This window comes from Tauraco erythrolophus, chromosome 5 (assembly GCF_009769465.1).
Source record: "Tauraco erythrolophus isolate bTauEry1 chromosome 5, bTauEry1.pri, whole genome shotgun sequence".
Taxonomy (NCBI): domain Eukaryota; kingdom Metazoa; phylum Chordata; class Aves; order Musophagiformes; family Musophagidae; genus Tauraco; species Tauraco erythrolophus.
This window is the reverse complement of record NC_141469.1, coordinates 81,911,534-82,033,429: the sequence shown is the minus strand read 5'-3', so window position 1 is coordinate 82,033,429 and position 121,896 is coordinate 81,911,534. Positions and strand designations below refer to the sequence as shown.

The window sequence follows — 121,896 nt, the reverse complement described above, 5'->3', positions numbered from 1 at the left end:
GGGTGCTTGGTACTCAGCAGCATTGCAGGGTGAGCAGCAAGCGCTAGAGCACTGCTGCTATCTACAGGTCTGCTCTGCACAGTGCTCAAACCGGCCACGAAACCAAGTCCTGCAACGAGGATGCTCATGCTTGGGAAAGCGACCAAAACCCTGTTGGCTTTTGGGAAACGCGAGTGGGAGACCTGTAGCCTTTTTGTCCTGTGGCTAACGTATGTTAAAAAAACAAAATCAAGCGGACTTCATTAAAGGGAAGGCTGATTCATGCTGCATGAGAGTACAATTTCTGCTTTTGTTTTCTTTCTCTGAATGAAGAGGAAATGTTGCACTCCCAGGTGCAGAGTAAGAGGAAGCATCAACTCCCAGATGGGAACCCTCTCCCACCACAACGCACTGGTGCACAAAACACAATGGGGTACAGAAGGGCTGGAAACCACCTTTGAGCCTGCAGTGCTGAACTTTTAAGACAATTTGTGACGTAATTAGGATTCACTAAAATTTAGTTGTGGCTCTTCATTGTTCGCAATTTACTTAATTTTTCTTTCTCTGCTTTTTCCTCTGTAACTCAGAAATTTTAATAACTGCTTTTTTGCATCTTTCAATAACATAGATCAACAAGATAACCTGGAATGGGTTCAGCATTGCTGACAACAAAGAAGCTTTCGGAACAAGAGAACAATAATAAATAAATCTATGCAGCAAATACAAGAAAACTGTGGAGACACCTATTTAACCAAAGGTTGTGAATTTCAGGATCAGGTTACCAAAGACAGTATCAGATCACAAGCTTTCAATAAGCAGTAGAAAAAGGGCCAAACTCAGAAAGAAGAAATTTTTTTTACTAATAAATTTAATTTAATAAAAAAAATAAATAAATTTAATTTAAAAAAATCCTAATTAGGAAAAAAACCCCAGTTTATCTGTGAAATCCATATCTGAATGTTTGGCTGTTGACATGAACAGCCAAGTACAGGAGCAGAGCACCTTGCAGATGGGGAAAGCACAATTAGAAGCTCAAACAGCAGGACAGTCTGATCTAACATATGGAAACTCTGTGAAGCTTTTCCCATTTGGGAGGCTAGAAAAACCTCTTCCAAAATTGATTCCTTGTGACCATCAGGACCAGCAGGCTTTTAACAAGCCTGTTCCAAATGACTGTCAGCCCCACACTGAGCATGCTGTTCATATACCTGCTTATGAGACAATAATAGCTGTTCTGGCCTCTTTAAATATCAGTTCTTCAGGAAACAACTTATTTCTAGTACTGGATACCTAGTGAAAACTTCAGTGTGTGTGACTGGAAAATAGCATTCTGCCATTTATTTCTTCTTCACATCAAAGTCCTGTCTTTTTGTCAAAGAAGTTTAGTAAAGAATTTACCAGACCTATAACAATTACTGCCCACAAAGTACTGGGGAACGCGAGTAGCCTCTAGTACGCAGCAGATTGTTTAAGCGTTTGGAAGTACAGGCACCAGATAACACTCGGAAATTTCTCATCCTCAGAGCTCAGTCCCCATCCGATACAACTTCATTCTCCGTTTGGCAGTATCTCCTCAGCAAACTTTTACGTTACGTTCCCATTACTGTTTCCGAGAGACTTTAAAGGCTGCACGGAGAGGGAGATGGCGATCATCATCCAAACGGTTAGCCAGGGCGCCGGAGCGAGGCAGGCAGCTTCCGAGGCCAGCCGTCCCCGTGACGGTACCACGCCACGGAGAGGTGCGCTCAGGGATGCAGGCTACAAACTCCGCAGGATTCTCCGAGTTGGGTGGGTACAGTATGGAACACCTGACACTTACAGAAGAAATACGGATTTCTCCTCAATCCAGAAACCTGCACGGATTTGGCACACTCAGAAGAGGTGAGGGCATCCATCAATCCATTACGAGAGAAAAACGAACATAAACGAACATTTCAGAACATGAGCTTCTGGAGTGTATGGATTAAAGTAACTGCAAGTACGAATTACTCTGGGAATAAAACAAAATATTTCCAGCATGGGAGAGGCACGGTGCTCACCGGGCACCGCCAGCTCCTCCGCGGGGGCTCCGGCCACCCCTGCGGAGCGGCCCTGGAAAACCCCCCGCTCGGGCCGCTTCCTCGCCGCCGGGGCCAGGGCCGGGGCGGGCCTCCCCGCGACGGGGCACTCCCCGGCGGCGAGGCGGGACGGCACACGCCCGGGGAGGTGCCGTGCCGCCGCCCCGTCCGGGCACTTCCTCAGCGGCCGGCGGAGGCGGCCGCGGGCAGCCGTCATCCGCCGGCGGGGCAGAGGCTGAGAGCCGCGGCGGGACCATGACCCAGCGCCGGCAGCCGCGTCCCGCCGCGCCGCTGGACGAGGAGCTGAAGGCGCTCGGGTAAGCGGCGGCCGGGGCGGAGCCGCGGGGGTCCCCGCGCGAAATGGCGACCCCTGGCCGACCCCGCGGGCGGCTGAGGGGCGCGGGGGTCCCCGCGCGAAATGGGGGCCGTCGGGTGGTGCCGGGCCGCCCGGCGGGAGCTGCTGGTTCGTGGTGCTGAATTTGGTGATAAAATGAGGAATAAGGTAAACCGGGGTTCGTTTCAAAGAGCCCGCCAGAGGGCTCGGGGCCGTCGGGAGGGTGTGCAGCCCCTCAGAGAAGCCCCGCGCCGCGTCCCTGTGGCGGGTTTGAGAGGGCGGCGGGCTCCCGTGTAGAAGGTGCTGGTGTGCCGCCGGTGTGTGAGAGAAATAAATAATAGTTAGAAAAACTGGAGCGCAGGCAGGTGTTTCAAACGTAGCGGAGAGTGGGAGGCAGGGGGCTGCAGCTTCCCTCAGAGCAGCTCTGCGACGTTGAAACCTCCTCTCTGCTGCGCGGCCCGGGCTGTGCCATATTGCTTCCATGTGTCCGAAGGGAGCACCAAACCTGGAGCCTGTGGGAGCCGCCTGTGCTCCCCAGGTTTCCTCGGCCATCTCCTCAGAGCTGTCCCAGCCGCCTTGCCGGCGCTCCTTGCCAGGCCCTGGGAGGCAGCAGGCTTTTCCAGGGCTCCTTCGGCTTTGGGAGCGAGAGAATGGACAGCCCACAGCCCTTATGAGGATGTCACCCTCGCTCAAAAACAAAACCCGAGGAGCGAAAAGGAAGGCCAGATGTTGCAACAGACCTCGCTCCCTGTCCGGTACAACTCGCCCATTTTGTCTGCTGGTTTTGGTTTGTACATGAGGAAGGCTTGGGTTACTCTTTCCCCGGCAACGTTGCTGTGGGTGAGAAGAAACGCGGGCTGGAGGAACGGCACGGGTGGGCGCTGGGAGGCCGGGGAGGGAAGGATCCGTGGCAGCGAGGAAGGGGAGACAAAGCAGAAGAAAGCCCAGTGAAGCAAAAAGGTTCTGATGTCGCTTCTGCGTTCAGAAAGAATAGATGAAAAAAGTACTTTTTTTTTTTTTTGCTTCCTGAGTACTTATGGGTAAGGACCAAATCATGGGGCGTTTTTGTGATTAATTCATTTAGTGGAGAAATTGGAGTGTAACAGAGAGACTTGGAATTAGTATCTCCATACTGGGCCACAAAGATGATCCAGGGGCTGGAGCACCTCTGCTACGAGGACAGGTTGCGGGAGCTGGGATTGTTCAGCCTTGAAAAGAGAAGACTTCGGGAGGACCTAATAGCTGCCTTCCAATACCTGAAGGGAACCTACAGGAAGGCTGGGGAGGGACTTTTTACAAGAGTATCCACTGATAGGACAAGGGGAAATGGGTTTAAAGTTGAAGGAGAACAGATTTAGATTGGATCTTAGGAAGAAATTCTTCAGTACAAGGGTGGTGAGACTTTGGAATAAATTGCCCAGAGAGGTTGTGGATGCCCCCTCCCTGGAGGTGTTCAAGGCCAGGTTGGACGGAGCCTTGAGTAGCCTGATGTGGTTGAGAGGCGTCCCTGCCCGTGACAGGGAGGTTGGATTAGATGATCTTTAAGGTCCCTTCCAGCCTATGCCATTCTATGATTCTATGATACTGCTCATATTTTCCTGTATTCAGAAGAACCTGTTAATTAAGTGCCTGTTACTGAAGCATCTAATGAATATGAAATGAAGTCAAGTCACTTTGCAGTGGTACCCAGAGTGGCCGTTATATACCTTTCCTTTACATCTGTAAGATTATGCTCATCCTAAAAGAGTATCTACAGGGGAAAAAAAAAAAAAAAAAGAGTTGCAGCTGCTGTGGGAAGTGTGATTCCCAATTGCCAGACTTTTATTCATTTCGACTATATGGCCTGAGTTGATTTGTGCCAGTAACCTGTGCTTATAAAACAGCCTCGCTGGTTGGCAAGGAGTGTAAATGAGAAGGCTACAAATACCCATTGTTAAAGCTGTTACGTCTCTATTCTATTTCCGCTTCAATGGAAAACTTAAACTTCTCACCCTACCACAAAATACTAAGCATGTCCTTTAGGGCACTGTGTTGAATTAAATGCATTAAAAGTGAGTAAACAATGTCAAGCAAACACTCCATTCAAATCATTAAACAAAGCCTTTTTTTTCAGCTAAAAAAGGCTTCCAGTACTAAAGCCCCCCCCCTTTTTTTTTTTTCTTTTTTCTGAAGAGGTAAAAAGTCTTCACACACCAAACATTCTGGTAGCATAGTCTAAAAGATCTCTTAAGGTAAATACTTTTTCAGCTGTGAGGAGTAGGTGTGTCACCCTCCAGACCATAACATTAAATTCTCAGCCACCGCAATGTTTTTTTATCCTAAATTTAGTCTCTGGTGCTATCACACAGTGCTTATTTCCCCTTACACCTGACATAGTATCTAGCACAACCAAGGCCTGATTCTGTGAGGAATATATGTCATTGCCATGGTAAAGACCAACGAGAGACAAGGGTCATTCAAACGAGGAGCAGCTTTGACATTCACATACCTTTGAGGGCGAATTTGAGGCAGGTTATTTTAGAGCTTCTGCTTTACTGTGCAAAAATCAAAGTTGTTAAAGGTTTGAAGAAGCGTGAAATGGGATGCGCTTTTTCTTTACTTGTAAGAGAAAGAGGGTTAGGTGCCAGGATATCCTCACAGTTAACCTCCTAGGTCAACTGGTCATCAAAATGGAAAGCTGACAGCAATGTAGATAGATGTACAGAGTAAAACCTGTCTAACTCTCTGCTAGATTTGAAGGACCTGGTATTTACTGGGCTGCTCTAGGTTAATGTTCCTACAATTACACTGAGATCATCAGAGCTGGTGAGAGCAAGGCAGGAGGAAGGGAGAAAAAAAAAAAAGGCAATATATACAAACCCTACATTTACATTACCCCTACTCTGGAAGTATCCCATCTGTCACAAAAAAAGATCAAGCAATATGGTTTAAGAATCCCAGTTATCATCAGGGACAATCACAGTCAGTGAAAGATCTAGACATATCTACAGCTGTCAGATTGGGTTGTTTTTCTCTAGAGTCTCAATATTTGTAAAGATGAACTTTTTCACCTTTTATATCATAACAAAAGAAAGCAGGAGTGATGGGTTTGGCCTTTTAAAAAAATTTTTTAAACTATTTAATTCTGTCTGAGGGGGCTTATATTTATTTGGAGAGTTCAAGTGGTCAAACAATCAAGAGTTCAAAGTGAAAATTCAGATTACTGTCAGCTTCATTGTCAGTGTGTTTATAGGTGGAACTAATGCCTAAGGAAAAGGCAGATCAAAATCAGAACATGTTGTTAAAAATGTGTTACCTCGTTCATTAACATCTTCCCTAAATCTACCAAAACATTTAAAAGGGAGCGCTGAAGTTTGTCAAAAGAGAGATAAACATCTCGGCTTATTCCTGTGGCAGGGGGGTTGGAACTAGATGATCTTTGAGGTCCCTTCCAACCCAAACCATTCCATGATTCTATGATTATTCAAAGGTCTCTTTGGGTATTTCTGGATTTTTTCCAGTTGCATTTATTGCTGTTACTGCCAGCAGGATAGCCTGCACGCTGCAGTGTGAAACTCCTGTAGCTGATCACGTGCAACACAAGTTTGGGGAATTCCATGTTGCAGTTCACTTTATTTGCGCAAGAGATGAGAATGTGGAATATCTTGTCATCCCGGTGATTACAGGCTGGGATGGTAACACAGCTTCCGTCCCAACATAGTGTAGCTTAGGCAACACTGTTTGGTTTTCGTAGGTGAAAGGAAGGGGGCAGAAGGAAACAAGTTTTTGTAACCTTTTTCCTTTGGCAGCTCGAGTGTTCTTTTGTCATCTCTTGCAGCACAGCTTTTGTGTTCCTCCTGCTCCAGGTTTGACAGTACCATGACAGACGGTGTTTTTAGTAAGAGTAAACGATCACTTCATGCTTGGTGTAAGTAAGAGAAGAGAAATTGGACCACAGGCCTACATCAGATGGTGATAAAATTTGAGAATTGAGGAACTCACATGACCAGGACAGGGCAAACGGTCGTAAGAATTTTTTTCCTTCATCTAAATTTCTAATGTAAACAAGGGCGAAGTTATAACAGGTAGAAAGCAGGCAAAAGAAATGAGTGTAAATCAGAACAAAGGCAGCTGAGAGAAGGGGGTGAGAAAATAGAAGTGAAAAGCAGAAGTTGAACTAGTGAAAGCCTACAGTTAGTAGACATGAACTTTAAGGTTGGACACATTGATGTTAGTTCCTCATATTTCTATTTTTAAATTATTTTTCCTGTGAAATGGCACCCTTGTATTCCAACAAGGCACTTTACATAGCTGTGTGATTAAGCATTCCAGTGTGACACATTGGAAAGGATGTCTAAAAAATACCAGTTCTGGTTGTATGCCACCTATAACTTCTGTCTCAGCATTCTCACCCTTTTGTAGGTTCTCTAGAGCTCTGTCGACTTGTGTGCCATTAGAAAAATTGTCAAAACTTCACTTTTACTGATGTGAAGTACAGAGAGCCCTTCGCAACTTTCAGGTGATAGGTAACGCTTCTAGAGTTTGAAATTAAGAAAAAAAAAGTTAAACAGCAAAAAAAACCCAAAACAACAAAAAAACACAAACTTTGACAGATCTGTTCTGAAATCCAGCATGCAGAGAACAGAGAGCTAGTGAGGCTGTTTTGTCGAGTCATTTTTGGAGTGCAGGCACAAGAGCAGCATTGCGTCCAGCCAAAGGAGGTAAGTCAGTGCTTTCGTGCCCGCTCCATCACGCAGTACAGTGTCCCGCTCCTTGGGACATACATCTTTGAGGCTAGTACATAGTTTCAAAGTGTAAGAAAATTCAGCTCATGGTGGTAGAAGGTATTTTTTGAATACAAAAAAAAAAAAGACCAAAACCTGCCGATATCTACCATCACAAAAATACAAACCAAAACAAACTAGGGTAGATAACTGCTCTGAATAACATCCAAGTTCTACTGAGAACACATCTGGACCATCTCCTCCTAATGTGGATCTCTGTTCCCTTCCAGTGATGGAAGGCAGATCAGATCTGTTGTGTTTCTGCTGGGCTCCTGCAGCTTAGGCAGCCGAGGTGCTTTCCACAGGGCTGGTCGCCCACCAAGGAGCACGAGCAGTGTTGCACCTTCTGCGGCAGGGAAGGGAGCTTCTGGGAAGGGAGCTGAATGCCGAGAATCTCCTTCCTGCTTCAGAGAAGGAACTCTGAATTGCCTGACTTTACCAAGGCAAGCCGAACACGCACGCAGCTTACTAGCCAGGCTGTAACTATCTCAGAACATAATCTGATACGGATATGAAAAAGAAGCCTGACCTCTGCATACTGCATTTATCTGAGAGCTAGGTGTGCCTCAGAGTTATCGCTCCAGATGCTAAAAACCAATGGCAGTCACAACTTCTAGCTGTCCTCTCTTCTGCACTAGCCATGTTTCATATTTGTCAGGAAGAAGAGTGAGTGTACTGTGTATTTGCACATAGATCCAAATCACTTGACGTTTATCCTTGAGTTAACCATAGATGAATGTTTGTGTTCCTTGTGTATTCTAGGATTGTTAAAAAGTTAATCCACCTGATGCCAGCTACAGGTTTATTCACCAGCCCCTATCTACATGGGCAGAAACGTTTTGCAAAACATCCATAGGGTTTCTTTGTCAACAGCATTATCAGAAATGACAGGTGCCATACCTAAGGGCTCTCTGATCTGCAGGGGACGTAGAAATGAAGTTTCATTAACATTTTTCTTTGAAACATCTTGGCTTGTTAAAGAGAAGAGCAAATGAACATTCCGAGGAAGATGTTCTCACCTGAAGAGGGAGTTTCCCACCCCAAACACTGCTGTAACATATTCCTGATCATCATCACTGCGTAAGGAGGTCTAGTCACTGCATTAACGACACAGAGATCTTAATGGAAATAGGGATTTTAACATGAGCATGTCCTGTTCTGGAGTCGTGGTGATTAGTGTAGCTACAGTGGTATGTGACAGCCACCAGCTTGCCCCATGGAGGAACCCCACTGGTGACTGGGTGAGCAGATCATAGGGCGAGGCTTTGTGCTCTGATGGGTTTTGGTTCTCTGGGGCACTATGTCTCTAATTTCTTTCTCCTCCTTAACAGCAACGTCGGTAAAGCCCTTCCTGTGCTGTCACTGATACGACCTGATCTAAAGAGTAGGTTGATTTCTGAAAAGGCTTTATTTTCCAAAGAGAAACAAAAGTCATTTCACTAGGGCTGCATGCCCGTCTTAAGACATGCTTTCATGATCCCAGGAGGCTTTTCTGCTCTAAAGAGCTGGAAGAGTAGCATTGTCCTTCAACAACACACACTGACAACACAGACGTGCTTACAAGTATGGGATAAAGAGATTTAATGTAATTTAGGGCAAAGTTAAAGTGACAAGAATGGATAAATTACAGCCATTATAAACTCTGAAACTGAGGTTGCTAGTCACGTCATTGATAAGGAACCTAAAAAGGGGAGCATGCAGGACTTTTCGATAGGAGAAATTAAATAATTAGAAAAGAAAAACCTCCCAGAAGTATACATTTGAAACAGGAGGGCGTGTGAGGCCAAGGACACTCAGCAGAAGTGGCAGGGAAGGACTTTTCTGTTTCTCCTTGTGTTACTTCAGAGAAATCTGAATCAGGAACCTCAGGCAATCTCTACACTACTGGTGATTTTCAGTCTGACAAGTGCCAAAGTACAGGGCGTGTTTCTGGATTGTTTTGTAGTGGATGCAAGACTCTATAAGTTGGGTCAAATAAAGATGACTTTTGGAAGAACCTTCGGAAACAGCTCAATATGCAAGGTATGCATCATGGTTCAAAATGAAAGAATTAAGGCAGTTTAGCTTTTTGAAGGGTTAGCTAGGGGCTTCCAACAGATGAGTGTGTGTGAAGCCTTTTGATTTCAATAATTTCTTGTTTTAAGGCGGCAAGAAGGTGGATATAGTATTATGTTTGCTATAGACAGTTTCCTCTCCCAGGTATCACTCAGAAGTCAACCAAACTTAAGCTAAAGGGGACTGCCCTTTTCAGTGTCTTGCTGAATGAGCCATGGCTCCCACCTTGATTTGCCTGAAAGATTTTTTTCTAAACAGGGTCAATAGAAGGATTCCCCCTCTGCCAAATACTTAAATTCATAGAATGGTTAGGGTTGAAAGGAACCTCAAAGATGATCTAGTTCCAACCCCCCTGCCATGGGCAGGGACACCCTCCACTACACCAGGTTGCCCAAAGCCTCATCCAATCCGGCCTTGAACACTTCCAGGGATGGGGCAGAGTATCTAGTAGCGTCTAACCACAGGGCTTTTTTGGGTTTCTTTTTAGTCCTGTTTACTCGTATCATCAGGCAGGCTTGTTTGGGAAAGCAGACTATTTGTATAGGTGTGATTTTATTTACCTTCCCAGTGGTCTGTGTGCAAATGCTAAATTTTCCACAGCATTCTTAAATTTTAACCTGCGTTCATGCAATTGGAGCAAGTTTTGAGTTCAGTGGAATATCCAAGTAACCTGACAGTTGTTAATGATTGAACCATCTGTGAGAGTCAGGAGGAGAACAAAAAAAGTAGCTATGTACAACACGGTCACTTTGGCACTAAGATCTGTGTTAGTGTCTCACATCCACTTCTACTTTTTAAGCTGAGCAAGAGGAACACGGTAACATTTGAGGGATTTTTGTCTGAGACAGCATATTTAGGCAAGAAGAGTGGTGCAGCCTTGTCAGCAAAGATTCAAAACTGCACTTTAAAACATTATTTTCCCACTTAAGTGGATGGGGTTTTGTTATTGTTTGGGTTTTTTGTTTTGTTTTTTTGCATAGTGGTAAAATTTCATTAGTCACTGGCCTGTTATGTTTAAAGAAAGAGTAGATTTAAACAACTTTTTTTTTTTTCTCTTAAACTTAAGTGACTTCTATTTAAAAATCTTAGTAAAAGGCTTTTTGGAAATGAGGTATGAACAATCTCAAGCTGAATAAGCCTCCTCTTTATGAAAATGACCACTTACAGATTTTCTAAATGCCTGTTTCTTCTTCACAGAAGTGAGAGAAATAGTGTTGTGAAATTCCATGGAAAACACAGCGTTGTCTTCTCAGCTGTACGCCTGGCCAAACGTGCGTGCTGATCTGATCCTCATCGCATCAGGACACATCTGACCTTTGCCTGTTACTTACTTGGGCAGTTAATCCCAAAGCAGATTTTGGCTAACAGGTGTTTCAGAGGATGACACTTTGATCTTTAAATATTCATTATTTTATTCTACTGTGTAGATGGTCCACAGAGCACGTTCTAGAGCCAGAGCAGCAATACCCTGCGTGTATTGAGTTTCACATGGATCTTTTCTTCCACAGGGTTAACAGTCTGGAGTCTCTCAAGAAGCAATTTATCAGCCAGCTGGCCTTTCAAAGAGGCAGCCATCTAAAGACAGAGTTAAAACTTAATGGGAGATGCCAAGTTTAGTAGCAACTTGTGTTGAACAGATAAGTAGAGAGAGTATACAATTACACCTCGTTTCGGTTTGAAGACTGCCATGATGCAAGTGCCAGAAAGTGCTGTGACCACACTTCTGCTTTCGGTCAAACTGTGTTTCCCTGGCTGAGACAGTAGTAGGCTTTGACCCCAGTGCTAGAGGCATACACGATTTAAAGGGAGGAGAAGGCGACTCCGCACCACGCTGCGTACAGATGAGGGGAGAAGCTTGCTCCCTGCCTACCTGTGCCCTGGGGGCAGTACCCCTTCCTCCTGCACCAGAGGTTCTGGTCACCGATAGCTGCACGCAGCATCTCTTGCAGGGTTGGCACTCCAGCCTGTCAGAGCTGTGGCCCTTTTTTGTGCTCAGTCTCAGGATCGTTTCTAAGGAGATCCTTTCAGCCTGGAGAAGAGAAGGCTCCGGGGTGATCTTATAGCAGCCCTCCAGTACTTAAAGGGGCTACAGGAAAGCTGGAGAGGGGCTTTTTACAAGGGCGTGTAGTGTTAGGACCAGGAGCAATGGATTTAAACTGGAAGAGGGCAGATTTCAATTAGATCTATGGAAGAAATTTTTCACTTAGAGGGTGGGTGAGGCACTGGCACAGGTTGCCCAGAGAAGTTGTAGATGCCCCATCTCTGGAAGTGTTCAAGGCCAGGTTGAATGAAGCTTTGGGCAACCTAGTATAGCGGAGGGTTTCCTTGCCCATGGCAGGGGGGTTGGAACTAGATGATCTTTGAGGTCCCTTCCAACTCAAACCATTCTATGATTCTATGAAAGAAATCAGGTGTTTCTATTGTGAATCATTCTGGATGGGAACGAAGCTGTAAACAGCGTTTCACAATGATCTTGGCAGGATTTTTTTGCCCCGTGGAATTCCCTGTGGATTCTTCATGGAATTTTTCATATTAAAAAAAATAATGACTTAGTTTTAATTTAAGTTAAATGAAGCAGGTGTTTAGGTGTTTTCCTGCATTGTTCAGACCACGTATGGCTGAGCGGCAACAATGGCAAGACTCGCTAAATTTTCACTTCAAATTCTGCCAGTTAACCTTTCTCCCATCCTCTGTTCCTTCTTCCAGAAAGGCTATGCTTCAGATGAACATTTGAAGTTTAGGCAAATGTGTTCAATTGCAGATCTTAGCAGTGCAGATGAACTGAGTTGCGGGAAATACAGAGTTTGGGAGGAGTTTAAGTATTGCCTGTTTGCCCAAAAAGAGGAAGTGTACCAGAGCGTGTAGATACGTCAGGAAGTAGAGATTCTGAAAATAGACAGCAGATCCTGAGTACCCCCCAAAATTGCTTTCACCTTATCAGCACAGACCTGGGTAATTTGTCGCCTGGGCAAGTAGGCTTTGCAGAGTTCTTTAGATTCAGCAAACTGTCAGCTGTTTGTACACAACTTGGTAGTTTAAAAATATAGTATTATTATTTAAAATATTTTCTGAGCTTGTGAAAAGGAGGCTGCTGAAAGGGGCCCAGTTCTGTGCAAGCTGTGCCTGCCTGTGAGCAGGATGGTAGCTCAGAATTGTAGCAGTTAGTTGCAGTCCTTCCTCTTTCTCCAGCTTGGCTCCATCAGGCAGCAGAAGCTGTCAGTTGAGAGCTGAGCAAATGATGCTTTAACCCCTTGTGTCTTCCCAGGTGGTATCATGATAACCTTACTCGACATGCCGCAGAAGCGCTGCTGCTTTCCAACGGGCAGGATGGAAGCTATCTCTTGAGGAAGAGTAATGAAAGAGAAGATTTGTACTCCCTCTCTGTCAGGTATGGTATGGGCAGAAGTGAATTTATCTAATGCTGCACAGCTAGCAGGTTTAAAATCTTCACTTACTCCCATGCTTTTGTGTCTCACACACTCAGATGACCTGCAGGTTTCTTCCCAGGGTTCAAACTATTTTAATATGTATTCCTAATGGTGTAATCCTGCTGAATGATGATTTATTAGAAGAAAAATTTGAATTGGATTTGGAAATGGCTCTCATTTTTCCAAACTATGAATTAGTCTTACTGGCGAAAAGCATCACCATGGATTGCCTGTAGATATTCAGTCTGCGTGGTAAAAACCAGTATGACAGTTACAAGAGTTTAAGAAACAGCTGATGGGAGTAGGAAAGTTTTATGATGAGGGTAGTAGTAAATATACTGATTAATAGGCGATAACTTCACCAGTTTCTAGATCACTGTGTAGGAACTATCATCTGAGGGACGATCCATTGTTTTCCTGGATGGTTTTACTCCTCTGTTCTGGGCTAAGACTCAGTTTTAGCCAGTAATGAGTGACTGGTTTGAACAGTATTTCTCAAGTGACAGACACCAGGCCCTTGGAGTCATCGGAATTACAGCAATTTACATCAGTTCAGGACACAGACGTTACAGAGCACAGGTAGCTTATAGGCCTGAGTATTTACGTCACTACTGAATCACATTTAAGGAACCTCCCAAGAAGCAGAAAAGCCACACTATTCCAGAGAGGTGATACGAAAGATGTTTGCATTCGACACACAAGGTAGTTGCTGTGTGTCAGCTGAATGGAGGTAGCCAACCCTAAATACATTCTGAGCCTTTGTCAACTGTGAGGTATGTTAAGACTCTTCAATGAAAGTTTCAGCTGGTCCATTCAAACTCATTTCTGCCTCAAACTGAACCTCTGAACAATTAGTGACCACAGCTCAGCTGAATCGCGGTGACTTTTTAAGCTAAAGTCACTTTGCTCAATAAAATGATGCAAGTTATTCACAACTTTAATAGACAGGAACACAGCGTATGCCCTTGAAATGGTGACTTTGTGTGTGTTTGGTGTCAGGAGCTGTTAAAATTTGGAAGCTCACTTGGAAACTGAGTGCAATTTACACATACCCTCTTCCCCAGAGGTATAAAAGGCAAATACGAGTCGCTTCACTCATCTCTGAGAGAAGACCCAGGAGCAAGTGTGCCTATCCATACACTGCTGGACTTACTGCCACTATGGAGAGCCACTTATACAAGGAGCTTGAGGGGGGGCCTGACAGATCCAAAGGTGATGTTACAAATTGGCTATTTAGGGTAGCAATGGCTGATTTGAGTGCAAGGCTTGGGAAATAGAATAGTAGCATTTATAAGTAATAGCTTTCCTTAAAAAAAATAAATAAAAATAGTTTTACACGAATCCTTGTCTTGCTGGTTAACATTTTTTGGCATAATCTACCTTAGACAATTTAAAAAAATGTGTTTCTTGAAGCTAGTTGTAAAGGGCGCTCAGGAAACAACTTACTGTGATAAAATAAAATGTAAATAGTTGTTCTTTTAATAGGGAACAAAAGCTAAAGTGTTAGTTAATGAAAATAAATTTGTTGCTTTAATAAATTACAGCCTCAGAAGACCTAGAAAAGTCTACCTCAGGCCAATTCCAATCTTTTGTTTGGCTCTCCATGTAGGAACAAGAGTCACTGCATTACGTTGGACTGAATATCCCAAACTGGAGTTTGATATTTTATTCTGTTACATTAGATTTTTGGTGGTAGTACTCCCTTGAAATACTGAATTTGATTTCAAAATATTTTGGTAATTTTCTGCTGTTCGTTTAAGTTTTCATTTCCATTTTTTTTTTTACTAATATTAAAACTTCGTTTTAGAATAAGTAATTCAATTTTGTTCTGATACATTTTTGTCTAAAGGATAATTTTATCAATTTTACCTGTCATTTTCTTTTTATAGCTTTTACTTTACTTTCTGCCTCACAAGGAACTTCAGTCATTATTATAGTTTGTTTTAAAAGGAAACAATGCTCTGAGACGTCCCTTGAGGTTTTTATTGACAGTTGCAAGAAGGCAGCAGCAACAGAGATCACATATTGCCTGAAATAGCCTCTCCCAGCTAAATTAGCCAACTTCAAAAAGGAACTAGGAAGTAGAGTAGACATTGCTCCAATTTCAACATTGTATTTCTCGTGAAATTAAATGAAAAGATGAAAATCCTGTAGTTACAGCAGAGTCACAGCAGCTGTTTGGTGTGCAGGGCATCTGCACTTGGTTTGCATACATTCTGAGCTGACTATACAAGACAAAGTTTTCTCTGGACTATTTGGGATGCTAGGAACATTAACAGAAGTAACTTTTTCACAGGAGAGATACTTGCACTAAGTGCTTCACTGACTTCTGAAGTCAAAACAGTTGCCCATCCAGGAAGCGAGGCCTTGCACGCGTCTCTAAACACCATCAGCTTTCATAAACAAGTGCTGTCATTTCCCTGGCAGGAAAAGGACCCTGGTCCGTGTTTGACAGTGCCCACCACAGAGGAACTGTTCGCCTGAGTACAGAGACAAAGCTGACAAATTCTAAAGCCTTAGGTATCCAAAGTTAGGTTATTAAATCCCTGTTTGGGTGCAAAAAGGAGGCAGCCCATTTTGAAAGAGAAACGGAAGGCATTTTTAATGAGATTGGGATGTTACCTGAAAAGTAAGACATACACGGAGTAGTACAGGTATCAAGAGTAAAGCCTAGTATGTGAAGGCATATTGTACTGCTTAGGCAGAAGGCTGGAAACCTTCTTTGTAAGTTGTTTTACTGGCTGCTGCAAGAGTTAATTTAACTTGGCCTTTCTAGGCTGGCATCATTTCACATCTGTAAAGCGGCAATTAGATTTTTCTTAATAAATCCGAGTCTCGAATGCATTGAGTATTAGCGAGAGGCAGTAATGGCAGTAGTGTTACTGCTAGGACAGGGATTTTCAGCCTGTGATCTGGGCCAGATATCCTGGAGCAGATGCTGCTACTTAAGGACTGTACCTGCCAAATGCCTTTGGCATTTATGCCTTGACAAGTTTTCCTGTTTTATTTTAGGGGAAAAGATTCTGTGAAACACTTCCACATTGAACATACAGGAACTTCATTCAAATTTGGATTCAATGAATTTTCTAGCTTGAAGGAATTAGTCTTGCATTTTGCAAATCAGCCTTTAATTGGAAGCGAAACAGGTAAGGAGAGCCATATGTTTGTATGAACATGTTTGTAGTCGTGCTTCACACAGACCTGAGTAAAAGCTGCCTCCAATGTGTTATCACGTACATCTACTGCTGAAGTGTTCCTCTTCAGAAATTCACGTTTGTGTTAACCTCAAGTACCTGAGATGTTCCTCTTCAAAAACTCTTTCAAGTACTCTAGAAACAAACTACGTGTAAGCTTGCTGGGCTTTTGCTAACCAGGGGCATGAGCTCCTTTTGATTTCTCGGAGGGAGGAGGAAGCATTTCAAAATACACGTATACTGGGAGGAGCAGAACCTTCTCAAAAAGGGCAAAACCAAAGCAGGGTGTTTAATGAGGAAACACGTGTTCGCCTAGGAAGTTGAAATCCCCCAATAAGAAAAAACAGAAAAGGGACTTGAAATTGTTTAGCTCCACTATTCTTAATCCAAGGAAGAAGTCTACAGTGATATGTTCCTCTTTCCTGTAAGGAATGTGCCCTGTATTACCTCTTGCTTTCTATCTACAGTGTGTCAGCCTGCTGATGTCATCTGCCATCACAGTAATTTGTCTTGGTTTTAAGAACAAGGAAGAGAAAAGCACAGGCTCCTTGAGCAGCCAGCATGCTGCCTGAATTAAGAGTCAAAAGATTAAACTTGATTCCTGCGACTGAGCTGGACACCACTAGACCAGAATCGCTGGAGAACCAGATGCATATTACCATGATAATGCCAGTTTTATGTTTAGCTTCAAATTTAAGAGTTGAAGATGTGTCAGTCCAAGTTAGTGCCAAAAACTTCAGTGTCCTGTGTAGAAAGTGTGTGCAAATAACTCAAGAGTTATTGAACATGCAGGTGACCAGTTAAACAGTTGTTGGCACATGCAATAACTGTAATATGTCACACACTCAGTACACACCAGTGCTCCTGTAACACCAGCATTAAATTCAAGGGTTGCCTTGCAGCCTCCCTGTCCTGGCTTCAGCTGGGACAGAGTCAGCTCTTCTTTTCAGCAGCCAGAAGAGCTCCGTTTTTGGTTTTAGTCTGAGACTTGCTCTGAGAAGAATGTTGACAGCACACTGATGTTTGTAGTTGGCACTGAGACCTCAAGGACTTTTCAGCTGCCGTGTTCTTGCCAGTGTGCAGGAGCACAACAGGATAACGGGGAGCATGGCCGGGACAGAGGGTCCACAACTCTCCTTATGATTTGTACTTAGGATTGAGGCCAAACTGCCCAATTAGTATTCCATACCATGCAGCATCATGCCCAGTATAAAAGTGAAGGACAGCTGGAAAGAAGGGCCTTGGCTCTTCTGGGACTCTCACTGCTGGACTCTCAGAGTGCACTCTCTGTCTTGCTCTGTTTTCGGGCCTCTCGCTCATCCAGGATTGTGGTGTCAGGACTTATCTGTTTTGGGATCGTTAGTTTGGGACGAGATGGGCCTCGGGCAAGGGATGGTGAGCAATTACACCGTGCATCACTCATTTCTATATATTTGTCATTGTACATATATGTTTATATTCATATATTAGTAGCAGTAGTTGTTCTTATCTCAACCCACAGGTCTCTTTCCCTTTTCCCCTTTAATTCCCTTCCTCATCCCTGGGAGTAGGGGAGGGTGGGCAAACAGCTGTGTGCAGTTTAGTTGCTGGAGCAGCCTAAACCACGACACCCCCACCCTCCCCCAAGAAAACGCAGTGGCACACTTGATATGGCACTTGTCTCTTTCAAAGCATTCTCTTTTTAAGTTGCTTTTTAAGTGTTTCAAACGCAGTTCCTACATGGACCTTTCGTGCCAGTAAGCTGTTTTTTCCTGTGAAATCAGACATGTACCCACAGGCCTAACACTGTAAAGATTTCAGCTGACATATAAAACTCGAGTTTCCCCATTCCTTCACTGCATGTGTTACAGACATTAGTAATCAAAGGCATTGGTGCTATGTGATCTCTGTGGACAGGACTTGTCACCTTAAAGCTCCCTAATCAGTTCTCTGGGCTCTGTGAAACCTTTTCGAGTTGAATGTGCTACAGAATAAGAAAAGCCATTTGAACATCACCTTAAGAAACCTTCCATTTTACCCTGCCATGGATAGGAGCAGAGAGGAAGAGACAGCACTCAGGCAATGTTCCTTCAGATACAGGTGTCAAAGGTCTCCTGGGTGGTAACTGATTTGTACCAAAAAGGGGGTAGGGACTCATCAGACCCCACTCCAAGCCAAGTGTCAGTGTGGGAGAACGACTGGCCCACCCACAGGATCACACAGCGGGCTGGCAGGAAGGCCAGCAAGAGAGTCTGATTTCTTAGGCCACACTTCCTTCCACTGACAAGCAGCAAGTGACCTTTGGCTCAGGCATTCGTAGAAAGTAGTTGGACCAGTTTCTTATTCCTTGTTATTCTTACAAACAATCTTCTATAGAAACACTGAGATCAGGAATGAGAGACTAAAGCAAGATAGCATGATAGTATTTTTCATCTCCTCCTTGCTTATAAGCTTTTTTAAGACAGAGAGCCACAAGATAGAATATGCAATGGTTTCCACTGTCTTCCATTTAAGTGTTGCCTCACTGGAGCTAGTTTTGTGTCTGAAGAGGCACACCAGACTCTTTGATCAGTATTTGAACACACAGGCCTGTGCCCCTGCAAACTGCTCTGTGGAGCACAGTGGTTCTTCTGTGCTGGGACAGCTGCGGGTCTGTGCTTCAAGCCCAACAAACCTTGTCTTCCTACAGCTTCATTTGTCACTTCAAATTGTTATGTGGACTCACATCTGGTTTTGTGCCGTGTAATGTGTACACTTCCTTCTGAACTACAGGTAGTTAAAAGGGAATTGGAGCTGCTGTGTTCTGTGAGTTCGTTTCTAGAACAGGCAGGCTGAATCTATTCAGTAACAAGGTTAAAGCAATACACTATAATTTTTCTATATTTCTATCTTTATTCAAAATGACAAGGTCAACATGTTATTCTTACCTGTTTGTTTCATTTATCAGTTTTTACCTAAATTATTTTGAAAACATATAAAAGCTTCAAGTCATTACCCAGCTCAAAAAAGCCAAAGCCACTTGAAGCTAACGTTTCCAACAAAACTAATTTTCACTTTTCCTTAGAAATAGATATCACACGCAAACATGAAAGAAGAATATTGCTACAGTGCAGCTTTTACTAGTTCTTTTGTACAGTTACCAGATGATTCTGTGCAAGTATCTTTTGTGGAGAAAACACATTGAGAACTTAGTAGAAAGCAAGTCTTGTATGAAATGTTAAATTAGTCCTCCCAGTTCCGCAAGAGGGCTCTTTATCCATGGTGTACAGATAGTTTCTGTACACTGGTGATGGGGATGTTCTCAGTTTCATTTTAGATCATAAAGCATTTTCTTTTCTGCAAGGCCAGAGAGAATTGAACTGATTTTGACTTTTCACCTGTAGCAAGTTTAATAGATCACATTTGCATACACACCTGTGTGCAGATTTCAGTTGATTACTTCAAATACAATTTTTCCACTTCCTTCAGTAGCCCTTCCCATTACAAAATACAATTTAAACTGTATTTCACTTTTAAATTACTCCATCATCTGTAGGTTTCAAGTCGGAAGTTCTTACTAATTCTAGCATCCCTCTTCTTTAAGAGCTGGCAATACCAGCATAAAATGCAAATGGAGTAGAATTTGGTGTGCTGTGATATTATTAAAGAATGGGATTAGATGGCGTAGCGAATAATGTAATAAATTCACTAGTGAGAATGCACTTTTTTGCAGAGAATGTGCAATAAACATGACCTTATTTAGAGAACAAAGAATGGCTATGATAAGAACGTTACTAACTGGAAAGAGCTGTGATAAAACAGTTAAAGGCAATGGTAACGTGGGCTTACTGTTGGGAAGTCTGTACCCAAAGGTCTGACAGATAAAGTGATTTATGCAGCAAGCAGTGGGTTCCTGGCAAAACCAGGATGACTGTTACAGCCCTCGTATCTAGCCTAGCATCCTGCCTACCCACCCAGCCAGTCTTCCGTGCAGGAAGCGAATTTCACATGTCAGGTGTTTCCTTGCAAGCACTAAGAAGCGTAAAGGTTGTAAAAAAGGTACTATATATTTACAGTTTTCACAGTTGCATAAAGCAGGTGTGATAATGTCTGTAGTCACATCTTCATGAACGCAGTGGAAGCATAGGCCAGGTGTAGGTCATCATTTCAGCTGTAACTGTGAAATCTGTGTTTCAGTTTGTTCTGTATTACGTAGTTACTCCCTGACTGGAAAGGAGGTTCAAGCAGATCAGGAGACACTTGCCTTCAAGGGCTGTCTGATGGTCCTGTTCTGTTGCTGTCTTGATTTTTCGCTGCTCACCATGCATTGCAGAAGGGGTTTAATTACCTACTGCTTAGAAGAATCGAAGAGGGTTTTCACTCTTGTTTTCAGAGATGTAAGAACAAATTGACTCCCACTGTACAGGAATGAAGGAACGGAATTAGGCGAGGTCCAAGTGCCCAAGGCATTGAGGACTCTGAGCAACACAATAGAGCCAAGGAAGTGAGACTGGGCAAATGAATCCAACAGCAAGTGTCCCTCAGTAGTTTGCATGGGTGAGTTTTGTAGAAAATACCCTTCACAAAGTCTAAACTATTCAGATGATGCATGTTAGAAATATTTGTCTAGTTGTATCAGTGTGGGAGAGTCATTTATAGCATCTGGTTGTTCTCTGACATGGATGTGGCCTGAGTCCTGCCCCCTTCCAAGGAAAAACCCTTACAGGGAGTGTCACAGAGATCTTGGGGAGGTTATTACCTTTTCCTAAAGCTAAAAAGATATAAGAGCTAAAGATAATTGTTCTACAAACAGGCAGCTACTGCCAGTTATTTTCTAAGACTGTCTTGCCAGGTGACTTACTCCTGCTCTTTTTCTCTGCAGGGACCTTAATTGTATTGAAGCATCCCTACCCACGGAAAGTGGAAGAACCTTCCATTTACGAGTCTGTCCGAGTTCACACGGCGATGCAGACAGGAAGGACAGAGAGTGATCTTGTTCCAAATGCTCCCTCAGTAAGTTGTGTCCTACTGCAAGGGGTGCTTCTCCTGACCTGAGTTTGGTATGACTGTTGGAGTAAGCTGTGGAACACCACCGGTAATTCATCCCTTTATGGGTTCGTAAATACAGGGAGTCTTTGTCAACCAAGGCAAAATAAACACAGGCTTGCGAGGTACAGTCCCATGACAAATAAAGCCTTTCCCAGTTGTTGTCACTGAGACCTCCAGTGCTGTCACTGGGAAAACATTGTCTGCAGCTAACCTAGGTGAATCTGACCATCCAAACAAAGAATATACACAAAGTTTTCATTCTCCTGTTATCTTCCTTTTAGAATGCCATCTTAGCAGTAACATTGTCAGGAATTTAAAAAAAAAACCACAAACACACCACAAAAAACAAGCACAACACTTCTCACATCTTTCTGACAACACTCATCAGGCTGTGTGAAACACTGCATGTGTCAGGTGGCACAGTAAGCCCTTGTTTTGCCAAACACCCTTTACAGTCAGTGGGAAGTGTCTCCCTCTCTTCCCCACTCCCACCGGTGAGGAGAGGAATACACTGAATAGCAAAACCAAGTAAAACCTACAGGATTTACCACGTTTTGACTCTCTCATCCAATACGAAGATTAGTGGACAGGAAGCACATAGCAGTCCTGACAGACAAACTCATTACCTATTATTGGTTTTGTAGTCTTGGTTTGATAAAATTATTTTGCCCAGTTAGCAAATCACAGCCTCCTTCCTAACTAGAAGGAAGGAAGAAAGGAAAGAGCATCTGAATTTCTGGGTCAGTTAAAAAGCGACCTTTTGAAAAAAAATATTCAAAGATGTGCAAGACAGGCGGGGATGCATTTGGAAAAGGAAACACCAACTGAAGCATGGTACAACCAAGTTAATAGGAGTACCTATATCCCAATAGGTACATTACTCAAAAGGATTTTTTTTTGCATTTTCCTATTTGGACTTTATTACTTGAGAATCACCTTAAAGTGGGAAGATGGCTTGCTGTATTCTGACACACACTTACACCCTAAGTAGAGCAGTATGACAGAGAAGAGCCTCCACTCCTTCAGCCCTAGTAATTTTGAGCCCAGTAGAAGGCTGTGTCATGTTAAAACCGAGACAGGTGGGTTGTCCAGAACAGTATTGCTCAGAATAGAGAGGAAAATTTTTAATTACATACTATATTTTTAGAGAAAAAGAGGAAGAGTTACATTAATACGGGTTAACAAAGTTGATACAAGAACTACTTGTGATGTCTCTCACAACCAACCCTTCATGGCAGAGTTCCACTTTAACCTCCAGAGGACCTTGACTTCCACATACAAACAATAAAAAGGCAGTATTTTTTCAAGAGCAAGTAGTAATTAATGTGGCAAGAATTTGTTTCTCAGAGGCCAGCAGTCTCACAATTAGGTCTCTACACAGAGTTTCAGTATCTGAGAAGTCATAAGGTCGCAGTGTCATAGATTTCATAGATTTCTAGGTTGGAAAAGACCTTAGAGATCATCGAGTCCAACCATCCCTAATCCCCATTAAACCATATCCTCAACCATGTCGCTCATGGTGACAGTGAAACAGTTCAAAAAGAATTTCTCAATAAGCACATGGAATGTTTTTCCTCTTGAGCATATGGCTATTGGAGAGAAGAGAATGCCTGAGTAAACCAACATTTCCCCCTTACCCTTACATTCCAAGAGCAATTTCTGTGGATCATTCCACTGTCTGGTGAACCCCAGGTGCTTCTGGTACAACATGCACTGAGACAACCAACTAACTTTACTAAATAAACTGTAACTGCAAGTATTTTGCTGCATTTGGTTGAGAAGATACAGGCCAGAAGCTTGCTGAGGGAGGCATGGTCTAAGGGATTGCCTTCGGCGCTAGCGCAGGTCCCTGTTTACCCTAGTGGTGAAGCCAGTCGTGTGAGGGGAGCCCAGGAGCGAGGACAAGGCAAGTGGCCACAGGAAGTTTCCCCAAGAACAGGGTGCTCTTCCATCTTATGGGTGTAGGCAGAGAGGGGGATGTGGGAAATAGAAGCAGAGCTCAGTCTCTAACCCCGATCCCTTTCCTTTTTCCTTCACAGCTTGGTACAAAAGAAGGATATTTGACAAAACAAGGCAAAATAGTCAAGGTAAGGAAAACTCTCACTCCTTGCTTCAACTCTGCAATCACTCACAGAAGATGCAGAGCTGAAATAGCTCCACCTGCATTCCCCTGCAGAGAGGAACAATTTTGTATTTTGAGCAACAACAAAGCACAACTGTAAACCAGAGCAAGTCAACGGCTCTAAAGGTTTTTCTTTCCTAAGAAGCGTGACACTAAATTCTCACGAGACAATCACCATCCATTCTTGATCTTTCAGAATTGGAAGACAAGGTGGTTTACACTGCACAGGAATGAACTTAAGTATTTCAAAGACCAGACAGTAAGTAGCAAACACCAGCTCAACTCTTTAAACCTCTACAGAGGCAGCTGCAGCCTCCTTGTATCTCTGGCTTCTCGCATCTATATCACAGCTTCTCGAGCAAAAGTTTCCCATACTGTCAGAGGGGTTGAATCTTGCAAATAAAGTCAGTTTCGCTGGTGACTTCAACAAGAGAAAGTAAGTTTTATAGCTGGAAAACATTTACTGTGCTCTGTCAGTCTTACATACTTGAGAGAGTTGTTGTTTACAGTGCATTTTTGGTTGCTTTGTTCAGTGGATTTTAAGCTACCAGCACAACACAGCTTTTATCAGTAGCTTTGGCACACAACCTAACAGACAGCGGTGCTATTAAAATATTTCTGCAAATACTAGTAGTATATTTTGCACCCCTTGATTCCATCCTTTTTATTTCAAGCGGTCACACAGCAGACATATAAAACCATTAATGGGAAAACGTCTTCCTTCCTGACACTCTGACATAGATTTAACCTGGGGGAAACAGCATGTCCTTACAGTTGCTGTTCCACTTCTATCTTAAACTGAGTAAAAATAAGAAGTACCTCTAGAGTTTCTCCACCCTTGCAATACTTCCCAGTTCAGGTTCCTTCATAAAAGCAGTCAGGCTGCATACCTCTGCCAAGCCCTGTTCCAGGCATCTAATGGATTTTAACAGCACAACTAACTGCCCTCTGTCCCCAAACATTAGCATTTATAAACACCACCACATTTACAGGACCTTCTATCAGTTTTCATTTCGGTTCTAGCCAACTTAATCCAAGTTTCCAGGATAACAGTTCAAAGGGCAGCACTCCGAACATTTGAGCAGCATTTGTGACTTACCAGGCAAGAAGGTGTCTTTGTCAGGGACACGGCCTCCTCCAGAGCAGCAGCTCCAGTGTCTCCTGGTACTCCCATTGGTGCCATGGGGTTGCAGATACCTGCAGGCAAGCAGCTTGCTGCTGGCCCTGGGTTGGCATTTGCTAGCACACCTCAGCACGAGCTTTATTCTAGTGTAGTGTATAACTAACAGCCACTGAGCCAGAAGAAAACATAAAGAAAAGCGAGAAAATACCAGACACCTGATGAAGGACCATGGGAACAGGTAAGGGTGCTTGGGCAGAGAGCAAGCTGTCCTTCTCCTTCAGCTGCCTCTTCCATGGTGCCTAACAGCATGCAGCTGAGAGAAACAAGTCAAAGAAGGACTCTTACACTCTAGGGAGAAAAAAAAAAAATCTAAAGGGAAATGGAGATGCATTGTAGTCATACAGAGACAGTCTACATCCCAAGAAAGTTAGGTGTGCACACACTGGTCCTACAGCCAGACCCATCACTCCTGCTACAAGGACTGCTTTATCTCTGCTTGTGCATTTCTCCCTACCCAGCTTTGTCCTTTTAAAGCACTCAGGGATTAATTAAATCTCCAACAGCTGGCTAGGTGTGGTAAGACCTCTAACCATCCCCTTGTCTCTGTAAGCCTTACCTGGAAACGATACCAGATTTGCTGCTGTGTCAGTTACGTTGTGATGCATCAACCAAACCCTCAGCAGTCTGCTTCTAGCTCACGCTTTCCTGCAGTAGATCTCTGTTGTTTGTCTACATCTGAACTGACTGTCCTTTTTTTTCGTTTGTTTTTTGTATTTAGCTCAATTCATCTCGTGTTAGCACTGATGTTTTGTTTGCTAGTTTGGGTTTATGGTGTTACAGCTATTGGAGCACCTATGCCTGGAAAAACCTAGTGTGCCTGTAAAGGTCTAGGTGCATTGAAGATGAGCTGAGCTCCCTTACCTTCTGTTTTCATGTGATCCCATTTTAAAACCATTTTATTTTCAAGGCGACGGAACCGATTCGGGCACTTGACTTAACTGAATGCTCAGCTGTGCAATTTGACTATTCCCAGGAAAGAGTCAATTGTTTCTGGTAAGTTGCTGTGCTTTCTCCACCTTGCTGGAAAGATCAAAATAGCCAGAGAAGTTTGAAATGTAACCACTGGGTGCTCCTGAAAGCTCCCTTGCCCATTGCGACCCCCATCTTCCTCTGACTCACAAGGCTGTTTCTGTCAACCAGCCTCTGTCAGTTGTGCACGGTTTTGCCAAATCACTGCTGGCAAAAGGGTCTTTTCTTGGCGAGGAAGGGTGTTGGCCAATGTGTAGTGGGCATTTATTTTCCTAATTCTCTGAGTGTGTATAATCACCACCTAGACCCATGGAATTTAGGTGCAGTCCAGTTCCCAGTTTGAATATTGCTACGGTCACGCAGAAACCACTTCTGTGCCCAAATGCAGCTCTTTTGTCCACATGGGCCAGGGGCAGCGTGTCCTCAAGCTGTAAATGACTGTAAGCTGTTCTTGGCTGTGAACCTGGTGGCAGAACTCAAGCAGGGCCTCCCTGCCCTGCTCTGTCTGAACAACTGGTGGTGCAGGCCCAGTGGGTTTGGTTTAGGAAGAACTACCAGTTGTTCTAGCAATTTAAGAAAGTTTTCATAGAATCATAGAATCACCTGGCTGGAAGAGACCCTCAAGATCATCGAGTCCAACCGTTCACCCTGCACTGTCAGTGTCCCTAAACCATGTTCCTCAACACCAAATCCACACGGTTTCTAAACACCTCCAGGGATGGGGACTCCACCACCTCCCTGGGCAGCCTGTTCCAATACTTCACAACCCTCTCTGTAAAGAAATTTTTCCTGATATCCAACCTAAATTTCCCCTGGCGCAACTTGAGGCCATTCCCTCTCGTCCTGTCATTCATAACGTGGGAGAAGATACCGACCCCCATCTCCCTACAACTTCCTTTCAGGTAATTGTAGAGAGCGATAAGGTCCCCCCTGAGCCTCCTCTTCTCCAGACTGACCAGTCCCAGCTCCCTCAGCCGCTCCTCATAGGACAAGTTCTCCAAACCCTTAACTAGTTTCATTGCTCTTTTAATTGTTTACTTACAGTTTAGTGTTCCCACTAAGGACGTACTACCTGTGCGCGAAAACTGGAATAGAAGCTGACGAGTGGATTAAGATACTGCGATGGAAACTGGTAAGATGCTGTGCAGCATTACGTGGCAGTATGCCCCAGGCAGCAGTACCCGTGGTACTGCCGTCATACCCCTCCCAGTATTGTAGCACCCAAGTGCTGCAGTTCTCAGTGTCTGCAAGAAACTTGTTCTGGCTTCCAGGCGGACTAGACTGGAATACGGAGGTTTTGCACAATGTACGTGCCTGCAAACCCGCTTTAGCATTTTTGGGGATGCACTTTTAACACATGCTCATTAGGAAGAGGAAATTACTCTGTCTTTAAGGATGTCGTTGTGTAGATGGTAAACAATATGGAGGTCATGAAAGAAGCAATGAGAAGACCAATGTAAAAGCTTGAAAGTGTTACTTCCTTAAAAATACCAGCACTTAAGTTGGTCGTTCTCACCCACATCCACGTGCATGCAGACAAATAACGGATTCTTTCTGTTCCAGTCACAAATACGGAAGCAACTGGAGCAGCGTAGTGCCGCCCTCGAGTCCTAGCTGCACCTCCGATACTTCTGCTCCATCGGCAGGAACTGCCTCTTTGCCCAGGGGAAGGCGTCACTCCCAAGAGGAGGGTTCCGAACGTCCCCGTTACTCACCGCGGGCGTGTGTACGTGCACCCAGACGCTTCCTTCCCGCCCGGCACGCAAAGGATTCGCTCAGCCGGGCGCTCTCACGCTGCCGAGTCACGCGTGGAGACGGCTGCAAAATCAGTGTTGGTTTGGCACGCGTGGCGTGTGGCTGTAGAGCGCGCTCAGTGCAGACACCTGCCAACTGGCCACAGAAGTGGTCGCTATTTAAAACTCGTGTGGTTATTCAGGTTATATTCTCCGTAATTTATTGCAGGCTCCATCACAACTAACCCTTGGCAGCATATTCTGCAACCTTGAGCCTGTTTTATTTAAAACAGGTCCTTTCTGGAAACGTTAAATATTTCTTCTGTATTGCCTGTTTAGGCTCTAAACCAAAAGAAAAACAATGGAGGTAATTACATTTTTGTAAATAGTGTCTACATTACAATCCAGAGAATATTTCAAGGCCCTTTTTAAGGTGATGGATGAGTAATAGTTAGTTCTGGTCACGTATGGTTTTGTGTGGTTCAGATCCATACCGAGTTGTTCAAACAGCGCTGTAGGTAGTGGTGAGCGGCGTCATGCGAGGTGCTTGTTTACAAGCTGGGACTGGGAGAAAAAGGCAGCTGGTTCCCAGTGCACATATGACATCGCAGCCACCAGCGTTGTTAGTAGCGTTAGGAGTTTGGCCCCTTGCAGTCCCCCTTGAAAATGGGCTGGATTTTGTATTTTTCCCTCATGCAGAGATCTCAAAAAGTTTTGTCCAGAACTGCGTTGTAGAATTAAGCACTGCTTGCTTTATATTGAACAAGATCAGTAATGAAAAAGCACCAGGTACACTAAAAATATGAATTTAAATGCATGTATTGTCTACACAACCTGACGTAAATTCCCAAAATTCCCATCTATGTTTTGGAACACTCGCGTGCACGTAACAGCACCGTGACTCGCTACAGAATCGAGAAGTGGAGCCCAGGACTTTGGTGCCTTAGTCAAAACAGATGTTACATTTCGGAAGCAGTTTGACACTCTGGAGGGTCCCAGGACCAGCCTGGCCTGATCTCCTGGCTGACCCAGCTGCAAGACCCCCTGAGCAACGCTGCTCCTCTGGGAGGGGGGAGGAGACATGGGAGCCCCCCTCTCCCTGCGGAACGGACAGGCTTCTGCTGGAACGTTGCACAGAAACCTCTCCCGCCGTGCCAGTGCTGTGGCACAGGGCTCGGGATCGCTCACGCAGCCCGTCAGCATTCAACAGGTGCCTTTGCTGTGAGAGGGCTGAAGAGGAGGAGGGGAAAACACACCGGAAGAAAAAAGAAAATCCAGATTTGGACATAGGAATAGCATTTTATTTCAACTTAAAAATATCTGTAAATATTTTTATACAGATTGTTTTCTGAATAAAACGTCATTATAAAACTACCAAAGGTCTTCTGTGTTCCTGTGCTGTATTGTTAAGGCTTTGTCCTCCCTTATCCCTTAAGGAAGTGGTTTAACAGACTGGCATCTCCCATTTAGGAAAAAGGCTCTGATGCTTTTGAACCCTTGGGTCTCGGTTTCCAGCTGCTGCTGCAATGACCAGCAACAGAAAGCTGAAAACAGAAAAGGCCTGACTGACAAATTTCAATCCGAGAGAACTTCTGAGCCAAGAATTCCCAGTCCTGATTTCCAACACCACCGTTTCCCCCTGTCCTGCCTGATGCTGAAGGTGGGTGAGGTGTAAGTGAGGGGGCAGTGGCACCCCCTTTCCCAGCCTGAGGCAGAGACCCGCCAAAAACTCTCCCTTCCACCAGCAGCACTGGTTTAGCGCTGAAATCATCACAAGGGGAACCTGGGAGAGAACAAGGCGGACAAAGAGCACGGGATCGTTCCCAGCGATGGGAAGCCAGTCAGCACTAACCTCTGCATCGGCACAGCACTCGGTATCGGTGTCCCACCACCGAGAGACACGCTGGTGAGTTTTCAGCCCGTAAACTCACAGATTTTGCACGTTTACAATTAAGAGACCCATTCTCTCCACAGAAAAGCTGATGTGCTGTAGAGCATTACGGTGCAATAGAAGAGGGGACAAGGCTCTGCCATTTAAAAATACTGTTTTATTTTATTTATTTACTTCGGAAAACCTAAGGGTAAATGAGCTGAGAGTGTCACCGGTGATGAACCACACAAAGACTATGAGACATGAGATCTTCACAACCATATTACACAAAAAAAAAAACATGAAAAAGTGAAACATTGTTCAGGTGCTTTTATCTGGGCATCAGGAAAACCCCTGAAGCAACGGCTTCCATAGAAATCGCTTTCTTTGTAATGGAAGCAGGATGCAGCTAGCATTCCCTTGCCAAAGTATCACCCACACAAGAAAGCTGGGACGTTTATTGATTGTACCGACACATCACTGCTAGCAAACTTGCTCTCACCACACTCTTTCCACCACATCTTTGCTAACACCAAAAACCATCTGCTTTTCAACCCGTGGTGGTCGCCAGCCTGAGGACAAACCCACGGTGTGGCTGGTTCCCTGTCAAGCAAGAGATCTGCGGGTTGCTCGTCCGAGCCAACAGCGCCGTGCCGATCCGGCCCAGCTGGCTGAGCTGAACTCCATGGGAGCTATTGTGGTGGTCTCTCCAGTGCTGCGCAGTACAGGAAGCATGGCCTAAAGTAACACCCACCTACAACACACTAGTAGATCATTTCAGATTCAGCACTATGTACAACTTACTCTTACTTAGTATACTAAGGAGCTGTGGAATTTCTTCTGAGACGTGTTATTTGAGGATTATTGAATCTTTCTGTCCACTGGGCTGCAGAGGGATGCTGCACTCCGGCTACACCATCAGGTTAAGAAACTTCAACCACCTGCCTCAGCTCTTCAAAGAGGGGCGTGAGCTCCTTCTCTAAACTTACAATCAGCCCTGGAAAGAGAGAAGAGACAGAACATCCCATCAAACGACAGAAATGAGAAGTCTCTCTCCAAACCCTGCACCTCCTTCCCCTTCCAAGCCACCAGCAGTGTTTTCCAAAACACAAAACTTCTCACCTCAGCTGCTCTGTCCATGGGAGCACTGGGCAGCACCCAGAGGGAGGGTGCCTGCAGCCCCCGGTAGCACCAGCAGCACAGCTCCTCTCCGGGCTGCTGCTTGCCTCCACTATCACCCTGCAGCTTCCCACAGCTACTGAGGCCCAAGCAGCTGTGCAGGAATTAAATCCCTTTTGCTCACACTCGTTAGCAAGCGCAGAAGCCTCACTGAAGGGCTCTCCCCACCCCACAGAACTGAGAAGATGAAGCCCCACACGTTACTGTGGAACATAACTTGGAACCGATGGGAAGAGACGGAACAACTGGTTGGTACGGTACAAGCCCTGCTGGTGCAGCGAGCACTCACGTAGCCAGGGTAAGGCTAAACACAGGAGAAACGTGCTTCTGACAGAATGACAACTTCAGCAAGTCGCCTGAAATCTATGAATGTTTACTCACGCCTTTCCCTTCTCCCCTTCACAGAATGCTGACAAAATTCACAGCAAGAGCAAAGTTAATACACCTTCAAGGAAATTCAGGTAATTTATTTTCAAGTACTTAAACACCTGGGCCTTAAAAAATACTGCCACACTGAAAACCCACGTGAAGACATACCGGTATTGGCATTGCTGCTAGCAATGAAGCTTACTACCAAAGGCAGGCGATTGAACTGCACCACCTGCAAGGAGAGGGAAGAGTGTTTAGCCAGCAGCTAATGCCTGTTGGATGTCAGAGCTCTGCCACGTAAATTCCTTCCCAAACAGGCAGCCTCCTCAGTTTAAAGGACGGGCAGGAGCAAGAGCCACATAGACAACTTTTCAGTGTACCTGCTTCATAAGATTCACAGTTAAAAACACCAACAGAACTCACACCACATTAGTGAACATGGAAGGCTGCACGTGGAAAGCCTGGCATTGTCCTCCCTCCCTCCTGTGTTCTGCAGGGTTATCCACCTGAAATCTAACTCAGCTTCATACGCTGCAGAGTACACTACGGAGACCACGCTCTCCAGAGGTAACGAGGGCAGGCAGGTTTATTGTTTTAAAATACTATTCCATGTGCAGCAGTATCTCTTCTTCCATTAACAGGGAGCTGGAGCACAACAAATAAGCTACTAACACCAAGAGAATCAAAGCAAGGTACTCACTGTGCATAAACTAACTCATTCACCCATTTATTTTCCAAACAAAGCCGAGATACTGTAGGCTAAACAGCTGGCCAGTTTACTGCAGTCATAACAAAAAGCTCTCAAGACCACTAGAACTTGAGAAGGAGCAGAAACGCAGTAGATGGTGGATTTCGGGATACAAATAACCAGTTTGGAAAAAAACTGACTGCTATTTCAAAGCTTTCTTACCTCAAAGTCGCACTGGCAGCAAGATCAGCTACGCAGTAGGCTGCATGTGCTTATTTAACTTCAGGTGTCACAAACTATAAACAAATATTGTTTGTAAAAGACAACATAAACCCTTCATAACAGATTCAGAAGGCCAAAATGAGCAGCACTTGCTGCAAATACTCCATTACCACCTGTTCAGAAAAAGTCACCATTTTCAACCAGTAAATCTCAGGTTTGAGAAACATTAGAAAAACTCAACAGTGCAAAAGTTTAGCTTAGCCTTTTTAAGCATCACGTGAAATAACACACACATACTTCAACAGCAGCCAAATGGAAATCCAGCAGAGTTTAAACCCCTTCTCCCTCCCTCAGGAAGAGCTCTGGTCACTGAGAACAGGCCACACTGATGAGGTTACTCACCTGGTACGCATTGTAATAGCAGATGATACTTTTGTTTTTAGAAAGCCCTAGTTTACTGCCCTGATCTGTGGCAAGGGCAAAAGTGGACAGGAAGCCAGGCCGCAGTGCGTGTTCTGGAGCGTTATCATTGGCAACTGGAACAAACCAAGAAAATTCTTATTTTTACATGGTATCTACGACTGCACCACAAATCCTTACCCAGCTGGGTGCTATGCCAAAACCACACCTGGTGTTGGGGAACACATAACACATCTTGCATGCTTCCATGACGAGCGCAGGACAATCCTCATGAGCAGCACATCATTTCATATTCCGTACACGATCTGTGCTCACGACACCAGCATCCTCCCTAGCACGCCTAACAAACAGCCTTTCCCTTTACAACGCACAGCCTGTGCTGTGGCTTTGGTTCTGTGTCCCTGTCTGCGCCAATTCCAGCCCTTGAGTTGATCACCAGCACAGTCACTTAGACGAACACAGGTGAAGAAGTGCAAGTTCTGCTACGTGTTTAAATACTTCAGGTCACTAAAAAAAAAATAATAAAATCATAGAATGGTTTGGGTTGGAAGGGACCTCAAAGATCATCTAGTTCCAACCCCCCTGCCATGGGCAGGGACACCCTCCACTACACCAGGTTGCCCAAAGCCTCATCCAGCCCGGCCTTGAACACTGCCAGGGATGGGGCAGCCACAACTTCTCTGGGCAACCTGTTTCAGTGCCTCACCACCCTCAGAGTGAACACTTGCTTCCTTATATCTAATCTAAGTCTCCCCTCTTTCAGTTTAAAGCCATTGCCCTTGTCCTATCACTACACGCCCTTGTAAAAAGTCCCTCTCCAGCTTTCCTGTAGGCCCCCTTTAGGTACTGGAAGGCTGCTATAAGATCACCCCGGAGCCTTCTCTTCTCCAGGCTGAACAGCCCCAACTCTCTCAGCCTGTCTTCATAGCAGAGGTGCTGCAGCCCTCAGATTATCTTTGTGGCCTCCTCTGGACCCACTCCAGCAGCTCCATCTGCAGTATTTGAATCAGTACCCTTAAACTAGGTTTACCCACAACATAAAACCATTTTAAACAGAAACTGCAGAGATATGATAAAAATTACAGTACCAAAAAGCAAACAAAATTAAGTAACGTGTGTAAAAGTTGGATGCAACTGCCTGTGAGCATTGACTGGCCAAGTCAACCAACTACTGGTAGCTCTCTGGTACTTTGTATCAGCCTGCGAGTGACCTGACATACAAGCACCTTACAGCTCTCCAGCCCTACTCACTCAGGAAAATTTCTCCAGCCTACAATTACTGAGGACGTTGCACACACGCAAATAAGAGGATAAATTTAAAGAAGTATGTAACCAACCACTGAACTTGAAGAAAAAAATCTGATTTAACTCTTCAACTTTGGATAATCAGGCACCAGGCAAAAACAGAAAAGATTCTGCCGTACTTTTCCACCCTCTGCTGTTCAACCAGGATGCCAGTCACGGGGCACAGTGAGAAGCTGGAGTCAGTTACCTTTGATAACAGGCACACCATCTCTATCTGAGACTACGATGGCATGAAGACCTTCAACGCTGCAAAAAAGGAAGAGGTGGCACCATTTAAAAACCAGAATAATCAGCAAAGACCTTTTTTTTTTTTTCCTGAACAAACACGCGAGGAAGGGGAAAATACGGAAAAAAATCGATGCCTTCACTAATTTAATATTTCCCTGAAAGGGGCTCGTTCTCTTTAGCACAGGTGGTCTCTCGGAGCAGTAAAAAGAAAAACATAAAGTCAAAATACTGAAAAGCGGACGGAACTTTTCGCTTCGGAAGGAGGGCTGGTGCTACTCATTAACTTTCACTTAAACCACGAGACTCGCGCCCGGGGTCAGCCGCCCCCCGCGCCGAAGGGGCTGCCGGCGGGTTCGGCACTTGGGGAACGCCTCTGGGATCCCGAGGCCGACCCCGGCGCCCACCCGCCCCCCGCGCCGGTTACCTCGGCAGCTTCTTGTACAGAAACCTCTTCAGGTCCTGCGGACAGAGACGGGCGGCGCGTTACTCGTTTCCGCAGCGGGCGGAGCTCCCCGCGCCCCGCTCCTCCGCAGGCCCCGCCGCCCGCTCCAGGGCGGATCTCCCCTCCCCGCCCGGCCCCGACCCCCTCCCCCGACACCCCCGGCCCGGCACTCGGCCCCCCACCCCCGGCCGAACCGCCGCCCGCCCGCCCCGCGGAGCCGCACTCACTTCGGCCATGGCTGGGGCCCTGTCGGCGCTGCCGCCGCCACCTCCGCGGGCCTGCGAGACAAGAGGGCGCCCGGTCAGCGGCGGCGGGCGGGCGGGCGCGCTCCCTCCTTGAGGCCCGGCCGCCTCCCCCCGCCCCGCCGCCATGGTAGAGGCCGCCCCCCGCCCCGCGAAGGGAGAGCGGTCGGGTCGAGACCACCCGCCGCTCCGGGCGCGGGGGGAGTGCCGCCCCGCGCTGCCGCTCACCCTCGGCGCCCACCGCACCGCACAGCCCCGCCGCCGCCGCCGCCCCGTTCAGCCTCTGTCACATGACGGCGCGCCGCCCTCCCGGGCCGGGAAGCGCTTCCGCCCCGCCGCCCCGCCCAGGCAGCGCCGGATCGGATCGGCGCCGGGAGAGCTGCCGGCACAGCGCGGGGCGGGGGGAGCGCGTTTATTTGGGCGGGGGCGCGGGGTTACGGAGCGGCGGGCGGCCCCCCCCGGCGTGTGCGGTCGGTCGGTGGGTGGGAGCCGCTTGGCTCCAGCGCTCGGCTGCCGCTGGAGGCCCCGCTCCGCGCTTTGAGAGCCGCGCTGTGCGTTATCCGTAACGTAAGGCTGATAAAATTCATCCCGGTGTTGCTGCGAGACGCCTGGGACCACCCGCACGGGAGCGCGGAAGGCACGGGTTTCGTTCCAGGGGCTCGCCCCCGCCAGGACATGCTGCCCAGGGGGCACGGGGAGGCGGCCGGGGGGGCACAGAGGTGGCAGAGTTAACCTCGTGCTTTCTGGTGACCCCGCGAAGCTACATGAGCCCCTTGGGTTTCCCCCTCTGACAGGTGAGGTTTTGGCTGATCCGGTTCTCGGCACCACCGGCAACGGCAGCACAGTCTTGGAGAAAAAAAAAAAAAACAACATAGAATTTAAGTTAAAGGAACAAAACCAAAAAAAAACACATTCCTTTCTGCTGAGTACAGTTATATCTAGTTTTATTCATCCAGTGATGCTCGTTTCCCATACTTTTGGATCTAGTCCATCCAGCCATGGACCTGCAGGCTCATAATTTAACAGCTGAGGTGAAGAAACAAAACCAGTAGGTGCCCACAGTGTAATGGTGGTAACTGTGAATGTACTTGTAAAGTCTGGTTCTACTGGAGTCTCAGACCGTATTAAAAAAGAACCCTGCTCAGCCTGTACCCTGCTTTTTCTTGGAAAGGCTGCTGCTACGTGCTAAGCACTGTTGATACTTGAAGATTTTGCTTAGGTGCCAATATTGGAGCTTAAATTAGAAAAAAAAAAAAGCTCACCAGAAAATTTCTAATGTTTCTGAATGTATACGTCTTGTGAAGCTTTAAAAAAGCCTGAAACAACTAGAGATAAGCCACTTTTTTTTTTCAAATAACAGAGGTAATGACTAAATAAAAAGAGTAAGGAGTTAATTCTGGGTAGCTAGAAAAGTTGAGGGATTTTTTTGTCAGGCTGTTCAAAACCAGTTTTGGTTTTCCCTGTTCTTTCCAATACCTTATTTTAATGAGAACTTCACCTTCTGAAGAAAGGTCATCTGAAAAGATTCAGGTACTCCGCCCTGCTCAATTAGCATCTTGCTGGTAAGAAAATTAATTCCGGACTTTCCAGCAGATTCCTTCGACAAACTCAGGGAAGATAATGACATTTCTGAAAAAAAAACCTTCAGACTTCAGAAAAAAGTAGCAATCATGAGGAGAGAAACACCCACTCGGAATATTAAAAGAATGTTTGCAGGCCATGTTCAGAGCAGGTTAATCTTTATGCTATTGGAAACAATAGCAACCTTCTGCATATTACTGCACATTTCAAAGTCTGAAACTATTTAATCTGTTAAATGCTAAGTAGCATTTTTCCACTAGTATAAACATATTAATTGTTCCCTTCTTTGAAAATGGCAATTTCAATAATCCAAGGAAATGTGGCAGCCTAGATGTCACTTTTGAACTACTGGGACGTCTGCGATGCCACAGGACACAGCCTCTGCATTATTCCAGTTTGCTGAGGTGCTGATAGCAGCATAACCAACCTAGCCCAGCTCAACACCCGTCCACTTACCTGCTCCTCAGCTGCAGCAGAAGTAACTGCAGGGCAGACGCAACCCATCCCATTAGTACGAGCAGCTTTGCTTATAAGAAAGATGATCATAGAATCATAGAATGGTTAGGGCTGGAAGGGACCTTCAAAGGTCATCTAGTCCAACCCCCCTGCAAGGAACAGGGATATCTCCAACTAGATCAGGTTGCTCAGGGCCTCATCCAACCTGGCCTTGAACGTCTCCAGGGATGGAGCATCCACCACCTCTCTGGGCAACCTGTTCCAGTGTTCTACAACTCTCATGGTAAAAAATTTTTTCCTAATATCCAATCTGAATCTACCTCCCTCTATTTTAAAACCATTAGCCCTTGTCCTATCACAACAGGCCCTCCTGAACAGCCTCTCCCCATCTTTCCTGTAGGCCCCCTTGAGGTACTGGAAGACCGCTATAAGGTCACCCCGGAGCCTCCTCTTCTCCAGGCTGAAGAGCCCCAACTCTTTCAGCCTGTCCTCATAGGAAAGGTGAAGACCATCTCCTCATGATGAAGATGAAGACCATCTCTCCACTCTGACTTCACTGTTCCGATATTTGTCAAATGTGTTATATATCCTTTTTGCTCTTAACTAAAAGACCACCTGCAAGCTCAGACTCCTTTGTGAACGGGAAGGCCCGACTACTTGTTAAAGCTTTTGGAAGGATTTTCTTCTATGAAGAAGACACGGGAGTACCAATACGTACTTTGATAGTTTGTTTTCATTAGTATAATTACAATACATTCTGGACAGTTACAAAATCTGGGGAATCATGTTTTCTCCATAAATTTCTATTGCAAACTTCAAACATTTGGGTGCCTTTTCATTACTTCTGCACACTTTTCCTATCATCTCAGTAAGGACATCCAGTACAGCAACTCTTTTTTTTTCTTCTTTTGTTTTAGCAGTTTTCAGTTCCGCTTTGTGCCTCAGGCTTTGTTATCCACCTTGAATGCTGGTTTAGCTGCTTAGTTAAAAGCCTGCAGCTAGTCTCTCTCATGTTACACCAATTCAATAGAGGACATTTCCAGTGGGACAGTTTAGAAAAGGTATATATGCAAAATGATTTCTGGGTCACTTAGAGCTATAGCATGTAGCGTATTTCTAAAGTCAAATCCCGCTCTAGATCAGAAGCAGTTCCAATGAAGTCAGTCAAGTATTTAAACTTTCACTTTAGGAGGAGAATTCTGCTCCACATAACCTGAGAGCATTGTTCAAAGACAGCAGTTTTCTCAAACAAAAAATACTGCCCTTATTACGAGCCACCTGGCTTTTTCAAATACAAGAAACATTCTCCCGCATAGCACTGTTAAAATGTAAAAACATCAGCTACCGAGCGTAAAAACATTTTCAACCCTCTTTTGATAAACTTTAAGTACATTGTACTTAGCTGCTTCAAGACACCTCTTTGCATCAGCAGGTGTGGCTACATAAAGTTTCCAGGTACAGGCCACTGAGTAACATGATACTGTCTGTAGGAGTCGACTGGTATGTTTACTCCTTGCTAGGAAGTCAGCCCAGCAACGTCCTGCTCCAGAAAAACGCATGCCCTACCTGTTCCACCCGGGACAAGTGATATGGCTCTGACCATAGGAGCACACTGCAAACTAGCAAAGCATTTAAAATAGTTGGCAAAAGTGTTGAAAGGCACGTAGCTTGTCCTTAGCAATATTTCCCTGTTCCACCTGTGGTGCCCATTGAGGAATCAGTGTTGGGACCTAGCTTGAAATAAAAAAATAGTAAGAAAATGGAAGCCTCCCAGGGAAAAAAAAAAAAATCAGATTGCTTTTTTTTTTTCTTTTAAAGCGTTAAGATTTTACTATTGCATGTTTTCCTCTACCTTTCCAGTGAAAATTAAGGAAGCTATGGATGCATGTTAGCCATACGTATGGACTTACTACTACTGGAATACCAAATGGTAGAGCTGCTGTAAACTGTTGCAAGTACTAAAAGCAATGCTCATAATGGTCTGTACAGCATTTGCAAATATTTACTCTGAAAAGAGATCAGCATAGTTCTTAGTTTTCTCAGCATTGCTTAGAAACGCTAAAAAACTACAACAGCTAACTGCTACTCTACACCAGATCAATATAACCCAACAGATATTCAGGAATATATGCCATTATATTTAAAAATACCAAGTTCCTCTAAGCTGGCAAACCTAGAAGATTTTACATAGAGATAAAATATTAAAAATTCTTGTTTCAACTCCACACACTTGACATCTGAATAGCAGTGACGTAATTATACTATTTATTCCATCAGTGAGACAAAATGTTGTATGGAACTAAATTTCTGAGATTTTAAATAGAAAGTCATTTAACTCGTATATACACAAAGTGTTCTTTCCACAGATATTTACATGGCAAATATGTTAGAGGAGAACCACTATGACTAAGTCTCTACAAGTATAGCATCCTTTCTGAGCTATCCTCTCTGCTGAAAGAACTCACAGAAGCTTTGAAGTAGAATCTAGACAATTAAAGTTACCTATATTTCACAGTAGGTAAAGAAGCCATTAAATGATATGTCAGCATAAGGTTTCTGGAAACAGCTACACAGTAGAGTTTTACTTCCACCCCTCTTTTCCAGCATTCATGGTGAAACTAAATCTCTTCTTAATTTACAAGAGAGATAACGGCATACGTAAAGATGGACGTGTGGAACTGTAGTTCATCCTCCTCGATAGAGGCTGGTCAGCCGTTCTAGTTCTTTGCAGTTGTCCATGGGCATGGAGTCTGCTTTCTTTCGGAGACGGTCATCTCGATATACTTTTGCTGCATAAAGTAAGTCTGTTTCTTTAATGAAAAAAAGAGAAAAGGTTTTTCAGGTTAAAACCTGAATACTTTGCACATGATACGTTCCTTCTCAGAGCTGTCCAAAACACCTCAGGGTTGATCCTTGCCCTTTTTTCCTTCTGCCTATTCTAACTACCCACAGGCACCACCAAAACAGCACTGCTATAGCTTCCCTTTGCTGGATCCTCACGAGCAGTTCACCTTTTTGAGCAGCTAAAGTGGTAATGGCCTTCCAGCACCTTTCATGCAGCAGTCCCCCCACTACTACTTCTAGCAGACCTCATTAAACACCACAAATATAGGGCACACTCAGTGCTGTTGCACATTATTTACAGCTCTAGCGTCCTGTCTGTGCCCAAAAATCCATTCTGAACATTAAGCTCATCACTTCACCTGACGCTGCTTCGAAACTGCCAGTGTTCAGAGGTATTAATAAAAGAGCTCTCGGTATTATACTGGTGTTCAATAGCTTGACGTTGCTGAGCATTTTAATTCCATAAAATCTTTTTCAGGCTTCAACTCAAAATGGATTAGCAAGGCATTCTTTAATGTCAATCAATCAATGCTGGAAAGATTTTTAACTGTCAAGGAGATCCAACACACAACAGGTATTCTGAATCCTTAAAACCACAAAATCAGCTGTTTCTATAAATAGAGAAAATCTATTAGGGGCTGCTTTCTCAAAATCAATCTGGGTAGTTTTCACAACCTGATAAATTGCAAATAGCAAACACTAGGACAGTCACCACCTTCAGGTTATTTTTCTCCTTTATACTAGGGTCAGACGTTTCTCTAGTCATCCCATTTTCCCCAGTAAATATGCACATACAGAATCATGGGCCTCTTTGCATTGTCCAGGACACTGTTCATGCTTAGAAGAGTAGGCACGTCAAGAATAAGTGCTGAAAAATGGGAAAGGTATTCTTTCTTCTCTTTCCCTCCCCAGGTGGAAACTGCATATCAACTAAACGTTTTCAAAGATATTTAGACAGTAAGTGTATTACAGGAGACACAAATATAACATGCTGGTAAATCTAAGTGTAATGACTAGGTCAATAAAAGCAAACTATCCTTCCAAATCTACACTCTGCTGAAAAAATGTACAAATAATATGTCATCTTTTTATTGCGCTGGATTATATTTTGTCTTTAATATTTTGTTAACAACCATCTACCACGTTTGTAAACTATTTTATTATAAGATTACTAATAATTCATTTAGCAACCACTTGTAGATGAAAAATTAGGTGTTCATTTCATGAAGAGCGAACGTAGTCAAACATTTCAAGATGATCAAAGGACAACCTAGTTGGAAAAATACTAGAGTGTTTTACATTTGCATATGAATTACACCCAAAGGTTCTCCGATGCTTTCCTCTATTTGAAAAATCTGGAAAAAAATTATTCTAATCATATCTAGTAGTCTGGGCAATAATCTGAGAGTTTTCCCCCAAAGCACTGGTGTTTCTCTCGCTTACATGTGAGCCATCAGCAGAGTTTTCTGTAAAACTGTAGAGAATTGCTTAGAGATGGTAAGCAACACGTACTCATGAACAAGGAACAAAACACCTCCAGGAAGCACTGGTCCTGCTCTACATGGGCAATGCAGTTTGTGTTTGTATTTGTGTATGTACAGGCCAGCTGTGATGAACGTGGGCAGTCCCGTTCAGGCATCTGACTAGCTGTGATGCTGGGCTGTCTTGTACAACTGGGAGAAACTAAGGGGCCATCTCAGCTGAACGGCTTGGCACCACTGGAGTGCAGAGGGAAAAGTTGTGCAGGAACATACGATATCACTCGGAGAAGAGCATTCTGTTTGCTTCCGGTCGGTTTACTGACAGTTCATGACCAAATTATTTATCCAGTAAGATATTACTGAAGTTTATCAGCTGGAGAGTTGAAACCATCTGGTTTCAACACTGTTGTCATTTTAGCAGCGCTGTTCTCACAGAGCCTGACAGGCTCATGAAATGGTCACAGGTAATAACAGGTTAAAATTGCTGATGATTTGGAGATGGCCGATGCTGTTCAGTACTCTTATGCTTTAGCACTGAATTACAGCCTCCTGCAAGAAAACAGCTCCTTGTATAATATTAAATGAGATTGGAAAAATAGATGGTAAACCAAATAAACCCTGTTTTTAAGCTCTGACATAGCCAAGGTACCAAGTCTAGGGAAAAAAATTATTCAGCACTGGGAAAAGATCAAGCACGGATTTACAGCTTATGATGTTCTACATGACATGCCGTGTGTCCTTGGTTGCCTGGAAAAGCAGTGTGTGTTTGTACTGTGGTCCAAGGCAGATTATTCTTTCCTTCTCCAGAAACACCTATGCAAGCTTTTGTTTTATTTATTTATATAAAAGCACAAAAAAAAAAAAGAGAGACATTGCCACAATAAAATAATGTGGAAGAGATTAGAATTTTTAGCTTTCATCCGTAACCTAGAGCAACTTCTTTCTCGTTATCAATTCACTGTCCACTTTACTTTTCTGAGAAGTGGTCAGGGATGTTAGAGAAGCAGGTAAAAATTGCTAATGATTTGCAAATGGTCACTAGGTCGCCAAGTAAAACACACAAATTAAGTGACACTAGCTGGGACACCTTTAGAAGTGAGACACGGGGAACCTTACACTTGCTTTCTCATTCAGATATTTTAGTAACACAAGCACTTCACTCGAGCCTGAGGCAATCTTTTTGTGTAGTAATGCATGCTTTCATGAGATTACACATATTACCAAACTTACTTTGTTGCCTCTCCTTCCAACAGTTATTCCGAATGTTGGACACATAATCCTCTTCCACACTCTTTTCCACTTTCTGTAATGACACTCCTTTGTATTCATTTCTAAAGTCCTTGTTGACATAATAAACAACACGCAAGTTTTCTGTTTGCATTTTTATGGTCTGCCCTGTACTTCTGCAAAAAAGGAGGGGGAGGGGGGGGGAGACAGATACTAGATATTTGATTTTTTTACACTACAAATACACCTGTTAAAAAACACTGCTATTACAGAAGAACAGCACATCACTGACTTTGCCATTTCAAGACTAGTAACGAAATGAATGGCTGTATAATCTGCCAGAGGAAAAAATTACTACATTTACCTGCACATTAAACTCCTGCTGCTTAAACCTTTGATCTTGAAAAAAAAAAACCCACTTTAAGACACCTGTTTCACACCTCTTTAGACAAATATAAGCTTTGGTAATTGAACAGAAAAACCAGCCACTATTCTGTAGCGACCCAGCACAGGCATCTCCATTCTAAAGTGTTTTCTGCCAGCCCTCACAAATCCATTTTTCTGCTGGCATTCTGCAGATTAAAAATCAAAGACTGTGCGCAAACGTTTTGGCAGTAGAGTGTTTATAAGCATCACAACAGCTTACTTGCAGAAGGGAAAAAACATCACACTCTGGAAATAACACCGAAAAATAAGAGGAGAAAAGAAAGCTTTCTGTTGTGAGGCTGAGAGCTCTGCAAGGAACTAAGGACCTTGAAAACAGTTCTAGCGAGTGGGCTAAGCCTACTAGCTAGTTGCACACTTGATTAAAGTTATTTCTCTCAAGGTAAAAAGATTTGTATAACCTACTATACAAAACAGGTAAGTTTCACTATCAGAATTCTTTGCAAGAAAAGAGAGATAAGCTATTTTACCATCATCTAGAACGAAGCAAAGGATAGACAACTTCCTCATAGAATCATAGAATGGTTTGAGTTGGAAGGGACCTCAAAGATCATCTAATTTCAACCCCCCTGCCATGGGCAGGGAAACCCTCCACTACACCAGGTTGCCCAAAGCCTCATCCAGCCTGGCCTTGAACTCCTCAGCCCTCATCTAGTTCAAAACGTAAATAAAGATGAGAAAGTTGCTTACAAGCACGTCACTTGCTACAAGCACAGACGACCAATACAAGAATAAAGAGCCTGAGCAGGTTCCAGGATTTGACTGAATACGTCAGAGATCTTTACAACGTGCTACATTGCGTGGACTCGCTGTCTTGTATTAGATCTCCTAAACTCCAGGTATTGCTGACCTCTTTTCTCCATTGCGTTCGAACAGCACGTTCTTAGTGCCTAACTTTCAAGTTTTGTTTTGCTTCACAGCTGCTTCATCTATACCTTTGCTCCCTCCCCTCACTGTGGGAAATCAAGGAACAACTAATGGAAGGCTCTCTAAAATGCTTCTAAGTGAGAGAGGGATTACAATACTCTCCCTTCTGTTTAAGCTAATGAAATTGAGCATTACTTACGATCTTGGGTATAAGGCGTAAGGAGGGTTAGATACCATCAACTGGCTCAACAAGGAGACAAGGATCAACACAATAATAGGCATCAGCTGAATGAACATAGAGAAACCTCCCTAAGGAACAAAACAGATTCAGGTATTTCATAAACAGCATCAAGTAAAGAGGTAAACTTGGCAAGATTTAATGCTACGTATGACTTTCTGCTTTAAGCATCGAAAGCTCCTAGGAAAACTGTAACTGCAAACCTGCAAACACTGTGATGTTATCTTAACTTTCCCACGCATAAACAATATTCATAGAATGCTTAAGCTGCAAGAGTAGCCACAAGCAAACGAATAGCTGGATTCAGTTACATTGTACGCCATGATTTGGTCTCATCTATAAACTAATATGCAATTACACAGGACTAGATATAACTCATAGATATGAACATTGAGCTTTAAGTACAATTCTTACCTCAGCCCAAATAATTTTTTAAATGCAGACAAAGATTAGTGACCAGAATTAATGGCATATTTAGGCTAATACTACCAGTCACTAGTAAGGCAGTGACACAGAACAACAGATTCACAAAACCAGGCTATTATCTTCTTAAATTTGAACGTCTACTTACCAATCAGTAAGTGTAACACCTGCCAAAGTTTTAAAACCTGAAACTGGCAAGTGTAAGTCCTCCTCTACAGTACAAAGCTCCTGTACAACTACATCACTGAAAGCGGCTACCAGAAAATTTCACAATCCACAGTTTAAAGTCAACGGTCCTTAAACATACATCACCCCTCTCTTCCTCCCTCTCATGTCCACTCTGACGGTGCTGATTCGGATGACTGTAGCCAGCACGACCGTTAGAAAATGAATGGACACTACCTAAGGAAAGAAACATCCACATTTGCATCATGTAAAATAACTATTTGGAAGTCACTACAGAAGCAACGACATAAAGGATTTAACATCACTGCACAATGCCATATAAACCAACTCAACTTTAAGATATCTTACAATTTGAAAGTTGTTTAAAACAAGTATTTTAAGCTCTAAGACAACTGATCTGTTATTTCACATACTGCAGAATCACCATAGTAACCCTAGAGAACTAAACTCACATTTTTGGGATTTAGCAACACTTAGGGGAAGTGTAAATTGTGATGCAGATTAGAGAGTTGGGGTTGGAGACAAGCTGGAGTAATCCTACTGTTTTATAATGTCACAAACTGTAATGCCACTCCGAGCAGTACCACTGTATCCTGATGATTATACTCCTGTGTACAAATACCTGTTGGAAAGGCCCCTCCAAAAAACATGTTGAATAGATCCTCTGGAGTAATGTCTGCTTCGCAGCCTCTATGGAAGTTGAATCTACCATTGCTAGGGTGAGTGCACGTTTGCTCTTCACTGCCAGTAAGGTCATACTGCTTTCGTTTTTCTGGATTACTCAGCACAGCATATGCATTTCCAATTTCTGAAGCAATGAATAAAAGACAACTCCCATAAATGAAAGACAAGAGCTATTCCAGCACAAAAATTGACATTCAAAGAACAGGCAGCAAATCATGTCCTTCACTGCATGTTACAAATCAACTATAGTAGAACAAGGTCCAGAAACATCTCGACTTTTCTTAGCAGCTTCCACAAAGTTTCCCACCAACACCATTCAAAGGCTTTTTACCCCGTTGAACTAGGCAGAAGAGCTTTGCTCCTTTTTCTAGGGGAACACCTACACCTGTGAAAATGTTCTCTCCCTCTGCAATTACAAAAAAAAAAAAGCATCAAGCATTACAATGAAAGCTTTGAAGTTGGGTGATTGCAAAATTCAGTTTGCTCTAGCAGCCTAGCTTAAAAACATCATAGACTCAGTAGGTTTTCTTTGCTTTCATTTAATAAGTGGTGTCTTCTTCGAATGCATCAACTTTATTGTCTACAAGAGTTTGAATGTGGTTTTTTACATGCTTCTTAAGGTATTTTACGGAGTATATTAACAACAAACTTTTGTGTGATGTAACATGAAGTGTGCATGGCAGCAACACCTGTGTTCCCAAGGTTGTCAATACAACTTCCATGTTCAGAGTGCCTGGCCTCAACACTCGTCCCCATTCACGCTGCTTGATCACAAACAAACAATTTGAATTTTGACAGTGAGAAGGGAAAAACTGAGATAGGTGAGCACGGCAAGAACCAGTGTGGAAAGATCACACGCTGACTTTACAAGCTTTGACCCTAGCTGCTGCGTATAGACATATAATTCTTGTAGGTTGAAGGAAAATTTCTGTTGGCGCTCAATGAACAATCTTCACTCGGTCATATCTTCTTTAAACCCTTCCCACTTTCCTTTCTTCTCTTCCTTTCCTTTCTTCTCCTCCAAGCCCCACCAACAAAAGACTTCTTTTGCAGCCAACAGACACGAGGCACAGGGATTACGTTTTTCAGTGCTGAAAAGCCATCAGTCATCAAAACTTCGTGAAAGGTGAAACACTATAACCTCAACACAGGCAAAGAAGGCTATGGCTTTGCATAATTAATGTTTTCAACGTTATCCAATCTAAAAAAAAGTTAATGAATCCCATTAGAAATAATCATTAGTAATTCCTTCAAGAGGAGGAGAAAACCCAAAGAAACGAAGCCTGGTAATCTGCACTGAAAGCATGATATTCACTACTGACACCAAATATTGCTACCTGGTTCCTGTTACTCAGCATGAGGACTGATCTCAAAAAAAAAAAAAAAAAAAAAAAAAAAATTCAGATTTTCCCAACAGTTAAGAATTTAGGGAGACATAAATCAGGTGATTGCACATAAAGTGAAGACACCAGCAATCTTTTTCGACTATTTGCTTTTGATTATTTGATGCTCATTCACAACAGATTTGATTCAAATATAATTTTCTTTAAATAAAGGATGCAAAAATTAAAAAAACTGCTTGAACGTTTCAAAGGAAAGATTTTTGAAGAAGTTGGTAAAAGAGATTCCAAGAGATTAAAAGTGATATTTGCACAAAACTTTTAAATCTAAAATATAACCTCAAAGAGACTGCTTAATACAACAGAAGAGCAGTACTGGGTAGCTCGAGATCCAAGTAAGCACCTGGCCTAACACCAAACTCAATTCTATTTTCTACTCTGACCTTTCCTTAAAATAAAGCATTATTATGAAATAATAGCTATTATTATGAAACTCCTTTTCTCAGCTGGGTGTTAGAAACTCAGACACCTTGAAAGGCAAACTAAATCATAAAGTTACTCAGCCATACAAAAAGATGATGACAATTTCAATGCAAGAAATACGCTAGATTTCATTAAACAATTTTTAGTCAACGAGATTCCCCTACCAAATTTTCTGTTCATTTACTCATCTAGTTAAAAAACAGAAAGTGAAATTAAGCCAAAGAAATAAAACTTGTACAAAGTGCTAATGTTAAATAAAAGATTAAATAATAAGAAAATGATTCCTAACATTTTAAAGATTATTTAAAATGCTATTAACAAAGAAGAATTATTCAACCGGAGGCAATTTTATAAGAATAATATCTTTTTCAGATAAAGCCATCACACAGCTGTATTGAAATAATAATAAGCAATCAACTTTCCTGCTATGTTCTATCTACTTTTCATCTGGAATTGCTAATATATTATTATAACTACCCCTTAATGTCTGTATCAGAAGTCTTGCTCAGGACTTTCTTCTTTTTTTTTCTTTTTTTTTTTTTTTTCTTTTTTGCCCTCCCCCCATTTAAGAGTTTCGTCCGACTGATTTTTTCAAGTGTCTGCACGTAAACCTCACACAGGAAAAATATAAAAAAGATGTACCACAATCAGATTGTTTCTTTATGCATGAGCATTTCTTACAGATTCACATTTTTCTTCATCTGTGTCTGAGATGAAGGTGTAGTTTTCTTTAAAAAGCTTTTCCTCAACAATTTTCCTTGTGCAGGGCTAAGGCTTGGCAGCTTTAGATCGGGTCAAGTCAGATTGTAAATTTTACCTAAGAAATGGTCAAAGGCAACTATTAATAAGGATATGTTTGAACCCAAGAGTTTTTGTGTGGAAAAAGTAGTAAAACTACACACATACAAAGAATTCTAAGGAAAATGTAACTTAGCATGGCATGTGATTCAGTGAAAACTGTGTTTTGCTATCAAGGATTATTTTGGTTTGTTTCAAGCTGAAGTAAAGTTCGAAGACAGTAAGATTCAACTGACTACGTTAAGTCAACAACAGCAAAAAAGTGCAATTGGGTTTCACAGATCAAGTACCTGAAAATTACAGTCAATCTTCTGAAAAGTCCACATTATTTATCTATACTTCTAGTTTATGTTAAGATTATAAATTTAAAGTATTTTTGTGGATAAAAATGTCAGTTTAATATTAGCTGCCAAACACCAAACTGACAATTTTGTAAAAAGACAAGTGACCAATGCAGATGAATTTCTTCTAATCCGACAAAGTTCAGATTTCAAAAAGAAATTTTAAGTAAAAACGGAATTTTACTTTTAAAAGCCTCTGTTGCTCCAGGTGCATGGTTTTTGTCTGGGTGGAATTTCAAAGCAAGTTTTCTATAAGCCTTCTTTAGGTCTTCTTCACCTGCATCCTTTGACACGCCAAGGACTTCATAATAATTTTTACATTTCTTTATACTGCAAAAGAAAATGAAGTAAAATGTTGTAAACAAAACGATGTAAAAGTGGTATGTTAGAACACAGCTGCCAATGAGGTAATACATTGCACTGATGCAATACATTACATGTCTCACTTCCAACATAAAATACAAAAAGAATTCCAGTCTAGAAACAAAGAATGCCATTTTTTTGCAATAAACTATTGAGCACAATAGTGTGTTGTACTCCAAATTACTTACTAAATATATTTATTTATTTTACTACTTCTACTGTAGTTGCAAGAAAAGGTTTCAGTTTGCAATTACTGTACCATTTCCTCATGCCCAGTTCTATGAATATTGCTGTTAATAATGCATAAAATGGAGATTCCAAATTTCCTTCACAGAGTTGGCGGGTAGGAAGGCCTGTTTTGACTGTCAACAGCAAATGCACTTTGGTATGTATGATATAAACCAAACCAAACATCCCTTTCTCCAAACAAAAGTCAAGTCACACCACCATTCAAGGATTTCCTTTTTCAGGACTTTTCAGGAAAATAAAGCATGTGAGAATACCTCTGCTGCTGGGAGTGTACCTGGATCTTAACAGACTTTCTGTAAGTGTTCATATCAATTCAAAGAAACAATAACAGCTCCAGCAATTCCGGATTCAGCTCAACTCATATGTTCAATGTAGCATTTTTTAAAACTCGGAAATATTCTTCCTGTAGGCAGTCTCACCCAGACAGGAAAAGCAAAATCTGGAAATGATGTAATGATTTGGTATGCTTTACAATATTCAGAAGAGAGAAAGAGCAGTTAGAGGGGACAGAGAACACATTAATTTTACGTGGGCAGGAAGACCTGACCAAACCAATAAATACACCTTAAAATCAAACCAAGTTACCTGGGTAAGAATTCTGAAACTTAGAAAAATAAGTCCGAATCGCAAACTTGCCTTGCAGAAATGAGGCACGCTGACATTTGGTGCACACCAAAAGAAGAGGGCAAGAAATGGAAATGACATCCATAAATATTTTACAAGCTTCATGTGAGCCTCTTCACGTGGCTGTAACTGTGTCCACATTCTCTTAAATGCACGGATTTCTAAGTAAATATGGGTTTAGTGTCATGAAGACTATACGGGGGCAGTGAAGTGGAAAAAAAAAGGGGGTAAGCAAGCCTTTGGCATTTCCATGAAAGAAGAATGGGTACCCTGTAATTAAGGGAATGCTAGCATCAGAAGTACAACCACCTCGGCGTGTGTGGTCCTTCAAAGTTCACAGATTGATCAAATCAAGCTTCATTTGAGGGATCCCCTTTCCTCCGTTCAAATAACACAAGCTTTTATGGAAGTCTTGGTGCAACACTCACAAAAGCCCTGAATTGAATGTATGCAGGCAGCTGCCAGCACGAACACCCCGTGAAATAAATATAGCTCATTATATTGAAGTGACATTTAATAAGCTCCAGTTAGGAAGCGGATAAAGCTAACTAAAAACAACACTGTGAATCCATCATCAAGAATGAATGGAAAAAAAAACAACCCATTAAATGATACTCTGAGTACTGGAAACTTTTGTTTGTTAATTTGTAGGATAAGAAAAAACCCTTAGCCTCAAGACCTGGGTTACTTATGAACTGTATCAAGAACAGGCAGCTTTATTTAAAAGCCTAACAGCAACAAATTAAGCTTTTATTTTAAGAAATTGCTATCTCAGGAAGCAATCTAAGTTTCTCTCTTCAATAGTTCAGTACCTGAATTATCTGTTTGTGGACCAGACTCTTCAGAACTTTGGCTGATATAAAATTAGGTGTGTGTCATCAATGTTTAGCAAAGTTGTTATTTTATTAGCATTAAAACTGTGTGTTAAAACTTTTGTTCAGGTGTTTTTAAGCACCATGCATCCTCAACAAGCTTTTTCCCCAACAGCATATGGTCATTTCTCATGGAAGTAACAAACATGGAGAAAAAAAAACACATGAAAGTTTACTTCTTTGCAGACCTGATATACATTTATTTCATAATTTATTTTACTCTAGGATGCAGAGAGGAGAAAAATGGAAAAAAAAGAACAACCAATGCCAATCTGTTCTTCTAACTCTCAAAAGCTCACCCCAGAGTTTTTTCCCATTCACAACCAGTGAAAGTCCCACAGCTGGCTATCCTCATGGGAAAAGTAGGAATGGTGGGTATCAATCAGATGATGTTCAGGTCACCGCATGACCGACCAGCTTCTGACACCATGATGTGCTTAGAACCAGTGCACCAAACCAGAGTGACTTTCTGATGAGAAAGTGCAGGGGGAACCTGCCTTGTGGGTCATACAGCACTTGCCCTCCAAAGAGATGAATGTCATCACCCTCCATGCAACAGCTATCCTGAACCTGGTCTGCAAATGAGCTATTGTTATTTATCAAGAAAAAAGCGTTCAGCCAAGGATAACACATTTCTACCTTCTCTTCCCAAGTCTTTGCTAGCAATTGCTTTGTTCAACAAAAAATGCTACAAGTACACAAGCATCTCTATTCCAACGTTCCCGATTTTGTACAAAGCTATGATTTAATATTTCAAACACATCTTATATCAAATCACCCTCACACCTTGACCTGCTACCCTAGGCTAAACGGCCAGTCTCAAACAAAGCCGCCTTTGTGAATTTGTGACGGCCACCCCTGACTTTCATTCTCCCTTGGGTGTTCTTGTCACAGCAACTCTGCCTGCAACAGACCTGTAACCGATCCTCCAGATCATTTACATCGCCCTCCTTTCCACTGCACGGGATCGACGCTGAGATACGTAACTCCTGTTCACTGTATAGCCCATGGTCACCTTCACACCTCAAAGAGGTCAGTGTTGGCTCTTGGAAACCTCAGCAGCAACCATGAGCTGCAAGTACTCTGCCAGATAGCCTGAGGAGCGCTGCTGCATGTGACTTCATGGTGATCCATGTGCAACACGCAGGTATATAAGGCAATTTTGCAGAGTTTAGCAGGATGTCGGATTAGGCAGATCAAGCTTTAAAGCTAAAATACAAAAAAAGACTGAACAAACGCACAGGGGCCAAAAATCACACCTAAGCCTAGGATTCTCAGCAATGATCTTGTGCTACAAACCCCTTACTGCACCCTGCCATTAGACAACAGTTTCATACCACCGCTTTACCACTTCGAGGCAAAAAGCATCAGGACGTAAGTAGCTAGCACCTAGTTAACGCAAAGTTTCCTACAGGGAGGGCGTTAGTGACTTCTGCCAGCAGGTCCCTTGCTGAGCACAGTTCAGGGCAATCATTACAGGGTAACTGCTCATTTTTTCCCCGCCTCAGCAAAGCCCATGCAAGTTTTGCACCAAAACTTGTACTACAGCAGCTTCGCGCTGAGGATGATGAGACAAGCAAAGATGATTAGAAGGTGCTTTCCAATTAAACAAAATCATCAGTGTTGGCAGTGCACTCCCGAGAGGCAAAACTTTAAAGCATCACAAACTCAACCTGGGAACTCAGTTTATAGCAGGCCAAACTGTACGGGATTACCAGGACAATCCACCAGATCCTCGAGTTGTGCATGAGCTGTGCAGTCACCAGGCCTCTCAAACACTGTTGGGAGGACACAGCCCACCCCACCAGGGCCTGACACGCCACATCCCTCCCTCCACCTTGAAAAGATGGAGATCATGGGCTTAGCACAAAGACTGTCCAAGGCTGAAGTCCTCTTCCCCCAAACTGCCACTGTCCTGATGAGAAATTAATCTCCAGCTGCTGGGAGCTGTTGGAAGCCATGGCCAACCTCTGATTCTTGTCTCGTCTTAAGCAGGCCTTTTTGGACATGTTCCTCACCCTTGTCTCTAGTAGACTGATATCAGACAATCCTCACTCTGCCAGAATCCCTCACCTGGATGCTGAACTGTCCTGTGGAGATCTATCATGGGAGGGCAGATGGAGAGAAGGAACCATCCCCTTCCCACTGGTCTTCTATTTCAGGCCACACAGCATCAGCCAGCAGAGGCTGGGAAAAATCTAGGGGCAAACCAGTGGAGGTTTTGGGAAAGACTGATCAGCGATGTTACTTACGGCTTTTAACCACATCTGAAACTCGTGTCCTGCAGCACTCAGCATGAACAACTAACTTTCTGAAAGCTGCATTTCAAATCGTTGTTTGGTTGGTTTTCCTGCACTTAAGGCACTGTAGTCCCTAGTGCCAATATCCTTGCATACATCAATGCCACACAGATGTTTCTTCTTAAAATTGCAATTTACATATCACTTGCTTATAGACTTTCCTTTTTGTATAGTTGTTGTTTATTTCTGGGTTATTTGAAGTTTGGTGCTTTCACTGTTAATTTGTTTGGGGTTTTGTTTTTTTGTGAATTGCTTTTCTTGTGTTCTTCATTCCTGGTTGGATCACTTCTGTACCTGAATTGCTATCAAATTATTTCTGTTGTTTAGCTAATTTCTGTCCTTGCTGAATTGTTAGTCCCCTGCCAGCACCTTGGCACTGTCCTTCTGGTTAACAGATTTGCTGGCTGTCTTAGGAGGGCACGTTGCTGGATGTTCCTGAACATTTGACTAGAGAACAGACTTCTCAAACAGCATGAGGGCACGTGATGGCCTATGTCCATCCACAATCTGTCGACAGAGGTATCTCGTTGCGACTTGAGAAGCTCCACTATCCCAGCTCACAGGCCAGCTGCAGCAGAACCGGTCAGCCAGCTTCCAACTGCAGCAACAGCCGGTTCTGCCTGATGCTGGGCTCCTCTCCACGCTCTGACAGCGGAAGGCAGAGGAAGTCCTTCACACCCTGAAATGTCTGCTCTCACCTGCAGAAATTCTGGGACTACCACCACTGGTTCTCCTGTGACTCCAAAACAATGTGATTCTATTGCTGTGCTTCTTGTTTCGCTTCTCACATCTCCAATTCAGATTAGGTCAGCATCAACAGCTTTTATCAGGTTAACAAAACCTATCGGAGATGCTTGCATTCCTGTATCAAATACCTGCAGTGATCCATAATCATGAAGGTTTGAGTACACTGGGTATTTCAGCATACTCCTAGTTTCTGGAAGGAATGCACCAGAAGTTTCAGATCTCTGTTTCACTGACAGATTCAACAACACATTAAGGTGCTGGTCTTGGTACCTTGCTCTTGGGTGTACCTGGTCAGTTTGTTTCTCCTGTGTGTATAACACGACATATTCAAGGCTGTGTGTACATTAGCATACTTTTCTCCAAATTTTGTTTTGTTTTATTTTGGGTATAAAAAGTGTAGATTAAAAGCAGGAGCTTTCTCCCTAAGTCCACCGTATTTTCTGTGCCACTTTTCCACAACGGGCTTTATGACTGTGATTTCTGCCTTGATTTTTTTCAACCATTCAACTGGATATTTCAACAATTCACAGTAATTCTGGCAGCCTAATTAAAGGCATGTCCTGATTTCTTTGCTGTTTTTTTTTTTTCCCTCCATTTTAGCACTTGTTGATTGCTCTTGTTATTCGACTTTCAGTTAATTACCTTTTTGACCCTATGTTAAAAAACTAACACTATATCTTTTTGCTGAATTTGCAGAAGGCCTGGAAAAAGTCAGTCACACAACTTACATTGCTTCTAGTTTGATCCATGAAACGTGTAGAGGCATTTTTTTTTTTGTTTCCTCTAAGAATTCAAATCAAGTTGCTGATTATTCTTGACCACTACCGGATGACATTTAATCCTGCCTTGCAAGGTTCCTGCAGACCTCATGCCTCCATTGGTTTGGTTCTAGCTCAAAGACCCAAACACAAAATTTCATTCTTGTGTTCTCTTCCTAGGGGCAGGCCTTGGCAGGGCAGGAAAAGCAGTATTGCACTACAATTTTCACAAGTCAGCAATCCAGCTCTAGCACACTACTGATCATGGCAGTCGTCTTTCAGATGTCAAAAAGGTGATACAGAATTTATGCTGTGGCTTATTTACTAAAAAGATATCAGACACCGTACAAATTTTAAGATCATCTGAAGGGGGTCTGTAGAAAGCGTACAACCTATCTATACCTCCAAAACTATTTTTTAAAAAATCATGCAGTAGATAACAGATAATACACACTTGACAGCATAATAAGAAATGGGAAAGATTAATACAGAGCAGGCAACAGATCCTTTATTTTTTAATTTCATGCCAGTTCACAAAACCTTTCTAAAAGGTCTGCACACTTGGTAGGAGAAGGCAGATATGATGAACAGAATTTGTTTCAAAGTAATTAAGAACTCTTTGACAACAGCAATCCCGATCAGCACTTCAGTTGTTTTAAGTGAACTAGAAGAAAAAAAAGTTTAAATTTTCTTTCTTACACAAATGTTTCGTTTGTCTCAGTAAAAAAAACTCCAATAGCCTATGTCTAACAGTGAAGGAATTGCTTTAAAGCAAAACCCACAGAATCCAAAAGCACATTCTCCCTTCTTTGTCATGCATATGATTCTCATGCACTTTCTGAAGTTGACATTGCTCAAACAGCATTCCATTGCCTAGAGGCTTCTAGGGCACTTTCTCTAAAGAGACAGAAGTCCACCGTGGGTCCTACCATATTTCTGCTACTCTCCTGTCAGTGTCTGTGACACGCAGGCCACCTGAAGTGTTAAGGCAACTCGATCCAGCCCTTGGTGAAAAGATAAGCATCATTAAGAAAAAGATGCATGTGCTACATACAGATGGTATGTTCAAAGCACTTCAATTCAAAACTAACAAAGTGCTTTTGGACATCTCAAGCTCCAAACTGCCACACTGAAATAGTGAGCAAAGTTCCCACAAAGAACAGAGCACCACCCAGCACTTATGCAATCGGTGGAAAGATATTGCATCTTATGCTTCTCTCTATCAAGCAACTTGTTTGCTAGCTCATGTAATGCTCTGCAGAAGTGTTATGGTGCTTGCTGGTGATCGGCGTCCCCTGTGTACGTGGAAAAAACAAAAACAGCACTGAGGTGCTTGTTTGTGCTCATACTAGAGTAACCCTGATGAAAATGTATGCGGTTAAATTAGTTACACTGCTCCAAATGTGTCTTCACTATGCTGCTTAAGTCTATGGTCATAAACAAAGTCAAGATAGCTGGACAACTACAGCAACATTAATCAGTGATCCAAGTCAGAAAGCTCAGAGCCAGTTCCCCTGTCCGACTGCTCACTAGTCCTTATAAAAAAGGGTGGGAAACGGCATGTGTCGTTAAATCAGAAATGCTCTTGCTCAATCTATATCAAATTAGTAATACAGAAACAAAAACTCCTAGAGGGAAGGATGCTTGAGGATAACAACCTTCTTTCAAATCATAAACATACAAAACAATTTAGTTTGACAGAGTCAAATTCGTGGTAAGATTCAAATTTTATTAAAAATTGAAGAGTTTTGCTACCTTGTTATCTAGAAATTTCTTTCCTCACAGGAAAAATAAACTTAAAAATCAGGCATGAAACAATATTTAAAACTACTTCTCTTCAAGCAGCATTTCTTTAACCAATTCAAAGGTCTGAAAACCATTCCACTGTGGTATGGCAGAAGCACATGGTGGTGACAAGCTCTAGTCTCTGAAGAATACCCTCCCCAGAGGGGCACGTTTCATTTAATTGGAAAAGTCTGGGGCCTGACTGAAGCAATAACATACACAGCCTGTCATCTTTCCAACTAGAATGCTCATTCTCCCTGTGGTTTAAACATGTACTTTCACTCAGCTGTCATCACTCAATGTGTTCTATTTTTCCATTAAGTTTTAGCCCACTGTTTGTATGTAATCCTGTTCTCCTTGGCAAGGCGCACCCGTTTTCTAATTCCTAACCACAAATTTTCGAAGTGGTACGTTGATGTCGCTAACTGACACGATGACATACTTTTCAAAACTTCCAACAAGAACTGGGGACTTGCTCTGTGGATTACTGCACATCTAAACCAAAACTCAGCCTTGTTCCAAAGGCTTATAAACTGCTATACTAAAGGATGGCAGCATCATTCAAGCTAAGGCCAAGATACTGTTTTAACAGTTGATTTTCTAAATGCTACGTAAAATACAAACAAACTTGAGTTGTTCTGCAAGCTGTTACAATTGCTTATTTCCGAAATCTGGGTACTATTTGAAAACTCAAATTTTATATTCACAAAGCTGATTGTTGAAATAGGTACTAAGAAGCAATGTTGCATCAAGATTATCCTCAATGCGCAACTTCCGTGAATACCCCTAATTCTGGTTCTGATCTCAACAAATTGGATTAATTTTGTCCAGTAGTTTTACCTAGTAATTACCTGATTTACCTAGTAAATCCCTTCAAGGAAGCAATACTCAATACTGTGAAAGCATACCAGGGGGAAAAGTTGGCTCTACAAAATCATTTTACTCAAGACAAAGTAGGTAACGTTACTTTTTGGTAAAACAAACATGAACAAAAAAAAAGAACTTGCAAGGAGCTTGATGTCAAAGCAGACTGCAGCTCAGAATGGCACATCACGGGTGAGTGAACACTGGCAGTAATACAGCCTTCCCTGTAGCAGCTTTCTGAGAACGTGTTACATGTCTTAATTTGATCTAAGCCCCATTTTACAGAGGACTTCTTTCTGGATATTTTGTCTCACATGCACGTGAGAGCACACACACACACATTTTGCATTCATTTTAACAGTTAATATTTCAAGGTGGCCAAAAACGTACACACTTACTCAGGTTTTATTTTAGATGGATCATGAAGGGCAATAACATTAATCAAGCAGAGACGATGGTGAATGAAAAACTCTACTAAGCAGCAACACCAAGAGGAAAACTATGCCAGAGATGCTACTGTCTACCTGCCTGAATGCAGAGCTGCTGTATCAATAACAAAAAGCTACTTTTTCCTTACTGTAAGCACAGCTGAAAAGATTATTGATCCTCAGGAAAAGATCCCAAGATAATAATCAATGGTAACATATATTTCAAACAAAAAAAAAAAAAAATCACCCCCAAATTTCTGTTTTGTACGACAGTTCATCCAATCTACACAAACTAGGAGACGAGGACCTCAATTTCCCTTCTTTGAGCTTCCTTGAAAATATTTGGGCTAGGCTTATCTGAGAATACAGGTGGGTTTTAAGGTGTGCAATTTTAGAGCAGCTGTATCCATGTTTCTTTAGCAGAGACCAGGGTGCATATCAAACAATATTTTTCTCACTCCTACCGCCAACAAGTCTGTAATATAACATGACTTAAGAGTTACTCGCCTCAAAAGGACATTTTTATTGATCTTTGTTTCTTTTTGTGCATCCTCCTTTCCTGATGTCACCTCATCTCAATACTATCATGCTGCACGAAGTCCAGACAGAGTTTATAACGCAACTCAGAATATGTGCTTCAGTGCTTCTCAGATACCTGTACTTCTAGAATGAAGTAGTTTTAACACTGGTTTAAGACCAGCCTGTACAGCAAGATTAGCTTGAAAACAAAGAATGACCATGTAATGTAAACTTAGATAACTTGTGTATAAAAATATTCAACAACAGAAACACTGTCCTGCAAGAGGTACTACAGAACTTTCATCACTTCTTCCATTTACCATGAGATCTACTTAATAACTATTTTGAGTATTTTCTTTCTAAACCATCAAGGTTACTTTACATAAAGATGATACTCATCCTGCACAAAGTGACAGCATCTCACACTGTGTTTAAACACAGCAAACCTCCCCTCTTCCTTTTAGCCACAGTTCAGTACCAGTAACCCCTCTCAGCTACGCTTGAATTTTCCGTTGCTTCTTTAGACGCTAGAGCTGAAAGCACAAGTACATAATATACAGAATGAAAAGCAGTGATGTATTTAACCAAGGCCATACCTGAATACTCCTTCCATTTGGTCTTTGGTGTAGCTTTTTCCACTTTCACCTGCAGCAGATGCATTGCTCTCCTTCGTGCTACTGGGCTTACTTTGATCATTGCTACTGGCTGGTTTTCGGCAGAAAGCGCCTCCGCCAGCAGTACTTCCATTCTTCATAATGGCTTCCAACAAAACTATAAAACAACAGTATATCATAGTATCATTATAGGCATCAGCGATTAAGTCGGGGCTCTCAAGTGCCTTAAATGGGAGCACCACATTGCAAAAGACTACCTGCTACATCCTCCTTATTGATCATCACTTTGAATCACAAATGTTCCTGAAACCAGCCTAGCAACTCCTTTTTGTGGCAAAACTATGAAAAAGTGTTTCGAAATTAGTGACTGGACGCCCCTCCACCTCAGCCAAGGTAATTTAATACTGGAGAGAATTTGCCCAGGCCCTCCATTTCTAGATGATTTTAGAGGCACTGAACCCATTCTTTAGGGGGGAAAAAAAAAAAAATCAGAATACCTGAATAAGCAACTCTAAATAGAAACAAGGAACTAGCCTAACACTGTAAAGAACCTGCAAATTATTCCATACAGAGGCCAAGCCCATCTCCAGCACATTTCAGTTGCTACAGTACATAGCTCTTTGTAACCTGAGCCATTAGTGGCCACAAACTGATGCTCTCTAGCCCTCCCAGGCAATACTAGCCGAAATTCAAACCTCTTAAATGTCACAGATAAGTCAGGACCAGCCAACTACACCCAACTCTGGGGACACGAATCTTGAAAAGCAGCGTGCTTTTGCTAGGTCTTGAAATCCTCTTTCCTTCCATGTTCCAACAGATCTCAAATTTAGATCACCAGACATTAAGTTGTCTTTTTCTGGATATAAGCTTGTATTTTGGGGGTATGTGTCTTATCCATAAATCAAAAACAGTACCATTCTAACTTAAGGGACCGCGCGTGAAGCAGAATGCGGATCAAAGACTATTAAACAGACTATCTTTCCTGAAGAGAGATCCCTTCGGAGCAAGATGGCAACCACATAGGCCAAATTTGTTTCATAAACAACTGAAAGTTACTATCTGCATTAAAAAAATACCCTAATAAAAATTCCCAAAGAAAAACATCCCACTCACTGTGAAAAAGTGTTAACAGTTTTACTGTTAAAAAGCATTTTCTTCTAGAAGCTAGTGAGAAGAAGCCTGAAGGATTTTCTCCTAAACCTCATTTTAAAAGTTCTCCTCTGACTAGCATGGTCTCGCTCAGAGCAGAAGAAAACTGAGATCCTACACGTCATGGCTTTCATCTCAGAGAAGCATAAGAAAGAAAAGAAAGTACAGCTTTGTTTAAAAGGCAAATAATCACTTCTCTAAGATGTGCTTCTTAAAACTCTCCAGTATTTGCTTTTACTTATTAATTCACTTATTACCCACTGGCCACAGCCACATGTAGTACTGCAGGTGAAGAGCTACGCTCGGCCTGAGCCGACTCCAGTGCCGGTCCTGTGCTCCTGCCTGCCTCACCAGTTCATCAGAGCAGGCTTTTTACTGCAGAAATAAAGAAACGACTAACATTTAAGTGCCCAGTCGTACACTGAGGGGATGTTTTCACTACAAACAAAGTAAGGTTCTTGAAAACAGGAGAGCTACAGTTGCATTATTATTATTGCATTCCTGCACGTGGGTCGGGGCAATCCCAAGCACAAGTAAAGGCTGGACAGAGAATGGATTGAGAGCAGCCCTGTGGAAAAGGACTTGGGAGTGCTGGTGGAGGAGAAGCTCAACATGAGCCGGCACTGTGCGCTGGCAGCCCAGAAAGCCAACCATGTCCTGGGCTGCATCAAAAGAAGTGTGGCCAGCAGGGCGAGGGAGGTGATTCTGCCCCTCTACTCAGCTCTCTTGAGACCCCACCTGGAATACTGCGTTCAGCTCTGGAGTCCCCAACACAAGAAGGACATGGAGCTGCTGGAGCAGGTCCAGAGGGGGCCACGAAGATGATCCGAGGGCTGGAACACCTCTGCTATGAAGACAGGCTGAGAGAGTTGGGGCTGTTCAGCCTGCAGAAGAGAAGGCTCCGGGGTGATCTTATGGCAGCCTTCCAGTACTTAAAGGGGGCCCACAGGAAAGCTGGAGAGGGACTTTTTACAAGGGCGTGTAGTGATAGGACAAGGGGCAATGGCTTTAAACTGAAAGAGGGGAGATTTAGATTAGATCTAAGGAAGAAATTTTTCACTCAGAGGGTGGTGAGGCACTGGAACAGGTTGCCCAGAGAAGTTGTGGATGCCCCATCCCTGAAAGTGTTCAAGGACAGGCTGGATGAGGCTTTGGGCAACCTGGCGTAGTGGAGGGTTTCCCTGCTCATGGCAGGGGGGTTGGGACTAGATGATCTTTGAGGTCCCTTCCAACCCAAACCATTCTATGATTCTATGATTATGGATTACAATTGAAGCACGTATCCAAATATTTGAACTAGTTTCTTTTAATATCACCCATTATGGCATGTAAAGCTGTGAGCTAAATGAAGTAGTAACAACTGCAATAAGGTGACTGTGTCTGCAGGCTAAGAACTAATCAAGAAGAGATTTGAACAGACAGCGCCCTCAGAATGAGGAGTTTTCAGTCCGAATGCGCTCCAGACAAGTGATAACGGAAACAAAATTCTTGTTTTTCTATCCTGTGACGTTTGATATTTAATAACAGTATCATGTGGGATCCTATTGAACATGTGACTCTGACTTACCCTCTAGAAATAATGCTTACTCCACAGTTTTGCAAATCCTGCCTTTATATTGGCATCACTCTAGAAATTCCCCATCCCTGCACTAACGCCTGTGCAAAATTAGCAGTAGCAAAAACGGTTGAAAGGCAGGTATAGACAACAGTATGGGTTTTTAACGCCTGGTGTTTCTTCACAACAAGTTTAGTTGGTAAGGCTTTTCACAAATTGGTTTGTCTGCATTGTACTTTCAACATTATTACTTCCTAATCACCTTCTCAGACCTCCCATCCCCATAATGGAGCTGCATTGCTGCGAAGACAATGCAGGATGCTTGCAAAAAAATAACTAGGAAAAAAAAAAATCAAATCCACGTTAACTTCTGGAGATAGCAGGACACAGCATATACAAACATGCTATTGTTCTATGTTGAAAAAGAAAATGGTACAAAGGGTCTGGGGCCATTGTCTTCTTCAAATAACACGGTTCAGGTGTTCAGAAACAACTTTGACTCTTCCATGAACTGCTGGTGGTAAAACCAGCTGTTAGAACTCTAGTACTAACAGTGTATTAAAGAAAACTTTCACTGTGCATATAGGTATTTCGAAATAGGCCATCCAAGGGACCAAAGACTTACTTTGTTAGCAGGTAAGACAATGAATCTTATCTCCAATTGTGCCTGAAGGCTCTCTTTCGTGCACTGTTACCTGCTGCTGAATGAAAGATCCTTGCACTGCAGTTGATTCCATTATGCATGGAACGTGACTCTCACTTTCACTAATGGAAGAACTGTTGAATTCAGAATTCATACTAAACACAACACACTAAAAAACTAAGCTCCCACATTCCTGATAAGTTTGTTAGTAAAGGCAGCATCAGAAATAGTGCAAGAAAATCTTAAGCAGCACTGAAAAATAAAGTTGTTCGTAACATCATTTTCTGCCTTTGATGCTGAAGAGAACGTCACCTAACTTGGAAAAGGAGATCTTGTCCTTTGTTATCTTTAAATCCACTTTTACAAGTCTTTTCCAGACAAGCAATTAGTTTCCGTTCAGCTCCAAGACAAATTATTAGCAAAAATCATAATCAAACAGTATTTTGAACAGCTGAACTGAAAAACAATTTTCCAGCAAAGTGTGACATCAACACGAACACTGCTACTATGAAATCACTAGCGGAGTATCATGAAACAAGCACTGACCTCACATTTCACACTGGTAAAGCCTTCAAGTAGCACTCAAGGTATTTCAGGTAGAAGCTTTGTGTAGCAAAACTGAACTTCACTGATGACTGAACTAGTGCTGAATGCACTTTAAATGCAAATGTCGCTAAACCCAAATGGCACATAGTATTGTTTTGGAGACAAAAGAGTTAAAACCTACTCTCTGTCCTTTTATAATGCACTATAACATCAGGAGGAGGAGGAAGCTCCCATCAGTGAGGGATTCAGCACTACTGTTCGCATTGCTTTTATCACTGATGGAACATCATTTGTGAAATGGTGGGCAATTGTTCTCCAAACGATAGGAAAGATACAGCCAATGAAGAAGCCATGACTTCAGTGAGAAATTGGTAAGAACGACCTTCTAATACATACCCCGAAGAGAAAACAAGTGAGCACAGCGACAACTGGGACTGCACCATGTTGTCCTATCACCATATAAACCCAACACATTATGACCGTAAAACAGGAATTTGTGTTAAAACTAAGAAAGCTCACAAAACCTTAAAGGTTTCTTTCTCTTGGGTATGTGCTATGACACATTCTTAACTATCTAATGAATTACTGCTTTGTTATTTGTTTGTTTGTTTTCCAAGTGGAACCGCCACTTAATTTATCTAAAAGATGACAAAGAGATAACGAAGCATTTTGTTTCTTCTTGGTCAGTGTAAAATTCCACATCTAATTTACTGCACACCTTCCAGTTCTTGCCTTGAAAACAGGACATTCTGTGTCACTGCAGCTTATGGCACTTTTAACAGGGCTATTTAAGTGCCTCAGAAACTTTAAAAAAAAATAATTCAGTGAGTTGGTGTTGTTTTGGGAGGAAATGAGATGAGCTGAAAATAATTACCAACCTCCACAGCTAGAAAACTGAGGCAGAGAGATATTACAAGTTTACAGAGTCCCCTAATGTCTAAGTACCTAGTTCAAACCAGGCCTAGGGCCTGATTTTTTTCAGTGGTATTAGCGCATCTGCAATTCTCATTAGCTTCAGATGGAGCTTTAACTGCCCACCAGTTCCACAAATCAGGCCCTTGTTTCAAGCTGAATACCTGAAAAACGAAGTAAAACCAATTAGCCATCACTAATGGAAACCAAGTGAAGTGACTTATTTAACATCACAGAGAAATTCTGTGAAGCATTTAGTTGCAGTACTCGATTCCCCAGATTACAGTCCACTACCATAACCACAAGACCATCTTCTTTTCACCAGATCCACACCTCAATTGTGACACACTTTGCTAATTTCCACAGCGAATAAAACAAGGTCCTACAGACAATAGCCTAATTAGCCATCTACTTCTTGCACTGAATACAACGGTGGTTATGCAGTAGCAGTCCTAGTTAAAAGAAAAAAAAAAAACCCAAACACTCAAAACATCAAGATGGAGCTATCTTTTCTTCTGAGAGCTACTGTAACTCCTGTCTTCGAGGCAGAAGACCGGCAATAAGCTACCTGAAGCAGACAAAGCAATTCACTCTTTCTGAATTGAAACCCTCAGCCTCCCTGCCTATGGACCTACACGGCTTCCAGAAAGATGAAAGTATTTTCATGCATGTCGTCATCTTAAACCACAGAAATTAAGGGGAATATGGCTAACTCCTGCTTGTTTTTATTTCAGAGAGGTATGTAATGTGGTGAGAAAACAAACAGTGCCATGTTCTTGATCCAAAGCAATGATTACCTTCTTCCAGATGATTTACCAGCAACATCCCGCCTGGCTTGCAGGGAGAAAAAAAAAAACCAAAACCACCATATACACAAAAACCTATATACTCTAAAAAAAGAAAAGCATTAATGAGATCTTCGCTTATTGTTTGCATATAAAAAGTCATCAGGAGATAAGAGACAACAGAAAATGTTCTCTGCATCTGCTCACCTGACTTAAAGGCTTCACAACAGAATAAAATACAGTACAGAACACTTCCAGTCGGGATTTCACCCTAAGTCATGTTCCAAAAACGGTAAATGCTGAGGCCTTTAAGTCAGAACAGAGCACTGCAATCTATCCCATTTTTTCCATGGGACGGACAATGCAAATGAGAACCAGAGGAACGCAACAAGTCACCGCTGTGTTGGAAGGTATTTTGAGCCGACTTCTGACACTTTGTGACAGAAAGACTCCAAGACAGGTAACACCTCTGCAGGCACTGCAGCCTTACTATTGTTCGTTTAAAAAATCATTTCTAAACACGTTTTGCTAGGAAGATGCTAATATTTTTTTCAAGTTTTAGCACTGAAGTGCCTGAAGAGCCAATTCAGTCATAGGGGGATCCCCCTACCCCAATTTCTCTAGGAAAGTTACACCCGTGTGCAACTCCTCCTACGTAGCTACTGTACAACCAGAAGGGGAGCGAAGCGGAGAAAACCCAAACCACAAGTACGCCAGAGGATGAAGACACTGCCCAGCCTGGAGCAGCATCTCCTGTCGCAAGCTGTTAGCGAGGAGTAATTAGCAGTGACAGAAGAGAAGCCCGTCTGGGCCGGGGGCCCGAGGTGTCCTGCTGTTAACCGGCTCTAAGCCTCGCCTGCGTGACTACTGATGGCTAAAGAGAAGGGCATGCAGGCGAGCAGCCGGGCTGGCCCCGAGCAAACCCCTTCGGCGAGGAGGGAAGCAGCCCCAGTCCTGCCCGCCGCCCGACGGTGGGAATCCCCCCGCCCTAAGCGCTCCCCCCGGGACAGCCATCGCCTCGGCCTTTTTCCCCGGCCGAGTCCCGCACAGCACCGGGCTGGTTCAGGGGCGGGACGCACCGGAGGGATAACGGCCGACCCGCGGTGAGGGGACCCTCCGCCCCCGCAGGCCCCGCGGTGCCCCTGCTCGGAGCGGGGCAGCGGAGAAGCGGGAGAGAGGAGGAGGAGGAGGAGGGGCGGCCACGGCAGCAGGGCCGACGGGGCGCGGGGAGGTGGCCGGGCTTCACCTCGGGCCGTGTCGGTCGGGTAGAGCTTCTGGGCCTTGCCGAGGAAGCGGAGGGCGCGGTCGCGGTTGCCGGCCTCCAGCGCCTCCCGCGCGATCCCGATGCACTTCTCGGCCTCGTCCCGGTTCCCCTCCATGGGCTTCTCCTTCCGCCGCCTCCGCCCGCCGCAGCGCAGAGAGAAGGGGCCTGAAGCCAGAGCGGAGCCGGGCGGGGCAGAGGGGCAGAGAGAGGAGCGGAGCGCAGCGGGCAGGAGGGCGGGCAGGGGCTCCCCTTACGCCGCAGCGCTCATCCCGCCGTGCCGCTGCGCGCCGGCGGTTCCCGCAGCCCCGGCGTGGCGCTCGGCCCCGGCAGCCAGCCCGGCCCGCCGCCTGCTTCCGGGGCGCCGCCGCGCATGCGCCGCCGCCCGGACCCGGGCTCGGGGGCGGCCCGCCCCGCCGCCAGCCCCGGGGCTCCGCCAGCCGCCTCAGTGAGGGACCGGGATGGCGCCGGCCGGGAGCGCCGCCGCCCGCCCGAGGGAGCCGGCTGCGATGGAAAAGTACCGGGCAGGCGGCCGGCCGTGTGCGGGCGCTGCACTGCAGCCAGGGCAGTGCCGCACCGGCCCCTCCGGAGCGCGTACAGAAGCGAGAGGAGCCCACGCGTTGTCATTCCTCGCAGCGCATTAACCGTGTGTTCGTTAGCACCTTGTAACCGCTCGCCATAATTAGCGACATCAGTTCCATCCTGCCAAAAACTGCTTTGCTGGGAAGAAAGCACTCCGGTGGCACTCCAGAGGACAAGTGCAGTGAATATAGGTCTCACCAACCTTTACAATCTAGGCCAACGCCTTCCAGCTACAGTGCTGCAGCAGAGATTACGACTTGAAAGAGGCTACAGAAAGATTAGCCCGTTCAATGCAGAAGCATCTTGAAGTATTTCACTGCTGGGTGAAGCAGTTCTGGAAAGCCTGGACCTCACCACCCCCTGCCACAGGAACCCATCTTGACAAGACCTTTTGCCTCACCAAAAGGATGAGGTTTCCCTTCCTGCAGCAACACGCAGGTCCTCACTGTAAGAAATGAGCTTGCCGAGGGCTGGAGAAGCACAGCTAAATGAGGTGTGGCCAGAACCCTCTTTAATCTGCTGCTACTGAGGATGCTACTGTAAGTCAGAAGTTAAAATCATAACTTTAACCCTCCATCAAACTCCACTCTCGTAGTTTGGCCCCTCACCACTACGGAACTTCAGACAAAGAAGGAAGGAAGTGCTTCCCAATTCAGATCCCTGCAGCCAAGACAGGTCAAGCCCACCCATGAAAAAGCCACACCAAGACAGATCTATTTGCCTGGAAATAAAACCTTGGAAGCAGGTTTTAGACTCATTCCTCCAAAGTTCACGTGCTGTGAACCAACGGAGGCTGCTGGAGCACAGCCCCTGCTTTTATGGGTGTCTCTCCCTGATCATTTACAAAAAGAAACAGTGAGAGGGCTCAGGCTCTACCATAAAGAAAAATCAACTGAAGTTGTGGATTTTCAACTTCTACTCAGTTTATCTTCTTCATGATAGATCCCTTCCCTCTACAACAGCTGACATCGTGTACAGCTGGTCTTAAACAGCACCAGCCCTACACCTGCCCTGCTAAAGGCAACTGTCACACCACACAGAGTAGGCTCCATTAGCAAGAATGTAACATTGTAGGATAAAACCCATGCAGGGTTTCCCTTGATGGTATTTAACTGCAATATTCTAGGGCTGCATTTCCAGATGGCCCAAGCACAGCTGGTAGGATTGTCAAGAGTTACATGTTCTTAGAATGACTCTTCCAGAGCCCCACATAGTCAAGACCAGTATTTTCCAGTTAGTGGACAAGAGGCAATCAGTCTTGATATAACATTTATTGAATATTTCCACTCTAGTGGATGAAAAGTCTGTACAAACCCAAACATTTCCTTTACTTAAACCAATCTAAAAACAGCCAGCTCAATCAAAACCCACTACAAATACAATAGCTTCTTTGAAGCCATGGTAACACTTAAATACGGTTAAGACTTCAATGCAGAAATTTGGTTTGTTAGAAAGCTCGAGGGAGCTTCAGCTTCTCAAAGTTACAAAAAGGCAAAATTGTGTTTCACAGATACAGTCCACTGGAATCACCAACACTGGACAATTAAGTACTTAGAGTCCTGAGATAACAAGGAATCCCGGTATCCTTTAGACAGTTTTCTGTTGTCCTTTCTTCCCAATGAGAGACTTGTGGATATGCGGTATTACACCTAAGAAAGAGCAACAATTAAGACCATGTTATTACTCTTCAATGTTTTCCTAAACTTTGCATGTCAAATGACAGCGTTGAGCAACTTCTACATTTGAGTTCTTGCCACCCAACTCACCACAAACAGTTAGCAAGCAATTTACATACCACCACCAGCAATTGTTGCCTTAATGAGAGAGTCCAGCTCTTCATCTCCTCTAATTGCGAGCTGCAAGTGACGGGGAGTGATACGTTTCACCTTCAAGTCTTTGGATGCATTTCCCGCCAGCTCAAGAACCTGAGGACAAGACCATTTTTAAACCCAGTTACACAAGTCAAGTGAGAACAACTGCACAGCCTTAGCTGTTTTCTTTTCTACACCAAATACACTAGTATTAACACCGAGACAGCACACAATGTCTCTTCTGAAAGAGTTCCTTCTTTGGAGCTCTGCATTTGGTCTTCCTCAAGAACCGAGTGTTTTACAGCAGATACAACATACTGTGATGGCACATTTTGTAAAATACTTCACACTTCCATGTTTTCTGTAAGTCACAGCTATTTGCTCTGCATTTTTTTTGCAGATCAAAAGGTCCCATGCATATTTCATGGTCTCCTGATGCTGCACACACTTAAAACTAGCTCAAAGCAAGCGAAGAGTTCACCGGGCAGTCCAAACTGGCAAAATACAGTAGGCTTTGGTCATTATGCCATTTCGGAGTTGATTGACTTGCTTGCACCCCTTGCAGCTTTACCTCAGCTGTCAAGTACTCCAGGATTGCAGCGCTATACACAGCAGCTGTGGCTCCTACACGCCCATGGCTAGTAGTCCTAGACTTCAGATGCCTGTGGATGCGGCCAACAGGGAACTGGAAAACAACGTAAGTATGAATAGGTTGTGACGACAGCAACAGAAAACGAAAGCCGCTACTCTAAACCAGGGAAACAGAAACCCAGTGGCAGAAGTACAACTGGTACTAGACCACATTTCAGCACGTGACAACCCAGCCAAGGACACCGTATGCCAAGTTCAAATCAGCAGCTTCACAATTCTAACCACAAGCAGCAGCAACAGCCACAAGGGAATTCTCTTCCCTCCTGCACAGATATGCAAAAGGTCTAAAAATAGCAAAGCCAGACATTAACGCGCTCAAGGATCAAACAGATCCTTACGCCACTCCTGACAACAGACAGCAGGCAGACTGTGCCAGCCACGAGATGGAAGGTCAGTCACCCACACCTCGGTCCCTGCTCACCTGCAGTCCAGCCCGCTGAGAACGGGACACCGCTTTGGTCTTGGTCTTTCCGGAGTCCTTCCCAGCTTTACCACCAGCCTGGCAAAGAGAAGAGGTGTGTAAGCGCTGACGCACCTCCCGCTTTGCGCTACGCCCGCCATCCTCCCTCAGAGGCACCGCACCAGCGAGAGACGGCGGCCGCGCGCCCGCGCAGGACCCGCGCGGCGGCGCCCCACCGCGCATGCGCCTCCCCCCTCCCTCACCTCCCGCGGGGCGGCACGCGCCACGCCGAGGCGCGTGCGCGCTCCCCGCTACCTAGCGGCACAGGCCGCACCCCGCGCGCATGCGCGGCCGCCACTCCCTCTCCCCGGCGGCAACAGCGCGCGAGCGACCTCCTCCCCCCCCTCCCCCCCGCGCCTACCGACAGGTAACGCGCCTCCCAGCGCGCGCCGCCCGCGCTCCCCTCCCACCTCCCTCCGGCAGCCGCACCACCGTGATCCCCGCCACCCCGCGGCGGGGCGGCCACCCGCCCCCGCCCGAACAGCCCCCGGCCCCCACCGCTCCTCACCATCGCGAACCGGACCGCAACGCCGCGCAGGAGCAGGCAGAAGAATAGAGCGTCCTGCACGCGCGGAACCCGGGCGGCAGCACCGACCGGTCCCGACCCGCCGCGATTCAAACTGCGCCCGCTCCCGCCTTCCCCCGGCGCTTTATAACCGCCGAGCGTGCCTACATCCGGGAACCCCGGCCTCGCCCCCAGCCAATGGCTGCGGGCAGGGGCGGGCGGCTCTTCCCCAGCAACAACCAATGACGGGACGGGGCGGTGCCGGCCTCAGGATGAGGAGCGCGGAGGGGGGGGGGGGAGAGGGGGGAGGCCCCGCCCCTATTTAAAGAGACAGGCGCCGGGGCGGCACTGTCACGGCCTGGGGGAGAGGCTGGAGCGGGGGGGGGCGCGGCGGCGGCGACCCCCAACACGGGCGGCTTCGCCCGTCCCAGCTGCGGTGGCCGCGGCCTGTCCCGGCGCCGCTGGCCAAGGCCGGGGCTCTGCCTGGCCGTCCCCCCGTCGAGCCGCTCCTCCCCGCTCCGCCGTTATGTCGGGGGGACGGAGGCGCGGGCCCCGCACGGCCCGGCCCGGGGACGCGCTCCCGCGGCGCCGGTGCTGCCTGCGGTGGCGCGGGCCGTCCGCCGGTCGGGTCCGGCCGCCCGCGATCGGGGCGGGCTTTCGGGCGAGGCGGCTGCTGCCAGGCGGGGACATCGCTTCGCGGGTCTCCGATGGCGGGTGTCACTCTCCGAGAGCTCCAGTGTGACTGGAATAAAGGAACGTTAAAACCGAGCGTACCAGGAGCGGGCTGGGAGGGTCAGCCGCCCAGTCGCCACCACCGCCCGCGGTGCCGGCCCTCCCTCGGCCGCACGCCCCTGCCCGGCCCCCTCCCGCCTTCCCGGGAACGCAGGCGTGAGGGCCGGGACCTGCCGCGCTGCCCCCGCCCCGGGCCTTCTGGAGCGGGAGAGACGCGGCGGTGGTTCCAGCGGCGGCTGCAAGGGGCCGGCTGTCGGGGCGCGGTGGCATCGCCGGCGGGAGATGGGTGCCCCAGCTCCTTCCTTCGGGGTTACGTGTTGGCACGTCCCGTTCCCGCACCGAGCCTTTCACGCACGCTGCTGCAGCTCCGCAGCGCTCTGGTTGAACCCTTCCCCGATAAAGGTAATCGATTTAGCGTGCAGGGCGCCTCGGGAGCAGCCCGAAGGAGATTACATCCCGGGATTGGGATGAGGAGCTGTTGCACTGCATTAGCCGAGGCACGAGGCTGCCCGGTGCCGCTTGAACGAGGATGAAGTCACATCTACTTTTCATGATGCTGGGGGCGGGGAAGTGCCAGCATGGCCACCAACTCCACACATGTGCACTGGTTTTTATTTTTACCTCCATCTTGTGCAAGAGACGTGTGATTACCAAGGGTAACCTTGCCTCGGACCCGTTTGTCCCACTGGGTATTTCACAAATTGTGGTTAAAAACTGTTCACCATGATTTGCTTCCAAGTGTAACGTTTAATGAATGCAGTGCAGATGTCCTCAGCTTGGGCTCTTCAAATCCCTGCCTGTATTTCCCTGAAATTAAGCCTTAGCCCCATTTTTTTTTTTCCCCAGTACAGCATCATTGTTTCTACTTAGCAAAAACCAGCCTAGTTGTTTAACCCTGGTGTTCAGCTGTGGGTGTTCTCAGTTAATCCACCTCCTTTAACTCCAAAAAAGTAACAATTCATCGTTCTCTCCCGGAACACCATAAATCCGTTACTTGAGAGATAGCCCATTCATCTGTGAGTACGCAGCACGCTCATGGAGAAACCCTGGCTCTTCAATGGCTGAATATCTCTTTAGAAAGAAGACTAGCTCCATCTGTCATGTGCTTTACCAATCTAACCACAAACTCACCATTTTTCTCCTGGTCATAACTTTTCCACTTTCTTCAGGTCTACAACAAGCGAAATACTCAGAGCTCTGAGATAGGAGGGTACGTGCTGATCCCTAGAGCTCCACTTCAAGGTCTTTCCAGCTGTTCACTGAAATAATAATGATTTAAAACTTTATGGCTCTTCTGCTCCTACGGCTGACCCCAAACACTTGGCGCCCTGGTTACAAAGGACCCTTTGCTCAAGCCTTCAGACAGCCTAAGGCCATGTGGTCAATGCCTTCGACACCCGAGTTCCAGTTTGGGCATTTTGTGCTAGCTGCTCCTGCTTCAGGGAAAGGAGACCTACTTCCAGGCACACCCGCAGAGAGGCAGGCCGGAATTGGGAGCAGACACTCCTACATGCAGGAATCTGGCGGGTTGTTTTTATGTAACTGTCTGGTGCCTCCGTCTATTTGAAGCATTAGCTGTTTATGCTCTCCTTCCACAAGCAAGAAGATAAGAGGGTTTGCGTTTTTTTTTAAAGTTTAAAACAAACCTCAAGATTTTACAGAAGCCCGTAGAAATTAAGATTTCGTTCGACTTGCTATTTTAAAAAATTGTTTCTATCCAAAGTGCCTACAGCAAGGATCCATTTGCCCTTTTCCCTACAGGGAAGAGAAGCCAAATTGCAGGCCATGAGACCCTCTGGGAACAGCGTTTGAGATGGAGGAGGAGAAAAACTGATTTTCCTCCCTGGTTTCTGTCTGCAGAAGAGCCAAGTGGAACAAAAAGGCCTCCTACTAGGTGGAAATAATCCCTGCCGTGGACGTTCCCTGCTTCCTGCGTGAGCTTCCCCGATGGCTCGCTTCGGCTGCACACGTTCGGCTGCTCAGGGCTCCTTGCGGCTGGGATCGTGGGGGCAAGGCAGCCCCACACCAATGGTTAAGCTAACGCAAGGGTGTGTATTTACCAAACAGATCAAGTTAGGGGCATGTCGGGTAGAGTAATTGAAACTAGCCTCAGATCACCCTACGCCAGCTACCAAGCCTAACAAGCACAACCTGAACTCCCCCCTTGATATTTTGAGAGAGAAATTAAAACTGACTTAGGTACCAGGAACACCCCCAAAGCAACTTCGGTTGTGAGCACGAATGGCTCAACCTCAATCCCACATATACAAAGGCAGCACTTACCACCTCCATCTTCCTGATGAAACCAGTACTCCAAGCCTACCACCCCCAGTGTCTTACCCAGCTCACAGGGGAGAAGGAAGATATGCCTCATGGGCGAGCAGAGTAATTGGCTTTTACTGGTCCAATTAACATTAATAGGTCCCTTTAAGAAGGTGAAAAATCCCTCTGAAAGGAAAAGTTATGGGGAACCTGAGGAGGAAAGATGCAATCATACAATGGGTCTAGAAAGGGAATCGCTGATAGAATCATATAGGATCATAGAATGGTTTGGGTTAGAAGGGACCTCAAAGATCATCTAGTTCCAACCCCCCTGCCATGGGCAGGGAAACCCTTCACTACACCAGGTTGCCCAAAGCCTCATCCAACCTGGCCTTGAACACTTCCAGGGAGCTGGGATAGTTGGGCTTGTGTAATAGTATTCATGCCCTGTGGTCTCAGTGGAGAGGCGTGCTGGGGTATCTTCTCATTATCGCTGAATGCCGGTGATGAAGGGCGTTGTCTCATTTACCCGGTCCTCGTGCCACTGCTTTATTAGTGTGAAGTTTTTCTGATGCTTCTCGTTACAAGATGTTGCGTTGTACCAAACCATTGTCTGCGTTCGGTAAGGCATCCTGTGTTCACCTCCTTCCGTTGTAGTACGTCACACACGATCCGACAGACAGGCTGCTGAGACGGTATCCTGGACCGCAGGTGCTTCACACCCATGGAGCTGGGCAACTTTGCCGATGGGACACCTGCCAGCTCCGACCGAGCGCTGTGCCCTGCCTCAGCAGGCTTTGTGCAGGTCCTCGCTGAGAGGACCTTCCCTTTGGAGACAGAGTTGTAGCCGAGGGGCGTTCAGTCACCTGGCTACATTCTCAGAGCATGTTTTTCAACATGTCTTAGGAGAATTGGGGTGTAGTGCCACTTTTCTTTCTATTCTGTCTACTACTTAATACGATTTCCTTGGAGACTGACACTCATTTTCACTCACCTGCAAAATATGGACACATTCTCTAAAGCAGGAGTCTCTTCTCCCCCCTCAGTAACTACTACGCTATGACCACGGTATTATTTGGACTCTCTCTTGAATTCATTTCTTGCAGGGTTTTAGTTTTTGCAGAAGTGATGGAGATGATCTTCATCACAAGACTAACAAATGAAGCACTCCCAGAAAGCTCTTTGTATCAGGGAACTTTGCAGCTTCCGGATCCTGAACGAGTTTATGTGGGAGATATACACCTGGGTGCTCAGCCCTGCGGTGCTATTCCCGGGATACAAATTTGATTATCTCGGGAACTTCAAAGCCACACAGGGAAAGGCACTTGGAGAATTAATTTTTTAGGTGATACCTAAGCAGAGACGGTTTAGTTTTTAGCATACAGTTTTTAGTCAGAGGTTTTAGTATGCCTGACTTGACCTAACTCTACCTTAGGTGAGTGATTTACTTTGTTGTTGTTGTTTTTGTTTTGTTTTGTTTTTTTTTAAGTCTGTAACCACTGCTTACATTCATTTAGGTTCTATTTTTGTGGTGAGATCAATTACAGTACAGCTTGTATTTGCCCCTGGGGTCCTCCCTCCTTGCAGAGGTCTTCCCTGCTGCCCTTTTGCAGGACCTCTCTCAAATAACAGGGTTCTAATCGGCTGGGTCTCCCTGCCGGCTGCTGTATTTGGGTTCAGGAAGATCACATTCTCTCCGGTTGCACTGTTGTGTTGTGCGTGGTGATGAACGGATGCAACTGTTTGGTTTAACAGATACATTAGCTCTAGAGTCCCCAGCACGAGAAGGACATGGAGCTGCTGGAGAGGGTCCAGAGGAGGCCACGTAGATGATCTGAGGGCTGGAGCACCTCTGCTATGAAGACAGGCTGAGAGAGTTGGGGCTGTTCAGCCTGGAGAAGAGAAGGCTCCGGGGTGATCTTATTGCAGCCTTCCAGTACCTAAAGGGGGCCTACAGGAAAGCTGGAGAGGGACTTTTCCCAAGGGCATGTAGTGATAGGACAGGGGCAATGGCTTTAAACTGAAAGAGGGGAGATTTAGATTAGATATAAGGAAGAAATTTTTCACTCAGAGGGTGGTGAAGCACTGGCACAGGTTGCCCAGAGAAGTTGTAGGGTTTCCCTGCCCATGGCAAGGGGGTTGGAACTAGATGATCTTAGAGGTCCCTTCCAACCCAAACCATTCTATGATTCTATGATTTGTTAATCTGGTATCTGGAAACAGCTTTGCACGTCTGTGTAATAGATCTGCAGATAGCACTTGCATACTGATTTGAGAGAGACTTGAACTCCCCTTATATCTATGCTGGTGTTCATTGTACGCTCTTGTATCTGCTATTAATAGCGTCATAATGACTAGTCTGAATAGATTTTTATCTTGTTCTTGTTTAGCCAGCTGTGAAAGGAAGCTATAGCTAGTTAGGGAAAATGAATCTAGTGCCTGTCAGAAATGGTGCCAGCCAGAAGCCTTTACCCTTATCCTTCCCATCGTCTCGCACAGAAACTTATCCTCCTCCACTCCGTTTTTGTTGCTGCGTGCCTTGGTCCTCCTCATTACCCGTATTTAAGCTCTGTTCAGTACAGTGAGTGAAGTAAGTAATATTTACACAATATTTTGTGTTGTGCTATAAAGTCGTATGTGAGTTCCTACTCCAACTGTGTTCAAATGGGGGAACTCCCAGGGCAGATCTAATTTGCCCTGTGGTACCTATGCCCAGGGGACAGTGTACACACCTGTGCCAGTTGCAGCAATTTGGTTATATCCATTTCTTTTCCTAATAAAGCAACTTGGAAAAATCTTTTTGGGCCACTGACTCCTTGTTTAATCTGGTGTCACCCCTAGAGGAAGCCTACATTGTAAACAGTCTGCGTCTGAGGTGGTAAAGTAAACGTGTTTGGTTTGAACTGACAGTCTGCTACGAGCATGTCCTTTTTTTGGTTCATTCCTTCAATAATATATAATTATTTCAATAATTGTACGTTTCTTCAATCAGTCTGCTTACTAAAAGGTTTCAGTTAATTTGGAACAAAGAGTAGCAAACTTTAAAAACAAAATGAGAAAGGATGAACACAGTGTTTCACATCTGGCTTTCAGTGCAATCCTTTGAAAATAAAATCCTCTCCTCTCTTCTTTTGACTTCTGTCTAGTCACCAGCTCTTCCAAATAGCAATTTTGTCCTATTAACTCCTTACACTCACAGCCACCCATTTTTCCTCTAGCACTTGACATCCACCTTTCAACTGAAGAGTGTCTGAGCACTTCTAGCCCTGACCATGCCAATGCAAAGGAGGAAAAGAGAAACCACGTGATTAGGGAAATCTTTTATGTGGAAAAGAAGCGGGAGGAAAATTGTGTTTTCCTGAACATGGCTGGTTCCAGCTTTTCAATCAAAATACTCCCTTGTAGGAGCTGCAAACATTTCTTCACAAACTGTTCTGTGAAGATGAAAGGAAAATAGACATGCCATCCGCCCCTTGGAAGAGCAGAGAGAAAATTCACTGAGGGGTTTGTCCTTTCCTTGCCAAAGTTGTTGCAGCTAGAAGGGATCCAATTCATTTTTGTTGGTAGGAGGCAACTACTACAGCCATCATGTGTTTCTAGATCAACAACCTGGTTTACTTCCTTGTGGTGTAAGTTGATTTTTGCAGAGAATTAACTCGAGCTCACACAGCTGAAATGAGACCCTGTACTGCAAGTGGCTTGTGACACAGATGGCATAGTCCTAACTGAATAATGCAAAATTAATAATAACATGTTCTCATTTTTAGTCACCTGCAACAAGGAAGTGCAAGCCCCAGGGTCTGTTTTACACCAAGAAAAGTACTGATTTTGTGGACCTAGGTGAGGTGTCAGTATGATTATTACTGATACGCCTTTACAAGCAACGGTAAGAATCATTCAGAAGCTCAATTCTGCCAAAATTTGTAATCTGCAGCTATAGGGTGGTTCATTCCCAAGAATAATGACTCCCTGAGAGATGGTTTTTCTTCATCTTTAAATTCTAATAATTGTAGCTTAAAAAAAAAAGAAAAAGAATGGTGAGTGTTAGACTCCTCACGTTATTTCATCTCTTCCTTGCTGCAGTGAAGGTCCTTCTGCTCTAGACTCGTTTTAGAAATTTCTGAGTTATTTTAGTTTCCTTAATGCAGAGGTTTGCACTTGGAAGCAACTGATCCTGCAGGATGACTATTAATGTCCAATTAAATTTGATACACTGTGAAAATGGTTTCACACTTTGACCAGGGGCATAAAGATGGATCAATTCGGCTGAGGGAATGAAATTGGCCCAACGGTGGCAGCATAACATAAGAAATAAAACACGAAAGGCTGAAGGGTTTCCTCTTCAGTACAGCTTTTAGGCTGGGTCATCCCTGCCAAAGAGGTATCCTTGTTCTCTGGGGGTGGGGTTGCCTTTAAAACCAAAGCACGGCACTTAACTTCCTGTAAAATTGGAAAGAAAGAACATTTTATTTTTTACTGTCAGGCAACCTGGCAAGGTCAGCATTTTGCACAAGGTGGACCTTGTCTGACAGCCATCTGGTTAAGGGCTTCTGCTAGGACTTCAGGGCGGAAAGGTAACATGCGTCAGGGATCTTGTGGTGAAAACAGAGGTTTTCTTAGATGTGAAGGCAAAACAGTATCTAGTGTCTGAAAGTCACTAGGTGCAGTTACTGCAGATGACTAGAGGCATAATTATATTGCTATAAAATTACTGCCTTTAACAAGTAAGCTCTTTTCTAGCTTAAAAAAAAAATAAATCCCATCCTGGCAATTTTTGTGGGAGTTTGGTATGTTCTGCTAATTTCCTGATTATATGTCTAGGCACCTTTTCTAATTTTCTCACCTGGGGCTGGGCCTGCATGTTGTTGCATTTGTCCAAAACCTGATGCATCGGACCTCAAGCAATTGAAACAGCAAGACACTGAACGTTTGCAGTCGTCAGTAGCGGTGTCACTGATGGTGAAGCACTTTCCTTCTCATGCAACGAGCAGAAAGAAAAAAACTTCATCAAGTTTGTCAAATACAATGATTTACTGGTGAGGGCTTGCAACACCTGTGAGCAGTCTGAAGAAAGAGAAATATTCAGCACGGAGGGAGTTAAACATCAATGGTTTGAAAGGGTTTCAGCAGGAGCATCTTCTCCTTTTCCATGACTCTGCGAGGGGATGCGTATCCATCCCGCTTATCTTAGTGAAGCAGCTGGGCTACTGCTACCATAAATCAGAAGCAAAACTAAGGGGCAGTGAAAGCAAAGACTTATGGCAGGGTGGCAGCAGTGCCCAGCGAGACAGGGAGAAGACCAGGTTAAAACGAGGTGCTCAGACCACCTGTGGGAGAGAGAGATGGGGGACACAAAGCCTGCAGCACGGCGGCGACTGGAGGGAAGAAACTGTGCTGATACCTGCTGGACAAATCCTTCTCTAGGGGGTGGGAAGTCCCCCAGCTCAGCATGGAGCAGGTGGGAGGTAAGCGTGGGGCTGGGGTTGGGATGGGAGCACTGGGATTGGAGTGTTATATGATGCCCTGGACTCTGCAGCTGGCAGGGCACGCTGGAAAGCCATGCCCCTGAAAGCCACTCGTGCCAGGGTGCTGGTGCTCAAAACCACAGGGAGCTGCTTGCACATAACAACCTCTCAAATATGAGTCTTGCAATGCCTTTCTCAGTGCCGTGGCCTTGCCCAGACCTGATTGTAATGTCACCAAAACCTCTGCAGGGTCTCTAGGACCTTCTGGTCACTGGCGAGGGGAAACACAACGCAGGACTCACCAGCAGTTGTTGTAATGCAGAGTTTGCTAGAGCACAGTAACGTGGCATCTTCCAGCACAGTCATTACTAGTGAGATTTTTAGGTGATCTTCTTGATCACCTTTTTGATCCTGATCACCTGGCTTTGGTGCATGGGTGATGGTGTGGGTGAGATGGCCAAAGCTGCTGTAGGAACCAGGTTGCTTAAATATGCATGCGCAGCCTGGTTTGGCTCCCTCACTGCCCAGCTTGCTGGCGTAGCCCCACTGATCCCACTGAGCTTCCTCTTGCTTTAGAGCAGCCCCAACCATGCAAGGTCTGAAACATGCAAAGTAGTTTCCAAATGAGTCACTACGGAAGAAAAGAGTGGAGGAGAGCTCCCCCCAAGACTACGAAGGTGGTTTCAGGCAGTGGTCCGCCTCCCACCCCTGCTCCCCACATTCCTGAATTCGTGGTAGACTGATGCTCATTGCCCAGCTGGGGTCTCCAAGGAGCTCTCGGTTTCAGGCACCACTGACAAACTGCACCTTCAGTCCCCAGCACCAGCCATGAAAATGAGGGGACAACCAGCCTGGAGGAAGCCCAGGGGACATCCTACTTCAGGGTGTTCACCCTCCGTCAGCAGCTGCTTCTTCAGAAACATCATAACGTTTCCCCTCTCTCTTGGTGTTGGAGACATTTAAAACAGCACAACATTTACCTGAACACAGATGTAGCCACTGCCACAGCAGAGGGCAAAGGAGCATTTTTACTAACTGATGATGAAAACGTGTGCTAACATCTTTGCTTGCTGTGGGACTAGCTGCATGCTTTTAGATGCCTTTTCATGTGTTGATGGGCAGCCAAGCGAGGACACTCTGTGGTGCCATCTCCCAAAGCTGGCATCAGCGCACTCCAGCACTTCGTGCACCTGCCCTTTGCCGGGCATAGGTCTTGGTCTTCCTGATCCTTTAGAAAGGCTTAGGAAAAGAAAACAGAACACTCTCCCCACAAAAAAAAAAAAAAAAAAAAAAAAAAAAAAAAAATCAGATTAGAGATGCTCAGTGGGCCATTTCGAAAGGACCTGCCTGTAAAATGTCTCATTTGCCACACCTCACAGTGCCTACACAACTGTGAAAAGCTGAAAGCCTCCCCACAAAAACCAGCCTGGGACAAAAAGTGGGCATCCGGTGGTTCCCAGGCCACCCACCTTGCAGGAACCAGGCTCAGCTGCAGCTTCCAGCAGTGGATGGCTGAGTGTCACGGACATCACCACGGAGAGGTGGGGTCCTGCAGGGAGAATTTGTGCTGGGCTGTACCCCTGTGGCAGTGGTGTATGGTCACAGCCTGGCTGTAAGGGTTTCCCCCGTTACCTGCAGCACCTTTCCCACCACGTCCTTTCCCCTTCCATTTAGAAACAGTCAGTCATTTGTTTGTGGTTACATGTGGTGGATGCACCAGACCTGCAACAGAACAGCTCCTCCCAAACACATTTCCCACTCTCCTCCCGAGACTTCAGGCAGCCTCATGCAGAGCGTAAAGGAGACACCACAGCCCTGAGCATCCTGGACCCCCCAGATCTGCACCCATAAAAGGACTGCCACTGCCTCTTGCAGCTTTGTGCACCCTATCTCCTGCAACCACCTGAACTGTTCCCTGACATATTCCAGCCTCTGTAGCAGTGTCAAAACAGTGCAGTGGCAGTGGTAAGCAGCCCACAGGCACAGTGTGAAACCAGCATCTCACTCAGCAGCCTTTGCTCTCCAGAAACACCGCCCTTCCCTTCACTGGAGAGCTGTGCTCAGCTTTGCCTGAGCTGGATCTTTAGCATCAGCCACATCTCCAGCAAGGAGCACTTCTTACCATATTTCTGGACATCATAATTTTTTTTTCAGGAGTATCATTTCCTCCTTTTATCATAGAATCATAGAATGGCATAGGCTGGAAGGGACCTTAGAGATCATCTAATCCAACCTCCCTGTCATGGGCAGGGATGCCTCTCAACTCAACTTTTAAATAAGACAAAAGCGTTCAGCAGTAACTGGATTAATCTATGACTTGCATTTCTCCTTGGACTTGGCATTGGCTTCCAGGGATTTCTGTACTCTTCAGGGCTTTCAGGCGCTGCAGGTCCCCGGTGCATTACAGGAGGATTTTTTTGTCGAAACATCTGGGAGTCATCCCTGTCCAAGCAATGGCATCCCATGGGCTGAATGGGAGTCTCAAACAGAACAGCAAAATTTCCTACATCCCTCAGCTCAGCAACCAGAAAAACAAATGCTGGGGCATTTGCATGTTATTACTGCTTACCTATTTTATCTACTTAGCCTAATTAGCTAACTAGGCTCATTTAATCCTCAGCATTAACTAATCCCAATTAGAGATAGGCCTGAACCAGGACGTGGGTCCCAATTAGGAGATAAAAAGCTTTTGGCAGCCTACTGCCTCCAGTGGTCTCTGCAGCTGATCATGGTACATGGGAGCGCAGGAGCCCCTGCAGAACAGCGAGGAAATGCTGGACCCATACCACCTCTGCCCTCAAGCTCTCCAGACAGCTGAGAAGCAGATCAGGACCTAAATGTGTCATTTGTTCTGCAATGGTCTGCATATGCCTTGTGTGCTGTACCCCCCAAAATGAGGGGGAGCTGGTTTTTGCGCCCATCTGTGTCAGTCACATCAAACCCTCTGTAGTGGCTGCAGGAGTCCCCAGTTGTTAAAGCTCCTGCATCTCACCATCCTTTCCAACTGCTTCTTGTCCCCTTGGCTCATTGTGAGCATGGCATGGTGACAAACCATCCTGATTTTGACTGGGACAGAGTTAGTTCTTCCTTTTAGCAGCTAGGAGAGCTCTGTGTTTTGGTTTTCATCTGGGATTTGCTATGAGAAGAATGTTGACAGCTCACTGATGTTTGTAGTTGGTGCTGACACATCGAGGACTTTTCTGCTTCCCGTGTTTTTGCCAGCGTGCAGGAGCACAACAGGCTGGAGGGGAGCATGGCTGGGACAGGGGGGTCCACAACTCCTCTAATGATTTGAACTTAGACTTAGGATTGAGGGCCAAACTGGCCCATGGAATGTTCCATATCATTCAACGTCATGCCTGGTATACAGACGAGGGTGGACCAGGAAGGTGGGAATTCTCTTCCAAGGGCTCTTTCTTGGACTCCCTGTCTCTCAGAGTTCTATCTCTCCCTCGGTCTCACTTGTCCGGGATTGCAGTGTCGGGACTTATCTGTTTTGGGATCATTTGCCAGGATGGGATAGGCATTGGTCACCAGGTGGTTAGCAATTACACTGTGCACTTGTTTGTATATGTTATTATCTTTTTTTTCTATATATGTGTTTTCATGTATTATTATAATTATTACTTTTAATTTTATATTATTATTATTATTAATTTTAATTTCTTATTAATAATGATAATAAGAAATTGTTCTTATCTCAACCTGTGAGTCTCTTTCCCTTTTCCTCTTTAATTCTCTTCCCCATTCCCTGAGGGTGGGGGTGGGTGAGCAAGTGGCTGCGTGGCATTTAGTTGCCAGCTGGGCTAAACCACGACACAAACCCATATAGATGCTGCAGTCACTATTCACAAGTACCTGGAACAATAAATTGTGCCCAGATGAAGAAGTTTGTTCTGCAACAGCCGTGGTCACTTGGATGGGCCTCAGGACCTGTTTCTGACTTGGCCATTGAAATGAGACAGCTCGTATCTGCTCTGTTCCTGCATCCACAAGAGAGGGGCCGTGGGGTGCAGGGAGCCTGCAAGCGCTTTGGCATGTCCCTGGGAAAACCAGACCCAAGAGTCCGGCGTCACTTGCACCAAAGCTGCAGAACTGAAGGACAAGGTTTTAGCCGTCTCCTCCGCACCACGCACCATCGGTGTGGTTTCTCTCAGCGCAGGGTTGCACTGAGGAACCTGATCAGCACTCGCCTCTGGTATAGTTTTCGAAGACCCACGTCTCCCACCGAGAGCCATACCTGGCCTCCATCTCCCCATGTAGCAGGAAAGGGTTTTACCTTCTGCAGTGCTGGTGCCATTGGCGACACAGATGCAAAGGGCTTCTGGTAAACTGTGCGGGCAGGAGGCTCTGCGTGGGGCTCCTACAGCCTTCCCTAACCCTGCTCTTCTTTCCCCAGCCAGGGACCTCTGACCCCACCAAGACGTGGTGCCAGCTTCTCTCACTGGAAGCTAATAGCTAGCATGATGTACAAAGAAATTCCAGTTTGACATCAAAAAGCAAACAGCCCAATTCTGACCTCTCATCTTTTTTTTTTTCCTTCTGGTGCAGTACATCAGGTTTTTGCTCATTTATACTTTGAATGCAAGAAGAGTTTCAGAGCCAAGGTCATTCTCCTGTCAGGTGTGGACATTCATAGAATCATAGAATCATAGAATGGTTTGGATTGGAAGGGATCTTAAAGATCATCTAGTTCCAACCCCCCTGCCATGGGCAGGGACACCCTCCACTACACCAGGTTGCCCAAAGCCTCATCCAACCTGGCCTTGAACACTTCCAGGGATGGGCACAGCTTCTCTGGGCAACCTGTGCCAGTGCCTCACCACATTGACGATGTGTACTCGCTGTAAGGCGGGATGAAAGGGTTTATGAACCAGGCACCGTCACAAAGGGAGCGTCCACGTCCATACGGCAATGCCATGGTCGGCGGTGGGCAGCGGTGGGCGGAGGACCTGGCTGCCTGAGGAGTGAGGCTCTTTCTGGCAAACCCCCTCGATGAATTGCTCATAAAGCTCGATACCGCGTTATGATTTTTATTTTTCTTCTTTTCTTCAAGAGGCCCCCTAGAAAATGAAATGACTGTAGTTTCCTTTGCTGTAGCTGAGCTTAAAGGAGATATTAACTCGGGAGCTGGTTTGCTGCTCACTGAAGCTGGTGGTGCCTTTTCTGCCAGCTTCAGTGGGTGCTGGTACTGACTTTCTATCAAAGGAGACTTTGATTTTCTGTGCTTGTGTAAACATTTCCTCCTGTTTCTCTGGGGAATAGCTTCGGAAGGCTTCAGAGCTCAGATGAAATTTCCTGTAGCTGGTCCTCAGCTTCTTTTTCTCCTTGCATCATGACTGCTCCTCTCTTTTACAGTCAGCAGCTGTAATCACCGCTGGCCTTCTCCTGCTCTACATCCCACTGTGCTACGAGGACTTCCACTTCCACGTGGCTCATGTGTATGCTCGCCTGGGGTACCCCAACGCCCAGCACATCGTGGGTCAGAGGTATTTGCAAGGTAATATTTCTCCAAGCCATGTCTAACTTGCTCCTAGAGTATGTATGGATATAAGCTAGAAACACAAACGTGGCTCTATGCTGTGTGGTACACCACCACACTGATGGATTTTGGACACCGTATTTTATATCCTAATTATTACTTTGCTACCTTGTCTCACACCCAGGAGCTGGAGTGGAAAAAAATGAGGACATGGCCATGCACTGGTTCAGGTGAGGTGCAAAAAAACCCCAACTCTTGCCACGGCAAATTGCTCTCTCCTGGGGAAAGGCTACCGTGGTGTGGGAGGAGGAAAAAGAGCCAGCAGTGCTTTGGGGAGGATTGCTGTGCTGAGCTGTCCTGAGCTAGTGGGAGCGAGGTGCGTGGGATGGCAGCGGGGAGACCTGGACCTCCCAACTTCTTGCTGTTGGTCGGATGCTTCGCTCCACTTTCTCCACTTGCTATTGCTATTTTTAAATCAGCGGGAGGCAAGTAAGTACCTTGACGGTGAGAACGCAGAGGGATGCCAATGCTGCCGTACAGCCTTTTGGGGAGGTCTGAGCTGCAGGTGGGCAGCTGCAGAAATGCACAGGCACAGGAGGGGAAAGGGCCAGGAGCTGCTGAGGCAACGGAAAATCAAGTTACGTCAGCGTATTAATTTCCTGCTCTCGGCTCACGCTCCCGAGGGGTTTCTGCCACGTAAGCGAGGCAGCTGTGCCCGGCGTGCACGTTCGCTGCGGTACCTGCCGTGGTTACGGGAGCCTGCGCTGCATCCTCTGAAACCCTCCCGCTCCTGCTGAGAAATGGGCAGGATGAGGGACGGAGAAAGTTACTGAGCTACCCAAAAAGTGGGAGGAGAGGGGGGGTGCGCACGTTGGATGTTTCCGTTGTGTTTGCTCAAGGCGCAGAACAGCATCAAGCTGCAGGATTTTTAGAGCTGAAATAACTGTGCCTGTGACAGCAGCGGTTGTGAACCAAGAAGGCATCTTTGAGGACATCTGTACTTAGAGAAACCCTGAAGCCTTGGTGCCTTTCTGAATGAGGATGTTTCCCAAATCAGAGCCTGAAAATTTTAAAGCTGTCATGTTTCAGGAAGCTGATTTATACACACCTTTCTCCTTCTTTGCTCTTACCTCTCTTTAAAACATTCAGACTCAGGTTTTCTTCTTCTGTACTTTCTCTTACCGCTGTCTTTGCTCCTCTCTTCCCTCCTGTAGGCAGGCTGCGGGGCAGGGCCATCCCCACTCCTCCTTCAACCTGGCAGTGGGGGCACTCAGGAACATGACGGTGGCACTCGAAGAAGGGTAACCTGAGCTATCGCTCTTCCTTTCCATTACAGCTGCATTCCCAGCTCCTCCTGGGGAGGTGGAGAACCCAGTGCTGTAGATACTCCAGGCATGAAGCTACTCCAACATTTCTAATGCCCTCTCCTTTTATTGTCAGTAGTGCAGCTCTACCTGTGGCAAGAAAACTGAAAAACCCAGTTAGCCCAATGAGATTTTAAAAGCTAGGTGGCACAGTACCTCAAATGCCTGTGGTCTGATGACATGTGTTTCCATTGATGATTTCCCAGTCAAGGCAAGGGACAAAACCCATACGGGTACAGAAAGAGCTGTCAAAGCGACACGTGAATTTTCTTCTAGAAAGATGTATTTCTTTTTTGGGAAACCCCCTTTTTGCTCTGCTTCCCATCCAGCAAGGTCAATGAGAAGTTCCCTGTTGACCATCCAGCGGTTGGGTTGAAACTGCCTGGGATACCTTTCTCTCCCTGACATGCCTGTGGACACTGCACGCCAGCGTTCCCAGCAAGGCCCACAGCCAAAGAAAACTTGCCTTGTGCTTTGTGTATTTGTTGTGGTGACTCGTCCTGGGACTAAGTGAGGCTAAAACAACTGATGCTGTTCCCATCACAGTGGAACTCAGTCCTTTTTTTTTTTTTTTTTTGTATTGTTTTGTTTTGGGTTTTTTACGTTTACTCCAAGTCTGAAAATTAAAATTGAGGTTGGAAAGAGCAGTCTTAAGCTAACTGAAACTGAAAAAGCAATGTTGGGCAAACCCTGTGAGTTAAAGCCAGCGCATTTCATTTCAATCTCTGCTGCATGTCGTGTGATCAGGCAGAATCATGTATTGAGTGGTAAAAGGAATATGTATTTCAAGAGCTCCAAATCCATCTCTATGTCAATTCAACTAAGGTGAGAAAATCACCAAACCCAAAACATACGTGCTCAGACCACAGGGAAAAGCAGAAAGAAAATCAGATCATTTTCTGAATAGCGGAGAGTTAACTTCACAGATGCTTTCAGATCCAGGAGCTGTGGTCCTGGCATAAAAGCCTGGTCAAATAAAATTTAGCTAGGAGCAAATTAAACCTCCTCCTAGATTTTCTTGATGAAAGTTTCATGTCCTTCAGGGAAGTGGAGAAACTCCTCCGTGTGGCAGCAGCCCATGGGCTCCGAGAAGCTCAGCAACTTCTAGAAAACATCCTCAAGAGCAGAAACCTTCACTGAACGACCACTGCAACAGCACCAGTGCTCGTCCAACCTTGCCTTCTTCTGCACTTAGCAACCCTGCTTTCTCCTTGCCGAGTGTCTAGTCTTTAGGCATTTGAACCATTCGTGGGACATTACACTTGCTTTGCACAGTATCTCCACGGTCAGATCTATGGCAGTGATGTGTTGCTGCTGCTTCTCCTTTTGCTTCCTGGCTCACTGCTTCTGAACAGCCCTGGAAAGGTGGGGTGGAGGAGAAAAGCAGCCTTCAGGGTTGCACTGGCAGTGGGCGTATGAATGTTACTGAAAAAGCACCGCTAGTGTTGCACCAACTGGTCTGCTCGTGCTACCTTAGATCCAAATATTGAGCTGGGCTTGATGCTTGTGCATTTGTGCCGCCCATATTTCGTGTTCTGCTTATGCATTGCAATAAATGGTCACGACTGAGGCCTTATCACTGTAAATCAGCATGACATGCATGCGTGATGTCATTTGCAATAGAAATGACAGTGATTTAATAGAAAATATAAATAATGCCTCCGCTTAATAGCTATCATTCCTTATCAATGTTAGCATTGCCATTCCAGTTTCGGGAAAAAGTAATTCAATTTAATGGAACCTGCCTTCATTTTCAGGGTGGTCTCGGTTTAAAACCACAGTGGGAGCAATTGCATTTCACGGGAAATGCACTCGCTAAGCCAAGTTCCGCAGCGTTTTGCTAGCAATAAAATTGTTTCCCAGGGCTGCCTTTGTTGGTGTGGAATCTTTCCTTTTTTCCTACTGTGACTATCCATCTCACTTGTTGCATTACACCCGCTCCTGTGCTCCCCCCGGTGCCTGAGCCCATGCTGGTGAGCCCGAGACCTGGGGGGCTGCCACTGAAGGAGCAAATGGGACAGCCAGCCCGTGGCAGAGACTGGGCTCTGGTTTCCGAGGATGGCTTTTGTGCTGTGACTTGTAGGCAAAGGTGTGAAGGATTTTGCCCAGGCTCCCGTTTCCCCATCCGCTCTCAGGTGGGAGCCTCAGTATCTTGCTAGGGCAACGCTGGCAACGCCTGGGGGGGCATCCTACAGGCACAACATGCCAGCACCCAGCGCAGTGGGGGCAGGTGGCCACACACTAGGCAAGAAATGACCGGGCTGTGCCTCTGCTCCATATGGCTGTCCCCAGGCTGGGCTCCTCGGGGCTAGCCCTGCGTCTTGCTCCCAAGAGGAGAGGACAGAGCGGAGCAGACCTGGAGCCTGGCTGTCCTTCTGCCTCCCCCAGCTTGTCCCTGGCAGCACCTGCTGCAGACCAACAGTGTGCAGCGCAGCCGCCTGCTCCCCCCGCCCGCTTTTCTCCTTTCTCTTTCCCTTCTGCGCTCCCTCCCACGCATCGCTTTATTAAATCTGGTACCACAAAACCTGCAGCAGAGCAGAGCAGAGCACCAGGAGAGTTTCTCTCTTCCCTCCCCCTCAAGCAGAAAAGCCAGACAGCGTTTGCCAGCTCAGAAAGGAGCTTATTTCCACGGCCTCTGCAGCGGTTGTGGACCAGGTCCCCAAGCCAGGACCCTTCAAAGGCAGGGGAACTTTTCCTACCAGTTCCGTAGGCTTTGCAGAATCGGCATTCCACCTCCCCTGAGACACAAGTGTCTCCCACCCTCATTGTTGTCCGTATGATTTCTCCCTGGATTTTCTTTCAGTCTAACCCCACTAAACACAGTTTCGCAGTCAATGGCCGAGGGCGTGCACATTCACATTCTTCCTACCTTTTTGCCTTTTCTCCACCAACCTGCCTCGCTGTGGCTGCGTTGGCTCCTGGCAGGTGCAGATACCCTGTCCCTCTCCAAAGAACAAACCTGGTCACAAGGCACTTGTCCTGGATGGCACCGACTGGACCTCCCTGGCAGCTACCAGCCCTCTCCTCCTTGGCACTGCCTGTATGCAGGCAATTAGAAGGATTTTCTTTCCCAAAACACAGCTCTAATTATAATCTAATTCAGCTTATTTGAAGTACATTTTGGTAGCATTTCCATTATGCAAATATCAATTTATTATCCTCACATTATGTTTTGACTACAGTTGTGTTGCTAATTAGAGGCAATTTAACTGCTTTAAAAAACCCCATCCTTTCCTCTCCGTGCACTCTTACTTCCTTGCAAACCACACAGAACAGACGTTTAGCACGGAGTCAGCGATGAAAACCCGCAGTTATCAGCTCCGTGCTCATCACTCTAATTGACTTTCGTTATGTTAGAAGCCACTTAGAAAGCACGGATTTTTCATGGGTTTGAGGATGGAGGTGTGAAAGAGGAGGGTGACTTACTCCAGCTGCATTTCTAACATTTTTCTGCCCAAATGTTGAGGTCGGTTTGGTGTGGCTGCCCGCTCCCAGCAACTGGCCACGCTGTTGCCTTTGGCTATGAGGGATAAATTATAATGACAATAATGCTGGTCTGGGAAAGATGACACTTTTCTGCCACATGAGGGAGGAAGGCTGACCCCAGGGGTTTGGGATTAAAAATCCCCCAAACCAGGCTGTGGTGGAGGTGTTTGTGTGTCCCGCATGACCCCACCAGCAGAGGCATTAGGAAAACGGGATGAACTCCCAAGAAAGCAGCAATTCCTGTCTGCCCTGACTAAGCGCAACAGGAGGAAGGTAGGTTTTGGTCATAGAGGCTGCCTAGCTCGCCTTAGAAGGTGGGCAGTGGAGATTTTTTTGGGGGGATGGAAGTGAGGCAGCCATGGGAGGTGTGTGGGAATAGGGATTAGGCAGTGGGAGTTTGTAGAGGGCTGAGTGCCTGCCAATCTGTCACTGGCGTCCTTAAAAACCCCACAGAGTTTTTTTTCTCCCAACGCCTTTTACGACGACCATGACTTCTGACCACGTTTCTTCTGCAGACTTTTCTGTTGGACACGTTAGACATGTCTGCTACCACGGCTTGGGGCAGGAAGGGGTCCTACACGCTACGTGGGCAGCACGGAGGATTCTGCCTCCCAAAGCATCTCCAGAGGCGTTCCCATTTGATGTGGCTGGCATGTTTTCCGACTATAGAAATGTTTTACCAGACATTTTCAGGAGCTCTCAGAGGTTCCCAGCAAGACAGGGAGAAAGGGAGTGCTATTGCCCATAATAAGAGCCCATCGAAACAATCGAGCCCGTAGAAGAAGCTGGGCAGCTCTGGCTTTGAAGCGTGTGCTTCAGCTGCAGCTGAACATTAGGGGTCCCCAGTGGACTTTCAAAAGCTTTGTAGAGGGGAAAAAAAAAAATACTGAAGCCTTCCTGAATCTCTCTACAACATAAATCCCAATACCCCACCCACCTACCAGGCAAGCTCTGTTGATACCAGGGGCGAAACAGCAGCATTAATGCTCTGACGTAAAGCAAAGGCAGCAGCCGCCGCGCTGTGCCTACAGAAACCCGGGGCTCTCGGGGACGGCCTTTTCTTCCTGCCCAAAGTCAAGCTTCAGAGCTTCCTGCCCTGTTTTGTTCTTAATTGCAAGTGTTATTGCAGTCTGAAGGGCTCTTCTTGTTTTGCTGCTGGTTTTCCCCCCACCTTTTCATCTATTTTCCTCAGGAGATGTTATCTTTCATTCACAGAGCGAATACAGAGCTCCTGTAATGGAGACTTAATGGCCGTGGGCAGGTGCAGGGGAAGCTCCTGCACAGCACTGCCATGTTGCGTCAAACCTCCTCCATCCAGCGAGGAGCTGGGCTTTTCCTGCAGGAGAGGAGCCGGCGGCGAGATTAGGCAGTTTGTTTGCACTTGTCCCATCCGTTGGATGCCGTAAGTGCACGGGACACCCCAGCCATTCCCTGGTTCTGCTCTCCCACCCTGAGGAGTATGGCGTGTCCTTTGCCGGCGCTGCGATGAGAGCATGGCCTCACCTCCGGGCTGCGGCCGGATGATGGCAGGTGGGCACGGGGAGAGGCCAAGCGTTGGTGTCCGTGTCCAGGCGGGAGCTGGTGACGCTCTTCCCAGCCCACCAGGGCACCGGTGGCACTGGGGATGGTGCTCCCTCTTTCCTTCTCCCACTACTGAGTAGCAGTACTTTAAATCAAGGAGCTCCCAAAAAGGGAAGGCACGATGGATTTGTCTTCCTGAGGCTAAAACGAGTGTTTTGATACAAACGTCCAACAAGAGCCTGACAGCACTTTAAAGGGCTGTCATTGCGGCGTCCCGCCGCTGACAGCTCTGTAATTCAGCTCTCGGAGATTATCACGTATGATAACTCACATCGCTTCCCCTCGCAGATTAAAAAGGGACAAATACTGTCACAGAGCGTATCTTTAGTGCGTTAAGAATTCCGTAATGCAAGACAAGCATCACATCTCTGCTCGGTCGGTGTTCTGCGTTCGGTGCTTTCCGGCAGCTGCTCCCAGCAGGATTTAGGATCTTTTACAAACACCGTCTCTGCCACGCAGCAGATACTGCAGGAACAGGGCTTAGCAACCCTCCTTTCCACTCGCAAACCCATTTTTTAAGGGTCCAAGTGGCAAAGCCCTAACACCTCTGAAGGCTGGATGGGGCGGTGTTGATTGAAGGTGGGTATCAGCCCTTGCAGCCTCCCTGGGAATAACCCCTTGGCACAAGGCTGAGTGGTGCCGTAGTGCAGGGGATCCTGTGGCTCCCGAGGGCCAGCAGTGTGGTGTCAGCCCTGGCACAGCATGGCAGCCCCGTAACACGAGCCCAGCCTTACGAGGAGACACCGAGATCTCTGCCCTGGATGTACAGGGAAGAAAACCAGTGCGACGCAAAACCCAGGCTGCGTTGAGATCTCCATCATAAAATAAAATCCAAATATTTTCAGGTTGTGTCGGTTTCCCTGATACTATCAAGGTGCCTCTGAGGGAAGTTTTCTTCTGCTCCACTGCAACAACAGGTTACCAGCTATTCCTCAAGAGGGTTGATGCCTTCCCCTACAGCCTCACGTGCAGCACAGAGCCCGCTGGCTTGGAGAGCCAAACTGTCTTTATATTGCTACAGTTCTGCCCCACCAGTAGAAAACATGGATCCACACCTGAGGGGGCAGAATTTGTCACCAGACAGTAAAATAAATGATGGAAATTAACGCCAAATGTGATGATCGCTGGGGTATTCCCGAAGGCAGTAAAGCACCTGTGATTCCCTGGTTCTGTGAACTCTATCACTGTTGGGTATGTCCATACATACTCCTGAGCATTCAAAGCCAAAACCTGTTTGGAAAACGGCTCAAGTGCAGGCAGAATAAGCATCTTCCAGTGCTGCATATCTTAACCTGGACTTACTGAAAACATGACAACATCAAGCTTGAGGTTTTGAATCTGGCACCTTTTCAAACCCGTTTCTGAGCGGCTGCTTCCCTCGGCCACAAGCCAAGGATCAGGGTGCCCTCGCTAGCTGTGAGCTTTACCTCATCCCAGTAAACAAGGATTTACTACTTTCTTTCCATGCTTGAGGCACTGGGAAGGAAAGGCACGGCGCCTTCCCACCCAAGCCTCCCATAGCGCCGAGGATAATTGCCATCTGTTTTCCAATTTGCTCATGATTAGGCAGGGGGATCTGATAAAAACTCACCGCATGCTGCACAAACCGGCTGGAAAACACCTACCTGCGACAGGTTACTGATACTAATCGGCTATGACCTACTCCCTCCTTTCCAAGAGAGGGTGAAGGTGGCAGCTTTGCAGCTGCAAACACCCCAATTCACTCCTGTTTGCTCCGCTGAGTGCCCCCAGTTCATGTCCTGTAGCCAGGGCTGGGAGGGAGGTGATGGCGTTGGGAACAAATAGGCTGCAGCACAGGAAAAAGTTCCAAAGCGAGATTTTCAGAAGGTTTTTAGGAAATCCCATGCACTTTCGGGAGGGCCTGGGTCCAGATGCTCTTTGGGAGATTTCTGGGGCTCGCTTTGGGCACGTGCTGTGGCAGAGCGCCAGGGAAGATGGATGGCCATGGCCAGGATATCTTAGGAATAGCCACAGTTTAGAAGAAACACGGTGATGAATGGTGCAGCTGTTTGTACAGTCAGCAGCCCCCCTTAAAAATAAGTGATGCTAGCGCCTACATTGCCATTGGCTGCCAAATATCTACACGACCCTGCCCATGGGTGGTGATCCAGCCTCGAGGCTGCCAAGAAGGTGGGATGGGCAGCAGAGATCAGGAGGAGGTGGAGGGAGCCCTGGCAGGAGCCGTGCAGTGGAGGTAGAGCCACGGCCCTAGCCTTGGCATGAGACCGTGGCCTTTCACTCATCTGTCTTTGCGAAAGAACTGGGGGTGACTGGATCACAGAAACCCAAGGGAAAACCTTGACAGGCCACAAAGGTGGGACCCTAGCAAGCTGTTAGGAGCAAGAGCAAGGCAAAAATCAGATGCAGAGGAGGGGGACGGATTGCAGCTGTAGCGCTGACTTCCCAAGAATAACACGCCATTGAAGTTTTCTGTAGGATGATCTGTAGATTTATAAGCCACAAAGCTCTCAGAGTTGTAATGACCAAATCGGTATAAAGGTGGTACCCTAAATTTTTGGCTGTTTTCATCAGTGTTTATTTTCCATACTTCAGTCAATCAGAACTTACTATGTAAAACAGGCCACGCAGTGGCCTCTAAATCCTGTGAAAATATTCCCAACTATCTGAAACCATAATCAGGAAAATATTCCATGCACATACAAGTCATTACTCAAATGCACCTGATTCTGTCCCTGGTCCTCCACTGAAATGTAGTCAAGGCTCCATAATTTCACTGGGGAGGGAAGAACCAAGGAGATGCAACATGCACCATATTAAGAGGTGACCTGCCACATGGGAAATGTCTCATAGATTGATCCAAACATGTCTCTATCCTGCTTTTCAGGGAACTATGGCAGTATTTGATGGAATATAAATGTAAATCCTTGTAGAAAGCCATGATGCTCCTCAACATTTTTCTGTCTTAAGCATAACAAAGAAAAGAGGCAGGAGCAGCTACGAAAATAAGAGACCCTATGAGATTTGTGCAGCAGCAAGGCATGACCGTAAAGCAAGGCCATGCCTCATCCTGCAGCCGGAGCCTCCATTTTATGGTGCGAGACCTGGCAGAGCTGGAACAGAGGCAGAACCACAGGAATGGAAAATAAGAGCGATATGAAAGACGATGGCCACAAGAAGCAAGCTGCTTCCTGCATCGTATCAGTCATTGCTTTGGCAAGATGGCTCCAAGCAAGAGAGTGCGTTACCAGTAACGGAGCAGAAGATAAATGATGTTTGTAATACCTGATCGCGCTGAGGGTTAACAGCCTAGTAAAACATCAATGCAGCGTTACTACCCGTAAGACATAACCTGCTGAGGATTAAGCATCTCAATAAAGCCATCCCTTGACACAGAGTCGCAACAGCAGACACTGCCGACTGCGTCGCCTAAAAGCAGCAAGAAATACCTCCTGCTAAGGCAGCTTTTATTTTCCTTGAGCTGCCCCAACAGCTTGAGAACAGAGTCCACGGCACTTTATAAACCCCCAAGACAAAATAGAAGTCCATCCTCAGGGCATGGTGTTATAATCCTCCTCAGCCAGACGGTGCCGTGTAGAGGGTGAGGGGCTGGTGATGTTGGTCTTAATCTGCAAGAAAGTGGCTTGCAGGGAAGGACCTGATGGTATTTGTGGTGCCTGAAGCCAGTCACCCTGTTGCAAATCGGCTGTGGGTGCTGGCTGGACAGAAGTCCCTCCAAACTCACTGAAAAAATGAGTCGGCTGCGCAGGGGTCAACAGCAGACAAAGACAGGATGCTGTATTCATCTTTCTGGATGCAGCATCCGCCACGTAATACTTTAGGTGTTTTGGCCAAGAGTAATGTGGTAACATGGAGCCTAGGGCTGAGGAGATCCCATTTTAAAGAAATTGATCTCCTCTACTGAGCCTGAATAACTCTGCCAAGGGCAGATGATGCTTTAGCTCAGGGGCCTTAGAAATAACAGGTCCAGTTCTTCCAGGCTTGGGCAATTTTTCTTTCCTTGCCTAGGGTTTGTTGAACAAAACAAACCATGTACAAGGCACATAGCTCGTCCCAGGGAACATTGCAGCTGAGCCTTCTTTGGCTGAGCGCCAGTTGTGATGAAGAGACGTTTAATTCATTTTAAGAAAGAAGCCAAAGTGAGATCCACAACGGCTCCGAGTGCTGTCTGTGTACTCACATGTCACTGCCGGCCCATCGCCCTTGCAGGTATCCTCCCGGCTCCGGCACTGGCTGGATCTGCCACGGACCTGCTTGCAAACCTGGTTTTTCTTCCCCAAAATCACCATCTGTCATCCAGACATCAGCAAGAGGCACCGGTTACACACATAAGCCATCACATCAACTACAGTGGTGGGGCAAACCACTGAATTCACTGCCTACATGTGCATCACACGTGTGCAGGCGGACGCACACACCTATTGCTTGAAGTTTCACCTGGATGCGGATGCTCTTCCCTGGTGAGGAGTGACTTGCACGAGAAACCTCAGCTTCCCATCACTGCCCGGCCTGAGCTGATGGAAACCAAGCACTGAAGACCTGGAAAATCCAAACTGTGCAGGAAACCATCCCTGCCCTGTCCACTGCCACTGGTGAGTGAGCTTGCTGTATGCCATTAAGGAGGCCAGCTTCAAGGTTTCCCAGTTGACAGTTTTCCGTGGTAGCCCCATCCATAAAGGCAATCCTAGTCCTGGCCTGTAAGTCATATTTTCAACACTGACCATAGAGATGACTTTCCAAAACTTTACTTTTAAGTTATGTAGACCCAATGTCACATCTTAGTGGTACAAAGACAAAAACAACTGTATTTCTCGTGCATCTGAGGTTTATATCAAGACTTTTGGGCGAGCATTGTGAGATGGAGGGGCTGCTGGGTTGAGACCTGGAGAAAGCCCTGGGCATGGAGAGAAGGAAACAAGACCTTCAGCAAGGAAAAAAGTAAATGATAACTCTTTTTCCACACCTTTACTATGCTTGCCTTCAAAATAGGGTTAGTATGAGACGTTGAAATATAGCCATGTTATAGTCCAAAATAAGTCCAGGAAACAAATTAATTTGTCCCTCAGGAAAAGGCAAATGCCTGGGTACCATCTGAAAACTAGAGACAAAATTATCCTCTGTGGTTGGGGTATGATACTGGGCGGCTGTGGTGCCCCCAGGGAACGGGCGCCCGTCTTCCCACTGCGGCTGCCCAGGGAAGGATAGGTAGATTCTGGGAGAAGAGCCTCTCAGAGACAGAAAACATTCTCTCATTCAGAAAAAATAGGTGGATTGGGATGGCAGCCTCCACCTTGTGCTGCTGCACAGCCAATGCTTCTCCTACTCCCTGTAAAGTGACCGTTTAATTAAGGAGTCAGCTCAACAAAATTAGAGTAAACGCTGCCGGAGCTTAACGCTGACCAGATCCCTTTTACTGCCAATTTTCCTCCGAAATGAATAGCTGGCCATCACGGTCTCCGCCGTGGTTGGCTCTCACCCGGCCCTTCTCCGTTTGCTGCTTGCATCAGCGTGGCTGACTGCCTTAAAAATAGCAAAATCAGCCAATTTCTCCCCTCTTCATATGACTCATCCAGCACAACACTGGTTAACCCTCATTTGTTTCCCCAAAATGCCTGTGCATGGGTCCAAATTATTACCAACAGTATTTTTATGGAACACTTAAAGCAAAACATCAGTGGCTTTGCCCATGCTCTGATAAATATCTGCTTAACATGAACGAAATCCAGCAGGTTTTGCCCCAAAGTCCCAATTCAGCAATGCACTTAAGTCCACGCTTAAATTATGTTATATTAAATTATTTTATAAAGCAGGATGCGCAGCTGACTCGAGGCCTTAGGTCTCTGTGGCACCTTCAGCGTTTCCCAGGCTGTTTGCCCAAAGCTCATTCAGAAAACAGCAGTAACAACTGCAATAGAACTCACTTTTTCAGAGGTGGGGCAGGGGGGGTGGAACCCAAGTGCGCATTTTCCTTCTTACACGGGGTGGGAACCAGACCAATAAGTAGTTTCCCAAAAACATTTGCAAGATAGGATTTAGGATTTCTTATTTTTGAGAGAGAGAGAGATATAAAAATACATATAATACATATATATAATATCTATATATAAAAAATGACTGAAAAACTGTAGAATAAAAAGCCCCTTGATGCTCCAGAATTTAGAAAAAGCCAACTAAAATGTATTCCCATCACCCGAAGGATGAGTGCCTGGCAGAGGGAAACTGCGGAGGGGTGGAGGACAGGCCCCATGGCCACCAAGAACCAGCACAGCGCTGCCAGTGCCGACAGTCAGTCCAACTAGCCCTTTCCCCACTACCTTTACACCTGGCTGTACGAGGGGAGCAAGTTTTGTGAACAAAACCCATGTTCAGAACCTGTCAGGTGTGCAGGGTGGTGCTCTGCAAGTCCCATTTAACAGCTAATAAAATTCAAACCGAAGGGCAGGCTCCTGTTGGTTAAGTAAACACGGAGCTGCTGTGATGTGTTTCCATGCAAACTTTGCTGGAGCGGTGACAAGTTGTCACTCAGGCTTGAGTACAAAGATCCCGCAGATCCCTGGGTTTCTTGCCCATATAAAATGATAATTCCTGCCTCTGCTATCCTTATATTCACTTATGAAAACAGCTTCCCTGGAAGTTGGCAAGTACTCAGCTGCCCAGCAATGTCAGCCCATGGGTTAATGGACTGATAATAAATGGGAAATGAGTGATTGTGCGAAATTTCTTTTCAGACATTTCTTCCGAATCTTCTCTTGGCTCCTGAGCATGGAAATTTTGTGTATTTCTCTATCCCTCACCATCACAACTCCAGCACTGAGGTCACTTGGCCAAATCGCAGGAGCACGCTGCAGCAGACGCGCGGAGCTAAATCCACCCACCGCGGCATTTGGCGTAAGGCCCGCTGGAAGCTCCTCTTAAAGCTTTCTTGGTCTAAATTGCTGAGTCAAAACCACCGTGGCAAAAAAACCCACCCCACACTGGCCCTAATGCTAAACATGGCCAATCCTCGCAAGTAGCGGGTCTTGGCAGGAACTCTCTCTGGGAAGACTTTGGGAGCTGCCATGATTTGACCAGATGAAATAATGTAGCCCTGGTGAGCTTTAAACGTCTTAAAACCAGCACAGACATGTTACCATCAGACATCACCAATACGTCCACCAGCATCCTGTTGCCTCCTCCTAGACAACAAAAAGGGGAATTTTCAACATAATGGGAGTAGAGTGCACAGCCAGCGTGGCAGCACTTCTTATATCATAACATAGGAACTATCAATAACTATTATTATATTTCCTAATTCCCACCTGTGTGCGACCCCTCGCATCCCTGTGGCTCCCTCCCCGCTGCCAGGCGGCTGAGCGGCAGCCACTGTTGCCTCGGCCCTTGCCATGGGAGATGCATGTGGTTTTGCTGTTTGCTCTGACCGCAGTTTGCAGCCCCACAGTGAAACCAGTAATAACTACCAATAGGATTTTTATGAAACATTTTAAGCAAAACATCAAGAGGCTTTTCCTGCTTGGTGCAGGAAAACACTGTCCCGAAGGGTTTCTCTGCCTTTTCCCATTGCATTTGTTCAGCAAAGAGGTGGGGAGATACTTGTGCTGATGAGAGCAGGGGGAAGCAGATTCAGGCAGATGGGAATACAGCAGGAGACTGAATTTTTCCGCCTCAGCAGAAGCATCTCTAAGGTGATTATGATGAGGCTTCCCATCACTAAATGCAATCCCACATCTGCAGAGTGGAAAAGTCTTTGGGCTAACTTCCTTGGAATAAAAGGCACTGCAGGATGCCTATGCTTGTGACCGCTCCCTAAAATAACCAGCCTGAACAAACCCGTAATTCAAATTGCAGGATCACAAGGTATTGGCTGGAGTTTTATCGCTAAAGAAATGCAATGAGACCACCAGTGATCCATCCAGGATCCCCAGTGCAAGCCCTTCCTTTGAAAAAGCGTGAGCGAGTTGCAGGTGCGTTAATGCCCACGGCCACAACAACAGCGCCCGGCTGCCCACAGCCCCGTCTTTCTGGCAGCAGAAGTCTGAGCTGTGGCTGTAAAGCTGATACAGCCATTGCTGAAACTGCAAGTGGGCTTTGGGTGCAAGAGAGGAAAAAGTACCAAAACACATCCCGCTGTTGCTGCTGCCAATGCCAAACCCGCCAGCCCCTGCCGACGCGTCATGGCCTTATGCCATCTCCATGGGCTTTGCTGTGCAATGTGTCAGCGTTGCAGAATTTGCTTGCAAACTTTGGCATCTCTCTGTGCTGAAATCCAGCCCTCTTCTTCGCTCTCCTGCCCCACTGCCTGCAGAAGCACGAGCCAGGGTGCGGCCATAGAATCATAGAATCGTCTGGTTGGAAGAGACCTTCAAGATCATCAAGTCCAACCATTCACCCTGCACTGTCAGGGTCCCTAAACTATGTTCCTCCTGGTTTTCCTCTTCCCTGACCCCATTAACCAGCCTGCTGGCGTGTCTAGGGGAAGTCTCCAAAAAGTCATGGCACAGCAGGATGTCACTTCGAGAAGCAAAGGCAACATGAAGCCCTGGCCCTTTGAGCTGCTCCACCAGCAGGTTGCAGGGTAGGTGCTCCTGCACAGGGAAGCTCTTTAAAAACATTAACTCAGCTTTGGAACGATGGGTAGGGGATGGGCACTGTGGGTGTTGGAGCTCCAGGAGGGTTTTTCTCTGCTTGATATTTTGTTTGCTGGAAGATAGGTGACAAGTTGGTCCTACCTTGGCAGCACGCTGTTTCTGTCTTGCAAGCAAATCCTTTTTGTTTCTTTCTTTCTGATGCCCCATGGGCAAGGACCATCACGTCCTACTTTCTCCAGAGGACGAGGATATGAATTCAGGCTGAGGAAGTAGCTGAAGGGCAACTTTATCCCAGCAGCCAGCTCAAACGACAAGGATATGTTTCTCGATTCACAACGTGAGGGTGTGTCACACTGGTTTCTGCTCTGCAGTACTGGGCACACTAATGTACTTCAAAACTGAAGGAGGCTCCTCCAAGCTTAGCATCACTCTGATTGCTGTAGCCTCCGCAATCTTGAGTAATTACCATTGCCAAAGGCTCCTCAGAGCTCAGTGTGAGGACTGTCAAAGCCTCTGTGCTCACAGCAGTCCTCCTCCCTCCAAACCCTCTCTGACAGGCTTTTGTGTTTCTGACCCTGAGCACTGCTGGGAAAGCAGGGAGGAGGAGAAGGTCGGTTCCCAATACCTGGGTAGGGTAAAGAGCTGCGCCATCCTTTCCTCTGTGTTGAGGCTGCAGCACTAAAGCACTAGTTTGCCCAGCTCGCTGCAGCACATCTTGATTCCACTGTTCATGGAGCAGCTTGTTAAGGGAGTTGTGATCCCCGCTGGCCAGGATGATGATGCAGGTCCTTGGTGGTAAGCAGGATTTCACACCACAGACACCCTACATTGAAAACCAAAAACATTGTCTTTAGTCTCAACACAGACAAACTCATTTCTTGTATCTAAGGGTAGGGCTACGCCAGCAAGTGACTGCCATCGTGAAACTGGAAAGGCCAGGGTGGTGGAGGAAGCTAACAGCACATGGCAGTTGCAGGAGATCCGACCTCTGCAGGTGGTACCACACTTGAAGGCATTGCTCTACACTAAAACCATCATGGGTGCAAAACCCACTTGCACAATAGAAGATTTTCCTGCAGCTTCAATCGCAGCTCAGTTGTCACTCTCTCCCAGCAGCTCAAAAGAAAGGGAATTGCCAGGATATTTGGTTTTCGGGACAAAACTGTCAGCTTGAGCTGTCAAAGAAGAACAGAGAAACCCCCGGGGAGGCTCTGGGAAAAGCCTGCAGGGAAGAGGTCGAATTACTGCTGTTCTTCCCAGTGGAGCTGAGGGATGATGGATGGCCAGGGCGAAGCCACAGGTGTGCCTCAAGGCCAGAGGATTGAGTCCCCCTGCTGGAGTCCCTCGTGCCTGGGAAGTACCACAGCATGGGTCCGCAGAGCATCCGCTGCCTGCATCCTCCCTCGCCCCCAGCACGGCACCCCGGAGCTAACTCGCCTCTGAAGTGCGCTTTATTGAGCTGCACTTCAGCTGATTAAACTAATTATTGCTCCAGGCTTAACGAAGTCATTTGCCACTTGACTTTATTATAGCTGTTATTAAGTATTTACCTTCTTTAGGTGGCAAGAGGTTCACCTGGAAAGCCCATGGCGTTAGCCTCTGTGAAGGGAAGGTTGTAGCCAGGCATGCGGTCCTCACCTCCGGAGAGCATCCCTGCGCCAGCCCCGAGATGCAGGCAGGGGCTGTGCCACTGCCAGCAGAGCTGCCACCAGCCTGGGTGCCGTGTTCAGGCCCCACAGGTGCCTTTGGGCTCTTCTGGGTGACTGGGGGCCAGGGTTTTTACAGGGTCCTTTCCCAAAAGCCTTCAGCCGTCTCCATGAATTACAACTCCTCTTTCACCAAGAGCTGTTCGGGTGGCTGGAATGGCTCTGAAAGGATAAAAATTATTAGTCCACGGGTCATTAACTTGACTAATTACTGCTCATCTGGAGCGCAGGAGCCTGCTCCCCCAAGCAAGGAAGAGTAAACCCCTCGTTTTGGGCACCAAAAAGTCTTTCTGCGGTGTCCTGCTGGAATAACTGTGGCCACCGAGCAGTAAATCCACTTCCAGGAGAAAACGTTCAGGAGTCTGTGGGGATTCACAACTGCATTACGGAGAAATGAGCCAAAAAAAAAAAATAATGTTGAAAGCTACAGGTTTTTAGGAAAATAAACATTTGTTCTGCCTCCCTGGTGGAAAGAGAGTAAAAAAGAAATGTTTAGGCAAACAATTATATTACTATTTACATAAAACATACCCAGATATTTACTCTGTAATGCGTGAGCTGAAAAATGAGTAGGCTGAAGCCTCCCCCCAAATGAAATACCAGAGATGAGTGTCAAAAATCCTGCTAAAATCTCCTGGCCTAGCACAGACCCATGCTGGAGCGGAGGAGATGGGACCATCCTGCTGCTATCCGCTGGGAAATGGTTCATATTAGCAGCAGGGGCTTCTCTCCTCTCTGAAGCCACCTGTGGACAACTCCTGCCCGAGCCAGCTGGAGCAGCTCACCCAATTGCAAGCCTGGGTTTGCTCCCCTTGGATTGAAACCCAGCTTTGCCACCGAGTCAATCGGGGCTGGTTGGAGCATTATGCTCGTCTTACTTCTGGTACAGTCTTTAAAGGCAGTCATGGTGATTTACCTGTGAAGGTCCACCACATCCCAGCAATCTGCCAAAGTTTCTCTGTGTGACTCTGGTCTTGGGAAGAGAAGTGATGGGTATAGATGCCCAAGGAAGAAAAGCTAAGAGATTTTTTTTGTTTGTTTGTTACAAAAAACTCCCACTTTTCTGCTTAAGCCAGAGGCAAATCTGAATTTGTGGCCAACCCACCTGCTTACAGCAGCAAACCTGGACCCCTCTCCGTGCATCACTGGGCTTGGGTTGTGCAGCTAGTTGTGATGAAACACAAGCTTTCAGGAGGCATTGTTTATCTTATGCTCTCCCTTCTGTAAGAACAAAAAGCATTCCTGGGGTTTCGCTGGAGTCTGTTGAAGTATTTAAGAGGTTGATGTCATTGACCACAATTTCTGACAGTACATTCGAAGCAGGTTGCAGTCTCTCTCTGTGAAGTGTTGCTTTACTGAATTACGACAAATGCTGGTGCCTTTGGGGGCAATAAAAATAACTCCAGTATGTGACAGAAAATGAATTGTAATTCAGAATAATTCTTGGTAGAAAGCATTCAATTTTTAATCACAATCATAACCACTTTTTGATTTTGAGATAAGAAGTGGTTACCATAGTGACCTAATCCTTAAAGATAATTTTTGCCCAGCGCTGTATAATACACAATGTGATACCTGCCTTCACAGAAAGAAATTTAGGAAGATGAGTTTTCCAAATGTTAGGCCTTGAGTATGAAAAAGCAGTGTAGGCTATACGGGAAAAATAACACCCTTTTGGTTACTGCCTGAAGAGCCTTACACGCACATTTCCCTGCAAGCACACTCCTAGACGTTGTCTCGGATTTGGTGCAAGCTACAAATCTTGCTCAGCTTTCAAGCCCATGTAGACTGTAGAATTTCAAACCTCTGTGGAGATTCAGAAAAAATGGAAAGAAGAAATCAGAGACATGTTTGTCCTGCAGAACAAACCACCCACTATTGCTTAGAATCAGGGGAGTTAAAAAAATGTTTTTACTGACTTTGCATCGTCTTAATACATATTTCTCTAATAGTCCATCTACCAGTACTTCCCTGGGAAGATTTTGGGAAATGTATTCTGAAGTCACAACCGTTGCTATTGTCAAGCAAGATTTTGGGAAACATATTCTGAAGTCACAACTGTTGCTGTTGTCAAGCAAAGGCACATTTTGACACAGAAAGTGAAATGCAATCCTCAGTCAGACTAGTACAAATTATTATTAGTCAGTAATATCATCTTTTTTGGGCGCTTCTTTTGGTAATCCTTGCCTATCTCCCTGCATCCCTGTTGTAGACTAAGAGGGACTGCTCTGCAGGGTTGCACTGGGGATGCTCCCTGTCCCAAGCCGAGTGAGGAGCCGGGTACTGAGCAGGGAGACGGGTGCTGTGCTCCCTCCTGTCAATAACCCACCACTCATCCCTGGCAGCAGCGAGGGCCGTGCAGCCCTCTCACTTGGGCCCTCTGGTAGCAAAATCAAGTTACCTGTGGCTGGGTTCCCCATGGACAACCACAGCCAGCATCATGGGACTGAAGGAACTGGGCTAGTTGCTGGACCTTTGCTGCCTCATGGAGTCACACAGCTTGAAATCATTTTGGTTATTAAAAATGGTGATTTGAAGAGAGAGGCAGCACCAACAGCACCAACTCAGCTGCGGTGGCAAGTGAGTTTTCTCAAGTCATTGTAGAGTTTCTTGTCATCAGTGATAACCTTGCAGGAGGCTCCTTTGGTATACAACATCCTATATGAAATTTACTCTGCTTAAACTACGTTATGACACTTGCTCTGATCCCCAGGCTACTCCTGATTCGGGAGAGTACAGAGGTGATGGCCCCTGGCTGGTGAACTGTGGGTTTCTCCCTTTCTGAGGTGTCTTCTGCCGAAAAATCATGCCAAACCTTAGCCCTTGTGTGAAAATCCTCATGCTGTAGCTCCAGTTGATTAATATACCAAGCCAGCTCAATTGGGGCTTAGTTGAGGTTGTTGGCTTTAATTACCATTTTATTTTTGGAAGTTAATAGATGCAAACATCTTCTTTCTTGAAATGGCAAGGTGGGTTGGTAGTGGTGTTTCAGAGGCGATATCACCACCTTGCTTCAAAGCTGGCCCGCATGGGAGGAGATAAAACAGATGTGTGGCCTTTTCAGCTTCCCTGCTACGTGCAGAGAAGGTGAAGGAGGCTTCTCTCCCTCCCACCACCGAGTGATGAATATTGTCAATAGCAGCTTTAATTAAAAAGTGTTGAGCCTTACAACAAACGTCTCCCCGTCCCCTGCTGCGATTGTCTAGCAGTGATGAAGAAGATCAAGCCTTAGCACCTTGAAATGCCTGACTTACTAAGAGCTGCCCCTCCTTTTCCTCAGTGCTTCTTCCTCCCTCACCTCTGGTAACCCACTCCTCCTAAAGCCATCCAGTCCTGCCCCAAAATACAGGAGGTGCTGAGTCTGCTCAGCCAACCTCAGCTGTCCCCAGGACGGTGCGTGGACAGGGTCTCTGCCAAGATTTTAACATGTGGGATGATTCAAGCTCCAGTAAATCCACTTGTGCTTCATCTCAGCTTAAAAAGATTCTGCTTTCACTTTCTGAAAACGTTGGAGACAAAGGGCAGAGGTTTAGATAAGAAAAAGCCCCAAAGAGATTTAATTTGTGATATAAAAATGCTAAGTGCTAGGGCAATTCCAAATACACATTTAATATATGAGTAATTAAGTACCTCATACCCAGCAGTTTCCAGGCACTGACCGAGAGAAATGAGGATGCGAATACGACAGCTGAAACGAGCCTTTGCTTCAATTCCCAGACACAGGACTGAGGAGAATGGGAGAGTCATCTTCACCTGCCCTTAAACACTCAGTACTTTGCCAATCAACTAAAAGTAACGATAGTAATAAAGGAGAAATTTATAAGAAATGATCCTCCTCATGTAGAACATGAGCTGAAAATATCCTTACACTGCCCATAGCACAGGATGAATTTCCACTGTCCTCTCCACACCCAAGAGTGCCCATGGGACCAGTGGCTGAGGAGCATCCCCGCATCCACAGGGCTGAGACAGGGTCACCACTGCTCTCAGGGCCCCCAGTTGGTCTCTCCGAATGCAGGGATGGCTGCAGACTGACATGAAGGTAAATCAAATTTTAATTTCCCTTTTTTTTTTTCTGTATCACCTCTTGATCCACACCCTATTTCATAGCAGAGCAGGGCCTCAGGAGGAAGGAAAGGTGTCATTCCCAGGAGCAGAGCAAACCTCCTCCCAACCCTGTTGTGAAACACAGGCAGAGGAATAGCCAAACAGCAGAAAACTTCAAGACTTCAGGGACTTGAAATAAGGATATAAATTGTTATTTTTTCATCAGGTAGGAAACGAAATAACCAAATCCTTTGTTTTCATTTTAATTGCTGTTTACTGGGGTTAAGGTTAAAACAGTCTCATAAGAGTTTTCAGCAACAGACTAATAAATATTCAGGAGGGATAAGGAAGGGTTTTGTTTTCAGGTTTTGGTGTTGTTGTTTTTTGTTTAGTTATCAAACTAAAATCTATACGTTTAGAAAGCACGAGCCCTTCCACAAGCTGAATCCTTACCTAGAGACCAGCACTGCCCGCTCCTGCGAAGCTCTTCTCCTTCTAAAACCCCTGTAAACTTGAGGGCAACCGCAAGAATATAGTGGTATAAACTGGTGTGTTCAACATGTAGTCTGCAAAACAAAGGAAACTAATTAGTGGAGTGAGGAATTTGAGCAACCCATTGGGGAGCACACCATCACCGTGATCATTACTATCACTGTTGTCTTCATCACCATCTACTGTCTCATTGAAAAAGCAAATTATTCCCAGAGGGAACAAGGAGCCAGCAGCAGCTTCTGGACCCAGAGAGCTGACGTGGGCTGGCAGCAATTGGCCTCGTTGGTCACAGGGAGGTACTCGGCACTTTGCCAGTGGGTGCCAACAGCATCTACCCTTCCATGTTTTTGGAAGAAAGCATTGTGCTGGAAGCACAGGTCTCTTCTCCCATTGCCTTCAGGGCCAGGTGAGACCTACACATTTCCCGAGCTCTGGTTTCACTGCTGGCAAACATCTCCATCTGCCAGCTGGCCGTGGCACTTTGCAGCTCAGGGGCTGTCACGGCCAAATTATCCTTTTCCATGTGGGAGCCCTGCACAGGGGCTTTGCATCTTGAGTTTCTCCTGGAAAAATTATTCTAATTCATCGGCAGGGTTTTCAGTTTCTGGGGATAGAAACCTGTATGTTCTCAGGAAAAAATAAACCAGCACAGACTTCAGGTGTTGTTACCTACCCACTGCTGCTGCATACAGTGCACCCAGGATTGACCTAGAAGGCATTTGCAACCCAAATGCCAAATTTCTCTCTGCTTGGGGAGAAACAAAAGCCAAAGAACGATGGTTTCATCATTACCCTGACGCTTCTGATCTATTTGGATTAAAAGAAACAAGCTTGCTGCAAGTTGTCCTATACAAAAAGCACTGCTTTCTTCTGTGAAGCAACTTTTTAATAGGTATTTTTAGGATAGACATCATTTAGTCCTCTTTTGCAGTTTATGGATTTCATAGTTTGTACATTTGGTAAGTTATACCTTTACTTCTTCCAGGAGATCTCACAGAAGTTCAATCCAAACTGCTGCTTCGATTATATTTACTTGTTTTATACCTGCTCCACCAGCAGCCTGTCACGCAGATGGGCCTTTGCCAAACCCATTAAACCAAACGTAAAGCTGATATGAACAGAAGTCACCTGGACAGGCCAGGGCTGGCAGCCGAGAGGGGACACATCTCCGGTCCCACCCCAATGACCCTCCTTGGGAGCATCACCTTGGGGCAGCCCGTGTGTCCCAGAGCGGGTAGGAAGCTGCTGCCTCTTCAGAGATGTTTTACCTGGCAAAGTGCTGCTACAGCCCTGGCATGACACTCCCCAAAGTGCCTGCAGGTTTGTGCTCCTCTTGGCCCAGCTGCAGGACAAGCTGGGGTGGCAGCCCCTGCACCTCACCACTCTGGCAGCATGTAAACGGTCTCCAGGAGGGTGAGAAACCATTCACACCAGCTGCTCCAGCTAGCAGGGACACAGCTAGGGAAAACACCCTAAGAAATTGCATGTATTCCCTTCTCGGTAACCATCCTGTTTTTCAGAAGATAGATAGAAGAAAAAAATTTTTTCCTTTTCAAGCAAGAGCCCAGCAAATGCTCCCACTAAAAGACAATACAATAAAAAAATCACACCTGTGAGACCGCTGTGGTGTGAAACGCTGCTCCCCAGAGCATCTCCCAGGTGAAATGACATAAGGAAAAAAACCCCCTAACCCCATCAACAAACAGTGGGGTGGAAACAAGGCACCAAACTGCCTTAGGGTAGGAGAGCAAAGGCTGAAAGCCTTATGGTTTAGGTTGGCAAGTTATTGTGAACAGCTGTTGCCTAGCTTGTTCCACATCTGTGTTATGAGGTAACTGGTAAAACGGATGGATGTAACGTTTTAGTTAAGCCCAGTCGTCTTTGGGAAGGTTATCTGCCTGGCAGTAGGTTTGCAAATGGCTGTTAGGAAACAGAAATGGTTTCTTTGCGTACAAAAGTGCTCAGCGTGCCTGGTTGCAATTCTCAGCTAAGGGTGTTCAGCTCTTCTAATCACACATCTGCTCCCTCTCTCTCTGCCCCAGGACTGAACTTCATTAACGCTTTGGGCTGTTTCCCTTCTCCCACGTCAAGATGTCAAAACCCTCTGGAAAACTGAGACCTCTTGATGAGTCTTTTCGCCATTGTGTCCGTCTCCAGAACTAACTCGAAGCAAATTCGAAGCGCTCCCTGCCTTCCACCGCATCTGCTGAACAAATGACCTGGAAAGCGAACGTCTCCATCCTGCTGCAGTGGTATTTTTCAGACAGGTATGAGCTTTTTTCTGAGGAAAGTGGAGGTGCAGAGCGAGGGCGCTGCTTGCAGAGCTGGATGCCCTTGTGCTTCCAGCGCTGATGCACAGCTCAGGAGCCAGCTGAAGTCCTGGGTAAAGACAGGGATGGATATCTCTTCCAATAGGAATGATACTTTTTTTTTTTCCTTTCCTTGTAAGGAAACCTAAAGAGATCTCAAGAGACCACTTTCAGGCTGTTGTTCTTATCTTTAATTGCAGACCCAAAGCGATGGACCTACTTGCAAATAAATAGCCCACCACACAACACACTAACACCCGAGTTTTGTTGCACATCACGTTAAAAGAAACTTTTCGTTCCTTCACAGCTGTGCTGGTGCCTGCCTAAACTTGAGGTTTAGGAAAAACCACACAGAAATTCCATTTTTGCGTACAAAAACCCCAGCCATGAGCTCTCTCCCCAGGAGCATGACCGGCGGTGGGGTGGCCGTGTGCGGTGGTGCAGACCTCCGCCTTGGGCTGCATTGCCCTGTCAGCACCAGCCAACATTGTGCTTGTTTTAATTACAAGCACAACGAGCCTAACATTGTTCTCATTTTGGTTGCAAGTGTGGTGGGCTGGGACAATCTGGCACTTTCTGATCTCGCCTCCTGGAGCCCTGCCTTGAAACCACCTGGTGACTTCCCGTCCAAGGTACAAGTACAGCACGTTGGGAGGATCGGGCCCTCCCTAACCCCTCCTGGAACTCCTGCAGGCTGGGAAACTCAACCAAGACCACTCCTACCTGCACCGCAGCCCACTCTGAAAGTTGCCAAGATGACCTGGCAAGAATTATGGCCACAATGAACACAAGTACTGACCAAAGTCAATCATCTTGCGACCCTATAAATACTCATCCTAAGAGAAGCCTTTAGAGCTCTCTGGGATCGCAGTGGGCTGCTACCCCCTATCCCTTCCCCCTGTTTCCCCTCTTCCCCTCGAGCAGGGATGCCTCTTGGGGCAGATTTCGCAAGGTGATTCAGACCATCCACTAATAGAAGCTGACAGAAGGAAAAGAACTGTCTGCTAACAGAAGCCAACGAAGGGAAAGAGTGAGTAATTTACTGTATTTTGATTTCCCGATGTTTCAAAGATCACTGGGTATCAAAATTTATCATACTCTGCAGAGAAAGAAACATCTTGATCATAGGTTAACCTCTATATCTCTCTGTGTGTGTTTAAAACTTTGTTGACTCTTTCACTAAGCCTCTGTATTAATCGTAACAGATTGTTGATTATTGACTGATTAAGTGTTAGAAAATCGTGCAATCTAGTCTTGTGCTTTATCGTGATAGTGTTAATGAATCTTAAATTGCTGCTACTTCAAAGGCACCTAGGACCCACAACAACATGTTAAAGCACTGTCACCGAAATCCCTGTACCCAATTCCTTTAGACACAAACCATTGACCAGGGCAGTCTCTGCCTTCAAAGATGAAACACCACCTGGCAGCACGTGCTGCACGGACCAAAAGGCAAAGATTATTATTCTTTCTTTTAGAGCTCTCACAAAGTAATAAAACAAGAAGGATGCGAGATCGTTGAAGCAGTTCAGCTGCCATTCATACCTTGAAGGCATTTTGGTGAGGCTGTACAACAGGTAGCAGGAGGCACTGCTGGTTGAAGTCAGAATGCCAGCTGTAATGGCCTGCAGTGCAGCGAAACAAAGGCAGAAATCGTTGGTTTGTTGAGTGTCAAGAAATCTGCTTGGGGAGCTTGGTACAGAAGAGAGACCCCGACACAGCCAGAGGTGATGTTCTTACAAAGAACACCGCCTTCTTATCCAGGTATTAAAATACATTATTAAAAGGCATCGGCTTGCCAAACCAGCTCTTGCTTCCTAACATGCCACTGGGCTCTCGCCTGAGCCCAGCCCTCCCCACCTGGGTGCCGATACATCCAGGACACTGAGCTGCTGTGGTGCATCACTCCCTCTGCAAGAGAAGTTCCCATTAATTTTCCACAGCACAAAGCTAAGCCGCCTCCAGTTTCCTAATGATCTGAGCTCCTTGCCGAGCTGGCTTCAGGGCCAGTAGCCGGGATCATGCCTTGCTACCATCCCTGGGACTCTCACCTTCCCACCAGCATGCCACAGGAAGCATTGCTGGCAGCCACTTTAGTCCATGATAAAACTATTTTGGTGCTGCGTCTTCCCTCCCCATCGTCTGCTGGAGAACAGAAGGTGGCTGATTTTGTGACTTGCTCATAGAAAAGCAGAAGTTGCTGATCCCAAATCCCATGCGGTGTGATTCGGAGGGTGGGCAGAGCTGAGGCTTTCGCTCTCATTTTTCCTCTCAGTAACATCGTGATAAGGTCACTTATTTTCTGTTAGAAAACACTACTCTAAGTATTAATGTGCTCCATTTGCACATTAATACTCTAAGTATAATACTTTCACATCTCTGAAAGCTTAGAAATTATTTTATCCATGATAGTTACAGTTTCTGCATCTTCTCTGAACGCCACCTTGAGTACACGGAATGCTTGCTCCACTAATTATGTCCATTAACGTTTCCTTATTTTGCTTTGTCAGATATGTTGTTTATACTTACGCTAATTCCTGCCACTTCCAACACACATGGGCAAAAAGCTAATTCTATATGTCAGACCCAGCTATGGAAAATAAAAAAACATACGTGCCTAATGACTGAGGCTCAGCTAAAGTTAGTGCATTGCCTTTGCAAGGCAGCTGAATCCTAATGATCGTGTTCCTAAAACTGGCACAGTAAACCAGCTGGTTAGGTGCCCTCATTTAATGGGGAAAAAAAAAGTCTGGAATATTTTTAATCAAGTATTTCTAGATCTAGAAGTCACCTTCATTCTGCAAGCCACAGCAAGCCTCTGAAAGCTGCAGTTTTTCAGACAGGTTTTTAGCAAGTGCAAGAAAACAAAGATACTTCTCTCCTCTTCCCAAATTGCACCTCTGTCCTGGTAATAGTATCGGCCCTTCTGTCCCTCAGAGGCGACTGTGACACTATTGTATCACCTGGTGTAGTCCAAGAAAATATTTTATTTATTATGCTTTAATTTTATTCTGTCAGAGGATGCATGGGTACATAAACACACACCCCCTCGCCCCAAGGATGCAGAAACACCACTGGCTCTTTTAGTGTTGGTATTTCTCCTCCTTACAATTTGGGTTTAATTTACAGCCTGTGTGGGTCTGGAAAACCAAGCGTGTGGACAAAGCGTCGCCATACCTGACCCAGTCCTGCTGCGCTGAGATGGCCAGTGGTGGGCAAAGCCATCCTGAGAAAGGCAGAGCTGTGTTTTCCAGCCTACAAACATCACAGGGATGGCTTCAGTGCCAGCTCCTGCATCCTCCAAACAATTCATGGCACATACTCCACCAAGGGCATGATCCCCAGACAGCTCACACCGTTGGTGATCTATAGGCACATGAAAATTCTTTGAAACTTTGAAAGCCCAGACCAGAGGGACTGTGTATTTGCACTATTCATTCATCCAAAGCCATCTCTCACTTGTGCTCCCAAGACTCTGCAGCCATAGACTGAATCCCTGCCTGCTTACCTGGCTCCTGCTTCTGCTACTCCTTCCATGTTGCTCCACCCAGGGAGCAAACATGCAAACCAGCAAAATCACAAAGAACCAGCAAAATCGCAAAGAACTGCTAAAATGCTCTTTAAAAGAGATTTAAAAAGACAACGATGAGTTTTGAGAAACCATTTGAAGGAGGCAAGGCTCATTCCAGATTACCTCTTTTACAAGTTTCGAGGCTGGGCACAGAAAGCAGAAAGTTGGGCTCCAAAATTTAACGTTGAGTTTAAACTGGAGCTTTTAACTGTATTTTTTTGGGGACAGAGCTCAACGGTGGCTGGGCAGGGAGGGCCCGGTGGTGCCTGCTCAGTACACAGCTGCTTCCATGGCTGTGTGAGGGCAGGGGGGGCAGCCCGGAGAGATGCTGTGCCTTCCCCCTTGTAACACCAGGAGCTTTCAGAAGGAGGCAAAAGCCAATTGCCCAAGGGAGCAGCCGAAAGCAGCAGCTCTCAAAAAGAAAAGAAACACAGATACAGGATAATAACAATTTTTCCACTCACCTGCTGTAATTACTCGGTGAGACACATCATCTTTGTGCACCAGGGACTGAGATGCACCCAAATACCACACAGACCCCCAGCAAACCCCTCCTCCCAGAGCTCAGCCTTCCTGCTCCTAAGCTAGCAGCCAAGCCTGGGCAAACGCGGGGTGCCTGAGCACATCCAGGTTTTAGGGGCATGGAAGACACCTCAGATTCTCCATCCTTTGCAAACAGCAGCACTTACTGCCATGGAGGAGGGTGCAAAGCAACCCCAGAACTAAGAAACCTGCCTGAGAATGGAGGGAGGGCAGTGCACAGGGGCCAAATATCCCTGGTGATCACATAGGGGTGGCACCTGCAGGAAATGATCAGGGTGATGGGGGGCACATGTGCCTCAAGGGCAGCGTCCCTGTAGGGCAAATGCCCTGGTGTCTCTCCTAGCCCCTCAGTCAAGCACAGTATGGCACAAGAGCATGAAAGTTTGCCATGGCTTGTAAAGCACTTGGGTTAATCAGCACGAAAGCAAAGCCTGGTTCACATCCAGGTCCTGTTTCATCCCCATTTCCCAGGCCAGGCCCCTCGTGCAGAGCGCTGAGCACGGATTAAATGGCTTCAGTGCAGTAAGATTAAGTCATTGCTGTCCACGACTGCAATGGATTTTGGGATGCAGCTCCCAGGGGTGCAAGGGAGGGACCTGGGAAGGGTGTGGGAAGTGATCCTGGCAGGTCCGGGGCAGGCGAGCTGCCCCGGGCAGCCCCACGGATTCTGTACCCGGGGTGCTTTCCCTCCCGATCTCGCCTCTTTGCCCCCACCACCTGGAGAGCAGGGGCTCTGGCTAAGCAGGGGGGAACATTTAGGATTTTCTGTAGCTCACCTTTGGGATTTGACCTGCAAGTCCAAGCATCCCTGATGCTCAGCACTCTCTGTGCAGAGCGGCTGCCCCTACCTGTCATCACCTCCCCTCTGCCCCTTCCATCGGGGAGAGCTTCACAGAGGTAAACCGGTAAATCCCAGATGAAAAGTCTCTCTCCAATTACTTTTTTGATAGCAGCAGCTCTTTGCTGAGCCCCCTTGTACTACTTCTTTGGAAAGGTCTGCATGGGGGTCATGAAGATAGGACCGAAAGTACCTGCGTGTGATCCGACTGGCACGTGGCACCTGTGGCTGCATCCCGACCCGCAGCAAACAGCACTTGCAGGAATCTGAGGGCTGAAGATCGGAGACACTTTTGTCTCTCCCACGGGTTTTTCTCGGGTGGATGCGAGCCGCAGAGTTCGGCTCTGGCTCCGAACTCCCCCCAGCTACATGGGTTTCGTTTGTCATGCTCTTCCTCACCCTTCCTCCCTCACTTCGCCAGCTAAATTCAGACAAGGCACTCATATGCATAGAAGCTGTCAAAAGAATAACTTACAAGTACAGGAGGTAGAAAAGGCTTGAAGTGTAAAGCTGGCAGCCCCCGAAGAGCTGCGGGACTATCCGATCCATCCGGTGCTCCCAGGCTTTTGACTGGTTCATAATTGTGGCACATGCGAAAGGCTCAATTATTGCTTCTCAGAAAAACCAAATTATCTCCTGGAGTCGGAGACTGACAGCCACACAGTCTCCGCAGCGCTACACAAGGCTGAATTTTTGCTGGCTTATTCTCTGCTGTTCTGTACTGCCTGTAATTGCATTGCATTTTAATTGTTTAGCATCGTCAGAACTTCAGCCCCGGGGCAGCGGAGGTGGTGAGAGCTCAACACATAAAATTACTACCCAAAGAGCAAGCAGACAAAGAGCAGAGTGGGGAGGGAGAGAGGGAGGCAGACAAATGAACCACATTCATTAGAAGAACAGCAACTCTGACTGGGGAAGTGTCCTACTGATGTAATAAGAAAGCTGAAAGTTGTTAATAAAAATAAAGAGCACCATAACACAGTCACTTTTTTTTTCAGGAACCACCACATCTGGAAAAAAGTAATGCACGGTGGAACGCAGAGATGAAAACCAGCAAAATGCTCCTTGCCTGCATAGCCCTGTCTTCCCTCCCAGTTTTATTTAGCATTTTTTTTTTGTGGGGTGACTTCTGTAGTTGCACTCTTTAGTGCTGTTCCCTTGAGTGCTGCGATGTGGCCCCAAAAGCTGGCATTTCTGCTACAGAAACTCCGCTGCCCGAAGCAGCGAGGCACGCTTTTCCAGAGGCCAGAGGTCCCAAGCGCTGCTCCTTTTGCTTCCCCAAAAGATGCTGCAGGATCAAATCCCTAGGGCAGGTTTTGAGGGAAAAGGCCGATCGCCCGCTGTCCCACGGCACAGGGAACTATGACAGTAGCGGGGCAGAGGCAGAAATGGAGCAAGTGGGATGGGTGCGACACGGTTCCCCCTGCACTTGCACGGTTGAATGGAAGGTGCATCTTTTTTTTCTCCTCTGGAAGGCCTGCCTGTGGGGACCAAAAGGGGTGAATGAAAAGGCTGGATCATGTGCTGTTGAGGAAAGAAAGGAATTTTGCCACCTGTGAGTGTCCTGAAGTGCATCAGAGTCCATGCGGGGGCTGCCCTGCTGAGGCACCACAGTAGCTCTTACTTCAAATAATGGATGAAACTGCAGCAGTTGGAGCTGCTAAATACCCTTAAGTTACGGGAGATCCTTCCAGGGAACAGTACAGCACAAGGTGGCAGCCACAACATGACAGCCAGAGGATGAAGGGTGACCTGTAGCTGCCTGGTGAACATCCTTGGAGCTGCCCACCATGGCGTGGGGTCCCCACACCCCAGCAGGATCTGCTCGATGTCCCTTGCAGGCCACCAGCAAGCTGCTCGTGGGTCTTTCTCCTGGCTACCTGCAAAGCCATGGGTGGTTAAGATCACAGAATCATAGAATGCGTTGGGTTGGAAGAGACCTTTAAAGGTCATCTAATCCAATGGTCAAGATGAAGGCAAACAGATGGTCACGTCAACAGGCATAGCAAGATGCTGGTGGTAGCAGACAGATTTCTGGACCCGGCCTCCGTGCAGCCTGGTGGGAAGCACCTCTGCCGCAGTTCTTCACCCAGGGGAGCGTACAGGGCAGAGAAGAGAGAGCTGAGAGGATCCTTCAGCTGTCTGCGCTGAATGTTTTGAGGGCATTGGCATTTCATGTCAGCTGTGTTCGCCGGGGTTAATTAAAGCCTGTGTTTTATAGATTGCCCTTGGCCATAAACTGGAAAGCTGCCTCAATTGGGAATCAATAGAGTAATCTTGAAGCTCATTTATTTTATTAGATGTAGAGTCCTAATTTGAAGAAATTGAGGAGCTGTAATTAACGGTGCCAGAGAGGTCCTGAGATATATGCTTAAAGCTTCCCGAGGAGAACGCTTTGCCCATAGGGTGCAGTGTGCTGGAAGCACCCGGCACGCTGGTGCACAGCAGTGGGGCCAGGGGATGCCCTGGCGCCGCAGAAATCCAACATCAATTCAATAGCCAGCGTGCTGTGCTGCTCCCTTGCCCCAAAATTGATGGGCAGGCTGCAAACAGCAGTGTTGCTGCTGCAAGGCACAGCAGAAAAACCAGATCCTGGGGTCAGCAGAAGGCTGCTGGCAAATGAGGCGTTCCAGAGATGCTGTGAACACCCTCCTCATCCTGAGCCAGAGAGAAGTATGTGCTTTACGACCTTCTCTAAGTCTTCTGTGCACTGGTGTGTGGTGAAATGGTTCACCCCTCTTCAGTGGAGTGGAGTCATCACTGCCACTCTCAAACCACAATAGTCTTTGGGGGTTTTGGAGGGTGAAGTATCCGGACAGTGCCACTGCTTCCCCTCACAGCGGCCTCGCTGGTGGGCAGTATGGCTCTCCCACACCGAACAGAGGGCCTCCAAGGAATATTTTTTATTTAAGCACCTTTCTGAGCAGTGCCATAAGCAGCCTGCATATAGTCTCGTCCACAGACCCTGGAGTGTCGAGGGACGGAACGATTCCTATGACCAAAACCAGAATAATGAACAAAAAACTGACCTGTTCGTTCATGAGCAGCTCACAAGGTCCTTGGCCAAACATGCAAAAATAAATATTTAAGTACTTAGAAGGCTAATAAGCTGCTTGTGGGATTTTTAAAAGTACCTAATGCCTATCTCCTCAGCCCCTACTCTTCAGAAATAATTGTTTTCATTTTTCTATGATGTTTTCTCATTTCTGGACCTTTTTCCTGTAAATAATGATCAAAGGTGTTTTGTTTTGTTCTGTTTTTCTGGTATTTTTTCTCTTATGTGAGTTAAATAAGTTGCTTGGTACAGAATCTTAGAGTAGAAAGGCAATAGTCAATACACAGTACCACACCTTTTCGTTTGTTTGTTTCTTTAGTGCCTGCCTGTCTGTTTTGGGACTGGATCCAAAATCCCAGTGTGCTGCAGTTGGTCGCTCCCAAAATATTGCAAGTCTTTTAACGAAACAGGGTTAGGACTTCGGGAAGGGCTCAGGGAAACTTTTCTATCCTCGAAGACAGTGACTCGCCTTCCCACGCTGAGCCTGAGATGGACAGTGCTGAAAACGCCTTTCTCCTGGCAAACCTGAGCCCCGCCGGCCGTACTGATACCCCAAACAAAGTCTTTGCCAGCCAGTTATGTTCTTTAGTCTTGGACTGTAACACGTAGATCGGAATCATATGCTTGACCTAAAAACTTGTTTAAATAGTGACTCACGAGCTGAACTAATTTGAAAGTGGATCCAGTTCAATCACGTTCGTGTGGGCATGCTCCCTCCACACTGAAGTGGATGTCATTCACCTCTGCAGCACGACGCAGAAGCTGAAGAACACTCAATTTAGGTGGGACTGTCCACAGAAGATTTAGTCAAACTTTAGTGGAAAGTGTTCTACAAATGTAGATCCACTTCCCTAGGTATCCTCACACAGACAAACCTCACGTGTGGAGGACCAACTTTTACTTTTGGGGTTTTTTTTGGCCACGCTAGTGACTAGAAAAACTCGAGTGGATCTTTTAGACATGTAAGTCCTTTAATAACTGAGTTCTGTCTGCAGCCAGTTCATCACCTCCCATGAAAGCCAATTCCAGCATGTTCAGCTTTGCAGAAGAAAGAGCCCCGAATATTCTTCCAAATCCTTACTGTGCTTTACAGATATCCTTTAAGAAAATCTGTCTCCTCTCCTTCATGTAAACATCAGTTCCCTCCTGATCCTTCACAAGGATGGAAGTTCATATGTTTCCCTTTACCACAAGCTCCACAAGGTCTGTCGCCTCAGGGGTTAAGAGGATCACAGGTTCTTCATTTCTGCTCTCCACTAAAGCCACCTCTTTTGCTTCACACACACTCACACAAGCCCGTCACTTTGAGGTACGTTTCCCAGCCTTCTGATGAGAGCTGGGTTGTCTGCCATGCCCCTTATCATGAAAAGCCCAAATGTTTTCCCCTGTTTTGGTGTTTTTCATCTTTCCAGTACCAAGATTTGCAGTGAGCTCTGCTTTCTCCCCATCAACTCTAGTAATGAGGAGGAGTTTTCTGTAGTCTGCTTGCCACCCCCAGCATGCCTTCTGCAAGGTCTCATGCTCCCCCCTGCCACCACCATGCCCAGAATATCTAATGTCTGCTCTCTAGGCTCGCCGTGAAGAGTTCCACTCACAGTGTGCCACAGGAATGCAGAATAATGAACAGTAGTTGTATTAGGTATGAGTAATGAATTGCACTTCTGCAAAGAGAAAAATAAGAGCTGCTTAATAAAGAGAATAACTTTTAATAGGCAGTTAAATTTTTTTTTTCTTGACACACCATGGTAGTTTCTGAACAAATTTTGCGCAAACATATATATATTTTCACAATCTTTCTCTGCTTTTTTCTACTGTCCTGTCAGTATGATGCAACATGCTACAAAATACTTAGTTATTTTAAAAACCAACATGAAAATCCACAATGATTGTTTTTTTCACAGGAAACTTCAGCAATCAGGAATCTAAATACTTGCAGGTGCCAACTAGTGTATTTTACATGGCCCGACCTTTCCAAAGTAGGCATCCAAGACTCCTCTGCTCCTGAGCAACCCAAGTGATCTAGGAATACCTGAATGAACAACGTAAGTTCAGCTGCAGCATGGAGGACACTTTTTGATTCCTCATCTTTTGCAGAGCTTCATCAAATGTTTCTCTTGGTGCCTCTAAGACAGAGGATTATTAGACCCATCAAGTGAAAATAAGATGAATGGTCAGGCACAGCGAAATGAAGGCTTTTCAGCTTCGTGTATAAACAGGAACTAACAAATCTGCTCCATCTCTTACTATGCTGCTAGGTAAGTTTTATTATTTCAGAGAGGGATATTGGAGAGAGGAGTTCCTCAAAAGCACTGTATCAATAGGTATCAAAACTTAGATCATCATCCTGGCTCTTGGTCCTGCACTTACACCACCAATTGTCTTCTTTCCATTCGCCAGTAAAACAAGGGAGGTTCTTGGCATGCTACTGGAGTCAGAGGATTGAGACTGAGCAGATGCTCACAGTAATATGATTTTCAAACATTTGCAGTTCTAGGAAAAGTAGGATACATGCAGGTAGAAGCACTACTTGATATTTTCGAATTGCCAGCTCTGTACAAATTAAGAGAGTGTGTAATTAGCACTTGAAACACTCTTTAAACTTCCAGAGTTATTCAATAACCTGCAGGAATCCCACGCATTACTCAGAACAGAGGCAAGAAGGTTCATCTGTAAAATTGCTTATCTTGCTGATCCCCACTGAGTGCCCCAGGCTGTATAGGAGACGTATTTAGAGCACACGTAATGCAATTAGCCAAGGAACAGGTGAAAATAAGCTACATTGCCTGCTACATTACAAGGATCACATCCAGCAATTTACAGAACTTCAAAGAGCCTCAGTGCAAGGTACATTCCCCTCTTTGCAGAAAAAAGCACACACTTCAGCATTTCACCCAGGCATCCCATCCTGTAAACATTTATGACAAACAAAGCGTGTGCTACAATGAGGAGTCTCATGGAAATCACTGAATTAATTTTCATAGTGGCAATTTGCCCAGTACAGCTTCAAGGGTCGTGCCCTGTTTGTATTTTGCTACATAGAATTAAACGAACTCTATCTACCATAAGTTCAGCAAAGTATGCTAACATATTCCTTTCTGTATGTGCAGAAAATGTTTTTAGTAACTACTATGCAAACATCACCTGATTTTTACATTCTTTTCAACCTTCTTGAAAGTTTTCCTGCTTTTACTATACATGAAAATAATAAATACATATGATATACCAGTTATTAAGCCATCAAAAAAATATGCATCATTCCAGAAGGGACAGAAGACACTTGAGATTTAGAAGTCAAGAGCTGGTCATTAATGCAAGTGTCCTGCCTGGTAAAAAGCTTCAGCTGCTCCACTTTTCCTGTGGAACAGCAACTTTGGTGAGATGATCCTGCATATTGTGATAAAGCACGCTGCTTCACATCTGAAAGGACAACAATATCCCAAGATTATTATTCCAGGTAAGGTTGTTCAAGAACATAAGAATAAGCTGAAATGGACAACATCAAGTAAATCCAGCATGAGAAAGACAATGAGGAGTAAAGCCCTTGTCCAGGACATTGTCCTGCATCTGCACAAAGCGAACCACCTCTGGGTTTTCAGTAATGTAGGCAAAATTGCATTCTGCTGCTCTAATTCAAGGGACAAAGAAAGTTCTTTTGTCCTTACTGTTGGCATCAGGAAAGCTCCGTTTGTGCATACTGGGGGAAACGAGAACAAGCCAAAAACAACAAAGATGTTTTGTAAAAGGGTCTCTCCACATTTCTGGTCAACCAGATCTCTCTCAGTGGAAGGTAATGGGACTCATTCTAGAGAGGCTTCATCCTGCAATGATGGTGGAAGACTGGGCTTCATCTGGGTCTAACATAGCTGCCTCTGTCTGGTCCACCCCACATATGCCATGACACCTAGTTCCTCAGGCCATCCTTCTCCTCTACGTCCCTACACTACCCTGGTCATACAGGGCCCTTCCCACAGCCTACCCACTTTCCTGCAGCTGCTTCCTTTTCCCACCCTCAGCAAAGGACCCCATTTCCCCACAAGTGAGAAGCAACTCCATGGGAAGCAGAGATTGTGGTGCCTGAGAAAGCTTCATACATGAAGGAAAACAAAACCAAAGGAGCTGAACATTTCTGGATACCAAATTCCTTTTTTTATACGTAACTGCTTTTAAAAATCTCTCACTTCTCACACAAACAAAAAAGAAAATTCACCCAGGGAATTACAACCAGGAAATGCTGAACAGTTAAAGCCAAATGCTATGCCTATAAAGGTCCACCTCAGCGAGGTGGCAGCTTCTTCAGTCCCTCGGTTTGCCTGGGATCCTGTTCATGATGGAGTGCTCAAGATGAGCTTTGTTCAAGCCATTGCTCCTTGAGGCTCCCACCAAATGAAGTAATTGCTCTTCCTGTTTTGAATTTTTAACCCTTTTGTTTAGTTACGTGGCACAATACTGAGACAACAAGTATTACTGAGAATAAGAAACCCTCACGTTACAGGACGTAAGACAAAAGCAATAAACTTACGGTTTTATTGCTGAGATGCGAAGAGTTGCCGAGTTTTACTCTTCCCCTGAGACGAGTGCTCTCCTAAGAAGCAGAAAATATATTTGTGTCAGTTAAACATGCAAAGACAAAAGGACAAAGGAGTCTAGTGGGAACATATCACCAATCACTGTATAAACTAGCCAGTCTCCTTGTCAGACTTACTTAACCAGCAAACTGTCCACACAATAGATTTTTACTACTCTGTGTTTTATAGCTTATTTCCCCTATGATTTGCTCTCAAATGGTGGGTTACTACCACGAAGTATTTTCAAGGCAGTTCTCAAGGGGTTAGAAAAGGCATAAGACTTTAATTAATTTTTAACTATGATTAGAACATTAAATTATAAAAAGATACGACTATAAAACTAATTTTTGCTGATATCTCTGGCAGCAGCTCACTTCCTCCAAATCAGGAAAATGAACATTTAACAGCTTCAGTCAGGGATTACAGGCAGTTCTCACTCCTCCTTCCCCGGAGAAGTGGAGCAACTGCCAGCAATTATAGGCAGAGAAATAAGCCTCTGGATGAGGACATTTTTACAGTTGTCCTATTTCCAAATGCATGTCCCAGGAATGGCAATGAGATTTCTTTGCATCAGAGATCTGTACATGGAGATGAACAAGGAATGGCGTCCCCAGACTGGACAGAGCCCCATGGAAACAGGAATGAGGGTGGGAAAACCCAAACGTCTCCCCAGGAAACTGCCTTCTGCCTCTCTGCCCACCGGTGGGAGAAAATTTAATGCCTGACACAGAACAAGAGGCAAGAAAATGGAGAGAGGTACGACATTCCAGAAAAACGTGTTAAAAAGCTTGCACATGATCTACAGCCTGGGGTTGAAAATTGTAATACAAATTAAGATTATAACAAATTCACTGATTAGGCATTTAAATAATTAGCAGCCAAATTAAACAGTTGCATTCTCGAAGAAAACAGAAAAGACTCATCAATGGTTTTCAGACAGCTTTTCTTGGCAGTGAAAAGGGTTCTTCAATTTCGTGCAGCCTTTTGCAGATGAGTAGAAAACTTGGTATCTAATGGGGTTCCATGAGAAACACAGAAAAGTGTTCAACAATGACGTGCTAGAATAGTGTTCACTCCTCAGGTGTTCAATTTCGGATAAAATTATTTTAAAAACATTCTGAAATATTGCTAATTTAGAGCTTCAGAAGTTCTGATGTTAAATTTCAGCTAAAAAAGGCCTTCAGCAACTACTTCAATGATTTATGATATTACTTTTTAGAGAAAAAGAAAGCACAAGTTTCTGGTAGAAAAAAATGAAGCATTTCAATGAGATTTGTACATTTTTGGTAGGTGAAAAGATTTTGTTACATAAAAATCTTGTTTTGAAAAGTTAAAGTGAATCAGTTCAAATATTGCATAGTTTTGTACTAACAAAGGAATGAGATTTTCAAGAACTCTTATTTCTTCTTATTTTCATTTATTTCTTCCTCTATTATATCTTCCTTCTACATGTGTTTACCTTCCTTGTTCAATACACAGAAAGAGAAGATTTAACAGTTTGTGAAAGGGAGAAATTGGCAAGATTGTTTAAAAAAAAGGTGTAGGAGAAATCCATTGAGAAATATGTTACCATAATGAAGATCATATTCAATAGTTGTCATGAATATCAATACTTTGTTATCAGTTCCACTCAACTGGCTGCTCTGCCCACGCCAGAAATTGGGCAGACTTACATGGAAGACTGATACTTCTGCACCACAGGAAAATAACATGTCTAAGGAGAGGAGGGATAACTTCCCATCAATGTCAATAGGCTTTGGATCAGAGTATGAAATGGGTGAGGCAGTGCTGGCTGCAGCAGGCAGTGGTGGTTGGAACAGGAGTGGTGAACTTGCCTTATTGCAGACCCTGAGACTGCAGCACACAGGCACTCATAGAATCATAGAATCATGGAATGATTTGGGTTGGAAGGGACCTCAAAGATCATCTAGTTCCAACCCCCCTGCCATAGGCAGGGAAATCCTCCACTACACCAGGTTGCCCAAAGCCTCATCCAACCTGGCCTTGAATCCCTCCAAGATGGGGCACTCACATGCCCTATCTAGGTTTCCTGGTGCTATACACATAATCCCTGGAAACAGTGAACTGCCACAGATTATTGCTGGGGTTAAGGGACCCCTGCAATATCAGTGATTGTCTGATGAGGGTTTGATGCAGGCAGGGATGCTCTGCGTTGCTTTGCCACTGCACTCCCAAGAGGGCAGGAGCCTGCAAGAATTGTGAAACAAAACCAAGTTACTGCTACTCCACGGTTGCAAATGTGTCTGAAGATATTTGCGTTATAGGGTCTATAATTGTTAGTGCCAACCAACAATTCAGTGATGAAGAGAGAATGATTATATCCTGGAGAAGAAATGGTCACACAGATGCTCTCTGTTCAAGGGTAACGCGGGTAACACATGGTTTTAGATACAGGGCTGCAGTACGCCTTGAGACTGCAAGAGAGGTGTCTAGAACAATTAGGTGTCTAGAACAGTTTTGGAGTCTAATAATGGCTCAGCAGTTTGATGTTGTGGTAAATATCCAGCTGCAACAGAAAAAGCAAATTAAGAAGAACATTCAGGTTAGTTACGAGTACAAAGACTTTTTTTTTTGATCTTAAAACAGCCTTAACCAACAGAAATAAATTCCAAGACTGCAAAAACCAAACTTACCCCCAGACCATCATCCACTAAAACCAATGGATTAGTCTTTGCTTCCCATAGAGGAAATGAAAAACAGATACTTGTGTTTAGTATTTTGTTAGAACACGTGATATTTTAATCGACTGAAGAAATTATTTCACCTCAAACTGTTGGCTGATGGAGAAAATACGCAGTGCAATGGCAGTGCTCAACCAGTCTGGATAGATTACCTGCATGCTTTGAAGGCTATTGTCAAGAAAGGGTATAGTTGTGCAAAATATACCAATAAAAGTAAAATTGCTGGACAACAACAATTGGCATTTGTTGATTCTGGATTATTCGTTTAGGGGAGGATGACACACAAACTCTAGTGTTGTACACTAGAAGGTGGAAGCTATCAAGACAGACTTGAACCATCAGCTTCTCACAACATAGCTGAAGAGCATCTTGCATAAAGGTATCGGTTCATCCAATCTGGTGGGTAATATGACAATAATTTTCTGATAACGGGCTGAAAATTCATTGCATGTTTGTCTACTTGGATAAGTAAACAAGCAAACTGCAGAAAGTGGGAGATGAAGGGACCTGGAAGAACGTATTTGCTGCAGCTAACAAGGTGTTGTCAACTGCACAGCTGCAAGGGCAACATGATCCCCTTTACCTGTGGTCCTGCCTTGTGACCTCTCCTGATGGAGCAGGAGTTGTGGGATCAGATAGATTGGCAGAGGGCAGTGAGAAGCCAACCTCATATATGTCACGCACTTCTACAAAAACTGAAAGAAACGATGCACAATTGGAGAAAGAGGTCTTAGGCAGAATATTTAGAAAATGAAATCAGATTGATACTGACATGGAAGTTTTAGCTGACAAGCAAACCCTTCCATTAAACCTTTTATTCTCCCTCTCATCCTCCAGTGTTGCATCTGTTTGTTGATTTTTTGCCTGAAATTGGATTGTAAACACAAAGACACAGGCACCATGAAGTCTCTAAGTGTTACTGTCATACAACACACAGAGATCTGAA

At 45.6% G+C, this 121,896-nt stretch overlaps 4 protein-coding genes across 5 annotated transcripts; 1 reads left to right on the top strand and 3 right to left on the bottom strand.

The window, feature by feature from the left end:
• The first annotated feature begins 2,291 nt into the window (after positions 1 to 2,291).
• DAPP1 (dual adaptor of phosphotyrosine and 3-phosphoinositides 1) lies at positions 2,292 to 26,829 on the top strand. The gene is made up of 9 exons (XM_086612097.1): positions 2,292 to 2,353; positions 12,454 to 12,576; positions 15,629 to 15,762; positions 20,651 to 20,781; positions 22,857 to 22,904; positions 23,136 to 23,198; positions 25,030 to 25,115; positions 26,136 to 26,223; positions 26,655 to 26,829. The coding sequence occupies exons 1-9, from the start codon at positions 2,292 to 2,294 to the stop codon at positions 26,703 to 26,705; spliced, it is 786 nt and encodes a 261-aa protein (XP_086468223.1). The 3' UTR covers positions 26,706 to 26,829.
• A 1,360-nt stretch (positions 26,830 to 28,189) lies between these two features.
• Positions 28,190 to 33,820, bottom strand: LAMTOR3 (late endosomal/lysosomal adaptor, MAPK and MTOR activator 3). Its single transcript, XM_086611560.1, has 6 exons — positions 33,775 to 33,820; positions 33,530 to 33,564; positions 33,065 to 33,123; positions 31,555 to 31,688; positions 30,411 to 30,474; positions 28,190 to 29,691 (listed from the first exon to the last, which is right to left on the bottom strand). Exons 1-6 carry the CDS (start codon positions 33,781 to 33,783, stop codon positions 29,618 to 29,620), a joined length of 375 nt encoding a protein of 124 aa, XP_086467686.1. The 5' UTR covers positions 33,784 to 33,820; the 3' UTR covers positions 28,190 to 29,617.
• A 2,730-nt stretch (positions 33,821 to 36,550) lies between these two features.
• On the bottom strand, positions 36,551 to 64,274 carry DNAJB14 (DnaJ heat shock protein family (Hsp40) member B14). Of its 2 annotated transcripts, none has more exons than XM_086611339.1 (8): positions 64,142 to 64,274; positions 57,288 to 57,462; positions 47,367 to 47,512; positions 44,159 to 44,344; positions 43,658 to 43,752; positions 42,889 to 42,998; positions 41,382 to 41,554; positions 36,551 to 38,636 (listed from the first exon to the last, which is right to left on the bottom strand). In XM_086611339.1, the coding sequence occupies exons 1-8, from the start codon at positions 64,272 to 64,274 to the stop codon at positions 38,512 to 38,514; spliced, it is 1,143 nt and encodes a 380-aa protein (XP_086467465.1). In that variant the 3' UTR covers positions 36,551 to 38,511. The 2 variants fall into 2 exon arrangements, with proteins under 2 accessions (XP_086467465.1, XP_086467466.1); XM_086611340.1 differs by having other exon boundaries at positions 41,382 to 41,551.
• A 1,720-nt stretch (positions 64,275 to 65,994) lies between these two features.
• H2AZ1 (H2A.Z variant histone 1) lies at positions 65,995 to 68,275 on the bottom strand. The gene is made up of 5 exons (XM_086612578.1): positions 68,169 to 68,275; positions 67,622 to 67,699; positions 67,121 to 67,234; positions 66,534 to 66,663; positions 65,995 to 66,387 (listed from the first exon to the last, which is right to left on the bottom strand). Exons 1-5 carry the CDS (start codon positions 68,169 to 68,171, stop codon positions 66,326 to 66,328), a joined length of 387 nt encoding a protein of 128 aa, XP_086468704.1. The 5' UTR covers positions 68,172 to 68,275; the 3' UTR covers positions 65,995 to 66,325.
• Positions 68,276 to 121,896: the final 53,621 nt, after the last annotated feature.

Bases quoted from the DNA above. Each gene is read 5' to 3' on its own strand.
- DAPP1 (XM_086612097.1), top strand. From the start codon at position 2,292: ATGACCCAGCGCCGGCAGCCGCGTCCCGCCGCGCCGCTGGACGAGGAG. The intron at 25,116-26,135 runs GTAAGTTGCTGT...GTTTACTTACAG, and splicing joins GAAAGAGTCAATTGTTTCTG to TTTAGTGTTCCCACTAAGGA. The intron at 26,224-26,654 runs GTAAGATGCTGT...TTTCTGTTCCAG, and splicing joins AGATACTGCGATGGAAACTG to TCACAAATACGGAAGCAACT.
- LAMTOR3 (XM_086611560.1), bottom strand. The intron at 33,124-33,529 runs GTAACCGGCGCG...CCTTTTTTGCAG, and splicing joins CTGTACAAGAAGCTGCCGAG to CGTTGAAGGTCTTCATGCCA. The intron at 30,475-31,554 runs GTGAGTAACCTC...CTCTCCTTGCAG, and splicing joins GCTATTACAATGCGTACCAG to GTGGTGCAGTTCAATCGCCT.
- DNAJB14 (XM_086611339.1), bottom strand. From the start codon at position 64,274: ATGGAGGGGAACCGGGACGAGGCCGAGAAGTGCATCGGGATCGCGCGG. The intron at 47,513-57,287 runs GTATGGCCTTGG...TTTCTTTTGCAG, and splicing joins CAAATGGAAGGAGTATTCAG to TATAAAGAAATGTAAAAATT. The intron at 41,555-42,888 runs GTAAGTAATGCT...CCTTTTTTGCAG, and splicing joins TACGCCTTATACCCAAGATC to AAGTACAGGGCAGACCATAA.
- H2AZ1 (XM_086612578.1), bottom strand. The intron at 66,664-67,120 runs GTAAAGCTGCAA...TCTTGTCCTCAG, and splicing joins TGGAGTACTTGACAGCTGAG to GTTCTTGAGCTGGCGGGAAA. The intron at 66,388-66,533 runs GTATGTAAATTG...GCTCTTTCTTAG, and splicing joins GGCAACAATTGCTGGTGGTG to GTGTAATACCGCATATCCAC.